The following is a 144,179-nucleotide window of genomic DNA, read 5'->3' on the forward strand; positions in this document are numbered from 1 at the left end:
TATAAATGCATCACATTTCGAAAGTTATAGTCGCCATCCAAGGATCACTTAACTCGAGAGCACGGGAAAAGGCAGAAGTGTACGCACCTGGATTCGATACCATGTACAATGCCGGAATTTTTTTTTCTTAACGAAAGCATCTTACGCGCTAGACGTCCTACACAAGGTTCAAGTGCAGTGTGCCTTTGTATAGTAACCATGTATAGGGTGAGCGGTTGCCATGTTTTCAGTTCACTTTTGTTGGCTGTTTCTTAAATAAAAATTGTCATTGGTCTCATGTGTCTAAAGAGCTGCTCTAGCCGAACCACGTACGTAGCGATGGATTCCACCGCGGCAGTATGGCTTTGTTCCAAGTTTAACAAAACAGTTGAGGCCAAATCAAAATCGGAAATGACCATTTCCAACTTGGATAATGGCCCCCAGTCAACAATTTGGAGTCCAATTCAATGGCAACACTTTAGCTCTATGCCAACATTTCGTACAATTAAGGGAGTCGAAATTATAGAAGTGGCATGCATTTGTGAACATCAAACATGCTTCACATCCAATTAACATGTCATGCAATGCTAATATAAAAGCTCAATATTCTATCGGGGAACTCTATGAAATCTGCTAGAGCATGGAGCACACGTTAGTAGAGACATTTTTTTTTAATTACCAGCACTCGCAAAGGTATTGGAAATAATTGAATCAAGTCCCATTCAAGGAATCAAATGAACAGTAACAAAAACAAATCCTTTATATATTTTGTTTAGTACCTCAATGAAGAGTATTAGGCACACTTTTGCTGAATTTGTACATCAATGACATAGTTCATATTGACAACAGTGTTCAGCTCATCATGTATGCTGATAATAGTGTGTTTATTACTGGCTTTGATCTCAATGAGACTGTTTTACATTGAAATTATTTACTTGAAAAGTCGTTTGCCTTGTCCAATTTCATGAAGAAATAAACAGAGAAAAACTATTTTGAGTCTGAAATAAGAAAATGATGTAAGAGATGGCTACCGATCTATAATAAAAATATTGACCTTGTAGAAACTCGCATAAGTCTTAGTGTGAATTTTTTTCATTTGAGATAGGAAATTTATATAAACAACACTGCAAATAAAAAAAAAGATTTCTTCAATGAGTGAGCTTTACCTTGATGTGGTACTGTCCTTGCCTTTAATTATGCAAGTCCCCACAGATAAAGTATTGCAGTTTTATGTGGGCAAGCACCACAAGAGCAAATATCAATAAAATGATAATTCTCAGTAAATTAAATGTGTGTTTCTTACATAAAAAATATTGACTGCCGGTTTACGACATGACACCTCCGTGCAGAACACAGCTTGATTATCTTTAACTATGAATGCCACTTGTTGCATGTTTCCTATTTTTCTTGGCAGGACAATAAAACCTTTCTTTGCTCGATTGCACTGCTGCAATTTAGAGCCACTCCATTTTTAACTCAAAACTCTAACCTCTGGTTTCTCCCGCACTTTCACACTTGGCGTAACCTGCAATCAATAAAACACAGTCTGATGGTCTCACTGAATGAACTTAAACAGGCATTCCTGAAATTGTGAAAACAGCTATGAATACACTTTTTAGGGTTTTAAAATCAGAAATGTTGCAAAGTTAAAGAGCACTGCAGAATCTGCATTGGAGCAATGCAAAAGAATGGATGCTGCTGCAACATTACATCACCCTCCATCGATTGACACCACTCATTAACCTCCACCAATTCTCAATTACTCACCACTGCTGCGGACATGATTTTGCAGACATGTTCTGCGGATGCGGTGTGCGGACGTGGTCTGCGTACAGAAATCTGTGAAATCTGTGCATTTGCCAGCGCTGTGTTAATGTATTTTATGTTATGGCTTATACTACTTGAGAATTCATTTAGTGTTCTATCAGTGTGTTGTGTTACCTTGCTAACAAGTTTCCTTATATCTTCTTTGCATGTGTTATTGTATGTAGTCGTATCCCCATTACAATTATGCCTCATGGGCGCTGTAGGTACTTACAATAAATAAATAAATAAACATAGCGAAGTAATACTTTCGCATTAATAGATCTTCTAGACATAGGGTCTCTAATTCTTGCACTTTTTTTTAAATAATGTGTAAATTTTTTTATCCTACTCTGCAGCTAACGTCTGCTGCTCCTTTGTAAATGGGTCCAGAACCTAAGTGCATGAGTTGCTCTCTGAAACATTTAATTTCTCGAGACTATCTAATATGCTCGAATGGAAATCATTGACTCCAGATTGGACTTTGAAATTAGTTGCAAAATTTTTAACTGCAAAGCCTATTGAAATCTAATATGTTTGGGTGTATTTTTACGACGGAGCGAAATGCACCAGCTTCCTTTAACTTCTTAGCCAGCACACACACAATACATCATTGAAATGTAGTTTGAATTCCAGTTTCACCATGCATAACAATTTTCCATTCAGTTTGGACGTTCATTAGGAATATCAATTCTAACCCGTAAGATGACCATAACTTAGCAGCCCATAATAAAAATAAATTGCTTCTTTACAGAGAGTTAAAACTATGCAGTTGGACTAAGTACTTATTCCAGCTGGGAGGTCATCTGGAAACTGGAAGACATTTGATTATGGAAATTCAATTAGAACTGAAAATTCTAATTGAAAAGAATGAAAAGATGCCTAAATGGAATGAGGGCTTCTAGAGAAAGTGTAAATTCTGGAAACTCAATTGGATAATACAAGACACTTTAGCAGGATCTAGAACACATCTTTTACAAATGAACACTTGAAACTTAGAGCACTGGCTGATGCTCACCGCCGCAGCTCTCAGAATAACTGACAGCATGGTCAAAACTACAGTAGGTGTTAGTGCAGTATACACCAGTGTTGTCACTGCGAAGTGAAGAGCCACAAAGCAGAGGACTGCCATCCTTACTACTGCCAATATAAAAGTCCTTCTCGGAGCCACCCCATTGTTTCCTGGCAGATCATGGGCCTTCAACTTCATCGTCATGTTTTCTCATTTTTAGTCTTTTGTAGGATGTATTGGGCCTTCGGTGGTCTGTCATGCAACAGTGCATGACTAATCCACTGAGTGCAATGCCATTAACCAACTGAGATATCTTTTCACTTCATGTGCGGCACACAAACATCATGCATAAAAGCGGCCACATATGTCACTATTCCATCACACTTTCTTTCTTTAGCACACTCTAAAACCATTCCTGTAAAAAGCTATAGCTTCTTTTATGCAAAGTGACATGGCAATTATTGTAGCTTGAAACATTTTCAAAACGAAAAAATAAATGCATGAGGCGGCTCACAACCATTGTTTTTTTGTAAAACTGTGTTGCTTCATAGGCAGTAACTTGAACAACACTGACAACATTTCTACATTACTTTGAAACAACCCAGGCAAAAATCCTAACTGATTTAAATGGTTTAAGGAACAAACTTCCAGTTCATAGTTGGATAACAATGGATCCCCAACTGGAATTCAACTGGGATCAACGTTCATGCGTATAAGGTACCCGTTGCATGCGAGCCTTGCTACCTGTTGATGGTTTACAACTCAGAAAGAACACAAAAACGAGGGTACAAGTGCAGATAATTAAGGCGCATGTTTGCAGTCTCCATGAACGGTTGTATTCGTTCCTTTGTATCTCATGAAAGCACTCCATTTCTAACCCCCAATGGCGTAGGTCTGCGACATCCGGTGCAATAACGTGGGGACACCCCCCCCTTCCTCATGAACACACCTGAGCGCAATACCATCAACTACTTTGTCGTCAAGGCTTTCTTCGATTGGGGAAGTTCGTTTTTCGTATCGCACAAGATGGTGCAAGCCGAGGCATTTTTTTTTCATTCATTTCTTAACGTAACAAGCATACCCCACAACTGATAATAAGCTATATTACGAGGGGCATATGTCATATTTTCTTTTCTTAAGAAAGGTGCATTTGTGAAGAACTAAGTAGAGGTTTTCGACAGATGCCTTTCTAGATTGCGACCACTCAAATAACAGGGCATATAAAAACCACAAGAATTGCAAACTTTGAGCATGTAGAAATACTTGGTAACACGCACAGTAACTAAAAAGTGGCGAACTGGCAGATGCGACCAGGATTATAACACTGTGCCATTGTGAACAATTTCGTTTACATCAGGCATAGCGCAGTGCCAGCAAAAGCCTTGAGAACTGGCCAATGTGCTGTATTGCAGTTCATATTTTTTATGCTTCCACAAACTCTTCATAAGGACTGTTGAAAGCTTTGAACATGCACAAGACAACTGCAATTACATCGGCCACAGTGACAAAGAATAGAGCAAATACGAACCAGCTAGAATGTTAGACTGAGCGTTCACATGCAAATATGGGCGTAGAAATGACATTTGAGAAGTAAGCATGCTAATAGTGAAAGGACAACTGGAACACACAGAAGAGAACTGAAGTTACAAAAACAAACAAGCAGTCATAATTGAGGCGTTCAACAACTAAGCTGTAAAATCAAATTTTGCAGAGGGACAAGTGCATAATTAATCCTGCCGCACAAATGAAATAAGCATACCCCTCGATCAACTATAGAAATCGCTTGCGTACAAAAAGTGGGAAACACTGAAGTCATCTTGCTTTGAGCAACTAATTTCAGATATTATAAATCTTGTTTTGAAAGCTGGTATTGATTCAAAGAGCATAAAGCAAAAAAAAAATCCGGCATGGCAACATTTTCGTTTTCCGGTCTTTAAGGCTTCAAAGCTGCTACTCGGTTTGTCAAAATCAATGTTTTTTGCCAGCTCACCTACGAGAGATGATAATGCAAGATCTGAAAGCGTGCACTGACCCATCATAGGTCCTCCTCCTCACAGGGTACAACCTCCTCCTCTCACAGGATACAACAGATACTCATATATTGGGAATAGCGGCTGGCTGGGGAGAGGCTCTAGAAAACCTCAATCTGGGGAACTCCAATGCTGCCCAACTGTTGGCCTCTTCGAGTCCAATGCTTGCCACTGTAATTTGAGGTGTCTCCTCAGCCAAGGCATTTAAATGAAATGTGTTCTATCAGACAGCTTGTCGCAGAAGGATGTAAGCTTCGGAATACATACTTTAAGGCTTGAGAGGTCCCTCAGTATAATAAAGAAATCTCTTCACTTCAAGAGGACCAGATATGTTCTGCGGCTTCTAAAATCGCTTTTGATTTAATGCAGAGCTCGGCATAAAATCTACCAGTGCAGTCAAGCATCACCCCTTTTATTTTCTTCCTGCAATGAAAACCCTGAACCTCAGACACGTTCCCCTACCATACTCTTTTTCAAGTTCTGGGGCCTGTCTACTGATATTCTGAGCTCATTTGATTTTATGAATTTCTGCTCGATAGCCTTGCACACTGTGGCCACACATCATCTTTGAGAAAGAGCTTTAAATCATCCATCTTTGCCACCACTTTGTCAAGGTATAGGTGCTTCGTCTGCAAATGAAATTGTGCAGCATTTACTACTTCAGGTTCTGCATGCTATAGGTGCAAGCAACATAGAAAAGCAATGGCACGGACTACTGTAGCCTACATGCAAATAAAAAAGGTACCAATGAGCAGTGATGCCTTGCTAACAGAATACATTTAGTCTCAAATTGGTCTTCAGCAGCGGAGTGATAGTGGGGGTTGTCAGGTTTGATTTCATGATGGACTGACTTGTATCTCTCATTTTAACAATAACCTTCTCTTACAGCAACAAAGAGAGAATGCATTCTCTTGAGGAAAAGAACTTAAGGCCCACAGTATTGCAGCATGTGAATTGCCTTGCATATATTTCTCTAACTGCACTCTTTGCATTATCCCCCCCCCCCTCATTCCCAGCCACACTTTCCTGAGCACTGCACCCAGTGCAGTCCTCACACCCCTATAGGGACAGATAGGTTTCTAACCCCTCCTTTATGCTAAAAAAATGCCTTTTTATATCCTGAAAAGCAATCCCGCAATGTCTGCACAGCCCGAAATTCAGCAAATACTCGTTTTACTCATCTTTGCACCTTAGTAATGTATAAGAATTCTTTTTTTCTTTGCCGTTGACATATTAGTTGCATAAAAGGTGGCATATGCCCAGAAAATTTTGTTAAAAATTGGCTATAGTGCCTGCTACCTTTCTCTTTCATAAGTCTTTTCCAAACTGAAGTGGTGGACCACATTAAGTTATTTTTCATTTCATTATGCCATCATTGTGCAATTAAAAAAGTGTCCACTTAGATATATTCACAAGTGCTGTTTGATAAATAATCGTCTTTAAACTCTGAGGTTGTGTGAAAGAGATACTAAATGGAAGGAAAAATAGTGTAGCACATATATAACTTAATATGCATTTGTAAGTGTAAGGTATAGCTAAATAAGAATGTAAAGAATTTCTGGACTGCAAGCAATCAATGTAACGAATGAAAAACATCTACTCAAGGCAATGAAAGTTATTAAAACATTTCAATTTTTTTATGAACGAAAATAAATGCAGCGTTTGAATATATAACAGACAAATTTGTGATGGCAGTCAGCAGTCTGTTTCAGGCTACAGGTCCAGTTAAAAATCGCAATTGACACACATGACGGATCCAAAACTTGTTGCCGTGAAAGAAATGCTGAAGACGTAAGACGCTGTTTATTACATATTAGACATGCGAAGGCATGACAAGCTGAAATGGTCCATGCGTTGCTTTAGAACAAGCACTAAGTCATTAAAAGATGCATGCATCACATGGATCTCAATTTGACAGCAAACATATGCTGACACTTACAAAACATACAATGCCATTACTCTTCATGTGATATACGCTGCAATATTTTCATGTTTTCTACCCCGCCGGGGTGGCGCAGTGGTTACGGCGCTCGACTACTGTTCCCAAGGACGCGGGATCGAATCCCGGCCTCGGCGGCCGCTTTTCGATGGAGGCGAAAAGCAAGGCGCCCGTGTGCTGTGCGATGTCAGTGCACGTTAAAGAACCCCAGGTGGTCGAAATTTCCGGAGTCCTCCACTACGGCGTCTCTCATAGCCTGAGTTGCTTTGGGACGTTAAACCCCACAAACCAACCAAACCAACCAACCATTTTTATGTTTTCTAAAGGCTACGCATAGTTCTGTACTACTTAAAAAGTACACATCTTATAATGCTCCTATAGTTACCCATATATAACATGACCTTAGTAACAATGTACAACATTTCTTCTTGTTAGCCTGAAATCCTGAGGCTGAATGTTCTGAAATCCGGTTGTATTAATTGCGACTTTATGATATGCTCCATCAACTTTATTTGAGGTATGAAGGCATTATGCTCCAAGTGCAAGATGGGGATTTGCTTTATTAAACTGAATCTAAAACAAGCCCTGATCAATGTGAAATGACTTACATAGTGTCATAATAATCACAGCCCAAATGAGAATAGGATATTCATTAGGCACCTAATTGTTGTTAACAACAGGGTAACCAAAACAGTGAGAGGTCATCCTTTAATACTACAGCTTATTTAGTTTTTTTTTCCTAATCAACATATCACTCCCAGCATCACAATTCTGACCTAAAAATTTGTAGAGACGAATGACCTAGTACGTATCTCTATTCCCTTTGTCCTCAAAGCTTTTTTTTTTTGCCCCCTACAGTCATGGACTAGCTAGCTATTGCAGCTAGGATGTGCTTATAATAGCGCCGGCGTCGCAGTGTTGCCGGCCGGCATCATATGCATTCGCCGGCGCATTAGTTCGGAGTGAGGAAATTAGGCCCTTTTTAGCCAATAAGAGCGGTCACCGAGCGCATTTCTGGTTAAAACAATTCACAATGAACTATTTCGCTTAGAAAAAGACCGAATTATATCGGGACGCGTGGCAACGGGACGGACGACCGTTGCCGACAGCCTGCGTGCCTGAAAGACGTCGCACCGAGAAAGCTATTTTGCAAGGAAACGTTTTGCAAATATACTAAATGGTCAGAAGAGCGGAATCACCGCAAACATGGTGTGCAGTTGTCACTGGAAAATTCGCCCGGCCGGCCTACGAACAGGCCGGCCGGGCGGACAGGCGAACCTCGATTGTTTTTGTCGCCGAAAGGTCTCACACAGATCTAGATAAAGGAAAAGCAATTAAACTGTGATTTCCCCGGCAATTCGTGTGGTGTGACAAGCTGGTTCGGAAACCTCTTCGCGGCTCGAAGCGTGCATATGTTGTTTGACATCGCTGCCGTTTCCACGGTGTCCGCACTGCATGCAAGCTGGGCCTCGTGCCTCTCCGCCGACGGCCATCGGCTGGGCAGCTGCCGTTTGCTTGCGGCGCGCCGCTGACACCGCCGGCCATGCCGCCGGGTCGCACCCGGGCGCTCTGAAAAGCATGGGGAATCCAGGGACAGTCTAGGGAAAACACGTGCGCCCTACATCCGGACATGACATCATAAAACATCACGTGACCCATGACGTTGTTGATGATGTCACAGACGTCGTATATGACGTCACAGATTTTTGGCCAATCAGCGTTTCCAGCCGAGCTACCCCTAAACGCTTGTGCAAAAATACCCTCCCCTCTCCCACTTGAGGCGGCAACACTAGGGACTCTAGCAGCACCATGGAGGAAGGAAACAACTTAGGAGAGGCCCTTGCCATTCAGAATGCATTGGTACAGTGCTCATTGGAGAAAGTGTCATGAAAGTGACTTCAAAATTTAGGGTTAGCCAAGTCGGTCCATTACCAACGGCGACGCTGTTGCTATGAAAACTCGGGCCACTAGCAACAGCATTGCTAAGGGCCCTAGGTACGTGAGCGTGGCGGAGAAAGAAAGTGCGAAGGGTAAAGGAGGAGGAGAGACGTTGTAGCGTCCGGTCGCGGCGCGGCCGCGCGCGCATGCTGCGAAATGTTGCGATTGTGGTGGTGTTGGTGCTTCAGGCACTGCCACAGTGCTCCACGAGTGCCGTCAGCCGAAGATACCATAAGTTTCGCTTTGGCACGTATGCTGTGTGTTGCTGGCGCTCGCGCATGTAGGGCATATGGTCCATAGTACATGTTAGATAGGATTTTTCGGTCGCGGACGCTGCAACGTATCTCCTCTTCCTTTACCCTCCGCACTTTCTTTCTCCGCCACGCTCACGTACCTAGGGCCCTTAGCAACGCTGTTGCTAGTGGCCCGAGTTTTCATAGCAACAGCGTCGCCGTTGGTAATGGCCTGACTTGGCTAACCCTAAATTTTGACGTCACTTCCGCCTCACTTTCTCCATTGCATTGGGAATGGCAAGGGCCTCTCCTAGTTGTTTCCTTCCTCCATGCGTCACGGCTTCTCCTAAGTTCTTTTTTTCCTCCATGAGCAGCACCGTGGGCGGCAGCGTACAAAAAATGGCGAATTCGACGTGCAATGAGGCGGCTGTTAGCTCACCGCAGTTTGGTAGACAGTTTGGTGGGTGGTGATCAGTAAGCTGATACATCTTGTAATTTCAGAAAGCACTGAAACGACGTCATAAGAAAACCTTTCCGCTGCGTCTTCTTTTAGAGGATTAATAATGAAAACGCATATTTACAGCCGCACGAGGGTCGTAGCTAACGTCCCGTTGCAAATGCTTTGCTCTCTTAGAGAAACCATCGATCCGCGCCATTGTTGCAAGTGCAGCAATGCGGCCTGCTATCTCAAGCGGTTGATCAGCGCGAGACGAGGCATTTCAGAGAGCAACAGAAGGGAAAGTTGGGCGAGTTGCAGGTTGTTCCTGATGGTTTAATGGGCGCTCTTTAACACAGAGACAAAGACAAGAAAAGAAGAGAAAAAAAAGTCGCCAGTCCCGTGTTTTCATCTCTTTGTCTCTGTGTTAAACAGTGCTCACCAAACCATTGTGAATTTCAGAGAGCGCCGCGATACTTTCTAATTATCTGTCTGGTCGGTTCGTGAGTACAACCTGAGGGGTCATATGGTGTGATGGCTGTGCAGGAACTTCGTGCGACAGGCAGCGAGGGATCGTCAAAGACTGCCTTAAACGTCAGCCCTGAACACTGTCTTTTTTGCCTTGCACTATGCACTCACTGCAACGTTAATGAATTGAACAGCCTTTCCACGATGGGAAAAGCAAGCGAAAATACTCACAGCTTCTATTTTAATAAAGGAATGTATGCTCCATGTACATGGCACATGTTGTTTGCCGCATGTGATGTGTTTCATGTATAAGGTTTTGTTTTAATATGCATGCGGGCTCACCATTTGCTTATTTTTTAGAAAAAAATAAGTACTCCGGAGCACGTTATGACAGTACGCGCTAATCATATTATGTAGTTGAGTGACATTTTGTGTTGATTGCTTTTTTTTATTGCAGCTGGAAAATAATCTCTATCTATTCATTTGCACTTTACAGTTTCGACAGTAAAGAATACAAGCGCGCGGCGCCGCTATAGCTTCATACCACGATTTCCTCAGTCATCTTTCGCTTTCTCCGGTTATCCCCCTCTGTACATGCATGTTAGCCTGGGCATCGCCTAATTAACCTTCTTGCTATTCTGTTCTGCTCTCCTTTTTTGTTCTTTGGACTGTGAGGGCGTGCCTCACATGGGTTCCTGCGACGAGAACTTTTCTGTTCGCGAGTTTGGTTCTACACGACTCAAGAACGCTGGTGGTGACCACGTAGAGTGACTGTCAGTTGACAAGTACCGTTTTGTGGCCCATTTTGGGGCATTTTTGTGATCATCGGCTACGCGGGCGAGCTAGGCCGCCGCGTTCCGACTGAGTTCCACATCAAGTTCCACCGCGATCCGACACCATGGTGTACACGGTGGAGGGGGACGAGATCACCGAGGAGGAATATAACAATCCTGCATTGTGGACATTGGCCATCAAAGCCCACGACAGGGCCCATCCGAAGCCTGGCAACACACCGCCGATTCCGGTCACGGACGCCAACGCAGCTCCTAAGCCCCCGGCCAAGAGGCAGCTAACGAGAAGGAAGCCGCTACCTCGACTATCGATAGAACACTATAAAGTGGTATTTAGGCCTCAAGGTGGTTTTAACCTCCGTGCAACCACTGCAGAGACGCTCCTGCGCGCCGTGTGTAAAGGAGCCGAGCAAAACTTCGAGGAAGTCCAGTACCTCGAACAGGTGAGGATCAATCCCACCAATAACTCCTTCACCGTAATCTCGTCTTGCACTAAAAGGACCGAAGCGTACGTAGCCCTGCAATACGTGCAAATCGAAGACCAGACGCTACGCGTTAATGCGTACATCGCGGCACCAGACAACTCCATTAAAGGCGTCCTACGTGGAGCGCTCGATGGACAGACGCACCAGCAGATTGTCGAGAACATACAGAAATTGAACCCCCAATACGAGATCGCCGACACCAGAAGACGTATAGGAAAGTCAAAGTCTGTCGTGGTGACCTTCACAGGCATCACGCAGGTACCCACAGGAATGCGGTTCGCTTCGGGACTTTACCCGTGCGAACCCTTTAGGAACAAGGTGGAAACGTGCTTCAATTGCTGGAAGCCTGGACACCGCGCAGACGTCTGCATAAAGGAGAGGAAAAGCCTCTGCAGGAGGTGCGGAATGCAGCATCCAACGAAAGAGCAACCTGACTGCACGTCAAGGTGCATCGTGCAGAGGCACCTCACGGGCTCTAGGGAGTGTAAACTCCGCTTCGAGCGACAGCCGAGCAGTGGCATGACTGTGAAACCTGGACACCGAGCCGGGAAACCAGACACCACGATCTCGGCCGAACCGACCAGCCTAAAGCCCGCAGCGTGGACAAAGGAAAGAATGGACCAAGCATTCCCCCGCTTCTAAGCCAAGGCACCTACGCACAGGTGAGCAGTGCAGCCATTATGGCGCCTTCCACTCCTCTAGAAAAGCAGCTGGCAGCAGAAAACAAACTTCTGAGAGAGCAGTTGGCTTACATGATGAAAGGAATAGAAACCCTCGAAAGAATCACGAGAGCGTCAGTTCCTACATCAAAACAAACGGCAAGTCCTAAACCTCCCCTACCTACTGGCGTTCTTAACACGTGTGTCGTAAACGCGACTGTGCCACAAGATATGGAGGTTGAATCATAGCTTAAAACGTCCGGCACCCTCGCACAGTGAGCCGGAAGTCATACCTAAAAAACCTGCGGAAATCTCCCCTCAGGGAACCCCTCAGGAACCAACCAGGGACGATCAGGGTGTCAAAGCCAAAAAACCTTTGGAAAGCTCCCCTGAGGGAACCCCTCTAGAACCAACCAGGGACGAGGACATCAGGAAACTCGAAGCCAAAATTAATGCCAACACAACTGACCATCACGCCAGACTCAATGCCTTATACAAAACTCTCACTGATAAGGATGCAATTAGCAACGCCCGTATGGACACACAGGATAAAATTTTAGGCGACCTACAAACTAGAGTGGCAGCCATGGAAACAGCAGTTGCCAGTCGATCCGCCAGACTAGATATAATTATCGACAGGTTGTCGGCAACTCCGACAGCCTTGCCAAATCTTCAGCACAAAGATGGCCCCTCGCCAAGAAATTGAGGTATGGCAGTGGAACTGCAGGACGTTCCGCGGCAAGCGGGGCAACCTGCTGCTCCACATTCAAACTCAGCTAGCAAACCAGATGTAATAGCGCTCCAAGAAAATAGGGGACCAATCAATTTACCAGGCTACAAAGCTTTTGTACAAACAGGCGTGTCGAACAAGCGGGACCAGCTCACCGCGACTTTCATTCAGCGAAACATCACCGCCATACAGCACACATTCGATGACACCGACGTCAATTACACTTTGCTAGAAATTGTCCCTAGGAAAAAAGGAGATACAACGCTCTTCATCCTAAACTTGTACAGCTCACCCAAAGACGCGGGCTCAGGAATACCGCGTCTACTAGAGAAGGTACTAAAGCTCGGAGCCAGTGCGCAGTTACTGGTGGTAGGCGATTTTAACGCACGTCACACAGCATGGGGTTACAATAAAACCACGCCCAAAGGCATCAGAATCTGGGAAGCAGCCCAAGATTTTGGTTCCTCCATTCTTAACGATCCACAGGAAGTCACTAGAATAGGCAACAGCGTAAGTGCAGACACCTCTCCCGATCTAACACTAAGCAAAAACATTCGGGACGCTCGCTGGAACAACACGCAACACTCGCTAGGCAGTGACCACTACATTATCTCCGTCAAGTTCAACACAACGCCACATAAACGCCTAACCGCAAAAGCCACAATTAAGGACTGGGACAAATTTAGAAAACAGAAGGAACAAACCGCCCCCTCCAATATAACCGACCTTAAAGACTGGACCAGCGCACTTATTAATGACGTTCACAGCACCACAGCCGAAATAAATTCCGCAGGTCAGGACAACACAACCACGGACGCGCGGTTACTGCACATGTGGGAGGCTCACGCTAGTTTACTTTGCCATTGGAAAAAGCAGCGTTTCAACAGAACGCTGCGACGGCGCATTGCACAACTAGAGAGGCAGATCGAGGCACATGCCAGCGACCTGGATAAACAACAGTGGGGGCAAATCTGCGATGGAATGAACGGACAGCTCGGCAGTAAGAAAACCTGGCTCTTGCTCCGACACTTGCTCGACCCAACGCAGACAAAATTTGCTGCGCGGGATCACCTCGCACAAATTATGCAAAAGTATGAAGGTACGGACGCGGAGAGCTACTAAATGCACCATGTCAAATGTACCTGAACACGACACCTAGCACTAGCCCACTCCCTATGTATGGAGGACTCCCCAATGAACAGTTGGACGAGGACTTTACGGAAGCGGAGATGTTGTACGCGATAGGACAACTCAGGACGACCTCGCCAGCGGGACCAGACGGCGTCTCAAACAAAATCCTCAGGAACCTAAATATCGGCTCAGTTTGGGCCCTAACTGACCTCATGAACACCTACTGGAGGAAAGGAGAGGTACCGCAAGAATGGAAACATGCCAAAGTGACATTCATACCGAAACCAGGGAAGAAGCTTAACATAGAAAATCTAAGGCCCATTTTGTTAACGTCGTGCCTAGGCAAATTAATGGAACACATCGTTCTCAACAGGCTGCAGGGTTATGTAGAGGACAACGACCTCATCCCCTCAACCATGATAGGATTCATACCCAACCTCTCCACGCAGGATGTCATGATCCAGCTGTCGAGAGATGTTATGGATCGCAGGTACTGTCATGGAACGAGGGCAATACTTGGGCTTGATCTCTGTAAAGCCTTCGATAACGTCTCGCACGAGGCGATATTAGAAAACCTCTCGCTTTTGAATCCTGGAGAGAGAGTCTTCGGGTACGTCCGGTCCTTCCTTACGAACAGGACGGCCGAGCTCACTCTCGGCGCGATCAAATCAGACCCCATATCTCTGGGCGGAAAGGGAACACCACAAGGCTCTGTGATGTCGCCGTTCCTCTTCAACATTGCACTGATAACGCTGCCCCCCAGACACGCCGCCATCGAGGGGCTACAGCATACGTTTTACGCGGACGACATTACCCTGTGGGTGAACAGGGGAAGTGATGCCCAGATAGAAAGTGTGCTTCAGGAAGCAGCCGACACCATTGAGACTTACGCTCTAAGGGCGGGTCTTGAATGTTCACACTCTAAGTCCGAACTCCTTGTAGTTCGAGAAGGCCCCAATCGAAAGAACAGACCTCCGCCTCCTGCAATCAGGGTAGAGCTCAAAGGACTGCCAATCAAACAAGTAGACACCATCAGAATCCTAGGCATGTTCATTCAGAGTAACCACAGAAATTTAGGAACATTAGATAAACTGACCACAACAGTCACCCAAACGGCCAGACTAATCAAGCGAATAGCCAACAAGAGGAGGGGCATGAAAGAACGCGACACCTGTCGACTCATTCAGGCTTTTGTCATCACCAGGCTAGTCTACACCCTTCCCTATCTGCACCTATACCAAGACGACAAGCAAAAGGTTGAATGTCTTATCCGGCAAGCTTACAAGACAGCACTAGGACTATCGAGAAACACCTCAACCGATAGGCTCTTAGCTCTTGGAATGCACAACACATTTGATGAACTCAAGGAAGCGCATTTATTAGCGCAGTACTCCAGACTGGCGCGCACCAAAGCCGGGAGGCTTGTCTTGCTGAGGCTAGGCATCAATGCCGAACCCATGGCGGACGATCCCAGGCAAATACCCACAGCAATCAGGAAGGAGCTTGTTATCAAGCCCCTCCCTAAGAATATGCACCCCATTCACCACGAAGGCAGGCGACTAGCACGCGCACGTGCACTACACACCAAATGCAAAGGAAACCATTCGGTTGCTTACGTAGATGCGGCCGAATATGAAGAGACGGACCGCGGTTTCGCGATTTGTGCGGTGACTGGGGCCCGTGAGTCCAAGCCCACCAAAATCTTATCTTCAGCTACTGTACGCACCAGAACCTCCGAGGCTGCCGAGGAAGCAGCCATCGCGACGGCTATCGCTTCTTCCGAAGCAGATGTTACAGACAGTGATTCCAAAACAGCCGTACGGAATTTCGGGAGGGGCCGTCTGTCGGCTGCCGCCAGGAATATCCTTGAAAGCTACCGTCCAGTCCCTGGTAGGACGATAGAACTGGTATGGGTTCCGGCTCAATCGGGCAATCCCGGGAACGAGAAGGCTCACGAATATGCCCGAGGTTTCATCGGCCGGGCGGTGAGCACATCGTTTCCCGCGGCCGCGATGGAGGGCTTGCTCTCGTTCCATGATATAACTCGCCATTTTAGCCTGGGAAAGCGCATCTTCCCTCCACCACACAATTCATTAAGCAAGGCCCAGGAGATACTCTGGCGCCAGCTACAAACCCGCTCCTTCCCCTGCCCCAAAGTTTATTCATATATATTCAAAGAGCAGGCTGACCCTGAATGCAAAGAGTGTGGCGTCGACGCTACTTTAGACCATATTACATGGGGGTGCGCGGCCTATCCGCCACCCGCCGATTTGCTGCCAGCTCCATCTCTGGAGGAGTGGGAGGCCGTGCTGCGCTGCTCGTACCCGGCCATCCAGGCTCGCTGAGTGGGCTGAAGAGATCGCTGACAGGACGCAACTGGCGGCCATCTCGCTCGGCCAGCAATCAAACTAAACCTCTTAAAGCCGATGAAATAAATGTTTTCCCATCCATCCATTTCCCTTCCTCGGACATCTTTTGCGTTTCGCAAGAGCTTTTCGCACGCCAGCGCATGAACGTTTAACCGACTAGGTGTAAGGCCCAGATGCCTTCCACCTCGCGCGCGCGCGGGCGTGTGTGTGTGCGTGTATGCATGTGTGGAGACTATCTCTCCCTCCATCTCTCTCTCTCGGCGCTGCTTTTCGCGCTGTACACAACTCAAGCCGACACAATATGTTAGAAACTTAAGCAGACTTGGTGACCTGACAGTAGCTGGCCATAACGCGGCTTTTCGAAAAAGGTGGGTAGCACAGCAAGTACCTGATAGTAATTGATACTTTGAGATTGCGAGCGTTGTCCTCAGACATGGACCATGCCGGCTGCGCCAGTGCCTCATCGTCAGCGCTGGAACTACTTTGGAAATTGTTGATTCCTGTTGTTTGCTACCATCTCCTTAAACATTTTAGTTCCTGCATTTAAAAGCCGCTGATAAGGAAACGTGAGCGGTTATGGGCGGTTGTGAGGAGCAATGCTACTTTCTGCGCCCGTTCTGCGCCAACTCACTGCGCATATTCCGTTGCCTTTCTTGGCCTTCAGCTAAAACTCGTGCAGCCTCTCCGTGCATAGCTGCTGTCGAATCATCATCATCAGCCTGTATATACCCACTGCAGGGCGAAGGCCTCTCCCATATTTCTCCACTTAACCCGGTTCTGTGCTAGCTGCATCCACTTGACCTCTGCGAATTTCTTAATCTCATCCGCCCACCTAACTTTCTGCCGCCCCCTGCTACGCTTTCCTTCCCTTGGAATCCAGTTTGTTACCCTCAGCGACCACCGGTTATCATCTCTTCGCACTACATGTCCTGCTCATGTCCATCTTCTTCATAATTTCCACTAGAATGTCGGTAACTTGAGTTATTTATCTGACCCACTCTGCACGCTTTCTATCTCTTACTGTTACCCCTACCATTTTTCGTTCCATAGTCCTCTGGGTTGTCCTCAACTTAATTAGAACTCTCTTGGTTAGACTCCACATTTCAGCCCCATAGGTGAGTACAGGCAAGATGCAACTGTTGTGTATTTTCCTCTTTATCGATACCGGTAAGCTGCTAGTCATAATCTGTGAATGCTTGCCAAATGCGCTCCATCCCAATCTTATTCTTCTTGTTATTTCCTTTTCATGGTCCGGATCTGCGGTTACTACCTGTCCTAAGCAGACATATTCGCCTACTACTTCCAGTACTTCGCTACCTAATGTAAACTGCTGTTCCTTTCCGAGGCTGTTGAACATTACCTTAGTCTTCTGCATATTGATTTTCAAGCCTACCTTTCTACTTTTCCTGTCTAGGTCATCAATCATTATTTGCAGTTCATCTCCCGAGTTGCTTAGCAAGGCAATGTCATCAGCAAATCGCAGATTACTGAGGTATTCTCCATCTAGCCTTATCCCTAACTGCTCCCATTCCAAGTCTCTGAATACTTCCTCTAAACAAGCTGTGAATAGTACTGGGGAGATTGTGTCTCCATGCCTAACACCTTTCTTTATGGGAATTTTGTTACTTTCTTTTGTGCAGAACTATGGTTGCTGTGCAGCCACTATATATATCTTCCAGCACTTTCACGTACTGCTTGTCTACCCCCTGATTTCGCAATGCCTGCATCAGCGCCGAGGTTTCAATTGAGTCAAATGCTTTTTCGTAATCAATGAATGCTATGTATAAGGGCTGGTTATATTCCGAGCATTTTTCTATCATCTGATTGATGGTATGGATATGATCGATAGTAGATTACCGTTTCCGAAACCCTGCTTGATCCTTTGCTTGATTGCAGTCTAAGGTTGTCCTGATTCTATTAGCGATTACCTTAGTAAATACCTTATACGTAACAGACAGCAAGCTGATTGGTCTGCAATTTTTAAGGTCCTTAGAGTCCCCTTTCTTGGGAATGAGGATAATGTTTGCATTATTCTATGGTTCCGGTACCGTCGATGACACCAGGCGCTGCGTATACAGGGTGGCCAGTTTTTCTAGCCCGATATCCCTCCGTCCTTCAGCAAATCTGTAGTTATCTGATCCTCTCCAGCTGATTTCTCCCTTTTCATAGTTTCTAGTGCTTTCTTGACCTCGTCCTTCGTCACTGGTGGAACGTCTGACTGTTTTTCCCTACCATTAATCTCATTACGGTCCTGACTATTTTGGCTAATGTGAAGATCTGTATAGAACTCCTCGGCTACTTTGACTATCTTGTCCATATTAATGATGACGTTGCCCGCCTTGTCCCTTATCGCATACATCTGGTTTTTGCCTATGCCCGATTTCTTCTTTGTCGCTTTAAGGCTTCCCCCGTTCTTTACAGCATGCTCAATTTTCTCTATGTTATACTTCCTTATATCGGCCACCTTGCGCTTATTGATTAGCTTTGATATCTCGGCCAATTCGATCTGGTCGGTTGGATTGGAAGGTTTCATACTCTGGCGTTTCTTAATCAAATCTTTCGTCTCCTTAGACAGCTTACCGGTATCCTCTCTAACTATCCTACGCCTACTTCTACCGCACGCTCAGTAATGATATCTCTGAAATTATTGTTCCTTGCCTCTAGGTATAATGTCGCCATCCTCAGTTAAAGCTGAATACCTATTCTGTAGCGAGATCCTGAACTCTTCTGCCCTCCCCCTCACCGCTAATTCGTTGATGGGTTTCTTCCTTACTAATCTGTTGCGTTCTTTCTGCCGATTTAGGCTAATTCGCTGTCGAAGCTGTCAAATGCTCGACCGCAAGTATGTCATGACCCACTGATACCGCCACGCTACAAGATACTTCACTCGCCCCACTGCAACCCGAGGCTTCCGAAACACGGAATGCACCGCAGCGTATTGGTTCCTGCAGGAACATCGTCGTTTTTCATACTTGGCGCCAATATTGCCATTATATATAGTAGCAGACGCCAGCACCCTTTTTTCTTTCAGTTTTTTTCTCTTTTCCTTCAGAATGCGTAACCCGATTGTGTGCTTACGTAATCTGGCACCATCGTACTGCACACGTCACGCGTACGTCACAATTTTAACCAAATGGCGGATTGCCGAAAATAGGGTCCCTGGATAAGCTGGATATATGTGTCCTGCGGTAACAGCTAGTTTAAGCGCTGACAAAAACATCCTTATGATGACGCTCTGTGTGTGTGCATGTGTTTTTTGGTACGTGATTTAGCATTTGAATTAACTTGACTGCATTTTTCCGAATCGGAGAAAAATGGTAGTCGGCTGAGGCAGAAACTTGCGTTGATTTCATCGTGATGGGCGGTGCAGCCGACAGGCTTTGCGCGTCTCGCGAGCCGCAATACTGCTGTGATCCGTTGCCTCGCACCTTGCTCAGATAGCGCGTCCAATTGAATCGGCGCTTTTGCTTGCTACGACCCACGACGTACGAAAAATGCACGCATGTTCAGATGATAAATCACTTATCGAAAACACAGACGGCGACGCGGTCTACCTTGTTGGCGTTGGAACGAAAATTTAGTAGTTTGCGCGGGAGAATGTTATACAGCACGGACAGATAAATACGTACGGAACTCCATGTATGTCCAACGCGAACGAGCGAAGTTCGCTCGCTGTCTTGCGTGTCAGCTGGCCCAGTTGAAAATCACTAGAGTTCCTCTGGGACCAACTGGCCCAGCTGAAACCAGCAGATTCCCAACTAACCCAGTTGGAAACCAGCTGATTCCCAACAGAAGCGTTTAGGTATGTTTAGGGGTAGCTCGGCTGGAAACGCTGATTGGTGGACACGCCACGGCCTGGCGTGACGTTTTTTGCGTCGGGCTCGATGCTTAACCGGACGTGACGTTGCCAAAAACTGGGTTTGCTTGTTTTTTTCGTCCCTAGACGCTCTAGGGAATCGCTAGGTGCCCCCCGCTATAGTGCTCTAGAAGATTGGGCAGTGTGTCGACCGCGCCGCGAAATGCATGGGAGCGGGGGGCCGCTTTTGCGATGACGGAGGCGCCGCAGCGCAGAGGGCGCCACCAGCAACTGGTGTGTCAGCAGTCCGGGCGCCCACGTATGCGCGCTGTGCGGCGGGGCGGATACCGCGCGGACTGTACGTTCTTGTTTGCTTGTGCGTCGTCTCGAGCTGTTCGCGACAAGATTTTGTAAATATGCCGGTAAATGGGGCTCAGTACTGTTAGCAATCACCTAATTTATTTTCCCTTTTGGCCGTCGGCAACACCTCGCGGAAGCAACATGTACAGGAGCTGGGCTCCGAAGAAAACAGCTTGGAGAGGGCGTACAAATTCAGACTCGCACACCACATTTCACTCGCCGTACAGCTTGCTTTAGCATTCCTGAAGCACCTAATTGTCCAGAAATGCACTCGTTTTGAAAAGAGGGCATTGTGGAGACAGGATGTATGAAGAAGTCAAACATGCAACATGTGCGTTCGAGCGCTGACTAAAGCTGGCCACAGTAACCCCATTATCAAAACAGTCAAAAATTGTATATTCAGTTGTTTCACGCGCAGACTATGCCGACTACCGTAAGTTGCCTGAAGCCACAAAAACAGTCGACATTCAGTTCGAATGAATTAAATATGGACTACCGCGCATAGAGGTACAGACATGAAAAACGAACGACACTAGGTAAACGGCTACTAAATAACTAAACACAGTGGGTCAGGAAAGGTGGAAGAAGTGGGAAGGATGCACAGAAAAAAAGAAAAGAGACGTGTCGCCTACAAGGGATGGAGAAAGGAGGCACGCAGCGCCGTGAAAAGAGCGACCGCAAATGTGAACAAACGTTTGGAATTGCCGTGCGGCGCAGCAAACGCACGACGGAGAAGAAAGCAGGCAGCTAAAGACGAAGAAAAATTGAGAAATATGACAGGCAATAAAAAAAGGGAAACAATCGAGCTTAAGAACCAAATGGAGGCCTGGGAATCAAAAAGAAAGCACACAAAAAGGCTGCAATCGAACGCGTAGATATAAGCGACGAAATTTAAGTCAACAGCTTCGTAAAACTGTACACTAATATAAGAACAAAGCATTTTATTTTCTTTCCATAAATTGGAACATTGCTGTAACGGGTAGCTTCAAGTACCCAGAGATGCGCGCTATACTTAAGACATTTAATCTCAATGCATTATAGTTTGACAATGACTTAATTGTTCCATAAAATGTTTTCATCCTAGGTAGTTTTTATTCTGCGTGCTCAAGCAACCGGCAATATGTAAGTCATTGACCCCAGAAGATCGCTCTAGTCCTGTTTTGGGCCTGCACATATAAAATGAAAAAAAAAAAAAAAAAAAAAGAATAGCTTTGAAAAAAAAAAAAAAGAACGATGGAAAATAGAGGACGCAGAGGCTATAGTGTACGCCTAATGCGCTTCCGCTACATAATTCTTCAGCGAAAGAGAAGTTGGGAGGTCGGCACGGTTTTTCGCCACGAACAAAAACTGCGCCATAGGCTCCAAGCTATAGTCGCAATTTATCCAAAAATTTGGCTCGGGTGTACGATCCTTTTGGACGCCTTTGCACTTGAGATTTTGCAACCTTCATCTAAAATGTGGAGGTTCAAAAATGTTACCTATTAGAGCACCAGAAAGCTCACACTTGAAATAATGAAAGTTCATGTGTTTTTGCGGCTTCGCTCTTTGCGAAGTAAGCGAACCACGACAAGAGTTCTTAAAGGGAAAATAATTGAATTCCCTTGGAGTATTCCACGTGTAATATCAACCTTGTTAACAATTATAGCCTGATTAGTTCTGCAAAGAGTACCCGCGGCAAGTAGCCCGATTATAGTCCGGCAAGCAGTAGTTGGCGAGTGTATCCAGTCGATTACTCACATTTCATACCAAACACTGGAAGAATAAACACGCATTAGTGTCCGCATCTAAATTCGGCCTTATATTGATTGCATGTGCATTTGGTTCCCGTCACCGTTTTCGCATTTTTCGTTTTCTTGCGGTGCGCGCCAAGAACTGCATCATATCTGCCAATACGACGTGCAATTATAAGTGTTTTTTTTTTTTTTTTTTGCTCTGTACCATTTGATGCCAATGAAGCGTCCGCTCTCAAGTGCCCACTATGAACGTATTCCCTCATATACGTATGTGACAGGTTTAATTTTTCATATTTTATCTGAAGTATTGTCCTAGCTGTACTTGACATTTTTTAAATCTAAACAGCTGGTTCACCCTTTGGTCAGCGGCACGTAAAAAAATGTCCGCGATATATGTATTTGTTAATCACGAACAGAGAATAAATGCTTGAGTCACGTATATTTCCCTTTTTGCCGCAAAATACCGCAGTGCTTTACATTAGAACGGTAATAAATAAATGTGTTTTGTTCGCACACTGTATTTGTAATTTATATAAGCGGTGATTATAGGACACATAAAGAACAACTATTAAAGAGATATATTAGAAATTACTGACGATTTAAGATAAACGTTGTTATGTAATAATAAGCACAAGCAGCAAAATGTAAGCAGGTATTCGTAAGTAAGGTTCGTAAAAAATAAGCTGTTCCCTAAGAGACCTTACGAAGCACAAGCTTTGATTCGCATGTATACTGTTATTCTCCGCGTGTTAATAGCGCTCCTCGGCAGTAGTCTTTATTCCCTTACTGGAAGAACGAATGCAAAACATCACGCTTCGTTGAAAACATTAAGTACAAGCTCATCTGGACGATTTATGGCTGTCCGCAGGAAGAAACGTTGAAAGAGTTTGAAATAGCGATTAAAACATCGCGCGCTGCTCCGTAGGACTGCCCAAGCGAGCACGGCGTCTCCAGATTAACGTAATGGAATGGCAGGGATGAGTTTAAGCAGTTGTAATAAGTAGTCCCTTTATTAAATATCGCACCATTTGCGTAGCGTGTCAAAATAGCTCCAAAGAGAACCGCGCCCCTCCTCTGTACCCCGCTATCCCCGCGGCCGCTACGCGCCGAGCGGCGAACGTGGCACCCCTGTTGCACGTCGCGCCCTCTCGCGGTAGTCGGTTCCTGTCATCGCAAAAGCGGCCCGCTCTCCGGCGCCGGTCGTCACACTGCCCAATATTCTAGAGCACTATACCCCCGCTCTGTCAACGCGGGCGATTCCGGCATTCGGTTCGTGGATCTCGCTGCAGCATATGGCACCGGCGCGCTCGGTCACCGAGGTGCTCGACGATGGCGGGCCTGCGCGTTTACGTCAATGCGCTTTCGGCACGCCGATCCGTGCTTTACGTTGGGCGGAATGACGTTATTAATGACGACCTGCGGGAGATCGCAAGCACCGTCAAGGTACAGTGTAGTCAAGGTAAGTATAAATTGCGCAAAATTGTCTCGCATTTTGATTATTTACAAGTGCTGTGTCGCTTGTCTCTCCCCACGTGCTTCCAGGACCTCGTGCAGCAGCAGCTCGTGGCATGGACGCTCCTCGTGTTCAAAAAAAAAAAAAAATCGTCCACGGCTGTGGAGACCTCTACGAAAACATCCGCCGTCGGCAACTAACCGCTGCCTGACTGCTATGCTGAGGCGCACGTCTGCCGTGCGCATTCTCAACCCTGATTGAGGTACAAGAACGCAGATTTCTTTGTCGAAAGTTTTGTAATATGTTGCGCATTCATCAAATCGCTATGTTCGTAATGCAACTTTTTTCTACTCTTTTACAGCACCGTTTCCTATATGCTGCGAAGAGGCCGAGGATTTTCTTTGTACGCAGCAGCCCATGTCAGGGATCGCGGCATATCGATCAGCTCTCCAAAATCATCGCCGCAACCCTTGTAAATGTCTACAGTGGAAGCATCGCTACAGCATCCAGGGCAGCATATAACCAGGCACTGTGTACGACATAGTGCACCATTGTTGACGGTGCACGGCAAAGGGCCACGGACGAGTGCAGGGCGTTGTGTTCGCCACGCCGTCACGTCGCTGCGTATCCAAACGACTCTTTTCAGGGCCGCCCCAATGTTTCCTGGCAGACCGCAGACCTTCACATCCCGTACTCCTCTTCCCTCTCTACGTTGCACGTGGCTTCGTGTCAATCGCCGCGGCCACCAAAATAACTTGCGCGATAGGCCTCTTTACCAGGCTATACGTAAATACACGCATGCATAATCGTGTCAAATTTGATTTAATAAAGTGCTACAGTGCTTATTACCTGCTTCCCTCACGCATTCTTCCGAGTCTTCGTGCAGCAGCTGCAGAACACGTGGCAAGCGTCACTCTGCTGCCGCGACAACGCTAAGCCCATAACAACAGGGTTAATAGCTAGAGTATTCTCAGTATGGTGCGGCTTAAATGTTCAGCTATGTTAATGGAACTATCGACATTTTATATAACAACTGCACAATCGTCTTGAACATTGCTTCATAAAGTACTGTACTGCTTAATTCTCACTTACCTCGTGCATTCCACAGCTGCTGCAGCTAGCACGTGGCCAGCGTCGTTCTCTCCAGTGCTGCAGTGACGACAAACTATAAGCCTCGCGATAGGCCACAATATATACCGCGGCTTTGTGCCGCTGTGTATTTTTTTTTTTTTATAAATGCATCACATTTCGAAGGTTGTAGTCGCCATCCAAGGATCACTCGAGAGCACGGGAAAAGGCAGAAGTTTACGCACCTGGATTCGATGCCATGTACAACGCCGTGTTTTTTTTTTTTTTTTTTTTTACGAAAGCATCCTACGCGCTAGGCGTCCTAGAACAAGGTTCAAGTGCAGTATGCCTTTGTATGGTAACCATGTATGGGGTAAGCGGTTGCCATGTTTTCGGTTCACTTTTGTTGGCTGTTTCTTAAATAAAAATTGTCATTGGTCTCTGTGTCTGTCACTGTGTCTAAAGAGCTGCTCTAGCCGAACCACGTACGTAGCGATGGATTGCACCGCGCAGTATGGCTTTGTTCCAAGTCTAACAAAACAGTTGAGGCCAAATCAAAATCGGAAATGACCATTTCCATCTTGGATATTGGCCCTCAGTCAACAATTTAGAGTCCAATTCAATGGCAACAGTTCAGCTCTGTGCCAACATTTCGTACAATTAAGGGAGTCGAAATTATGGAAATGGCATGCATTTGTGAACATCAATACATGCTTCACATCCAATTAACATGTCATGCAATATTAATATAAAAGCTCAATATTCTACCGGGGAACTCTATGAAATCTGCTAGAGCATGGAGCACACGTTCGTAGAAATATTTTTTTAATTACCAGCACTCGCAAAGGTATTGAAAATAATTGAATCAAGTCCCATTCAAGGAATCAGATGAACAGCAACAAAAACAAATCATCCTTTATATATTTTGTTTAGTACCTCAATGAAGAGTATTAGGCACGCTTTTGCTGAATTTTTACATAAATGACATAATTCATATTGACAACAGTGTTCAGCTCATCATGTATGCTGATAATAGTGTGTTTATTACTGGCTTTGATCTCAATTAGACTGTTTTACATTGTAATTATGTACTTGAAAAATCGTTTGCCTGGTCCAATTTCATGAAGAAATAAACACAGAAAAACTATTTGGTTTGAGTCTGAAATAAGAAAATGATGTAAGAGATGGCTACCGATCTATAATAAAAATGTTGACCTTGTAGAAACTCGCATAAGCCTTAGTGTGAATTTTTTTCATTTGAGATAGGAAATTCATATAAACAATACTGTAAATAAAAAAAAAGATTTCTTCAATGAGTGAGCTTTATCTTGATGTGGTACTGTCCTTGCCTTTAATTATGCAAGTCCCCACAGATAAAGTATTGCAGTTTTATGTGGGCAAGCACCACACGAGCAAATATCAATAAAATGATAATTCTCAGTAAATTAAATGTGTGTTTCTTACATAACCGATATTGACTGCCGGTTTACGACATGACACCTCCGTGCAGAATACAGTATAATTATCTTTAACTATGAATGCCACTTGTTGCACGTTTCCTATTTTTCTTGGCAGGACAATAAAAGCTTTCTTTGCTCGATGGCACTGCTGCAATTTAGTGCCACTCCGTATTTAACTCAAAACTCAAACCTCTGGTTTCTCCCGCACTTTCACACTTGGTGCAACCTGCAATCAATAAAACACAATCTAATGGTCTCACTGAATGAACGTAAACAGGTATTCCTGAAATTGTGAAAACAGCTATGAATACACTTTTTAGGGTTGTAAAATCAGAAATGTTGCAATGTTAAACAGCACTGCAGAATCTGCATTGGAGCAATGCAAAAGAACGGATGCTGCTGCAACATTACATCACCCTCCATCGGTTGACACCACTCATTAACCTCCACCACTTCTCAATTACTCACAACTGCTGCGGACATGATTTTGCAGACACGTTATGCGGGTGCGGTGTGCGGACGCGGCCTGCGGACAGAAATCTGTGAAATCTGTGCGTTTGCCAGCGCTGTGTTAATGTATTTTATGTTATCACTTATACTAATTGAGAATTCATTTAGTGTTCTATCAGTGTGTTGTGTTACTTTGCTAACAAGTTTCCTTATATCTTCTTTGCATGTGTTATTGTGTGTAGTTGTATCCCCCTACAATAATGCCTCATGGGCGCTGTAGGTACTTACAATAAATAAATAAATAAACATAGCGAAGTAATACTTTCGCATTAATAGATCTTCTAGACATAGGGTCTCTAATTCTTGCACTTTTTTTTAAATAATGCATAAATTTTTTTATCCTACTCTGCAGCTAATGTCTGCAGCTCCTTTGTAAATGGGTCCAGGACCTAAGTGCATGAGTTGCTCTCTGAAACATTTAATTTAGCTCTCGAGACTATCTAATATGCTCGAATTGAAATCATTGACTCCAGATTGGACTTTGAAATTAGTTGCAAAATTTTTAACTGCAAAGCCTATTGAAATCTAATATGCTTGGGTGTATTTTTAATAGGGAGCGAAATGCACCAGCTTCCTTTAACATCTTAGCCAGCACACACACAATGCATCATTGAAATGTAGTTTGAATTCCAGTTTCACCATGCACAACAATTGTCCATTCAGTTTGGATGTTCATTAGGAATATCAATTCTAACCCGTAAGATGACCATAACTTAGCAGCCCATAATAAAAATAAATTGCTTCTTTACAGAGAGTTAAAACTATGCAGTTGGGACTAAGTACTTATTCTAGTTGGGAGGTCATCTGGAAACTGGAAGACATTTGATAATGAAAATTCAATTAGGACTGAAAATTCTAATTGGAAAGAATCAAAAAATGCCTAAATGGAATGAGGGCTTATAGAGAAAGTGTAAATTCCGGAAACTCAATTGGATAATACAAGACTCTTTAGCAGGATCTAGAACTCATCTTTTACAAATGAACACTTGAAACTTAGAGCACTGGCTGATGCTCACCGCCGCAGCTCTCAGAAGCATGGTCAAAACTACAGTAGGTGTTAGTGCAGTATACACCAGTGTTGTCACTGAGAAGTGAAGAGCCACAAAGCAGAGAACTGCCATCCTTACTACTGCCAATATAAAAGTCCTTCTCAGAGCCACCCTATTGTTTCCTGGCAGATCATGGGCCTTCAACTTCATCATGTTTTATCATTTTTAGTCTTTTGTAGGATGTATTGGGCCTTCGGTGGTCTGTCATGCAACACTGCATGACTAATCCACTGAGTGCAAAGCCGTTAGCCAACAGAGATATCTTTTCACTCCATGTGCGGCACACAAACATCATGCATAAAAGAGGCCACATGTCACTATTCCATCTTTCTTTACACTTTCTTTAGCACACTCTAAAACCATTCCTGTAAAAAGCTATAGCTTCTTTTACGCAAAAGTGACATGGCAATTATTGTAGCTTGAAACATTTTCAAAACGAAAAAATGAATGCATGAGGTGGCTCATAACCATTGTTTTTTTGTAAAAATGTGTTGCTTCATAGGCAGTAACTTGAACAACACTGACAACATTTCTACATTACTTTGAAACAACCCAGGCAAAAATCCTAACTGATGTAAATGGTTTAAGGAACAAACTTCCAGTTCATACCAGTTGGATAACAATGGATCCCCAACTGGAATTCAACTGGGATCAACGTTCATGCGTATAAGGTACCCGTTGCATGTGAGCCTTGCTACCTGTTGATGGTTTACAACTCAGAAAGAACACAAAAACGAGGGCACAAGTGCAGATAAGGCGCATGTTTGCAGTCTCCATGACCGGTTGTATTCATTCCTCTGTATCCCATGAAAGCACTCCATTTCTATCCCCTACTGGCGTAGGTCTGCGACATCCAGTGCAATAACGTGGGGCAACCCCCCCCTTCCCCCCCCCCCCCCTTCTTCATGAACACACCTGAGCGCAATACCATCAACTACTTTGTCATCAAGGCTTTCTTCGATTGGGGAAGTTCGTTTTTCGTATCGCAGAACATGGTGCAAGTCGAGGCATTTTTCTTCCTTCATTTCTTAAGACTTCAACGTAATAAGCATTCCCCACAACTTCTTAAGAAAGGTGCATTTGTGAAGAACTAAGTAGAATGTTTTGACAGATGAATTTCTAGATTGGGACCACTCAAATAAAAGGGCATATAAAAACCACAAGAATTGCAAACTTTGAGCATGTAGAAATACAATTGGTAACACGCACAGTAACTAAAAAGTGGCAAACTGGCAGATGCGACCAGGATTATAACACGGTGCCGTTGTGAACAATTTCGTTTACATCAGGCATAGCGCAGTGCCAGCAAAAGCCTTGAGAACTGGCCAATGTGCTGTATTGCAGCTCATATTTTTTATGCTTCCACAAACTCTTCATAAGGACTGTTGAAAGCTTTGAACATGCACAAGACAACTGCAATTACATCGGCCACAGTGACAAAGAATAGAGCAAATACGAACCAGCTAGAATGTTAGACTGAGCGTTCACATGCAAATATGGGCGTAGAAATGACATTTGAGAAGTAAGCATGCTAATAGTGAAAGGACAAATTGAACACACAGAAGAGAACTGAAGTTACAAAAACAAACAAGCAGTCATAATTGAGGCCTTCAACAACTATGCTGTAAAAGACAAATTTTGCAGAAAGACAAGTGCGTAATTAATCCTGCCGCACAAATGAAATAAGCATACCCCTCGATCAATTATAGAAATCGCTTGTGTACAAAAAGTTGGAAACACTGAAGTCATCTTGCTTTGAGCAAGTAATTTCAGATATTATAAATCTTGTTTTGAAAGCTATTGATCTAACGAGCATAAAGCAAAAAAAAAAAACCAACATATGCCAACATTTTCATTTTCTGGTCTTTAAGGCTTCAAAGCTGCTACTCGGTTGGTCAAAATCAATGTTTTTTGCCAGCTCACCTACGAGAGATGATAATGCAAGATCTGAAAGCGTGCACTGACCCATCAGAGGCCCTCTTCCTCGCAGGACACAACCTCCTCCTCTCACAGGGTACAACAGACACTCATATATTAAGAATAGTTGCAGGCTGGGGAGAGGCTCTAGAAAATCTCAATCTGGGGAACTCCAATGCTGCCCAACTGTTGGCCTCGTCGAGTCCAATGCTTACCACTTTAATTTGAGGTGTCTCCTCAGCCAAGGCATTTCGATGAAATGTGTTCTATCAGACAGCTTGTCGTAGAAGGATGTAAGCTTAGGAATACATACTTTAAGGCTGGAGAGGTCCCTCAGTAGAATAAAGAAATCTCTTCACTTCAAGAGGACCAGATATGTTCTGCGGCTTCTAAAATCGCTTTTGATTTAATGCAGAGCTCGGCATAAAATCTACCAGTGCAGTCAAGCATTACCCCTTTTATTTTTTTACTGAAATGAAAACCCTGAACCTCAGACACATTCCCCTACAATACTCTTTTTGAATTTCTGGGGCCTGTCTACTGATATTCTGAGCTCATTTGATTTTATGAATTTCTGCTCGATAGCCTTGCACACTGTGGCCACACATCATCTTTGAGAAAGAGCTTTAAATCATCCATCTTTGCCACCACTTTGTCAAGGTATAGGTGCTTCGTCTGCAAATGAAATTGTGCAGCATTTACTACTTCAGGTTCTGCATGCTATAGGTGCAAGCAACATAGAAAAGCAATGGCACAGACTACTGTAGCCTCCATGCAAATAAAAAAGGTACCAATGAGCAGTGATGCCTTGCTAACAGAATACATTTAGTCTCAAATTGGTCTTCAGCAGCGGAGTGATAGTGGGGGTCGTCAGGTTTGATTTCATGATGGACTGACTTGTATTTCTCATTTTAACAATAACCTTCTCTTACAGCAACAAAAGAGAGAATGCATTCTCTTGAGGAAAAGAACTTAAGGCCCACAGTATTGCAGCATGTGAATTGCCTTGCATATATTTCTCTAACTGCACTCTTTGTATTATCCCCCCCCCCTCATTCCCAGCCACACTTTCCTGAGCACTGCACCCAGTGCAGTCCTCACACCCCTATAGGGACAGCTAGGTTTCTAACCCCTCCTTTATGCTAAAAAAATGCCTTTTTATATCCTGAAAAGCAATCCCACAATGTCTGGAGAGCCCGAAATTAGCAAATACTCATTTTACTCATCTTTGCACCTTAGTAATGTATAAGAAAGTGTTTTTTTTTTTTTTTGCTGTTGACATATTAGTTGCATAAAAAGTGGCATATGCCCAGAAAATTTTGTTAAAAATTGGTTATAGTGCATGCTACCTTTCTCTTTCATAAGTCTTTTGCAAACTGAAGTTGTGGACCACATTAACTTATTCTTCATTGCATTAGTATGCCATCATTGTGCAATTAAAAAAGTGTCCACTTAGATATATTCACAAGTGCTGTTTGATAAATAATTGTCTTTAAACTCTGAGGTTGTGTGGAAGAGATACTAAATGGAAGGAAAAATAGTGTAGCACATATATAACTTTACATGTGTTTGTAAGTGTAAGGTATAGCCAAATAAGGGTGTAAAGAATTTCTGGACTGCAAGCAACAATGTAACGAATGACAAACATTTACTCAAGGCAGTGAAAGTTATTAAAGCATTTCAATGTTTTTATGAACAAAAATAAATGCAGTGTTTGAATATATAACAAACAAATTTGTGATGGCAGTCAGCAGTCTGTTTCAGGCTACAGGTCCATTTAAAAATCACAGTTGACACATATGACGGATGCAAAACTTGTTGCTGTGAAAGAAATGCTGAAGACGTAAGACGCTGTTTATTACATATTAGACATGCAAAGGCATGACAGGCTGAAATGGTCCATGCATTGCATTAGAACCAGCACTAAGTCATTAAAAGATGCATGCATCACATGGATCTCAATTTGACAGCAAACATATGCTGACACTTACAAAACATACAATGCCATTACTCTTCATGTGATATACGCTGCAATATTTTCATGTTTTCTAAAGGCTACGCACAGTTCTGTACTACTTAAAAAGTACACATCTTATAATGCTCCTATAGTTACCCATATATAACATGACCTCCTTAGTAACAATGTACAACATTTCTTCTTGTTAGCCTGAAATCCTGAGGCGGAATGTTCTGAAATCCGGTCGTATTAATTGCGACTTTATGGGGATTTGCTTTATTAAACTTAATCTAAAACAAGCCCTGATCAATGTGAAATGACTTACACAGTTTTATAATAATCATAGCCCAAATGAGAATAGGATATTCATTAGGCACCTAATTGTTTTTAACAACAGGGTAACCAAAACAGTAAGAGGTCATCCTTTAATACTACAGCTTATTTAGTTTTTTTTTTCCTAATCAACATATCACCCCCAGCATCACAATTCTGACCTAAAAAATTTGTAGAGTCGAATGACCTAGTACGTATCTCTATTCCCTTTGTCCTCAAAACATTTTTTTTTTTGCCCCCTACAGTCATCGACTAGCTAGCTATTGCAGCTAGGATGTGCTTATAATAGCGCCGGCGCCGCGATGTTGCCGGCCGGCATCATATGCATTCGCCGGCGCATTAGTTTGGAGTGAGGAAATTGGGCCCTTTTTAGCCAATAAGAGCGGTCACCGAGCGCATTTCTGGGTAAAACAATTCATAATGAACTATTTCGCTTAGAAAAAGACCAAATTATATCGGGACGCGTGGCAACGGGATCGACGACAGTTGCCGACAGCCTGCGCGCCTGAAAGACGTCGCACTGAGAAAGCTATTTTGCAAGGAAACGTTTTGCAAATATACGAAATGTGCAAAAGAGTGGAATCACCGCAAACATATGGTGTGCAGTTGTCACTGGAAAATTCGCCCGGCCGACCTACGAACAGGTCACACTGCGTTGGCGAACCTCGATTGTTTTTGTCGCCGAAAGGTCTCACACAGATCTAGATAAAGGAAAAGCAATTAAACTGTGATTTCCCCGGCAATTCGTGTGGTGTGACAAGCTGGTTCGGAAACCTCTTCGCGGCTCGAAGCGTGCATATGTTATTTGACGTCGCTGCCGTTTCCACGGTGTCCGGACTGCATGCAAGCTAGGCCGCTAGGCCTCGTGCCTCTCCGCCGACGGCCATCGGCTGGGCAGCTGCCGTTTGCTTGCGGCGCGCCGCCGAGACCGTCGGCCATGCTGCCATGCCGCCGGATCGCGCCCGGGCGCTCTGAAAAGCATGGGGAATCCAGGGACGGTCTAGGGAAAACACGCGCACCCTACATCCGGACATGACATCATAAAATATCACGTGACTCATGACGTTGTTTGTGACGTCATATATGACGTCACAAATTTTGGGCTAATCAGTCGACCAGCCGAGCTTCCCGTTAACGCTTGTCTCCACATCAACAGAGAAGCTGGAGAAAATGGGGATTCATAATACATGGCAAGAGCTCACTGAAGCTGTCAGAATATCTCAACTGGAAAGACTAAGTCAGACGGAGACAGGCAGAGCCATCCTAGACTGGGTCGGACTCCAATCAGACAGAGGCCCACAGACGAAAACATCTATCCCACTCAACATAAGGGAACACATACTGGTACCACCCTTACCTCGAAACATGCACCCAGACTACAACAAAGAACGCAGAGAACATAGAGCCAAAGCCATCGCTAAAACGCAAAGCAGTCGATGAAGTTGCTTATGTAGACGCATCATGCGGACGACATGGAGCAACTGTCTCGGCAGTAGTAAATGGAGAAGGTGCATCTAAAATTGTCGCCTCAACACGCACCCGTCACATTAGTACAGCTGAAGAGGTCGCAATAGCGCTCGCATGCACTGGTACACAGGCCAAAACTATAATCAGCGACAGCAAAACGGCTGTCTGGAATTTTGCAAAAGGACGGATCTCAGAGGAGGCCAAAAAGATTCTTCTCACAAATCCCATTACTAGAACCGTATCCATCATATGGATACCAGCACACGAATCTGTCCCTGGCAACGAAGCTGCGCACCTGCTGGCCCGAGATCTCTACCGGGCAGCGATAGAACAGCCCGAATGCAAGGGAATTAAAGATTGCGCTATCACATACAATGAGATCACAGAATCTTACAAATTAGATCGAAAAGTATACCCTCCCCCAGATCGGTATCTCACTAACAATGAAGCACGCATCTGGAGGCGATTACAAGCCGATAACTATACATCTGCCCTGTCTGGGTTTTTTTAACACAGACCGGGGAGGAAGAAGATTCTAAATGTAAAAATTGCGGACAAAAAGGCACGCTAGATCACATAATATGGCAATGCGCCGATTCCCCAGGCGCCGGCATTAACATTGATAGTAGAGAAGCCTGGGAGGTTTGGCTGCGGAGCGGAGATCCCACCGTTCAGCGGCACGCGACCCGCCTGACGGCTGAGGCCGTGAAGAGTGCTTGTAACCTCACCTGACCTCAGCCTGCGGGGCCCTCCTGACCCGCTACCCGGCCTGCGTGCCGGGGGCGGAAGATGAAGGGCTCCTTTTCGGTGGAAATGAAGTTTTCATTCATTCATTCATTCATTGTTTCCCAACTGCCCCAGTTGGAAAGCAGCTGGTGTTGCTGTTGGGACCAGCTGGCCCAGCTGAAACGAGCAAGGTCGCTGTTGGGACCAACTGAAACCAGCTGATTCCCAACTGGAAATTTTTACCTGGGCGTGCCGTGCTACTCTTCGTTTTCGGAAAATTAACTATGTAATTCGAAATCAGCGGTCGCTGAATGACCCAGCGTTGCCGGCAATCTCGGCCGTTGATTCGACCTGGCGGTTGTGCCATGCACGTTTACACGCTCTGCAAGAATACAGCTGATCAACAGTGTTAGTAATGATGTCTTCGACTGACGGCGCCCGTGGATTTTTCTGTGCACTCCATCATAGCCTCCGAGACTCTTATCTATATCGGAGGCTATCCTACGTTCTTGGTATAAGCGGTGTAAGATCCCACGTTCCTACAAATGGTCTACTGCTAACTATAGACGCCGGCGCATGCTGCAAAATGTTGCGATTGAGGCGGTGTTGGTGTTTCAGGCACTGCCACAGTGCCCCACGAGTGCCGTCAGCCGAAGACACCATAAGCTTCGCTTCAGCACGTATGCCTTCTACCATGCGTATGCTGTGTGTTGCTGGCGCTCGTGCATTTATGGCATATGCAAGGCATATGGTCCATAGTGTTCTTCTACCATGCATAGTACATGTTCGATAGGATTTTATAAGCGTGACGTGATTCCCGCCTCCTTTGGATGATAAAGTTTTTAGAAGAATGAAAGAAAAATAGCAGACTTCTTTCTATAGTTGTGTGTATGGTGCCGTAAATATATTTGTAGTAGTTGATCAAATCGTTAAATTTTTAATTTATGAATATTGTTTACAAAGTTGTAAACGAAATTTTTTGAGTAAATGAACATTTGTGTGCAACACAACTTTCGGGATTGGTAACTTGCGGTTTCACAAGTCCGAGCGTCCCAACGCCATCGCTAACAATAAAAAAAAACAAAAAGAAACATGCAAAAACATAATCAAAAAGAAAATTTGACAAAGTCGAGGAAGTTCGACGGACTAATGCTACGGGCTGGAATGATTCGCGGATCACTTGCCTGCGTCGCCTGCGCACGCGGAAAAATGGTGAGTTAGGTCTCATCTGAAGTTCGCAATTAGTGTCCACCCTATATTACTTTTGTTGATTATCCCGCGCCCTATTTGTGTTCCCTTACAGTGCCCCTTATGTCCGAAATGCATAAATGATGGAATCATCGTGTTGTTATTGAAGAAACAGATCTGTCAAAACCATTTCTTGTGCTTGCGTTTCGACCAGCAACTTCATGATTATTAGTATTATTATTATTTATTTTTTTTTACTGCATTCCTTGAGTAGTCATGACCCGATCTGCTTGTCCTTCAGTTCGCTTGCTTGCTTGGTTTTCGTCAGGTAAATGAATTCAGCAAAAATGTTTCGCTACGTCCAGCTTCAACGGCTGTTCAAATGGGTCTTATGATGTCGAAGCAGAGAGAGTTGAAAAAGTTGCCCGTGCCGCCATTGAAAGAAACTCTTCAAATGTATGTGAAGTCAATCAAGCCACTTGTTACATCTGGCCAACTTGAGAAGACGCTAAAGGTATGCAGAGCTTTTCATCAAGATTTGGTTGGGGTGCTTTATGGGAACAACGCATTAAGTTTCATGTATGTACTACTAGAAACGGGCTGTTCAACTACAACTGCTTGCTTTTACTTTCGACAGCGTCTAGATCGTTACTTGCAGTCTTGCTATTTCTTAGTTTAGCCCTAGGAAACTAGACTTTAGTTCGAAAGGGAGTTTTTAATATTTGATACTGTCTTGCACTTATCATTTGTGTCTGTGTGTGATTTCTCAGTTGGTGCTAAAAATAGCCATTTAACATGATTGTGTTCACATTGTGTTCACATTTATTTGCAGTTGCTATCAAGAGCAGGCAGGTTATTTCTTATAAGAGGTGGGTGAACTCAGGAGGTTGACATGAGGTTGCCCACCCATGCTTTTAGTCAGTAATAGAAAGTACTATTCATTGAGGTGTGTTCATTTTACAGCAGGTGTCGCTGTATCTGTAGTAGTCCTCTGTGTGTGTGTGTGTGTTTTATCTTGGTCTGTCAGTTGTGCTGTGTACGACGCCGAGAAGCATGATAAATGAGTAATGAATTTGTGAGCCTCATGGTGGTTTCCAATGATTGCTTGCTTTTTGTTGTCATAATTTGTACCATCATTTGCCTAGGCTGGGCCCAGTATAGGCTGTCAGTGCATACGTTTAATTGTGCAGTTCCTCATCCGAATTGATAAAATTTGTGTGTTAGCATTGAACTCTGCATTTTGTCTCATATTAGTGGCATAAGCTATCTGAACTGGCATTGTGTGGAAGCCCACTTGATGTGACTCTAAATGGAGTGGCAGTTGCAGTCTTTAAGCTGCATTTCCTAATGCTAAGCCTTTGAGTTCATTAAAGTGACTTTTTTTGTTTTGCGGGAGGCGGGGATATTTATTGTATTGAGCTGGAAGGTGGAGAGAGAAGGAGGAGTGTGCACTCATAACAAGAGCACTGCCGAGATGATGTTGGAGCTTGAATTCTAAAGGGGGGCTCTTCCTTGAATGCGTGCCTACTGTACATGCTGCTTTCCAGTACATTTTTTCAATCCGGCATGAACTGCTGAAAATTGCAGATATCTTGTTTTTCGAGTTCATTTTTTGCATAAGGAGAGGAGAGTGCAGCCTAACTTCTACACAAGTAACATTACGTTAATTTTCAAGATATACTTTGTTACCAGAAAAGCTGTTATACTGTCACTGTCATTAAAAGCACTGCAAAAAACAATTACAGCTTTTCAAAAGCAGCGTGTAAGCCACTGGCCATGCGCACTTAATTTGCCAAATATTTCCACAATGCAGCTATACAAACAATTGTCTTCTAAAGGCATTGTATTTTGCATTTTAACCAGCCCACATATACTCTCATTTACTGCCATGCTGCCATGGTCAGATGAGGGACCAGCCTGTTTCAGAACTTATCTGGTATGGTATGTACATCTTAATGTCCTGAAGCGACACAACTTTTGAGAAACTTGATAGTGGAGGGATCTAGGTTAATTGTGACCACATAGGGGATCTTCAGCGCGCACTGGTATCTCACTGCACACCAGCGCTTTTTTTGTTTTGTCATCATAGATGTGCAGCCACCACATTACTGCCATGTTCTTATGCTAATTGCATACCACGGTACTCACTGTGGAGGCCATTAAATGAGCAGCCACTTATTTGTGGACCTACCCTTGATGTAAACTGGGTGAAGTCAAAGCAGCATTGTTCCCATGGGCAAAATAGGCCACTTTTGTTTTTGGACCAATTTTTTCTAGTGAAAAGCACTTCCCCACTGCCTTTGATGCCCTCATTATATGCTCCCCACCTTGTTATTCCAGTCTTTCTTCTCCGGTTTGGAGTTCTCTTGGTAAAGTACACATTTTGCTCATTGGTTCAGAAACACATGCTCTGATGAAGTAGGCCAGGAGAGGTCCATTGTCAACTTGTATCCTCTTCTGCTTGGGGTAATGGGAGCAGCAGTGGACAGCAGCAACATGAGATGTGCCTGAATTTTGTTGATGAGCTCAGCCATGTGACAGTGAGGCTTTGAAGTGGATCCTTTATATGTTTTGGAACTTTTTGACTGTACATTTGGTCACTGCATTTGTGTCTTAGTCATGCGTAGCAAGCACACATTCCTTTCATGCTGCTAGGTTTGGATGGAGTATTTAGTGCCCACCTTCTGTCATAAAGCATCCTTCCGTATCATTATGACTAATGCTTAATAGATCACATTTTTAGGTTTTTAAACATCCCTGGAAAGCCAAGTATGAGGGTCTTGATGCTAAAAAAAAAAGCATGCTTGGTTGTTGCTGTCTGGTTTTGCTCTCCTATTCATCCGAGTGGAAATGGCAGAAATTGCCTTAGTTAACCAAGTCATCGTTTTTTTTTTTTTTTACTGGCCTTTTGACATTTTATAGGTTGTTCAGGAATTTGCCGAACCAAATGGTATAGGAGCGAAGCTGTACCGGATACTGGAGTCTAAAGCAGCATCAACAGAAAATTGGGTTAGTGTGCACTTCCTTATTTCGGGCTACAAGTTTTTGTTCTTGAAAGCATTCATTAACCTAGATTTGAAGGTGAACATAAGATAAGGAGCTAGGAAGATGTCGCCAGAATTTCCGGAGAACACAGATTTTGCATTATTCCTGGGTTGTTGCCCAGTTTCGGGGTTTAGTCAGCTTGATGCTGAGGGGCATTGTGCATTTAGCTGCAAGTGTTTTGTCTTGTAGCCTGATAGATTTATATAGATTGTCTTTTCTGTTCAAGTGCATCAAAAGATACGTGGCCAAGAAATGTAGACATGCCATACCAAAGTATTCCTGTATGCTGCTTTAAAATTTAAAAATTCAAATGCTGTATGTTTGCTGTAAGTGTACAATGTTTTGCACTCTTAGCTTGCAGATTGGTGGTTGGAAGGAGCCTACCTTTCATATAGGATGCCAGTAGTTGTCTACTCAAATCCTGCCATGGCACTGCCAAAGCAAACTTTCACGCAGAAAGACGACCAGCTGAAGTAACGTTTGAGAATTTTTTTCTCGCGCTGCCATGGTCTGCAAAATTATGTCGGATGCCTCATTGAATTCAGTTTGTTTTTAATTCACAGGCATGCAGCTCTGCTCATAGCTGGTGCTCTAGACTTCAAAGCATTGATAGAAAGGTGAGTTTTCAGTCCCATGTTCAATCTGAAGAAAACTTTTCGTGCATATTCTGAGCTAACTGCCAAATTCTGGCCTGCTGCTTCTTTCATTTCTTTTTGCTTTCTTATGTAAAGAGCACTTAGAGTGTACATTCTTGGACTACTAGGAGTGAGTTTATTAAAAAAAAAGCATGAAAAAAACCAACCTGGCAGGCACATAAAGAAGCCTTTTCGCAGTAGCAGATCCGGGAGCCACACTTAGAGCAGGTGGTTCCATATCTACAAAATATTTTTGTAAAAAAGAATACATATGAGAGAGCATTGTGTTCATTTTCCTTCTTTAAAGAATCTGCATGACTCAAGATATGCCAGAGTTATATGCTAAAGCCTTTGGTTATTGAACATAAACCTCTCAGCATTAAATCTGCGACTGTGATGTTTTTGTCTGTTAGAAGTTACCATCAACACATTTTGATCTTCTCTGGCACTGTTTTCGAGGCATTTCCAAGACATTTGTAACTCCAACATTTTGATGCGTGAAAGTTTTATCTATAACCTGTTGCTTTTGGCCAGTTTAAAAGCTTTGCATGATTCATCCATAGTTGAGAATATCTCATCTATCGGGAAAAATGCTCCAAACTTTACATTCTGGTAAAATGGGTTTACTGAGGCACGGAAAGCATTTGCCTGTGCTAAAGCATAAGTATTTAAAGTAATAAAGTGGTGCAAAAAAAGTGCAGGTGAGGAAGTAGGGAGGATTTGCAGTGCTCTATACTCGTGGACAAACCGGAAAGTTTGACTCCTATATGCACACTCCCACCTCGATGAAGCTGGTCAAGTTTATAGGTTCTGTAAACTTGCCAATGTATGTGATCTCTTGACGTCATACTACCCACCGACATTTTGTGGCTTTGCAGTAGAGGCTACATAAGAAAAGTAAGGAGACAGGTCTTTGTTCCCAAGCCACTGGGAATGGGCCATCTCAGCACTAGTGGCCCTTCACTATGTCTCCATCTCCTCCCCCTTAAGCCACCTAGCCCAAATAACAAACTTCGCACTCCTCCTTCCCTTTCCCACAGTGCCACAGAAGGCTGTCGCAAGTACTTACACCACGTGCTGCACTGGAAACATCGCAGAAGCAGTCTTGGCATTGCCCAAAAACTCATTCAAAGCAGAAACAAGGGATTGAAATAAAAGGGGTTGCTCGCAAAGCCAACTAGGTATAAGTTTCAGTATGTCCTTGCGGCTGCTTGTCTGTGTTGTTGCAGCCAGTACTGTTATTGGCCAGTAGGGAAGCATGTATGTGAGGTTAAGTCGTCTCTTCTTGTCTTCTGTTGAAAAGCAGTGATGAAAATCTGTTCTTATTGAGGTGTAGCCACTGTGGTAGACAACATTTAATATTTCATTTAATGCTTGTCTATTTTAGCTAGTAAGGTCGCATACTTAAGTTTATGGACTTAGGAACGCGCCTCGAATGCTTAAAAAAGTCCTACCTTCCCAGATTATTAATTACAAATTTTTTCTCAGGCTTTCATAAGCACACATGGTGACTCTACACTGCTTTCAAGGCTGCACTTGTACTATAAGAAGTCTTGATGTAAATAAGACAAATTTGACACTTTTTAAAGCTTAAAATGTGCTCGCAAAAAGTCATACAAAAAACATTTTCCAGACCTATACCAGAGCTGCTGGATGTATGCAGGGGTGGAAGCGCTGCTCCATTTGCTCCATTCTGCTCTAAACTGCTTTCCCTGCTCCATCCTGCTCGAAAACGCAATATTGCTCCAAAACTGCACCGAACTGGCTGCCTTGATGTTCTGCCATGAAATTTAGCAGAACACAGGAACAATGTCACAGTGTCAGGGGCAAAGATATAACGCATCTTGCACTGTGCTTAATACAAATGAAATTTTCCTAATGGAAAGAAGCATGGAGCATAATAAATATTTGTTCGCAAGTAAATTTAGTATGAGCCACAGGTGATTGGAGATACATAGTCCCGAAAAAAATGTACTATGCATATGACGTAGCACCTCCTTCTAGCCTTTTGAATCGCCAGTGGTGAAAGTAGCGAGAGTAGCAAATGAAGAAGATAGCATACACTGCTGCAAGCCATTAGGAAACTTGTCTGGCTGCTAAAAATACACAAGTTTTTGTAATGCTTTTACTATGAAAATAAGTCAGTACTCAAACATTGAGCCCCTTTGTCCCTGAGAAGCACATCAGGCCTACGTCAGACAAAATCATACTTGAAGCGTTATGGGTTAGTACGACAAAACTTTCAATCGCTAAGAAACTTCTCAAGAGTATAGGAAAGGCGTATGGCCTACTGCCAAGATATTAAAAATGAGTCCCAGCATTTCTCAAGCAAAGAATGATGAACTATTGGTAGGCAGCTGTGAAGTAAAGCTGAAGGATGGTAACCCTTCAATGCCATCTGTTTGTATCCCAAAGCTTCTCCAAAATGCTCAAGCCTGCTTCCAACGCTTAGATCTCTTCCATGATTACAAACAAACAAGGCGATTGAGGTGGCGCTGCAGTCGTGCGCGATCCCAAGGTAGGCAAAAGGTACGGGAGCGGCACTGGCGCCAAGCTTGTCAGGGTGTGTTATTGTGGTCTGAAGGCGCCTTTTTGGCAGACAAAATAACAAGTGCTCAGGAATTTATCAGAGAAGCCCAGACATAGGATGATAAATGATTATGTAATACCCCATACCTGGGGACTTTGAAGTGTATTCTAAATAAATATGCACCAGGTAAAGAGCGGAAATGCCATGCCCATTAATCTGGACTCCAAATTAGTATCGCTGCTAAAGCGCATCGAAGTGGTAGATTTGACATTTGTATCCTTCAAGTTAAAATAGGTAAACACATTAGGTCAGACTAGGTGTTCAGCTATGAAGTGCGCCTCGCTGGGATGGCGCAGTGGTTACGGCGCTCGACTACTGTTCCCAAGGGTGCGGGATCGAATCCCGGCCTCGGCGGCCGCTTTTCGATGGAGGCGATAAGCAAGGCGTCCGTGTGCTGTGCGATGTCAGTGCACTTTAAAGAACCCCAGGTGGTCGAAATTTCCGGAGTCCTCCACTACGGTGTCTCTCATAGCCTGAGTCTCTTTGGGACGTTAAACCTCACAAACCAACCAACCAGTTACGAAGTGCACCAGTAAGCGTTCTGTTTGCTGCTAGTCTGTTCCAAGTTGTTGCTAAGGTCAGCCTGTGTTATATTGTATATCTTTACATGCTTTGACCGTTTGTTTTGTCAGAGATGAGTGCGAAGTCGGAAAGGCGTTGGACTTGCATGAAAAGGAATCGGGTTGAATTTTATATTTCAGAAAAAAGAAAACGGCAATTAACAGAGCCGTTTGACCTTATAAGCGTGCTCCAAAACATAATTTGAATGCTCCAAAACTCTCGTTTCTTTGCTCTGAAGTTGCTCCAAAATTCTCGAACTCACTTCCACCCCTGTATATGTGAATGGGGCCATTGAGCGGTAACATGCCTGGTTTTATGTTCCTTTTCAGCATGTCTGGTTTCAGCTGTATGCTTCAGCTACTCATTTTTTAAAATCTAAATAGACAGTGTTTGAGAGAAAAAGATTGGTGGAGTTACTTTTTGGATGCCCCTCGTATATTAGACCTTCTTGGGTTTGCTAGTGTGTACTGACATCACAGAGCACGCAGGCATTTTTGTATCCTTCCTCCACTGAAGTATGACCGCTGTGGTTGGAATCGAACCCACAACCTTGGGACCAGCAGCCAAATACCAAAGGTACTGAGCCACTGCATCATTTATGCTCAGAAGTAAACTAATTACATGATAGCAAATAGCGGAGGATTAAAACAGGGAAGTTTTTATGCATAACACCTACACCTGGTCTAAGAGGTGCATGATAGTAGAGAACTCCAGTTGGGTGATTCAGAGCAAGTTTGCCTGCCCTGCGGAGGGGTCATTTGGATTCAGATCCTGTGTTCTGATTGAATGGTAAGGGTATTGTTCCTCGACCCCCTATATTTATTGCTCCTTTACAGATTCGGACAGCTGCTCTGGATAGCCGACTGGAAAGTGCCATTACTGAAGCTTGTCCGGTTGCATACGGACATTCAAATAAAACTATAATTTATCATTTCCTTTCTCTGTCTAGGCAACAGTTGGAGCCGGAAATGATGGGCAAAGATCCTCTAGATATGTCCCAGTACCAGAAAATCTTCAGCACGTGCCGTGTTCCGGGTTACAAGCAAGACAGATTGGAGACCTACTTCCTAAGTGACAGTCCGCCCACGCATGTGCTTGTCATTTACAACAATGAGGTATGAGAGCAAACCTTACTTGAGTCATTCTACAATCATGGAATCTACATAAATGAAATTAAAGAAGGCTGGAAACTTCCAGCATTTATAGTTATGTTTTAAGCACTGATCCAATGTTTCTGTAAGCGTTGGGAGCTTTGAAAAGTGCATCCTGCTGTTTCACATCAAGATGACTGCAGAAGTACTTGCTGTAGGGCTAGTTGGTTCATGCTATAAATTTCAATGGCACGAAGGGTTAACAGGTGCTCTTTCTGTCCTGCTTATTTTGTTATGTCCCACGTGCCGCATACATTTGTAGCAAGAGTTGCATTTTCCCAAAACATGAAGTATGACTAAAATGTTGGGCAGGATAACTTCACTTTGGGATACTGATTTATGCCCGACAACTTCAACCAGTTCACGCAGGCCTGTGTATGAAGTTATGCAGTTGTGCAATGTTCGCTTAGCGCCATTTCTGGCATCTCCTTGTCTTACTTCAGTGTTGACCTTTTAGGCCACCTTCATCATTGCCATTTTTCCCAGAAGTTCTGTGCTCATATATGGCGTGGGAAATGACTTGCTGCAGTATAGTCCAATGCTCTTCATTTACAGCTTTCATTTTTTTGTGTATAATTCAAGGGTGAAAGTCGGGTGATATTCTTTGAGCTCTTTATTTGGGACAAATCAATTTGTTTAGCAAAAAGATGGGTATATGCTTTTCTGCTGCGATAGTGCCAAAGGCTCTGTTGTCCAGAAAGTCTGGCATTGGTGTTATCGGTGTCAGCATCGGGAGCAAAAACTCATGGGCATGACTGTGGCAGGTGGCTTGCACTGAGTGGTCGTCAGGTTGTGTGATGTCATTACTGGGCTAAGTTGGTAAGGGCTGCCAAGTTTGGCTTTGCCTTTGAGATGGGAGGGTGAGATTGCTATCCAATCTTTCAGCCCCCTTCAATCCCGAGTAGGCACACTGGCCCAAGGCCATGCAGGCACATTCGTACGGTGTGGCTAAAGTGGGCTTTGTAGTATCTGCATCGGGTGGTGTTTCATATTATATATGGCAGTTTGGCAGGTACATTGCCACGTACTCATGCTAATGAGCATGCATTGGATAATAGAGGCAGAAATGAAAAGCTTAGTGAGTAAGCTAGCAGAAAAGTGCATGGATGCAAATGAGGATTCACATGGGATGCCGGCAAATGGGAGACATTAATGTTGTCGCGTCGTACCCTTCAGGGCAGAGTTTGAGGGCCTCTTCAATTTTTTTGTCATTTCATGTCTACAGTATATGGAGATAATTACATAAATTTACTGCGAGTGCGCATTTTTTGTGGGTGATATGTGTTGAAGGGTGCTTTCAGTGGAAAAGCCAGACGAAAACCATGCTTCTCATTGAAGCGCTGACTAGCCTTTGGGAGGGTGCTTTGTTTAAAGCCTGAAGGAAAAAAGTTCTGGTAGTACAAAGAGCATAGTGTACGATGATGCTCGTGTACTTATGCGGAATGTGTGATCTGCGAAATTTCCAAAAAGTTTCTCAAAATGGAGTACTCTGTCGCTGTTTTGAAAGCCCGCACAATGCATTCGATATGGCCACTTTTAGGCACCACTAAAACAGCGCAAAAACTTGCGAGCTCAAGTTGAACAAACTCTCAGATCAAAAGCAGTGTTGGTGTACTGAAGATAAACTAATACTACTAATATTGGTGGGCTAATTCCTAGTTGAAATGCAGCAGTACTTGTAGGTGCGTTACCACTGAGGGAAATCAATGTACATGCGCTTGGCATGTTATGTCTATAAATGGCACTTCATTTGGAGCATTATTAAGAGCATGGACAGGGTTGTGTGGCTGGGAGCCTTGCTCATACTGTAGTTAGTGCGGAAGGTCTGTTTCTGTCTATGATTTCGTTTTGTGGAGATGTGTTTTTGTCTTTTACTTTAAAGGGGCGATGATAGGGTCATTTGATGTATTGCTGTTTTATACTTCTATGAATAATAAACAGGTCTGTGATTCTACTCGCAAAGTTTTAGTGCCTAGCGTGCGGAGCATATTACAAAAAAATGCAATAGAAATCGGAACCGGGAAGCTCCTCCCACCCAGAGCCGCAGCGGAGCGTAGTCTGCAATGCAAACTATAGTATCAAAGCACAAGTCTTTTTTTTTAGATGATTGACACAGTGGGGGGGGGGGTCATCCTTCATGCAGAAGTGCTTGATGAAGATGTTACCGCCGCTTAAAGTAAAACCATCAAAATAATCGTGTAGGGCAAATCCTACTGCTGTTGCAGAATTTTAGCACCAAATATTTTATCGTTTTGTAATTGTTTTATAATTGTCTTTATTGAAAGCAGTGTAGAGATCGAAAAACTTTGCTTATAGTACTCCATGTTTGAAACAGCTTCTTTATTGCTTGGTAAAGATCTTATACTTCGAAATCTTGAGCACATAACTTTCATCAGATTTAGTGCCGGGAATTAGTGTGGATAAGGGGTGTGCTTTAATGCATTAAATGAAGCAAATTGTGGTTACAGGAGAACCAAGTCTTGTTGCTGTCTTGCTGCAGTGACTCTGCTTATGTGTGTGGTTCACTCTGTGGTGAAATGCATGCATTGACTTTTTCTCATGTCTCTTGTGCGGAGCAGTGCAACTCAATCAGGTGTACAGCTAGGTGACCAGAAAAGTTTCCAGTATGGCATCGCATGCCCGTTGCACGGTTTCCATATATTCTTGAAGACATTCCAGAAAATTATGTTCCTTTTCAATGCGCGTCTGATTTGGGCTGCCATTTTCACCAAAGCCAGTCAAAACTGCCCAGATTTAGTTTTGAGCGGCATTTTAACATCATGAAAGTAACTGCTGTACCCCCCCTTTTTTTTTGCACTAGTTCAAGGCTTTATACCTCCATTGTGATCCTAATGCTTTGTGTTGTCCTGCCAGTTCTTTGCAGTAGACGTCTATGATGGCCAAGGAAATCCATATGATGAGGACCAGATTCTTCAGCAGCTTCGTCAAGTGGTCAATATGTCGACAGGTGCTGGTGCTGGAGTAGGCATTTTGACAAGCGAGCACAGAGATGTCTGGGCAAAGGCATTTGATGAGCTCTGCAAGAGTAAGCTGTTATTTTCTTGTTGCTCTGATAGCTTTAGTTATCGCTGGCTTACAGTAGAAAAGAAAAGGACTAGTAGAGAGAAACTATAGTCCCAGTTGAACTCCTGTGCTCAATTTCATTCTTCATTTTTAGTGAAGACGTATTTGATTAAGAAATGGTTATTGCAAAGAATAAAAAAATAAAAAAAGATACGATTAGTATGCTTGTCTTCAAGTCTTCACCTGAGGGTTTTAATGGGTTTTCAGAAAGTGGTGGTGGAATTTTAGTGTAATGGCAACTCAAGAGGTCTAGCAGATAGCACACGCTATATACATATGAGGTAAATCACCTTCAGTGTTAAGATGCGAAGCAGATCGAAGTATCAGACAGGGATTTAGTTATTGCTCCTTGGCACTCTAGCAGACACCATCTGGAGATCTCGTTTGCTGCCCGCAGTGTTGTTTTGGTACAATTGTAGTAGGTGCTCAGAGGTTCGTGAGTGGAGAGGTGTGTGTGAAAAACACAGAATTCAACGGGTGATTGATTACGTCAATTCACACTGTTTTTTTGTTTTTTTATGTACTGCTTCGATTTGGAGCTGTGTTCTTTGCTGGGCTCTTTAGCACCGCAAAGAACACAACTAATCAACTCTAGCTTCTGGCTCAGACAATCCAAGTCCGACTGTATATCTTCAAAGTTAAAACAAAGAATTAGTGCCCCTGAGAAGCCACCTATCTTATTGATGTTAATGTGGTAGGGTAGTTAAAATCTTGCAAAATTAAATGGGCAGTTTCCTTTTGAATCTGTTAGGCCTTGTAGGGTAAGTAGCATTGATACAAAGATTGCAATAAGCAGGTTTACGTCAAGCTGGTAAGCATTAGCTAAGTAATGTAGTTTATGGACAATACCATATTTTGTTTCATATAACCAACTAAAGAAATAAAAAAAAGAAAGCCTTAAAAACGACTGGGGTGCTGGATTTGTGCATATTTTAAGTGGGGTCAACTTTAGGGAAGTGCATGGCGTTCCATACAACGTCCAAAATTCCCATTGTTCTCGACACATGTCAAGCCGATGAATGGCCAAGAAAGGACATAGCCAAGTCCATATCCATTGGTTTCTGACTCTACCGTCATACAAACATATGATGTACAAAGGCTTAATGCTATGTAAGAGATAAGCTACATGAATGCCACTGATGCATACAAATGGCAAAAGTGCACTATGAATGGCTCTAGAAATTGAATGACATAACTTTCAAGCGGTTTGGCCACTGGTTGTGTAGAAAAAAAAGGGTTAAACATTCTATCAATAACTTCCTACAAATACTTCAAATGTGGTTTGTACTCACACCACAGTCTTTTCAGCATGCAAGCAAACTTGCATTACAATTATGAGCTAGCTAACTGGATGGACGAAATGGATGAATGGATAAAACTTTATTTAAACAAAGGAGTTTGGGACTCTCAGATCCCTGGGCCCCCGCACGGCCCCACTGCACTCAAGCGTTCATGCCTCGAAGGTTCGTAGCAGTGGTAGCCCAGCTTGTGACAGTTTTCTGGTCAGCCGGGTCCGTAGAGAGGGCAGAGGGTTAAGATGTGAAGAGCGGTAGTGTGTGATTCGGTACAGAGGGTGCAGGTGGGTTTAGGATAGAGGGGATGATAATAAGAAAGAGATTGAGGGGATGGGAAGGTATGCGTTTGGAGAGTCTCCAAAGAGTGGCTTGTCTATTGTCTAGGGTTGAGTGAGGCGGATGGTATAGCTGCCAAGTAGCTCTATAGCCATGGTCAGCTCGCTGAAAGTGTGCATGCACTCCCTCGTGAATCCCAGGTTGGAGGCTTCCTGTGCTCGGTGTATGGTACCTCGGGCTAAAAAGTTGGCAGCCTCGTTGCTGGGATTCCTGGAGTGTGCCGGCACCCACATCCGCTCCACTTGGCGGGACGAGTTTTGCGCAGTAGACAAGCTTAGAATGCCAAAGGCTGGACTATGAACTCTGCCTCGCACAAAATTTTGAATGGCAGTTTTGAAATCTGAGAATGTAATTTGCTTTCGTATACATTATGGCGGCAGCTATTGCAGCTTTTTCAGCTTCAGAGGTGAGGTTTGGTAGAAGTGGGAGCTTAAAAAGTGGGTAGAGGGAGGAGTTGACTGCAGCAGCCTGCAGCGCTTATGCCTGTGCATGCTGCGTCCACCCATGCGGCTTCGGAGTCCAAGCCGCACTGTCGGTGCAGTGCCTTGGCACGGGCTATTCAACGATCTTCGTGGAAATGGGGAGGCATCTTTCGGGGAAGGGGCTTAATAATAAGCTCCTTGTGGATGTGCTTGGGGATAGGGTAGAGGTCTGGGTCATTGGCGGGTATTCTGACTCCGAGATGAGAGAGTATGTGGCGACCTGTTCATATGCGTGCGAGTCGTATGTATTGGGCATGTTCGTGGGCTCCAATGAGCTCCTCAATGCTATTGTGTATGCCTAGGGCTGCAAAACGTTTGTTAGGCGTGTTGCAGGGTAGTTTGAGTGTGGTCTTATAGGCTTTGCGAATGAGTATATTTAGAGCGTTGGTGTTGTGTTTTGCAAGTGGGAGGTAGAGAGTTGTGTAGAGCACCCGAAAGGCGTGAATGAGGTGACATAAGTCACATTCTTCCATTCCCCTGTGCCTTACTGTTACTCTTCTAAGGAGGTGTGATATGGTGCCAGCAATATGCTGGAGTTTCTTGAGTGTGATGTTTTTCCCATTGGATTGGATGCGGAGTCCCAGTATCCTGAGGTTGAGAACCTCAGGGAGGGGCCGGTCTTCAATGGCGACTGAAATCGGGGCACACGGAGAGTTTCGTGGACGGATGATGTGGAGCTCTGACTTCTCCATGGAGCATTAGAGCTCTATTCTGCTTGCGTGAGTTTGGGTGGTGGTAGCTGCTGTTTGTTGATGAGGGTGATATTGAAGAGGAGAGGCGATAGTAGAGACCCCTACGGGGTGCCTACACTTTAGAGGGTGAACTTATGTGAGGTTAGGGGGCCAAATGAATTTCAGCTGTTTGATCTGATAAGAAGGCCTTGATGTATGAGTATGTGCGTTCGCTCACATTAAGGGAGGAGAGTGCACTAACGATTGCTAGGTGCTGGATGTGATCGAAGGCTTTGGAAAGATCTAAAGCGAGGACTGCTTTGGAGTGTCCTGGTGTGAGGGGGTTGTAAATGTTGTGCGGATACAAGTCGTCGGCAGGCAAGTCTGTTTTGAATAACATGCTCGAAGAGCTTTCCGAGGCATGATGTGAGGGAAATGGGGCGGAGGTTCTGTAGCATGAGTGAATTGTTTGTCTTGGGAATGAAGATGATTTTGGCATGCCGCCATGATTGGGGCAGGGTGCCTTCATTCCAGCATTTGTTGAACTGCACGATAGAATTATCGTGTAAGTTACGGAGAAGGGAATTCGCGATTTGACCTGCTCCTGGAGCAGAATTTGTTTGTAGGGCAAAAAGTGCCGCTCGGACTTCTGCCTTCGTGATTTCTTCATCTGATGTTGGGTTCGGGCATCCGTTGTAAGATGGGAGAGCGTTAGAAGTACCCGGAGATGTTTATGTGATTTTGAGGGTGTCAATTAGGGTATCTGTGTCATCTATGTTTTTGTGAATGAGGCGATTGACATGGTGTTACGTGGCAGACTTTGTTTGTGTTGGATCTATGAGTTGGCAAAGGAGTTGCCAGGCTCTTTTAGAGGATAGTTTGCCAGACATGCTGTCACAGATCTGGTCTCAATTGGAGCGGCAGAGGTCCTCAGAGTGCTGTTGGATTTGTGCTTGAAGTGTTGAGAGACGCTTCTTTAGCGTTCTGTTGAGTTTTTGGCTTGTCCATCACTCTAAGAGGCTATGGTGAGCTTCCCAGAGGTGAGCGAGGCGGCTGTCGAGGGTAGGAATCTCCTCTCTTGTCTCAATGTATCAGACGTGGGTCTGGAGATCCTGTGTGAGCGAGTTCAGGGTGTTTAGCAACCGGGAAAACCGGGAATTGTCAGGGAAATTTCATGCACTGGGAAAAATTGGGGAAATGTCAATGAAACCATCAAAAATATCACCAAGGTAGGGAAAATGGCATGATATATTCTGCAGTGCATTTTCATTTTAAGCTGACGCACAGCAAGTATGTTATTCATGCAGATTTTTTATTTTGTGCTGAGCGCGCGGTTCCCACCGCGGCCGCGCTGCAAGGCGAGGCGCGATATATTACTTTGACGCCAGCATATTCATAGTTGAGCTGCCACAATAAAAGAACTAATATGCACGTGAGTTGTGTACTCAATAAAATATGCGGAAGCACTGCATGATTGTAGTATGTGACAAAAAGTAAGAATAATCCCGCCGGCAGCAGCCAGCGCGAAAGCGATCGGTGAGCTAAGCTACTGCTGAGCTACAGCTGAGGTTCGTTGTGACACTCCAGCGGTTGACCACTCACGTCATCGCGATCTCACTGCAGGTTCTGAGCTTCATGTGCGCGATAAAATTGCTTAACACTTTTATGTTCACAATCACGAACTTGGTACCGGCATCACATTCCACGCTAACGCCGTAGTGAAACTCGTGTTAGATCTCGGACTTTCCCGACAGAACGGACTTCCGCCGTATAGTACATGGCGGCGTCAACTCAGTGTACCGTGATCCGGGATGCAATTCGTGCTGTAATTTGAACCTGTGGTGTCGTCATCGGACAGTGGGGTTGATGTTCGCTGCACATCTAACAAGTCTGGCACCGGCTGTAACTCGGGTCCCGATGGCACGCTTGTGGCCGACGTCTTCTTACGGCTTCCAAAGGCTCATTGCATGCACTGTTACAATCTACTGTTTTCCGGCATCTCGATCACAGGGAAAAACTCTGCACAAAGCTGTGCATCGAGAAAAATTGGGTGTATATAGGGTGCCTCAATGCGCATCGAGGCACCCTATATACACCCGAGTTTTGACCAACCAAGACTGGCGTTTTTTTAATACATGGGGCCTATAGGAAATTTCGCAACTGGTAGTATCAAAGAGCTGCGCTGAGGCTGGCATCAGTGTGCTTTTAATTTTCAGTAGACTTGCGATGTTTTTATCCACCATTAACACTAATAACAGCCTTTCACTATTGTAAATTGGAGAATATGAATAATAAATAGCTTTTTGTTGGGAATTATTCGTCTATGCTCGTTATCATCACCAGCTACATTTTTGAGCCTCTTCACTCATCAGTGAATTTGACCTGAAATAATCAGGAAAAACCTGGAAAAGTCAGGGGTTCTGAATATAGTGGTTTGCTATACACCCTGGAGATCCAGACCTCTGTGTCGGTGATGGGCTCTGACTCGTGTGATTTCCGGGTAGCCCTGAAATAGTCCCAGTTGATGAGTTTGTGTGTGGTGCAGGCTTTGCGCTTTTGTTGAAACGAGATGGAGGCGAGGATGATATAGTGGCCGCTGCATAATGTATGTTGGGTTCTATCCCATGTCACCTTTGTTAAGCAGCGGCTGAAGACGAGGTCGAGGCTGGTGTCGACACATACGTTATTGCCAATTCACGTGGGTGTGTTGAAGTTGTGGACGGAAAAATTAATTTTGAAGAAGGGCCCACAATCTGCTGCCTCAGTGTGTGGTTTTATTATCGCCCCAGTCTGTGTGGGGACTGTTAAAGTTCCCTCCAATAAGTAGAGGGTGCTCACCTGCCAATTTATATATGCTCTTTAGGAAAGATTCTAGCTAGACAATGGGTAATGAGTGTGAATGGTATAGACAAGCGTCATGTTTGTAAACAAAGGTGGCGCTGCGATCGGCAGCGACATGGGGTGTAGGCAAAAAAGCAGCGTGCCTACACAGCGCCAACCGACGCTGCCTTTGAAACCAGTTCGTGCGGGCGAATATTCTGAAGCGTAAGCTTCGCTTGTGCTTAGAAATAGTTTTGTTTATGCCTGGAGAGTAGTTCAGCACTTTATCAGCCGATTACTTCTGGAATTACTTGGCGAAGAGCGCTGAATTGGCTTCCTTCTCTGTGGCCTCAGCAGCGCGCGGCTGTAGTGACTGAGTTAAATGTAAACTAGAAAGCGCAATGTATATGAAAAACTAACAGCCAACATTGTTCAACTCCCGTGCCTACTGCTAGCGCATGCAAGGACGACGACGAATGAATGACTGGGTGTGTGTTTTATATGACAACTCTTAATGGGCTTTCTGATACTCCAAGCACCCCACACTAAGAAACAATATATTGCCGACAACTATAGTGAACTAGAAATCATATTTCTAGCTCAGTGTACCGGCAACTTAAGTCAGAATTTCACTGAATAAGAACTCAATCTTTTAGTTCTTTGTAACATATTCGCCTATAGTGCGCGGCCAATGTTTTATCCTGCTCGATAAAAAGACGTTTGACGTCTGTTTCATCGTACAGACGCAGCCAAGGTCATTCACAGGTTAATATATACATGAAGGCCCGTAAGATGTTCCCATTTTGATTTGTTTTTTTTTTCTGTCTTTAGGAAAGGTGCACGAACAGAAATGCAACATTCTCCACGATGGCTTGCAGCAAAATTTGCACGATCTGTTAAGCTTTTTTAATATACTCTGAAGCTGTTCATTCAAAAGTTCATCATCTTATCTGCTTTATTTTTTAATTTTCTTGTGCAAAGGGCGAAAGCATGCTCTGATCGTGCATGCTGGCTGAGACGCATTGTGAATCTTCACCATTTAGCATTGTGCACAATATTTACTACTCAGTACGGACGTGCGTATAATCCCCAACAATTGATAAGATATAATTTTACCTCCTGTAAACATCCTGGCTTCAAAAGTAACCTATTACGCTGCCCAAAGACCGCATCAGGCGCTCAGCGCGTTCACCTGCGCTCTTGCGAAAGTGACCGGAAACTGCACTGGAATTCAGAACTTACAGTTGGGAGCCCGAAAAAGCGGGGATATAAAAAATCTTACCATTGTAAAATTCATCACTGACCCAGCCATTAGTATGATTAAAGCAGCATTACATGTATTGCTTCGGTGATTGTCTTAACTAAACATGCAGGCTTACTGACATGCCCACACTGACTTTCCCTCTCCGCACAATCAATTTTTATGAATGCGTAGACGTTAATAGCCACATCAAAATACTTCTTAACACCCGGTGAAAAAAATGAGGGAGCAGTGCAAAGACTCAATAAATAATTACTGTGAAAATGTCAGAGTCTTTCTGTTCTCGCATCCCCATGGCTACTGCCGGCGCTAAAATGAGGTGGTGCGTGAGGTGCTCGAACTATACCCTTTCTTTACAACTCACAGGTGCTTTCTTCTCCTAGAAAGCGACATGAACTCGTGATACATTCCTGAAAAGAACGGCGACATAGGCCATGATGTGCATCTTATGTGAAAGCATCGTCTGCTCTTCTGCCAGTAAACCACAGGGTCATTAGCTTTGCTTCCCCGCAGATTACTTTGACAAGAAAGATGACGCCTGCATCAAAGCAGCGGTGTTTAAAAATAAGCCGACATTCTTGCTCAAGCTGCACAGCAGCAGACCGCATTGCGTGCCGATGCATTCCGAACATTCTAACACCGTGGTTCCGAAAGCCAGAAATGACGACTGTCTTAGTGGCACCACCTGTTAGGGAGAGTGGAACTACTCTCTGTAAACGATTTATATACTATGAGAAGACTTGCAGCTTTAGCTCTGCAGCTGGACTTGGACCTCTGTATACAACATACCTTCAGGGCAGCATCCTAAGTGCTTTCTTCCACCTCCTAAGTGTTTGTGGGCCCTGGCATTCCACCCAAGTGCTGCATCCTGAACATACTGCTCCCACTTGGCTGTACCTACAGCTTGCTTGTAATGCAGGTGATTTTATTAAGGCATTGCTGCCGCTGCAAATATTTCTTCACGAAATCCAGTTTGAAAATTTTTCATAATTGACACTTCTCGTTAGTTGACCAATGATCAGTTTTTCTCGGGATGTATGTGCCTGCTTTGAACAAAGGCTTCAGATGGAACGGTAAAATTTCCACAAAATTATTCATTGATATGCAGCACCCTTTAGTAACAAGCAGCTCACTGTCCTCATTCAGAAGTTACCTTTGATGCAGATCCTTGCAATGCTGAATCTCTGGAGTTCATCAAGAAAGCCATCCTTGTCGTTTGCCTCGATAAAAAGTTGAAGGTCAAGGACCCATATGAAGTGGCCTGTGCTTATCAAATGCTCCTTGGAGGCAGACATGGGGAAAACGCTGCTAATCGGTGGTGTGACAAAACTGTTCAGGTGTGTATTCATTTTCCTAATATAGACTGGCTTGAAAGGCTCCTTGGTGGCAACCGTGTTCCTGTAGTAGCTAGTGCACTCCTAGATATGTCGATTCCAGATATATCTAATCATTACTTGTATTAAACAGTTAAGAAGGTGTCACCACTCATGAGGTGCACTCGGATGTGCGCACGTGCCTAGCTTCACCTACTACCAGGTGCCAAAAAGGAGGGCACGCTGGGCGCACCGTGGCTCCATGCGCGAAAAAGTGATCGTTGGAGAGCTATTAGGGGAAGCGCCCTTTCAAGGGCATGTCACACTGTTCAATATATTTAATATCTGCAGAAAGGGAGTTTGATAAATGCAAACACCGTTACTATACTTTTCCCTGAAATTTTCAGTGCGATATTTTGAGTGTTCGATATAAGCATAACACAGTATATTGGGGATCGATTGTATCTGCAGCCAAACTAAGTAACTATCATTGTGAAACTTTGTTGGAGACAAAAAGTTGCGACAATGTGCGAGCTCTATGCTCAGTTTCACTATAAGGAATCCAGCAGTTTTTTGTGGGAAAATTTTTAAAATTTATAGTGATGAACGTGCACAGTACTGTATGCAGTTTTTTTCTGCCTGATAATGTTTTCTTCTATATAAATGAAAATATAAATTGGTTTTGAGGAGATTGAAGGACACAGTACCTGACCTTTGTGCCATGAGGGAAGGAGCAAAGGATAGAGTGAGGGTAGAAAAAGGTGCATTAGTGAAGGGCTCCAGAGTAGTTTCAACTATCTTTAATGTGCACTGGCATTGCACAGCTTATGGGGAACTTTTGTGTTCCACCCCCATAGGAACGCAGCCACTGTCCCTCAGGCTCATTAGCTGAGCTCCTTAACCACTGAGCTAGTGTGTATAATACCTGTACATAGTAATAAGTTTATATGATGACATATGCAACAGATTTAGAGCCATCCTGGCCCAGGTAATTTTGTTGCGGTTAGCTTTATCAGGCCAGAAATATATGTGAAAGTATTCTTGCGAAGCAAATAACGCCTTTGTTGGGATAAGTTTTCTGAACGTGCTAAACAGTTTGACAGAATTTGAATCAGAAAGACGAGGCAGATTTTAATCATTGCCTGCTTTTGGTGAATGTTTCTGCATTTTACCTCTGACCCCCACTTGCACATAGTGTTACAGTGATTCACTGAAAATATTTTATTTTCTTTTAGCTGATTGTTGGTGAAGATGGCTACACAGGGCTTCTTTATGAGCACAGCCCATCAGAAGGTCCTCCCGTGGCTGTGTTGGTGGATCATTGCTACAAGTACATGTATGTGAATTAGTAGCCAAAAAAACTCTCGTAGGTGTACTGCTCTTGAATGCACTTGTTATGGATGCCATGTTGTACTAAAGCCCTCTTCAGCAGAAAACTCGGCTCCGGCATAGTTGCGTTGAAAGTGGAAAAAATCACGAACTAGCATGCCTCTGGCAGGTGGTAGTTGTCAGGTGAAATGGCAGGGCAATGGTTGGTTGGAGAGGTGTGTGAGGTACCTTATGACATGGTTGAGTTGGCAGGAGCTGCCAGCTTGGGAGGGTGTGACGGAAATCACACCCAGAACCCTTGGATCTTGATTCAGGCACGCTACCCCTAGACCATGCAGGCACGTTTATATACAGCTTGATTGAAATGAGGCTCTATTATATTGAGCGGTATTTGATGGCTGTATGCTTGTCATTTTGTGCAAGATAATAGGGGCACAAATTAAGGGATCACTGATTAAGCTTTAAGCAAGTAGAAAATGGCATGCATGAAAACAAGCATCCACAAGGGGAGCCAAAAACGGGAGCCATTTCATGCTCTTAAAGGCGGCACTCGAGTGTCCCCCAAATTTTATTTTTTGGCGCTAAGAGGCTGCGAGACGTTAATTTAGCAAGGCTAAATAACGCTGATGAGTGATAGGTATTCTCTCCCTTGTCTCTCCACCACAAGAATTTTTAAACTAACTTTATTGACACTGAAGGTATCGGTGATCAAAAGTTGCTTCTGTTCAACTTTTGCACTTAAAGCAAATAAATATCATCTGTCGTGAATACATTTGTGTAACATGTTTTTGTTTTTTTCTGAGCTTGTGGATGTAAATTTTGTAAATGTTGGATGACGCAGGTATTTTTTGTTGCCATATTATATTTGTACCTTCAAGATTCTACTCTGGTGTAGCACCTGTGCTCAATGGACAGCATTTCTGAACACTTGTAATAGACACTTTTAATTAGTGTAGTCACCTCAGCATACTTGTTTAATCACTTCTTAAGATTTTTCTTTTAGTATTTATACTTTGCAAGGCAGCCAGATAATGTGCATGAAGTGTCTGTGCAGTGCAGTGTTGTTGGCTACTGAGCTGTTGGCTACTGTTGGCTGTTGGCTACTGTGCGCATTCTTTGAGGCTTCCTAAATGACAGCAGTTCAAGTAACACCCTCTATCTTCATGTATGGCCAAGCCATAGTATTCAAGATTTTGTGAGAATTTTGTCATTTGATTGCTTACACCGGTAGCGGGATAACGGGGTAGCTCAGTACTGTATGCTTATATAGAAGTGTGTGAGATATCAAGAGGCACAAATTAAGGGACTGGTATTTAAGCAAGCAGAGACTACATGTGCACAAACAAATAACAGTAAGAAAAGCCATGGATGGGGAGTCAATAACGCTGTCGTGGCATACCTTTAAAGCTAAAGCTTTAATGTCCCCCACAATGTTTGTTTCTATCATATGCTCTGTGAACAAGTTCTACACTTTTATGCCTAACTACGGGGCCATCTAAAATGTTGCGTCACCTTGCACTCACCTTCTTATATTAGAAGAAATGTGCTGCGTGACAGTAAATTCGAGGATGTAGAGAACCACATACAGTCGAGTCCACTTATAACAATATTCAAGTGCCACGAAAATTTCGTTTTTATTACTGATAATTGTTATAAACAGGTTGCACGAAAAAAAGCATAACTGCAAAGAGCGGTCACATATGGCTAGTGACATGCGAGCTCTGCCGAGGCATCGTTTTGGTGGCCCCAAAAGGGGCCTTCTCAAAAATATGAGAAGGTTGCCGGAGCCGCCTCTCAGCTTGAGAAATCCTGAAGAAATGCTGGGGTGAAATCACCACAAGCATCTCGCCTCATTGGCTTGCGCGAGAAAGCCCCCATGTCCGTCAGCTTTGCTTGCCGATATCCTTCTCCATGGCATCCAGGTACTCCACATAGTGCAATAGAAGGTCCCTCGCGAAAACAAAGGCCCGGAGAGACTGAATCAACTTCAGGGCCTCCTGCAAGGACAATGTTGAGGCACCCTGCCTTACCGCGTCATCGCTGTCGTCGTCGCCGTCAGAGTCGTCACTGTCCGATTCAAGCACATTCGCAACGATCGCCTCATCGGTGAGAAGTTCTGATGTTGCTAACGCTTCGTCCGCATGCAGAAACACTTCGAGTCATGAAACATCCTCATTGACATCGGACCAAATTTTTGGCATCACTTCGTCGGTAGGAACTTCGCACGCTTTCTCTAAGTCACTCCTGCCTCGGACAAAGCATGTTTTCCTAAAGCAGTTCCGCACTGTAGAAGCGGCAACTTATAAACTGCACGGCTCCCTGCCTCTTGTTCGTGCGGCCATGTCGATCAACAGCGACAATACATCACCTTAAAGGCCCACTGTCCACCCTCCGGTCGAAAATATTTTCTTCCCCGGTGACTGTGAGACTTCGCCCCTAGAACACAAGGCCGCAAAATGTTTTTGAAAAGAATAATTAATAACGCAGTTACAGCCACCGCAATCACCCGATTCTGTCATGCTTCTTTCCTTCCATTCCCTCGCAAAGGTTTTTCACTTTCCTGCCCGAGGTTGTCTAGCCTCCTCAAGACAAATTCCCCTTCCTCCTCCGCGTTTGGCGGGAGGTGGGGCGTGGCACTCCGCGAGCTCGAAAAAAAAGAAAAAAAAACAACCGAGGGAGTGCGCGCCGCTGTATTCAGTCTGGCCGTGGCGAGGGAAAAGCGCGCAGCGAGCGGTAGACACCCATCCTTCTCCCGTCAGTCAGCGAGATGGACCAATGGACGTAGTTCGCGGTACGTACGTCGTTACTGTGGCCCGTCGAGCCAGCGCAGGAAACGGGGAAGCTGGCTTCCCAAAGGAGAGCATGAGAAAGCTTTGAATTGTATTTTTCGAGGCTTTGCGGCGCGCGTATCTCTGTAGCATTTTGCACAGACTATCTCCGGTACCTAATTGAAACACTGGGCTCCTTTGCTTAAAAGGGCCTTCCCTGGACAGTGGCCCTTTAAAATTGGCGATCACGCCGGCATCCATGGGCTACAAGCCTGCCGTCGTGTTTCGAGGCAAGAAAAAAAACTTATACATTTGGGAGCTTGGGCATGGAGTGGTGGGCACTACAATTATCCAGGACAAGTGCTACCTTCCTCTTCGATCGCTCAGTGCGCCAAATAGACTTTAACGGCCACTTGCGAAAAAGTTCTCGTGTCATCTGTGCCTTGTGGTTGTTATGGTAGCATACTGGTACCCTGGCAGCACTGCAGAAGCTGCGGAAAGTTTTTTACTTCCCATTGACAAATGCGGGGCACATGTCATTCTCGTCCATGTTGGCGCACAAAAACACAGTGAGGCGCAGCTTGCTGTTTTTGCCGCCCTTGCACGTGTCTCTATTCAGTGCATGCGTCTCGCAGGGCAACATCTGGAAAAACAGCCCCGTTTCATCGCCATCGTATACGTTGGCGTCAACATAGTTGTCGAGGATGCGGGGCAGTGTTTCCTGCAGCCACTTCTTCACCTCCATGTCAAGCAAAGCTCCCTCGCCGGTGACGGCTTTGTAGACAATGCCATGCCTCTCTTTGAAGTGCTGTATCCAGCCGCCACCTGGCTGAAAGTCCGCATTGTTAAGGCAAACTGCTTTGCTTTTGTGGCCAGAATCTGCCTGGTGATAGGCAAGTTCTGGGCGCAGGCACCAAGAAACCACTCGTAGAGGGCCTCCTCCATCATCTTATAGGCACCTTGTCGAATGCGTTTGTGCCCACTGTCAAGCAAGCACTTTTCTTTGACTCTATTGCGATAGTGCATACTTCTTAAACAAGTCACACACTTTCTTATTGTCTTTGTAGTCCTTCACAATACTGCACTTCGTCTGCAAATCGAAAGCCGTGCGCTTTCTTTTCACCGGCAACGTCGTCTGATAATCAGCGTGTGGATCAGCCATCTTCCTTTTCAGCGGTGATTCAAACGAGACGGTGAAACCACATGGCCAGGAACGACTTCGACGCAATCAGCTGAAACAAACAACCAAATCCATTGGCAGAACTGCCCAGAATGAGAGGCAAGCGAGCAGATCAGCGCTGTCGGCACCTTGACGAGGTCCATTCGTGTTTCGGAGGGTGGCGCGGCGTAGTGCTATGGGCGCAGCCCATTTGTGTTTGGAAGGGTGGGTGAAAGGGCGGCGGGAGAGAGGCAGCACGCGAGGCTGGCGATGCGGAGAAGGCCGGAAAACAGATTCTATTGTATGAGCGCACAGCGCACAGCGGGGAGGGTGCAGCGGCTGGATTTTTTTTTTTTCTTTTCAAGGATTTTGCATTCCACTACCTTTTGGCACGATCACTCGGGAGCCAGACTTCATTGTTATAACCGATAATGCGGCATGAGGGCACTGTAGTAAGCAGGTTATTTTACTATAGAAAACATGCAAAAGTGGACGGTTTAGCAGCTTTTCATTGTTGTAACTGATATATTGTTAAAATCAGTATTGTTATAAGTGGGTTCAATTGTATTCTCTGAAAAAAAAAAAAAAGTAACGCTGTAGTCAACTTGCCTTTCAAACTGAAATATTTCATCTAGTTTGTAAATAACAGGGCTACCAACTGCAGCAGTACCTACAGAGTGGTGGTAGTTTATGTATTTGTTTGCCGTCATTCTGATCCTGCATAGACATTTTTGCACGGCAAAATATGTTTCCATACTATTACTGAGTCTGGATACCAGAGTGATATCGGTTTCTTATCTTCTTCTTATCGGTTTCTTAGCATTCACACTTGCAAGGCAAGGTTTGTATGTGTACAAAATGTTTGCTTTTGTTTAAGCCATGGTTTGTTTCAGCCATTACATTGCTTATGGGAGATTGCTGAACACAGTTTGTTGCTAGAAGTACTATATCGTTTTGGCTGGTTGTGTTCTTCATTTTGCATAGTTGTAGGTCTGTAGCATGGCCTCTAGGCATAACCTTTCAGAAAAGTTTAAATTGGTTCTGCTTAAACATTTCAGTGACAAGAAGCAAGGCTCTCCACAAACGAGGAAAGCTGCTGACAATGTTCCAAGAAAGCTTGAATTTGAGCTCTCTGCAGACACCATCAAAGACATTGAAAAGGCACATTCTTCACTCTCTAGGTCAGTATTGGTTTACGAACAGTGGGGGGAAAAAAACAAAAAAAACATCCTGCTTGCAAATGAATGCACCGGTGGCAGCCAGGCTAATGCATATTGACAGTGCGTTTACAAAAGCATGCTTGCTGTGTGTATACTCTGTGTCTAACATAACTTGCAGTACATTTTGCTCTACTTGTGAGGGTATTGCTGGAATGCATCAGCCTTTCCCCTTCCGATAACCTTCTCCTTTTAATTCTAATTAGGCTTATGTTTGGAGGTTACTGCACCTTACCTCTCCGCCGAACTTGGCTTTTGGTGATTGACTTTTGCATTTTAATATGTAACACTCGCTTATGAGCGGCCCAATGCACCTACAAGGGAACAAGAGGGATTCCGCCCCGTATGAATTCTGGGAAAAACCCAAATGCTTTTTTTTTTTTTCCTATTAGTATTACTATACTTCTATGAATATAGGCACCTTGCTGATGTAATTCCAGAACTGACAAGAGTGCCTCGGGAAGATATTTTTATAGGTCCTGGGCATGCAATATTGTGACACAAAAGTGATGTAGGGTCCATGTCCCTCCTGTGTGTCCTGTTGGTTTTTTTTTTTTTCATTCTACGGGAGGAGGGAGCGAGAGGGTGGCTGCAAGATGTCTCTCAGGTCCCATGCACGGGAAGCATAAAAGCAAACGCTTCGCCATCGGAGCATGGCTTCGATTTGGAGGAGGGGGAGCGTCTAGTCGTCCTGCGCACAAAGCACACAGCAGCATGCACAATTTCTTATTTTTTTCCTAACAGCGCGGAACGGATGAAATGAGGGTCAGGCAGGCTAGCCAACTTATACAGCGTGGTTTCAAACGAGTGACAACTTGGAGCTGCCCTCGGCAAAGCACAGAGCAGTATGCAGGCTTGCTTCTTTTCTTTTGTTTTTTCCCTAGCAGGGAGGTATGGGTTGCTTTGGCCTGAACGGCAGCGATGTGACTTCTGCTGTGCGTGTGTACTTGGCTCAATAGGCCACCTTTGCACTTTAAGCTACACCGCTTATGCGAAACAACTATAGTGACTGGAAAGTGTATGGCCATAAGCAAGCAACATCTTGTATAATCTCGCAGCTTAATTCTAAACATCAACGTTTACGTGTCCTTAGGTAATGCTCTCAGTCTTAACAGTTATTTCTTTTCCGCCTCTACAAAACTGGATGTGTGTGGGTGCGCGTGTATGCAAATAACTCATGCACAGGTACTGAATACGTTTGCAGCCCCGCATACGGTCAGTAACTCTTGCACGTTTTCATACAATGAGGCAAGCAAACGTACAATCCCAGCGGCACGCTGCGCAGAAGCAGTCTCATGACTCCAAATCCCTGCATCACTTCAATTACCACCCACCCCACCAAATTACAGGAAGAAATAGAACCAAAGCATAAGATTACAAACACACAGAATCTGCACTCACTTTACATTCTCCCACATCGTGACTTTTGACTGAGCAACCTGAGCAGCATACTTCTCTCAGGGAAGAAGAAAAAAAGCAGAAAAAAAAAAACACTCCACTGGATATGTGTATACGATCAATAGAATATGTCACCCATGTGTCACGTGCTTGCGCACAAAGGACCTGGAAAACTTTTCTCCCGAGCGTCTCTACTGTAGCATAAGTGTCCCATGGTGGCCACCCGCCGGGAACTCCGCCGTGGATGCCCGTGTGTGCTTTGGTCACTATAGGTGTGCATATAAGGAACAAAAAATGATGTGTTGTACAACATTCTCCTGGCACTAAGTTTTTAAATTCATGTTATTTAGTCCTTTGTTGGCACACAAGTATTTGTATGCGTGTGCGAATAATGCAACAATACTTTGCCTCAGCACACATCGCAGGTAGTATATTACTTTCGCCTCCATGATTTCAGTAAAGCAAATGGACGTTCAGAACCAATAAATGTCATCTCTCACTGATGAAGAGGGTACCTCCTAGATTGAACTAAAGTAAGGGGAACAACTGAATGGGATTACAAATTTCAGTAACATCTCAGTGAAGTTACACCATTTGAAAACTATTCTGCTACCATTTTCGTAGACATAATGACTAAATATTTTCATCATTTCCTTTGCATTCATAAAGAACTCGACAGTAATTCAGAGTAGAAAAGGCGAGTTTATCAGAGCTTCCTTCCGCGAGAATGTTAGTCAAAGGATGTCCCAATTAAACATCGACTTATGACCGACATCGCCGTTCACATGCACTGAAAAGTAATGTATATATTTAATCAGTGCACGTTAAAGAACCCCAGGTGGTCGAAATTTCCGGAGTCCTCCTCTACGGCGTCTCTCATAGCCTGAGTTGCTTTGGGACGTTAAACCCCACAAGCTAAACCAAACAAAAAATCGTGAGGGATTTGCTTCCTGCAGTCTTTTTTGACAGCACATATGACAAAAAACAGTTGATCATTTGCAAGTGAACCCGCGCAAGTTTCGGATTCACTTTGCACCAAGATGGAGCTGGAGTTGGTTTACCACAATAAAAATAAATCTGCAGTGCAGGACCTACACACTCTGTTAGAATTTCCCGTAAGCATGGTTGCATGCATGTTGTTACCACCCAAGTAAAAACGCAACAAGAAATTCGAACAAAGGAGCATGAAAGCAGTGCTTCATTCGCACTCTTTTTATCATCCATGCATGTCAGAAAGCAATGACCACCATGTGACAACTTTCCTGCCACACTCAGGGCTATAGCAGCTTGATTTGGTGGTTGTCCTGGACCTAAAATGGCAATACTGTGATAAGACATGTCATTAGCATCTAAAAAACATGCTCGCACAATAAAAAAAAAAATAGAGAAAGGTTGCATTAAATGCGGCTAACTTTAAGCTTGACCAGAGTTAGCAGCTTGATCTTTTTTTTTTTTTTTTTTTTTTTTTTTTGCAAGATGCATTTTCTTGCGATAACCCACTGCGTGTATGTAGCAGCTGTCGCCTTTTTAACTTTGCAACATAATAAGAGAAAAAGATCAACATTCTGGAACCTCTGAAAGCCCTTTGAATCTTTAGAGGGCCTGGGGATTCTCCACTCCGCTTCCTAGCTCACAGTGCTTCAGCTACTACTGGCGCCACCGTAGGCATTCATCTAGATCACTTTTGTGCCTCTATTCAAGTGATCCAGAATATTTGTTTTTACCCTGTGATTGATGGTGAAAGGTGATTTTACCAATGAAATAGAGAAACAAAATGGCAGTCTCTGCAATGGGGGGGATTTGGTGTCATCTTCGAAAAAAGAATCAAACTTCTAAGTTCAAAGAAGGAAGTTACGGCTGGTTCCTTGGGGCACAAAGGATGTCCTATTTATTGATTATCTGGAGAAAAAAATGCAGGACAGTAGAAGAGGAATAATATGCTAGCCATCTTCGAAAGCTGCACGAGGCTATTAAGGAGAAACATCGAGAATTGGTGGCAAGATGCATCCTTCTCGTGCATGACAGTGTCCTCATTCACAAGTCTCATATTGCTGAGGCTGTCGTTCAAGGGTATGGCTTCAAATTGCTGAGCCACCAACCTTTCATTATTGGTTTGGGCCCTGATGACTGTTTTTAATTATCAAACCAGAAGAAAGACATCAGAACAACAAGGTTCAATGACGTGAGCTTGCATCAAACTGCCGGAGACTAGTGGTTTGGTAGTGTGGAAGAACTTTTCTTTTCCCTCGAGGTATCAAATTTATTCCGGGAAAATGGGAGAAGTGCATTTGTGCTATGGAAGACTAAGTTGAAACATTCATTTTTTTTTCAATGGCCTGGCAGTTTTTTTTATACGAGTTGAAAACTTTTTTATCGCCCCTTGTACGAAAAAAAAATTTTGATAGACTCCAATATCGTGACTTTCTGTAGAAGCACATGAGCATGCTGTTGCCAGAGGGAGAGTGCGTGATGCACTACCTTGCTTGAGAACTTGGCCCATTAAAATAAATCGTATTCCGATCATTTTGCTATTCCTGCAGATGTCTACAAACACAATTCATGATGTGGATGAGCTGTAGTGGCCGCGTTTTGATGGAGGCAAAATGCAAGACATCCATGTACTATGTGATGTCAGTGCACATTAAAGAACTGTGGGTACTTGAAATTTCTGGAGTTATTCCCTATGGTGTCCTTAATAGCCCGAGTCACTTAAACTTTGTCGTTACCAGAAGGAAAAATGGCTGTTCTTCATTGGTTTCTGACAAAAAATTTTTGCAGCAAATTATACGAGCGATAAAGATAGGTAAGAAAGGTATATGCCAATGATGAAAATGGAATTCAAATTTGAAAAACATTTATTTTAACACAGATACTCGGCAAGAATATTGAAAAAAAAAATTCGGGAAACCCAAAATCAGTTGTATGGGAGTGCAAAACATGCAAAACATGAATTTACAAGCTCCTCTTTTGAAGAAAATTAGTAAAATAGATTCTCGAACATACAAAATGTTTTAATATTTTTGAGAAACTTGCTAGTAAAATCTTGAAATTATAACACAAAAATGTGTTTTGAGGTAGAAATGTTTTCCTCATGCTACCTAAAAAAGGCTGATTTCAGCCTTTGATTTGAAATAAATTTTACTCCCGAAAACAAAAATGTAATGAAAGCACAATTTTTATACCTAAGTAAAGTTTGATAACAGTAATTTAAACCATTCTTAGTTTCAACTCTGATTGCTTTTGAGAATTGTGGGAAAAATTACGGAAACAAGAAGTGTAGCCGCCTTAACATTTGTGATGAACTCTTGATATGAAAATTAGAAACAAAATGCGATGAAACCAAATAAAATATGCCGTAACTTTTGTTCACCAATAGCCTATTTACAAAGAATTCAATGGCTGTACTGCCGTGAGCACGTCGCGGGCGGACACACAAGCTTTGACGACGTAGACACGAAAGTGAACCTGCCCTTGTGGATGTTTAATCGCTCAGTCCTCACAATCCCTGCGGTGAAGCATCCTCAGATAGCGGTGGGGCAAATAAACTCCGAAAAATCAAGCAATTGGTCACAATGCATCCGAAATTTCAGGTGCTCATATACCTTGCCTCTGTGGATCATATCATGGTTCCGTGAAAAAGTCTAATCGTCTAAGACTAATCGAGCATATCCGAAAAATTAGGAGTGCATACTTGTTCAGGCACATGGCATTTAGAATTACTGTGGTAAAAAACAGTTTGAAGGAGTTCACTGTTTTGCAAGACCTTATACTGATGCTTCGTAGCACCCAGAAGGCCTGCTACATAATGTCAATCTAAGGTCGATGCCCGGAGGTATACTCAGCCAAAACAAGATCCTCAATTTTGCTATGGCAGAAGGATGTCTCCCTATTTGTTGCCGAGGCACTACAGGTGAGAGAAATATCAATCGTGATATATTTGCATTGAGTGAACGAGCTCCAAGAAAGAACAAACAAATGACAGAAACTGAAACGTACGTGCACGCAGCCACGAGCATTCCGGGTTGTTGTTTTTGAGTTTCAATATGGGAATAAAAATTTGTGGATGCAACATTGTCTTCCGAGCCACTGCTGCTGATAGCATCTAACAATTCTGCTCCAGAGCCAACAAATTCACCTGAAACAGTTTTTTTACGAGCGAATGTTGTTCCCGAGGTCGATGCAATGTTGGGAGCGTTCCACGCCGCAACCTGAATTTAAGAGGCATTTGAAAAATAGCCGCCATGCAGAAAAAAACAAAAAATAAACTGTGCTGTAAACAAAAATATAATGTCTAAACTACAAACTACATGACACTGCACTGGTGGCACGAAATTTGAACTTCAGTTTTTCTATCACTGGGGATCGAATCACAGTGGCTTGGAAACAAAAGAGTTATGACAGTAAACCTTGTGAACTAGCGAACTGACCATTATCAAAAAGAGGAAATGTGGTTGCTAAAGCATGATCCAGACGACAGACAAAACTGCCAGCTTCAGGTAAAAAAAAGAAAGAAAGAAAAGGTTGGGTGAGAGGGGAGGTCTTATTCTGTCGCCAGTTCTTTTGGCAGGCTCCTGCGTTTCTACGAGTAGAACAGTTGAATTGTGCAGAAATGGTATTTTCATTTGTTTCTTTACTGCCGAAGGGGCGCACTTGTGTCGTGAATCTGTGTTGTTTGTGTGGTGCAATTGTGGCAGTGAGTACCTGTCTTTCTTCTTGGGCGGCACTAGAAGGGCAGTGGGAGGAGGACAATATTTTGTGGTGCGCCTGTTCCGTCATCTGCTCTCGTGGCTCGTCGTGTGCATGTGAGCTGCTGGCGGGCCTTCGTCGTGTCACTAGTGAAGCGACCTTCTCATCCGTGGTCGTGATTTTGTGGATCCCGCTTAGCACAAAATTCTGCAAACAATGCTAGAACCTGCTATTTCCTGGGGAATCTCTGAAAGCTAGGGCCTTAACGGGGGCACCTTACTGAGGTGTTATCTTATTCTCTTACTGAATAGTATTTTCTTTGCAAGTTTTAGTGCGATGACTGATCTGCATAAAAATGATTTCCGGTTTGCAGGCTTACGGCGGACTTGGACCTTTTTATTTACAAGTATAGGGGGTATGGGAAGGAAGTCATCAAGTCTTTCAAGTTAAGTCCGGACAGCTACATTCAGATGGCAATGCAGTTGGCATACTACAAGTGAGTATACCCAAGGAAGCCATTTTTATGGGAGAGAAAACATAGAAAATCTAAAAGGTCACAGCTTATTTCTACTTTCATTCTTCTGTCAAAATTGGGGCTTTTTTTTTTCTTTTTTACTTCAGCACTTAAAAAAAAAAAAAACAACGAAGTTTGAAACTGCCGCACATGATGCACAGCGAACTAGAAGATGTTTCTGCTGCTGTGCTGCACATAGAAGTGATGTCTTTGTTCCAGGTGAATTCGTCATTCATGATGCAAATAGGTAGTTTTTTATGGTATATAACAAATACAGTTAATATTTTATAGAACACTGATCTGGGTAGCGCTCTGGCATATTAGACAGATTTGGCCACCAGTAATACGTACCATATTTTTTCTTCAGTTTCAGCATAAATGTGCATTTTTGAAACAGTGTTATTCAATGAACCATTGATTGTTTGCCTGAAAAATTCTGGCATTTCAAGGCTGCTATTTCATACCGCTATAACACTTTTTGCAGTTTTGCACATCTATGTGAAAAACAAACCACTGTTATTTTAAAACGTAAATTTTGCACAAAGTTGTTATCGGTGTTCAAGTATACTATGTTAAAGAGGAAAATTGCTTATTTTCACTGGAAACAAAAAATAGCACCTGAAAAGGTTAATGCAAAAGAGCTGCATCCAGGTCTGGAGATGTGACTTGGTTGGAGCTCGAAATTAATTTCATCTCATGTGGGACTATCTGTCGTGTCCCAAAATCACTGTACACATGTATGTGCTTGGCTTGCATCGAAATGTGACTCCCACTAGAGAGTGTCTTGTTAGTTTCCCTTAAAAGGTCGAGATTATTAAAGTTGGATTTTACTTACTTTAGTTATTTAATTTGCCTATCACCTGGTTGATGGTATGGATGTGATCGATAGTCAAGTGCCCTTTCCAAAAACCTGCTTGATCTTTTGCTTGATTGCAGTCTAAGGTTGCCCTGATTCTATTAGCGATTACGTTAGTACTAAATACCTTATGTGTTACAGACAGTAAGCTTAATGGTCTGTAGTTTTTCAAGTCCTTAGCATCCTCTTTCTTATGAATTAAAGGGACAGAACACTGGAATTTAGGTCTCTTTTTCGCCGCAGTGGAAAGATTGATGTTTAAAATGTTCGATTTCATAATGGTTTTGTTAGAAACGGTGTAGAAAATTTTTACCGGGAATTTTTAGATGAATGGGTGCGCCCGTTTTTATGTAGTCTGATGCTGGAAACCATGAGCAGCAACCGTGATGACGACTGGTGGTCGACAAAAAAGACGTATCGAAAACAAATACAACTTTCACTCGCCAGACAGTAATCAGGCATTTTTTGCGTAGAGTACCGTCCTTTTCAGTTTTAAACTCAATGCTGTAATGGCACAATAACGCATGCCCTCGTCGACGAAAGTTTTAGTGGGCACTGTCCGTGCTTCATTCACAAAATTGCAAACACTGTGGCGCCATCTAGTGGCAAAATCTGAAAGCATACCTCTTGCGGTGGGAAAGCAGGGGTGGTTTTTATTTAAGGAAGCACTGGAGAAAGCACGAAATATAATAAGTTATGGCAAGCACTCCTAGAAGAAAAAAGAACAGTGTGCAGTTACGAAAATCAGCGATATTTTGCTGTATGCAGTCACGTGGGGGGGCTACACTGAAAGTACCAGGGTTTCTCCGCTAGATAGCGCCTCGGTTGTTTTTATGTGATTTTCAATGGCAAATTAAAATTGTAAAGCATCTTTTCTTTGATATTGTAGTGCTCGATTTGTACTATATGAGGCAAGATCTTTTAATCTCCACCATAATCTCATGACATAATTTGGCCAGTGTTCTGTCCCTTTAAGATAATGTCTGCGTTCTTCCATGGTTCCGGTACCGTCGATGACACCAGGCACCGTGTATACAGGGCGGCTAGTTTTCCTAGTTCGATATTCCCCCCCCCCCCCTCCCCCTCCCTTCCTTCAACAAATCTACAGTCACCTGATCCTCTCCAGCTGCTTTTCCCCTTTTTATGGTTTCCAATGCTTTCTTAACCTTGTCCTTCGTCACTGTCACTTTTTGCTACTGCCAATCTCATTGTTATCCTGTCTACTTCGGCTATATATACTGCAGAGATCTGTATAGAACTCCTCGGCTACTTTGCCTATCTTGTCCATATTCGTGATGACGTTGCCCGCCTTGTCCCTTAGCGCATACATCTGAGTTTTGCCTATGCCCAATTTCTTCTTCATCGCTTTAAGGCTCCCCCGTTCTTTACAGCATGCTCAATTTTCTCTATGGTACACTTCCTTATATTGGCCACTTTGCGCTTATTGATTAGCTTTGATATCTCTGCCAATTCTGTATGGTCTGTTGGATTGGAAGCTTTCATACTTTGGCTTTTCTTAATCAAATCTTTTGTCTCCTTAGACAGCTTACCGGTATCCCTTCTTACTGTCCTACTGCCTACTTCTACAGTGCACTCAATAATGATATCTCTGAAATTATAGTTCATTGCTTCTAGGCTAATGTCATCCTCGGTTAGAGCTGAATATCTATTCTGTAGCGAGACCTTGAACTCTTCTGCCCTTCCCCTCACCGCTAATTTGTTGGTGGACTTATTCCCTCTTGAGATTTAGACTAATTCGAGACCTTACCATCCTGTTGTCACTGCATCGCACTTTCCCGATTACCTCTGCATCCTGCATAATGGCGGGGTTAGATCACATTATGAAGTTGATTTCATTTTTATCCTCCCTGTTAGGACTTTTCCATGCCCACTTCCAATTCTTCCGTTCGCTGAAGAAGGTGTTCATGATTCTTAAGTTATTGCGCCCTGCAGACTCGGCTAGTAGCTCCCCTCTGCTATTCCTAGAGCCAATGCCATAGTTACCCACTGCCTGGTCTCCTGCCTGTGTTTTCCTTACCTTGGCATTGAGGATTCCCAACACAGTCAACGACCGATAATCCGGACTCCACGGGGAATGTAAACAAGTCCGAAATATTGAACGTCCGAAAAAAACAAATGAAGCAAAAAATGCCGTTTTATTTACATTTTAGAGTGCCTGTTTCGGGAAGAATCTGTCAATGCGTTGCTGCACGCACTTCCGCTTACGTGCAACCAAATCTGTCTGTATGTCCACTAGTGTCATGCTGTCACTGTACGCTGATGTGAGGACTGCAAAAGCTCGAGTCAGATCCACGTGAGAGGGCTCCACAGCACACGGAACGTCCACAGCACACGGTAGTTTGCGACCAGTGTGCTACTCACTGCACCACTTTCACCGCACATTTTTTTGAAGGCGAGGTCGAACCGCTTGAGCCAGCCGTCGCTGAACTGAAATCCTTCGATGCCAAGCCACAGTGCGAGGGTGGCCAGAAACAGGAGCACGCTGAGCGACAGTAGCGCTAAGCCAGATGTTCAATGCTTCTTCCAACTTCGGGTAAAGGCCTTGTCGTAGTCTTTTCTATTCAACTGTTGATGTCTTCTCCGTGGCCTCAAGAATCTTGGACCTATTTTTCATATAGCCCGATATCATAGAAGAAGAAATGGGCATTGGCAGGACGTGTAGTGCGAAGAGAGGATAACCAATGGTCGCTTAGGGTAACAAACTGGGTTCCAAGGGAAGGAAAGCGTAGCAGGGGGCGGAAGAAAGTTAGGTGGGAGGATGAGATTAAGAAGTTAGCAGGGATCAAGTGGATGTAGCTAGCACAGGACTGGGTTAATTGGAGACATATGGGAAAGGCCTTCAACCCTGCAGTGGGTATAGTCAGGCTGATGATGATGATGATGATGAGTTATGTAATATTGTGGCACCATTTTCAGCATTTCATTTTCTCCATTTCTTTTTTTTTTTTTTTGTGTGTGTGTATTGACTCAACTGGCGTATGTCTTGCAGAATTCACAAAGCACCTGGCGCAACCTACGAGAGTGCTTCCACGCGCAAGTTTATTCATGGACGCACGGAAACCATTCGCTCCACCTCCAGTGAAAGCTTGGAATTCTGCAAAGCTTTTGAAAGCAGTGAGACAAAGCTGCCAGAAAAGGTTGAACGCTTGCGGAAAGCTGTTCAAAATCACAAGGAGTACACAAATTTGGTAAGGATGATCATGCAACGCGTTAGTTTTTCACAACAGACACAGCTGGCATATTAGTATATAGGGTGTCCCGGCTAAAACTGATCAGTATTTAAAAAATGTGGTTAAAATGTACTGGCTAGTATCTTTTGCTTTCTGCTCACTTGAATATTTAGCTGACAAATTGGTTTTCAGATATGGCTTTAAATAGCAGGAAATTTGTTGAGCACCACAAAATTAGTCCCACCCGGGGGTTCTGATAATGTGGCCTTGCGTAGTGCTTTTGATTCGGCAAGAATGAAAGCTCACAAAGCTTAAGAAGTACTACGGGACAGTATGCTCTGTGCACTCAAATGCATTGTGATTACACCCCTCTTGTACGAATACAGCATTATCGTCTCGTCGTCAAGCGCCACTGGCTGCAGCCTGGGAAACCCAGAAAGCGCAGACCTGGCGATGCTTTACCGAGAGTCAGATGAAAGTGTTGGCAGTTGCGGCGCATTTGGCTGTGCGGAGTACGCTATCACATGGCGCTGGTATTCAAATTTCGGGGTTGGTTGTTTGGTTGGTTCACAGGAAGGGAAAGGCGCAGTACCTGTCACACTTGCTCTGTGGACACCTGAACCGCGCCGTAAGGGAAGGGATGAGGGTGGGAGTGAAAGTGGAAAGAGAGAAAGGGGAGCCGTAGTGGAGGGCTACGGAGTAATTTCGACCACCTGGGGATCTTTAACGTGCGCTGACATTGCACAGCACACGGACGCCTCTTCGTTTCGCCTCCATCGAAACTCAGCCGCCGAGGTCGGGTTCGAACCCGGGTATTCCGGACATTAGTCGGGCGTCTTACCACTGCACCACCCCGTCAAATTTCGGGGAGGTTTCAATTTTGCTGAATGAAAAGCGCTACACTCAGGCTGCCTTCTCAATACTACCTGTGTCGGACCATTTTTGGGCCACTCGACAACTTCACTGCTCACACCTTTGCATTTAAAGTTGTGTTCAAAATGTTACTTATTTAACCTAGACAAATTATGGATTGAAAAAAGGGAAATAAAAAAATTCTAGCTGTAATTGAGCATACTACATACTGCATGCATTTGTAACAAGGGAGTAATTACTCACTGACATCCACCGAAGCACAGCCATACGGCTACAAAAAAAAGCTGTATAGCTTTCTCAGAAACTTTATAGCTAAAGAAAAATTCGTCCTGGTCCGGAGGTCGAATCGGGACCACCGTCTTTCTGGGCGGTCACTCACCAACTGAGCTAACCAGGACGGTCAGCAGATCAGAATCTGTTGCTGAGAAAGCTGTTTAGGGACCGGGCGCCCGTCGTATGGCGCCCCCGTCGCTTCAGCTGAACAGCGCCGCCCGCGGGAAAACATGCGTCGGTGTAATGCCGAGGCAGCGGTGTGGCGCAGCCGGCTCTGTTCGGCAGGGTGTATGCGAGCATTTAACTGCTCTGAGCCATTGTTCTGCGGTGTGGCTTTCAAAGCTTAAGGTGTTTTTTCGACTAGGATATTCTTGAAAAAAGAAAAGTCGCCCTCGACAGGAAGTGAATGTTTTCGGAACTATCCGACGCATGCTATTCCTCTTATATACTCGGATATGCCGCACGGGCGATTTCACCATGTGCTAGGAACGTCTTTGAAGACGACTGCGGTGGCGCGACCTGCACCTGCATTGTGCGGCAATCTTTTTTCTTTAAACCCAGTAGAAGATCAAATATCACCGGGCCGTGAAGCGATGACATCGTAGTAGTGGTAGTCTCAATGGTCTGAAGCTAGTTGATGAAAAATAAAAAAAAAAAGAAATCAATAGGCTGAAACGATTTAGAAAAGAGCGATAGCAGATGATTAGATGATTTCAGCTTTGCAACAAATGAAAAAAAAAAAAAAATCAATAGGCTGAAACGATTTAGAAAAGAGCGATAGCAGATGATTAGATGATTTCAGCTTTGTAATGAGAGCTGGAAAGATACAGAAATGAGCAAAAAAGGCAGAAGTAGGAGTACCTTTTTGGCAGGAAAAGAAAAGCAACAGATTTCCGTGACTCCCTGCGTAGTTATGCTAACATGGATCACTCAACTTGACCTTAAGACTACTGAACTTAATCATATGATATGAACAGATACAGCAGTGCTCTGGTTGAACACTTCGGAGTTGCTAGAGATAATTTACTTTGGAAATGCTATAATATGAGTATGTTGCTGTCCACATGCTACGGTGTTTGTGGAAAGAAAAGTAAATTTTACTGCTCTGGGCGATGATATTTTTTGGATACCTACTGTGATAGATGCTGTTCTATGAATATTTTGCTTTCTCCAAGCGCAGAAAGTTACGCAATTGGCAGCACCTTTGATTAGTGCATTTTAAGGCAGTAATCCAGTACTTTCAAAGCCGTAAACTACAATCGAATAAAAACTGAGAGCGTGATGTGTTGTTAGATAGGTCGGCAAAAACTAGAGGGCACACTAAAGTACTTGCCGTGGTGGATCATTCGCTAAGGTGTTATGCTTTCTATGCGTTCCATGAATTTGCTCGTACCACATGTACTGTGGCTTGTTGGAGTGCCATTAAATCTGTTTTGCAGCGTTAGTCATAATTGCAATTTCTCCGAGGTAAGAAGGCCTTGTGTTACTAGGTCCTAATTTGGAAATCTCGCATTCACTAAAAGGCCAGTGAGAAACATCGTGCTTAGGCGGGCGAGGGCGCAGCTGAGGCATGACGTAAATCAGTGTCAAGTAAACGCAACGTCGATGCTAAGTAAAAAACTGAGAAATATTTGCTACTCGAGAAGAAATGTGCGCGAGGCCTATAAACATTCCAAACAATGATCTCGTGCCTTAAAAATGAAAAAAAAAAAAAAATGTGAGCTTATGCTGCTCGTTTTCGTTAACTGTTGTTTTTTTTTTGTTTTTTTTTTTTTGTTTTTTTTTTTTCTCATTCGCATTTTATATGGAGCCGATAACTGCTTTCTGAGACGATGTGGTATTGAGTGCGCTTTGCATTGAGAGCTTTTATTGGGTGAGAAGGGCGTCACAGACAGATCTGAACAAATTCGAAGAGTCTCAACGCAGGCTCGGTTTTCAGGACACTGGCATTGCTTGATGAAAGAAGAGAGGAAAGAGGACAAAAATTTGGTGAGAATAGCAGTCGTTCGTGTCTTCTATCTGCTTTTTCTGTAGAGATAAAAATGCACTATGACTATGCCAGCGAAAGTAGGCATGCAAACATTATTTCTTCCCATCACTGGGGAGGGTAACATGGCTCAAATGATGGTGGCTGCCTTTTCATTTTCCGTGGCGGCATTTTCTTGTTCATAGGTGGAAAAATGCTGAAGTTATAGCTTAGGCTGTTGTATTCTTCAAATTTAATGACTACAGATGCTGGAGTGCGGCTTCGGCTCTGAGCCTCCCGTGCCATCACTCCATAGGGAACAGAAGGCACAAAGCGGATGCAACAAGATTTTAAAAAGTTCTGCACTTTCCACCACCACACAGTAACCAAAGTACAGTAAAAGCGCGTTAATTCGGACTTCTAGGGACTGTAAGATATGTCCGAATTAACCAAATGTCCGAATTATCGAGAGAACAAAAAAAAAAAACAAAAAAAAACATGCACGATTTTATCTCAACATACCTTTATTACTTAAAGTATAATCACGGATGCTTGTCTGCTTTCCCGCAGAAACCCGCACGGATACTATTTTCCTCAGTCCTTCCAGGTGCTCAGCAGCGCGCATGCCATCTGCAGTGCTTAAAGTACTCCTTTTAACGTCATATTTTTTCATTGCTTCTTGTCAGGAGAGCCCGTTCTTAAGGGCCCGCAAAATTTCCACTTTGGTAGCCAAGTCCTTGGCCTCGTAGCTGTTCGGCCGTTTCGCCGGTGTTGCCATCGGGGGCGGGTGCGGTGATACCAGTGCACAACAGAGAAGCAATGAGCCGCACCAAAGCGAGCAGTCTTTAATACAACAGCATAGCGCACCGACAGCAGCAAAACGACAAAATGGCACCGCCAGTAACGTCGACTCGTGAAAAAACAAGAAAAAGCACCCATCCAGCCACAAGTCGAGCCAAGTTGATTAATTGATGTCCATGGCGATGCTGCTTTTGGGTATCGCTATTGCGCCGCGTTGGTCTTATTTTCGTTTTCGAGCCTCGGTAGCTGCCCGAAGTTGTCCGAATTATCCGTTGTGCGGTCAAATCTGTCCGAATTAACGAGAGTTTCGTCCCATAGACTCCTATACATAATTCTGGGGACCAGGCGTGAAGGTCGAATTATCCGATTTTCCAAATTAACGGGAGTCGAATTAACGAGCTTTTACTGTAGTAGATACAGGCCTCTGTTTTTTAACGAACCGTGTTCAGGTTACCCGACCCTCATCCTTGTGTGGAAACTGGTAGAAATGAATCGACTTAGAAGTGCCCAATGAGTTTGCATAGCTGCCAGTGCAGCCAACAATGTGACACGTTTGCCCAGTCTTCATTTCACCGGACATATTCACGCACAGCGTCACCTAAAAACTAAGAATACCAAAGGAATCTCATACAAACCAGCAAGGCTGCGCACTCCAATGCGTCGGCTGTCGCCAGTGCATTCCCGCAACGAACGGAGCACCGAGAGGCGGCGCCACCCATCCAGCTATCCGGTTCCTATAGCTTTCCTTTATAGCCATACATCTGCTCTTGGGTGGATGTCAATGAGTAATTACTCCCTTATTACAAATCTACTTAGCCTTGGGGGATTCCCCTAAATATGCGACCAACACCGTGAGTTATAGATCAATTTGCTCTCACCCTACCATCTGATCTGCTGTGATCATCCTGGTTAGCTCGGCTGGTGGAGCAACTGCCCCAGAAAATCGGTAGCCCCGAGTTCAATCCTTGTACCAGGATGAATATTTATTTCACTACGAAGTTCCTGAGAAAGCTGTATAACTCTTTGTTCTAGTTGTATGGATGCGCTTAGGTTGATTTCAATGAGCAGTTACTCCCTTATTACAAATCTACTCCATCTTGAGGGATTTTCCTAAATATTCGACTTGCAGGCATTTATATTTCTAGCAAAAGAAAAGAAATTATGTTGACAGCTGCAATAGAACAGGAGTGATTTTTCCTCCAAAATCACTAGTGTGTCAAAAAGGCCATTTTGAAATTAAAAAAAAAAAGCAGTTCAAAAGTTCTTTATTGGGAAAAACTAAAATTTCAAGGAAAGGCGCCGGGAGAATAATTGGGATGCATTCGATCTTTATGCCTCTTTTAAGCCAACTTCTTCACTCTCAGCGAGGCTTCTCGCTCCTTTTTTGAGATAGCACTTTGATAGAGATCCTTCTCCCTTGCCCTCCAAGATCCACTATTTGTGATATTCATGTCTAGCTGCTGTCGAATTGCAGCTGATGAATGAAAATTCCCAGTGTTGAATGCACGACAGCGTCTGTAACAGCAGCTCACACAGCAATGAGTGAAGCATGCTGCTCCTTCGACACTGGACTCCAAATCACGGAGTGGAGACTTTCATTCAAGTTATGGGTCTTGCTTCTCTGGTACCTCTGGAGTTGGGTCTTTACAGCGAGCCAGGTGTACATGAGCAGCATTGCTTCTGTCACATCTTTGGGAAAATTGTAGCGGCACTTAGGTTTTGGCTCACCCTTTTCTCTTACAACATTTAGGGGACACTGTGCATAGGCTGTGATCTGAACTTTCGTCAGTAGATCATGTGACATGCCTATATGTTACTGTTATTACGGACTTCTACATTGCATTCGCGTCATCATCATTATATTTTACAGCCCAGCTGTGATACAGGCTCAGTTTCATGATCCAACAAGGTTGACGACTGGGCAAGTTGGTATAGGTTCATACTTAACCAGCCAAAAGACGAGACACAGCAAAGAGGAGGACAGGACAAGGCTGGACTATCAACTGAATGTTTAATGATCTGAAGAAAATGAAAAGCTCGCGCGCAACCCAACCAGTGGAATGGCAAGACAATGGGAGGAAGATGAAGACGAAAATTCAAAGCCAATTCAAAGTCAAGGCCTAACTAACGACTTTTCTAGTAGATCCAATTCCTTACAATGAAGGCTAACCGACGCCTTAGCCACACACTTGTCCTTGGCTTTAGCAATATAAAATGCTTCAACCAACTCCCTGCAGAGTTGATTACCATTGCTATAAAGTACACCCGTATTATTGAAGTCAGGCGCACAAAGAGACGGGTCGTGCTTCGACTTACACTCTCGGGATTGCACATGTAGCGCAAGATTGGAACTCGCCTTCCCTCCCAGAGAGTTAGAGTGTTCCGTCAGGCGCACGTTGAGGCATCTGCCTGTCTGTCCGTAGTAGCACCGGCCACAATTCAGCGGAATGCGGTAGACCACATTCTTTCTGCAGGAGGTGAACTTTTTCTTATGTGACACTGCACATCGAAAACTATCACGAGGTACACTGTCAAGCCCCTTTCGAACTCTAGCGCACAAGCCTCCTATCTTGTTTCTCGTTGTAAATACAACGTCAACGTCGTACCTTGCCGCCAGTTTCTTTAGTCGGTGAGAAACGCCGTGGAGGTAAGGTATGGCAGCCACCTTCTTTCGTCGCATCGCCACAACAACATCCCCCTGCACCGTTTTACTCTTCCTCGATCGCGTTAAAACACGTTCTGACAAGCGAGCGAGATGGATAGTTGGATAGCCTGCCGCCAACAACTTCGAAATTTGTTTTGAAAAAGCATCTTCGACACGGTGATGGCATGATTTACGTATTGCGGACTTGATGCATGCGACCGCCAACCCATCCTTTACCAACCTCGAGTGGTTCGATTCAAAGCTAAGCAGAGGCTTCCCTGACCTGGGGCTGTAGCACCAACACACGTGATTGTCTTCAAAGCACAAGTCCAAATCCAGAAACTGTATATGGTGATCTTTCGGAAACTCATACGTGAAAGACAGACCCTGACCTTGCTCCTTGAACATCCGTAACACATCTTGCGCCAAACTATCGAAACCATTCTTAGCCAAGAAAATAAGGTAGTCATCAACGTAGCGAAACGCTACTATACCGATGGCGTCCAAACTTGGCTTCAATGCGGAATCAACTTTAGACAGAAAAATGTCGCTGAGCACAGGAGCGACTTGCGAGCCAATGCAAACCCCTGACTTCTGGATGTACGTGCTGCCTTGCCAACAGACGAAAGTGGAACTAAGGTAAAAGGATAACAGCTCCAAGAAACTAGCAACCGATATACCGCACGCATTAATGAATGCCAGTTCATCATTATCAACAGTGATGCAGTCTTGCACACACCTTAAAAGTCCGTCCTGCGGCAAAGAATAATATAAGTCCTCCACATCAATGCTCATTGCAGAGCACCTACCCGGATTTCTGTCCATTAAAAATTCTAGCACCTTAGAAGAACTCGGAATCAAAAATGGGTCCTTAATTTTTAACATCTTTAGGTGCGTCTTCAAAAATCCCGAAATCTCGTACTGCCATGTTCGACGTTCCGAAACAATGGTCCTAAAAGGTATGTCCGTCTTGTGCGTCTTCGCCGAAAAGAAAACATCCAAGTTGGCGTCGGTAGCTGCCTTCACCCTCGAACTTAAAGCCTTCAGGTTGTGATCGTCTAACCAAGCGATAGCTTGCTTCCTGTAAGACGATGGCTTTGCTTTCACCTTCTTAAAATTCTTGGCAATCGCGGCCGAGGCTTTTTCAGAAAAACAGCTGTCAGGTACAACGACAAAGAAGCCTTCCTTATCAGATACCATTAGACGCATTCGTTTGTCAACCAGGTAGTCACATACTGGTTTCAGATTGTACCGTGGCCTCTGCTTACAATTCCTCGCCGCTATTACGTCCGTGGCTTCACTCAAAAACCGACTCTTTTCATCTTCCGAAACATGACGAGCAATATTTCGAGACACCGCCAGAAGATCAACTGGACTTACATCTGGTTGTAGGCAAAACTTCGGCCCACGCTCCAAGATCCGCCTGTGCCTTACATCCAACTCTTCGTCTCCCAGGATTAGCAGTTTACCCTGAACATTTGCGCACCCCTTCCAAGAAGGCAACGTGAGGCGAACGGTCTTCCACATGAACTCCGTTAGTCCATCAGCAGTCTTGCTCCAGTCAGCTAGCTGACCTCCGCGACGAGTATCACCGCTGCCAACACAGTGGACACGTAGCATTTCTTTGTAGAGACGGGCTTGTCTCCACCATTCCGACGCCAAGATGCGACATATCCTGCTTGAATGGCCCGGAGAAGGCTGCAACCAACCACACAAGGACTGCACATCAGGAGGGCATCTTCGGTGCTTGGCATACCATGACGCTGTCCGGGCTCGACAGATGCAGAGTACGATCAAAGCCACTAACACTGACGGGTTGTGCACGTTGAAAGTAACACATGTAAAAGAGCCCAACGAACTAGTAATGAAATTCAACAAGGTTGACGACTGGGCAAGTTGGTATAGGTTCATACTTAACCAGCCAAAAGACGAGACACAGCAAAGAGGAGGACAGGACAAGGCTGGACTATCAACTGAATGTTTAATGATCTGAAGAAAATGAAAAGCTCGCGCACAGCCCAACCAGTGGAATGGCAAGACAATGGGAGGAAGATGAAGACGAAAATTCAAAGCCGATTCAAAGTCAAGGCCTAACTAACGACTTTTCTAGTAGATCCAATTCCTTACAATGAAGGCTAACCGACGCCTTAGCCACACACTTGTCCTTGGCTTTAGCAATATAAAATGCTTCAACCAACTCCCTGCAGAGTTGATTACCATTGCTATAAAGTACACCCGTATTATTGAAGTCAGGCGCACAAAGAGACGGGTCGTGCTTCGACTTACACTCTCGGGATTGCACATGTAGCGCAAGATTGGAACTCGCCTTCCCTCCCAGAGAGTTAGAGTGTTCCGTCAGGCGCACGTTGAGGCATCTGCCTGTCTGTCCGCAGTAGCACCGGCCACAATTCAGCGGAATGCGGTAGACCACATTCTTTCTGCAGGAGGTGAACTTTTTCTTATGTGACACTGCACATCGAAAACTATCACGAGGTACACTGTCAAGCCCCTTTCGAACTCTAGCGCACAAGCCTCCTATCTTGTTTCTCGTTGTAAATACAACGTCAACGTCGTACCTTGCCGCCAGTTTCTTTAGTCGGTGAGAAACGCCGTGGAGGTAAGGTATGGCAGCCACCTTCTTTCGTCGCATCGCCACAACAACATCCCCCTGCACCGTTTTACTCTTCCTCGATCGCGTTAAAACACGTTCTGACAAGCGAGCGAGATGGATAGTTGGATAGCCTGCCGCCAACAACTTCGAAATTTGTTTTGAAAAAGCATCTTCGACACGGTGATGGCATGATTTACGTAATGCGGACTTGATGCATGCGACCGCCAACCCATCCTTTACCAACCTCGAGTGGTTCGATTCAAAGCTAAGCAGAGGCTTCCCTGACCTGGGGCTGTAGCACCAACACACGTGATTGTCTTCAAAGCACAAGTCCAAATCCAGAAACTGTATATGGTGATCTTTCGGAAACTCGTACGTGAAAGACAGACCCTGACCTTGCTCCTTGAACATCCGTAACACATCTTGCGCCAAACTATCGAAACCATCCTTAGCCAAGAAAATAAGGTAGTCATCAACGTAGCGAAACGCTACTATACCGATGGCGTCCAAACTTGGCTTCAATGCGGAATCAACTTTAGACAGAAAAATGTCGCTGAGCACAGGAGCGACTTGCGAGCCAATGCAAACCCCTGACTTCTGGATGTACGTGCTGCCTTGCCAACAGACGAAAGTGGAACTAAGGTAAAAGGATAACAGCTCAAAGAAACTAGCAACCGATATACCGCACGCATTAATGAATGCCAGTTCATCATTATCAACAGTGATGCAGTCTTGCACACACCTTAAAAGTCCGTCCTGCGGCAAAGAATAATATAAGTCCTCCACATCAATGCTCATTGCAGAGCACCTACCCGGATTTCTGTCCATTAAAAATTCTAGCACCTTAGAAGAACTCGGAATCAAAAATGGGTCCTTAATTTTTAACATCTTTAGGTGCGTCTTCAAAAATCCCGAAATCTCGTACTGCCATGTTCGACGTTCCGAAACAATGGTCCTAAAAGGTATGTCCGTCTTGTGCGTCTTCGCCGAAAAGAAAACATCCAAGTTGGCGTCGGTAGCTGCCTTCACCCTCGAACTTAAAGCCTTCAGGTTGTGATCGTCTAACCAAGCGATAGCTTGCTTCCTGTAAGACGATGGCTTTGCTTTCACCTTCTTAAAATTCTTGGCAATCGCGGCCGAGGCTTTTTCAGAAAAACAGCTGTCAGGTACAACGACAAAGAAGCCTTCCTTATCAGATACCATTAGACGCATTCGTTTGTCAACCAGGTAGTCACATACTGGTTTCAGATTGTACCGTGGCCTCTGCTTACAATTCCTCGCCGCTATTACGTCCGTGGCTTCACTCAAAAACCGACTCTTCTCATCTTCCGAAACATGACGAGCAATATTTCGAGACACCGCCAGAAGATCAACTGGACTTACAACTGGTTGTAGGCAAAACTTCGGCCCACGCTCCAAGATCCGCCTGTGCCTTACATCCAACTCGTCGTCTCCCAGGATTAGCAGTTTACCCTGAACATTTGCGCGCCCCTTCCAAGAAGGCAACGTGAGGCGAACGGTCTTCCACATGAACTCCGTTAGTCCATCAGCAGTCTTGCTCCAGTCAGCTAGCTGACCTCCGCGACGAGTATCACCGCTGCCAACACAGTGGACACGTAGCATTTCTTTGTAGAGACGGGCTTGTCTCCACCATTCCGACGCCAAGATGCGACATATCCTGCTTGAATGGCCCGGAGAAGGCTGCAACCAACCACACAAGGACTGCACATCAGGAGGGCATCTTCGGTGCTTGGCATACCATGACGCTGTCCGGGCTCGACAGATGCAGAGTACGATCAAAGCCACTAACACTGACGGGTTGTGCACGTTGAAAGTAACACATGTAAAAGAGACCAACGAACTAGTAATGAAATTCAACAAGGTTGACGACTGGGCAAGTTGGTATAGGTTCATACTTAACCAGCCAAAAGACGAGACACAGCAAAGAGGAGGACAGGACAAGGCTGGACTATCAACTGAATGTTTAATGATCTGAAGAAAATGAAAAGCTCGCGCGCAACCCAACCAGTGGAATGGCAAGACAATGGGAGGAAGATGAAGACGAAAATTCAAAGTCAAGGCCTAACTAACGACTTTTCTAGTAGATCCAATTCCTTACAATGAAGGCTAACCGACGCCTTAGCCACACACTTGTCCTTGGCGAAGACGCACAAGACGGACATACCTTTTAGGACCATTGTTTCGGAACGTCGAACATGGCAGTACGAGATTTCGGGATTTTTGAAGACGCACCTAAAGATGTTAAAAATTAAGGACCCATTTTTGATTCCGAGTTCTTCTAAGGTGCTAGAATTTTTAATGGACAGAAATCCGGGTAGGTGCTCTGCAATGAGCATTGATGTGGAGGACTTATATTATTCTTTGCCGCAGGACGGACTTTTAAGGTGTGTGCAAGACTGCATCACTGTTGATAATGATGAACTGGCATTCATTAATGCGTGCGGTATATCGGTTGCTAGTTTCTTGGAGCTGTTATCCTTTTACCTTAGTTCCACTTTCGTCTGTTGGCAAGGCAGCACGTACATCCAGAAGTCAGGGGTTTGCATTGGCTCGCAAGTCGCTCCTGTGCTCAGCGACATTTTTCTGTCTAAAGTTGATTCCGCATTGAAGCCAAGTTTGGACGCCATCGGTATAGTAGCGTTTCGCTACGTTGATGACTACCTTATTTTCTTGGATAAGGATGGTTTCGATAGTTTGGCGCAAGATGTGTTACGGATGTTCAAGGAGCAAGGTCAGGGTCTGTCTTTCACGTATGAGTTTCCGAAAGATCACCATATACAGTTTCTGGATTTGGACTTGTGCTTTGAAGACAATCACGTGTGTTGGTGCTACAGCCCCAGGTCAGGGAAGCCTCTGCTTAGCTTTGAATCGAACCACTCGAGGTTGGTAAAGGATGGGTTGGCGGTCGCATGCATCAAGTCCGCATTACGTAAATCATGCCATCACCGTGTCGAAGATGCTTTTTCAAAACAAATTTCGAAGTTGTTGGCGGCAGGCTATCCAACTATCCATCTCGCTCGCTTGTCAGAACGTGTTTTAACGCGATCGAGGAAGAGTAAAACGGTGCAGGGGGATGTTGATGTGGCGATGCGACGAAAGAAGGTGGCTGCCATACCTTACCTCCACGGCGTTTCTCACCGACTAAAGAAACTGGCGGCAAGGTACGACGTTGACGTTGTATTTACAACGAGAAACAAGATAGGAGGCTTGTGCGCTAGAGTTCGAAAGGGGCTTGACAGTGTACCTCGTGATAGTTTTCGATGTGCAGTGTCAGATAAGAAAAAGTTCACCTCCTGCAGAAAGAATGTGGTCTACCGCATTCCGCTGAATTGTGGCCGGTGCTACTACGGACAGACAGGCAGATGCCTCAACGTGCACCTGACGGAACACTCTAACTCTCTGGGAGGGAAGGCGAGTTCCAATCTTGCGCTACATGTGCAATCCCGAGAGTGTAAGTCGAAGCACGACCCGTCTCTTTGTGCGCCTGACTTCAATAATACGGGTGTACTTTATAGCAATGGTAATCAACTCTGCAGGGAGTTGGTTGAAGCATTTTATATTGCTAAAGCCAAGGACAAGTGTGTGGCTAAGGCGTCGGTTAGCCTTCATTGTAAGGAATTGGATCTACTAGAAAAGTCGTTAGTTAGGCCTTGACTTTGAATTGGCTTTGAATTTTCGTCTTCATCTTCCTCCCATTGTCTTGCCATTCCACTGGTTGGGTTGCGCGCGAGCTTTTCATTTTCTTCAGATCATTAAACATTCAGTTGATAGTCCAGCCTTGTCCTGTCCTCCTCTTTGCTGTGTCTCGTCTTTTGGCTGGTTAAGTATGAACCTATACCAACTTGCCCAGTCGTCAACCTTGTTGAATTTCATTACTAGTTCGTTGGGCTCTTTTACATGTGTTACTTTCAACGTGCACAACCCGTCAGTGTTAGTGGCTTTGATCGTACTCTGCATCTGTCGAGCCCGGACAGCGTCATGGTATGCCAAGCACCGAAGATGCCCTCCTGATGTGCAGTCCTTGTGTGGTTGGTTGCAGCCTTCTCCGGGCCATTCAAGCAGGATATGTCGCATCTTGGCGTCGGAATGGTGGAGACAAGCCCGTCTCTACAAAGAAATGCTACGTGTCCACTGTGTTGGCAGCGGTGATACTCGTCGCGGAGGTCAGCTAGCTGACTGGAGCAAGACTGCTGATGGACTAACGGAGTTCATGTGGAAGACCGTTCGCCTCACGTTGCCTTCTTGGAAGGGGCGCGCAAATGTTCAGGGTAAACTGCTAATCCTGGGAGACGAAGAGTTGGATGTAAGGCACAGGCGGATCTTGGAGCGTGGGCCGAAGTTTTGCCTACAACCAGATGTAAGTCCAGTTGATCTTCTGGCGGTGTCTCGAAATATTGCTCGTCATGTTTCGGAAGATGAGAAGAGTCGGTTTTTGAGTGAAGCCACGGACGTAATAGCGGCGAGGAATTGTAAGCAGAGGCCACGGTACAATCTGAAACCAGTATGTGACTACCTGGTTGACAAACGAATGCGTCTAATGGTATCTGATAAGGAAGGCCTCTTTGTCGTTGTACCTGACAGCTGTTTTTCTGAAAAAGCCTCGGCTGCGATTGCCAAGAATTTTAAGAAGGTGAAAGCAAAGCCATCGTCTTACAGGAAGCAAGCTATCGCTTGGTTACACGATCACAACCTGAAGGCTTTAAGTTCGAGGGTGAAGGCAGCTACCGACGCCAACTTGGATGTTTTCTTTTCGGCGAAGACGCACAAGACGGACATACCTTTTAGGACCATTGTTTCGGAATGTCGAACATGGCAGTACGAGATTTCGGGATTTTTGAAGACGCACCTAAAGATGTTAAAAATTAAGGACCCATTTTTGATTCCGAGTTCTTCTAAGGTGCTAGAATTTTTAATGGACAGAAATCCGGGTAGGTGCTCTGCAATGAGCATTGATGTGGAGGACTTATATTATTCTTTGCCGCAGGACGGACTTTTAAGGTGTGTGCAAGACTGCATCACTGTTGATAATGATGAACTGGCATTCATTAATGCGTGCGGTATATCGGTTGCTAGTTTCTTGGAGCTGTTATCCTTTTACCTTAGTTCCACTTTCGTCTGTTGGCAAGGCAGCACGTACATCCAGAAGTCGGGGGTTTGCATTGGCTCGCAAGTCGCTCCTGTGCTCAGCGACATTTTTCTGTCTAAAGTTGATTCCGCATTGAAGCCAAGTTTGGACGCCATCGGTATAGTAGCGTTTCGCTACGTTGATGACTACCTTATTTTCTTGGATAAGGATGGTTTCGATAGTTTGGCGCAAGATGTGTTACGGATGTTCAAGGAGCAAGGTCAGGGTCTGTCTTTCACGTATGAGTTTCCGAAAGATCACCATATACAGTTTCTGGATTTGGACTTGTGCTTTGAAGACAATCACGTGTGTTGGTGCTACAGCCCCAGGTCAGGGAAGCCTCTGCTTAGCTTTGAATCGAACCACTCGAGGTTGGTAAAGGATGGGTTGGCGGTCGCATGCATCAAGTCCGCATTACGTAAATCATGCCATCACCGTGTCGAAGATGCTTTTTCAAAACAAATTTCGAAGTTGTTGGCGGCAGGCTATCCAACTATCCATCTCGCTCGCTTGTCAGAACGTGTTTTAACGCGATCGAGGAAGAGTAAAACGGTGCAGGGGGATGTTGTTGTGGCGATGCGACGAAAGAAGGTGGCTGCCATACCTTACCTCCACGGCGTTTCTCACCGACTAAAGAAACTGGCGGCAAGGTACGACGTTGACGTTGTATTTACAACGAGAAACAAGATAGGAGGCTTGTGCGCTAGAGTTCGAAAGGAGCTTGACAGTGTACCTCGTGATAGTTTTCGATGTGCAGTGTCACATAAGAAAAAGTTCACCTCCTGCAGAAAGAATGTGGTCTACCGCATTCCGCTGAATTGTGGCCGGTGCTACTACGGACAGACAGGCAGATGCCTCAACGTGCGCCTGACGGAACACTCTAACTCTCTGGGAGGGAAGGCGAGTTCCAATCTTGCGCTACATGTGCAATCCCGAGAGTGTAAGTCGAAGCACGACCCGTCTCTTTGTGCGCCTGACTTCAATAATACGGGTGTACTTTATAGCAATGGTAATCAACTCTGCAGGGAGTTGGTTGAAGCATTTTATATTGCTAAAGCCAAGGACAAGTGTGTGGCTAAGGCGTCGGTTAGCCTTCATTGTAAGGAATTGGATCTACTAGAAAAGTCGTTAGTTAGGCCTTGACTTTGAATTGGCTTTGAATTTTCGTCTTCATCTTCCTCCCATTGTCTTGCCATTCCACTGGTTGGGTTGCGCGCGAGCTTTTCATTTTCTTCAGATCATTAAACATTCAGTTGATAGTCCAGCCTTGTCCTGTCCTCCTCTTTGCTGTGTCTCGTCAGTTTCATGATGACCTCATTTGTTGGCTGCCTCTCCCTCAAAAGTTTTGCTTCCCCTCTTCTTTTTGCTTTTGCACTAAATTCCACTCTGCTATCCCATGTGCTTTTGAACGTGGTGCACGCAGTCCTTGTTTTGCACATCAATGAATCCCTAGACTTTTGCTTCTTAGATAGCAATAAATGTACAGCTATTACTCTCGCATACCTGCCAACTCTCCCAGTTTTCCTGGAAGACTTCTGAATTTTGATCAAACTTTCCGATTGTGCTATCACTGTCCTAAATCTCCCGATTGTAGGCGGTGGCAAATTCGTTGGCAGCGGCATGCAACCGATGCAGCTGCACTAGAAGCAGAAGCTTCGCTGGCTTTGCCTTTGATCTTTGCTAAAGGGTGTCCTCTCGGTACTCTTAGCTTTGAAGGGTGGTTGTCCAAACGTCAGGCCATCTGATCCTCCTGTATCATGCTCGGCCGTGTGCCTTGTTACCGAGTGGCGCTGTGCCTGACAAAGGCGTGATAGCTCATCTCTCCAAACCATCACAGCCAAAAACGGTCTGAACAGAATTGCGTGTAATGAGGGTAATAATGGATTCACATTAAAAACCTAAAACAGCGCACCGGCGCTAAGAGAAAACTGTGGCAACTTTTGTGTAGGTTTAGGTTGTTTAGAAACACAGCACCCCCCCCCCCCCCCCCCTCCTTCCCTCTCACTCCTCATTGGCATGAATAAAAACCTTAAGATTTTTGATCTCGCCAGGTTGGCAGGTATGCCATCACACAATATGGTTGTTTACTACAATCCCTGTCACTCTAGAGACCTTCAGACAATTATGATGCCAGCTTCTGCCTCCTTGTGACCAGCTTTGCTGTCACAATTTTTCTGGCTCTGATTTCTTGCCTTCCACTTCCAAGCACTCAAAATTGGTCAGACTTTGGTCCAATGAAAGCACAGTGTAGTCTAGTATGTACCCTGTGAATAGTTCAGTCACTGCACTAATGCCTCAGGAATTGAAATTAGGAGTGTTCCTATGAATTTCTAGGAGGGGTAGAGGGTATGGATGATAGGGGAGAAGCGGCAACCATTTTAAATTTAATTTTTTATTGCTGTCTATGTGTCGCGTAGAGCTAGGGATCGATTCCGTTATTAATGAGGCCTGTTCTCGTCTACTGAAGAGCATAAAAAGAATGGTCAGGCAGAAATCCCTACCCAGCATGGGTGAGAAGAAGAGGAAAGTTGCGGTGGTACCGTATGTACCATCGTGCGCAAAAGTCAGGAAACCACGGCTTCGGCGGCCGAACGGCTGCAGGGACGCACTGCATCGCTGCTAGCTCGCGCGGCTCGCTCGCTTCGAGAGTGCCCGGCGTGACGCAAGACTTTCCCTCGCTCTTGGGCTGGCGCTTATCATGCCACACTAGAAGTTTGTCAGTCATGATAAGCGCCATACCGAGAGCGAGGGAAACTCTTGCGTCACGATGGGTGCCGCTCCAGCCCTCGAAGCCGTGGTCTCCCCACTTTTGCGCACAATAGTACATAGGATTTCACATGGCCTCAAGAATGTTGTCAAGAGACATGGTGTTGATGTTGCATTGACCGCCCCGCTCAAGATGAAGAGGATTTGCCTGGCTATTCAAAGGGAACGAGAATCTAAGAAGCAGGAATATGGGGTTAATATTGACAGACCTGTTTGCCAGCTGCAAGACTGGTGTTGTGTGCAGGTTTTCACTCTCTTATGGAGCCTGTTATATAGGACAAACCGGGCGGTGTATTAACAAGAGGCTACAGGAACACCAAAATAATGTTTGGAAAGTGGGAAGAACAAGACTTTTCTGGTCTCCCATTGCCATTCCTGTGAGACAATGAAGAAGTGTACTCCCCTATTTGACCAGGTTAGAATTTTATATCGGCACAAAGAAAAGTTAACGAGAGAACTGGTTGAAGCATATTTTATTTCAAAAGACATCAAGTGCGTTAGCAAGACTTCTCTTGCTCTTTCAAGCAAAGAGGTTTCTTTTTTGAGTGACTTTTTGTTTAGCAGATGAACCCAGGGGTGTTTCACGCGAAAGCTTCGTTTTCGTCACATTTGTTTTTGTCTGGGCCTTGGATTAAAGGTTGAGGCTGAGTTGTGAGTCAGCACTTGTCCTGTAGCTTCCTTTTATGTTGTCTTGTGTCTTCCTGTTCGCGCTGTTTTTGATTAACAATGGTGTGATAGTCTTTGGGGAAGGTGCACCTTCCAGTGCTGGGTGTGGAGTTCAATATATTGAAAGGCCAGTGCAATTGGAGTTCGATATATGACACATCTTTCCTGTACTTTTGCACGAGATTTTCAAGGGGATACACCTTGAGGTCGATATAACCAAAGGTCGAATTATTAGAGCTCGATATATCTGGGCTTGACTGTGTAGTGCAACGGTTCAACACAAGCATTGAATTTGAATCCATGTTCGACACTTACACATGTGAGAGGTGTGTATCGGAGCTTTGATATGAGCCACAATGATTTGCATGGCACTGACTCATCTAGATATTAATTTACGGCTGCCACACACAATAATTGGTTGAATATGTGCAAGTACAGGCACTTTGCACATTCCAATCATTCACTGAATTAGCGAAATAAATTTGAACCAAGATGTGACCATCTATGTACTTCCTACTAATAAAACAACTAAACCACAAGAAATAAATTTCCACATTCTCAGCCCCCATATTGAGAACAATTGCATCTACTTTAGTTGCTCACGGTAACACTGCACCGTTTTAAGCAATAAAATTAAAAATGTGTCAGCCATTGTCAGTGGCATCTCAGTCATCTGGTAGTTCCAGGCCTTCAGTGATGATCCTCAGGAGCTTATTGACGTGATTGGGGAGGAGGGGGCTTCATTCTGACATCAAAACCTAAAAAAAGAGTGTTCGACGCTGGCTGTGGTGATTGGTAGCAACAGAAGAAGACTGACAACATCTTGCAACGTGGGAAACATAGTAACAGAGTGGGGAACAGCGAGAAGTGAAGATAGAAATGCTGTGGACGTAATTTTCCTTCTTTAGCAGCCAGTAGATATTTCACTCTGTATCTATATTCTCCTATGTTCTTTGTCATATGGCGAGCAGACTGCTGGAAGGGCTTCGCTCAAGTTTGCTGTCTCTTGGCTTTGCAACAGGCACACATAGAAATATCGCAGAGTTCTGGTGAGGTCAACAAGTCGCTGCTGAAGGTTGTCGAGAATTAGGTCTTTGTACCGTATTAACTGATGCATCAGTTTTCTTGTTTTGGTCTGTTAATACCGGAATGAAAGTGCCATTTTCAAGAAGTTTCTCTGCTGAAGTTTATACTTCATCAAGCACTGCTTCCACAGAAAGGTGCACATTTTCCTCCGTGGTTGTCTCAATCAGAGGACAGAAATCCACCGTTGTCATTGTAGTTGCTTAGATGGCATTGTTTAGAGCTGCCAGTGGCCTTGAGGAAGCGATCCACAAGTGTAATAACAGCATTTTTTCTGAATGTAGCTGTAACATAGTCCACCAGCTTCACTGCTCATGTCAGCATCATCTTTGTAAATGTTTTTCAAAGGGAGTACAAATGTATCCATTACATTCAAGGTGAAGCATTCAAGCATAAACCGCTTCTTATGCTTGCACCCTGGCCCTGCCACTTTGAGGCCAGGGTGGTTGTTGTATTCGCCATACTTTCTTTTGTTTGGAAGTGTGATTTCTTCCACCACAAGCCAGCTTTGGATAATGTGCCCCTTTGCGTATATGCCTGTCTTCCAGCGCTATTAAACGAAATTTCCTTTACTGTGGCTTCAGAAAAGCAAGGGGTTGTGCGAGGAAATCGCTGCCAGCACCTATGTCTGAGTAGTGACCACAAGTCATCCAAGTGCCATCATAGACCTCTGCTATGTTGCCTCTATGACAAAAACATGGGTCTTCGTAAAAACTTCTCCACTTCTGTGATGCATCCTATGGCGAGACACCATCATTGCCACAAATATGCCTTTCATGGCTGTCTTGCCATTTACTGTCAATAGCATTGCTTCCATAGCCAAGAGGTTGATGTTGAATGGGTTGCTGCTCTACCAATTTTGGGGCGAGCTCCATTTGTCGGTACGTCACTGCAGTTGCCTCGCCACGAGGCTGTAAACTGACAAGCTTCCCTAGCCAGTCAGAAACTGCCATTTCAGTCACATTGATCACAACCAATAGAAGTATGTTCTGGGCATCATTTTTGTTGTTACTTTTTCGTCTTCATGGTTCTCGAGATTGCTTACTGAAAAAAAAAAGGGGGTGGAAAAAACTGGAAACCAGAGCTTTCAAACAAGACCAAAGTGGCTTCAGTGGAGCATGCTGTTCCCAAGCAGCGAGCAGTTGAAATAGTGTGAATTCAGACCTCAATTTAAAGGTCCATGTGCTGTAGTTACTGTAATTTACTGTTATAATTGGTGAAGTAAACATACTTTTGATGCCAAAATTTGTATGAAGGTGTAGAAGGGTATTTGGAATACGAAGATGAAGCTAATGAAAATCTGATTTTTGGGGCCGATCTTTGTCGTTCATGTGCTGCGTCCACCCTTAATAATCAGTTATAAGTACTGTTTACTGATGAGAGCAGCAGGCTAACAAATATGGCTTCCAAGAAACATGCAGTATGTCAGTTATATTTGGAGAAATTTTGCTTGACCTAAGCTACTGCTTACTAATGTGTATTAAAAAGGTGGAATTTGTTTTGTGGATTGAAAAATGTCTTGTGCACTTTTTTCAAGGCCATTAATGGGTGTGGTGTTGACCGGCTGCTGTTTGGATTGAAAATGATTGCCATTGAAAATGACATTCCTGTGCCCGAGATCTATAAAGATGCTGCATACAAGATCAGCACAGAGTTCAAAATATCATCCAGCCAGGTGAGTTGGTGCATTGAATTTATCAGCTTTATAGGAGAGCCTGGTGCTAAGCATTCAAGGCTATTTTACTGATACTAATTGTCCCCTGTAAGATTAACTTTATTCGAGTTGGTCGGATAGACCAAGCATTATGGTAACATTTGTGTCTGGTTCCTTGCGCTCTCTGTGTAAAAACTGCTTGAGATGTATTTCTGCCTTTTGTGCCCTCCAGTTAAGGCTAACATTCGAAGCAGCTGCTGTCACCAGCTAATGTGCCCAATCACTGAGAGTAGCCAGTGCAATCTTTAAAAACTTTGAAAAAGAAGTAGCTGAAACTTAAGCCATTTAGATTGTCTTTCATAATGCTTCACGTGGCTCTCCAAGAGCAGTGCCTCTGGGGCTGGTGTGTCATGGGTCTAAGAGAAGTATTTTATATAGTACATGCAACCTGAAATGCCGTAAAAACACTATAAAAACACACGGACACAAAGAACACAATACAAAAGGAGCACCTGCTAGACTGCAACTAGTTTTTACTGTACACAAACATGACATATCGACACGGCGCATTCTTCGTCGTCGCTTTGGGCTTTCGCCCGTGACAATGTATATATGGCAATCAGTGAGCACACTCAGGTGCCTCGTCATTCACACATGGTCCCCCCCCCCCCCCCCTTCCTCCCTCTTTCCTATGTGGCATGGATTACTAAGATGAGTAATTTCTTTTTTTCTTTTCCTCCCAACGCAAGGGAAGGGGCGCTAACACAGATGTCGCCCGCCTTGTCAGTTTTGAAGGTTTCAGTAATTTCCCTTTCTTTTTTCTCGGCCCCTTTATGTAGTTTTCAAAATGCCTGTGGATTGTTGATTGACAGCTTTTTGGATTTATTTATCTTTTACCTGAGAGCAACAGTCTTGCGGTTCAGGGATGAATGTTTTATCCAGAAGAAAGGAATTTGTATCCTGAGTGATATATTTTTAGCACTGTGGTGACAAGTGGATTGCTGAGTGTTTAGATAGGAGTATTGTAAAATGCTTTAGATATGTTGATGACTATCTGGTGTTTGTTGAATTGAACAGTTGCCTGGCGGGTATGCTGTTTCTAGTGTTTTAGAGGTGTTTAATAGGTGCTCTGGAGGGCTTTGATTCACTCATGAGCTTCCGATAAATGGCTGTATTCAGTTTTTAGAATTGTCCCTCTGCATCACGGAAAAGCACACATGCTGGGCCTATAAACCACATTTGAAAAAGCAGGTTTTAAACTATTCGGCACATTTGAAGTTAGTGAAGTGTGGCATAGTGATGAACGGGCCTAGTGTGTCATTGCAAAAGTCGTGCACGCATAACATGGAAGCCAGTCTTCTAGAGCAGGCTAACCGTTTGGCCAAGGCGGGCTTCTCCCATGAAATGGTGATTGCGGTGGTCGAAGTATTGATAATGGAACCTAATCTCGCCCTTGGTGGTGCCAAAACGAAAGCATCTGCAGAAAGGCAGAAGTGGCAGGTGGCAATCCCTTATATCCACAGCCTTTCTCATGGCCTCAAAAAAGGGGCACAGAAGTGTTGTCTGGGGGTACATTTCACAGTTCCTAATAAGCTAGTACGGCTATGCTCCGCAGTCACAGAAACGAAGAAGCCATGCTGCAGCAAAAAGCACCAAACTAAATTTGTGACCTGTAGAATGGGAGTCGTGTACACAATTCCGCTTGCCTGTGGCAAAGTATATATTGGCCAAACTGGAAGGTGCGTGAATGACCGCATAAGATAGCATCGTAGGGCTGTTCAATCACTGGCCGGAGGATCGGAATTTGTTAAGCATTGCAAGAGTTGCGAAGATTGTTTCCCAGTATGTGATGCTACAGTCAAACCCGGTTATAACGAACTGCGTAATTCAACGCAATTTGTTCGCTATGTAAAGTATTTCGCTATAACCAAACCCGTTTATAACGAACTTCAGTACCAAATTCGTTATACACTATGTCCAGACAGCGCAGCGAAAACGCACTAACTAAAGAAAAACCGTGCCGCTCACCATGAATCTACAAAAGAAATTTATTGCAGATAAATGCATTTAACTCCATCAGCGAGAATCGCACTTTCCACACGCAACATCATTTCCACAAACTCCAGTCCGCTTCCCTGTATTCCGGAGCAGTATCGGCGCAGCAGATCGGTGGCAGCGAGGGCTTCGGGCGAGGGCGATCGTCCTCCGGCGGCGGCTCCTCGGTCTCCTTGTTCGCACCAGATGCCAGCATGTCGGCAACAATTTCCGAGTCCAACGGGCTCGCTGTCACGGCTACGTTGTCGTCAACAGTGAGAAAATCCTCCAGGGCAACTTCTTCGGGCACAGCGTCCGGAACATCAGCGAGTTCTTCCCACAGCGTGGCAACATCGCTGTCATCTTGCACAGTGCGCGCTTCACTAGCAGCTTCTGCATCCTCTCGACATAGTCCAGCATGGTGGAAGCAGTTGCGGATTGTGGATTGCGTCACGTCTTGCCAGGCACGGTTAATCATTTCTATTGCGGCCAGCAAATTAATCTTGAGCTCGTCGTTAACCCGCAATTTCACCAACAGCCGCTCAACGACGCGTTTCCTGTAGCCCAGCTTGAAAGCACGGATGATTCCCTGATCGAGGGGCTGCAAAACCGCTGTTGCGTTCGGTGGCAGGAAACAAAGCTCGATGTTCTTGAGCGTGACGCCGCAGTGGTGCGCAGAACAGTTATCGAGGAGGAGGCAAATCTTTCGCCCGCTCGTTGCAAGTTCCTCGTCCCAGCCACGCAGCCACGCTTCGAACAATGTTCTGGTCATCCAGGCCTTAGAATTTGAGTTGTATGTGACTGGGAGTGAAGTTCATCCTCGCAGGCACATAGGAGACTTGAACTTGCCTATGACAAGCGGCCGCAGCTTTGATGAACCGTCCATGTTTGTCGTGAGAAGAACGGTGACTCGGGCCTTATTCAATTTGCCGCCATGGCACTTCTCATTCTTTAGCGCCAAGGTTCTGCTCGGCAGCAGTTGCCAAAACAAGGCAGTCTCGTCGGTGTTAAAAACATTGCACGGTTCGTATCTCTCCGTGACAGCACGCCACACGTCTTGCACCCACTTTTCAGCACTCTCAGCGTCCACTGCTTGGCTTTCACCTGCAACCACCTTCCCGGTGATGGAGTAGCGGTCTTTAAATCGTTGGAGCCAACCACTGCCCGCTGTAAACCCCTCGACGTCCAGGACGAAGGCAAAATCTTTTGCCTTCTGTTGTAGCATGGGGCCAGAGACCGGCAGATTTCGCGCGCGAACGTCCAAGAACCATTGGTACAGCGCTTTCTCTACTTGGTCGTAAGCCGGCTTGCGGTGGTGAAAGCCGTCACCATTTGGTCGTTCCTGTGCATTGCCTCTGATGGCCGACTGGTTTTTCAAAATGGTGCTTAACGTGCTCCGCGGAATCTTGAAATGCGCGGCAACGTCAGACTTTTTTTCGCCGCGGCCAACGCGGCGAATTATCTCCAGCTTGTCGGAAAGCGGTAGGGCACGCCGCTGCTTCCTCGTCATCTTGCAGGATGTAGCACCGGAATGCAAGCCAGCAGCAACGTAGGCACGTCCGGAATCGTGAGGATAGCAGCAGCACGACTTGCAAACGCGAACAAAGAAAGCTCCGAGGATGCGGAAAGTTCGCCACTGACGCGTTCGTTGTTCGGAGGCTGCCTTCCCTTCGCCCAAACTTGAAACCAGTTCTGGCCGGTGTTGCTTCTTTCTCGAAGCGCAATAGGTTCGGAGCTGCTCGAACGTCTTTGATCACATGGTAGGCAGCTGCCGAATAGGAGCGCTGCAAAGAGAGGCTGGCCGATGGCGCGGATTTTAAAGGCTACTCACGCTACTCCGGGCGACGGCCGCGCATGCGTACAGGAGGGTCCCTCGTGGAAGCTGCTGTAGAGAGCCCCTCCTGCATTTTACGGAAGCGTGGCATCGGCGCAGAAGCAGCAGAAGCATCCTAGCGGGCGCGTGATGACGTATGCGCTGTGTGAGACCTTGGGGAACGGAGCCGTCGCCAATCCCCCTCCCATCTGACAACGGCATGCGCTAGAAGTATTGCGGCCCGGCAGCGTGGGCTGCCCGGAGAGAACTCGGAGCCGGCACAAAGGCCCGCCCGTTGGCGGGCGTTTGGCGACCGATCGCGCGCGCTGAGTTCGCTATATCCGATGTGTAGTTCGTTGAAAAATACATTTTATATGCATAATGCTAGCGGAAATTCGAGTGTTCGATATAAAACATAATCCGCTCTATCCGAGTTCGTTATATTCGGGTTTGACTGTATCGTGAACAGACACTTGTATAAGTACTATAAGGAATTCATCAAAGCAATGAGTGCCCCGCCAGTGTGGCGCAGTGGCTATGGCGCTCGACTACTGTGCCCAAGGACGTGGGCTCGAACCCCGGCCTCGGTGGCCGCTTTTCGATGGAGGCGAAACGCAAGGCGCCTGTTTGCTGTGCGATGTCAGTGCACGTTAAAGAACCCCAAGTGGTCGAAATTTTCTGAGTCCTCCACTACGGTGTCTCGCATAGTCTGAGTCGCTTTGGGACGTTAAACCTCACAAACCAAACCATCAAAGCAATGCAGAGTAAGCAAGTTTTGACCCCAGAGTGGATAGGCAGTAGTGGCTGCATTCAGGATAGGGGCAATGAAAATGTTGCATACAGTTACACTAGTTTTCTTCCACTTAATGCATTTCTGGATAATACGATCTCCCATCTATTACATCAAACTTTTCATAAATTTTGGGTTCTCACATTTGGCAACGAACTGCAGAACCACCGTGACTTCTGCCAAGTCATCTGAATATGGCACACTGTGCCAACATATGAGCGAACAATTCCCATTGGGATGTGACATGAACCGGTGAAACGAGACAGCTTCTTGGGATTGCCTTGGAGCAAGGGTACAAAGCTTCTTGAGAACTAACACTGAGGCGCTTACATACAAGAGCCTTGGCTGTAGGGACCATGCAATGGCACAAAGGAGCAAGGCATCCATCCCTAAAGGAAGAACAGCTATGAAATTTTTGCCAGCAAAGTCCGATAATTTTAGAAGGATGCATTTTCTGCTGAAAGGTTTCAGTTTGAAGATCTCAAAATTTTTGGTGTCACTATGATTCAAACTTGGGTTTTTTTCTGATGTCGAAATTGCCAAAAAATGACGCAAATCATGGTGTAAGTATGGGGGCTCGGTGGTTGCTGGGTGCGAGCAGTGCAGTCTAGCTACAGTCACAATGAAAGCCACTATTGGTCGGGCTTTGTAAACATCATTTATGCGCCTTCACTTTGTTTGCGCCAGCCCGGCTTTAGATCGCATTCCTGAACCTGGCAACGTAGTTCTCACATTGAACTGCTGAAGACAACTGAAGACAATTTTTTTTATTACTGAGTAGTAGGAGAGGAAAGAAGATTGGGTGTTTAGAAGAGTGCAAAAGGAGTACAGTCGAACCCGGTTATATCGAACCCGGATATATCGAATTTTGGTTATATCGAACTCACGAAATATCCCCTTGAAAACCTCATGTAAAAGTATAGGAAAGCCGCGTCATATATCGAACTCAATTTCACCGGTTGGTCAATATATCGAACTCCGCACCACAAACTGGAAAGTGTGCCTTCCCCAAAGACGATCGCATCACCCTTGGCCGTTTGCCGTGTGACGTTTTCAAGCCACGCGCGGAAGGAATGAGAGGGGACAGTTCGGTGACAGCAGGTCTGGGCAGCGCCGCACCCATTCCCTAATGGCGCGCACATCTGCAGTTGTCGTTTCCCGCGCGCCAACACATGACGCTTGCAAGCCATGTGCGTGGGTGTGCCCATTCTTTTGCTGAGCTATCTCTCTCCTTCAGCACGCGCAACGCATGCGCCAAGCCAGCTCAGCCCGTTTTCAGACAGACGTCGGACGCTTTCTCCAGCGTGTGTTGCGAACCCTCTTCGTGCGGCAGCGCGGCGGCGGACGTGGCTATGGCACCTGCGGATGTTAAGAAGCGCCAGCTCTGTTTTTTTTTTTTTTCTTTCCTATTGTTGGGCTGTACGTGCGGCGTAGCGTAAGTATAGCGGCTGCAGACGTTAAAAAGCGGCAGGGATTTTTTCCTTTTTTTTTTTTTTTTTTTTGCGGAGATGTTCATTTTATATTTTTTTATCGTTTATCCTTGCATGATGAATCGGCGAAAGCACGCGGTCAGCTGCTGCGATCATGACGCCCGCCCCAAGCGCGGCGTGGCTCGTGCAATCAAGCCATCACGGGCACTCTGCCAAGTTCGCTCCCCGCCACCACAGGAGCTATAAAAAGATAAACGCGCCCTGACGTTATCGCTGCGCAGCATCTTGGCATGCTGCCAATGAGCTGTGGATGAGACGACCGAAACGGACTGACGCGCGCAATCGACATGCAAGCGAAAATGCTCGCGATTTCCTGCCGCCGCGGCGACACAGAAACCTTGTTTTGAGCTGCCGCGGTGGCTCGAGCGGTGAGAGGGACGCAGTTCCAACAAGTTTGAAAATTTTCGCTCTGTCGCTGCCGCTCGTCGCTCGCATGTGAGCGAGCTAGCCTTAACGCATTTTTTTTTTTAAATTCTCGAGTGCAAATGTGAAGGGTGGGTTCATTATGCGAGTGGGTTGATTACGCGACAAATGCGGTATCGTTTTTTCGCATCGTAAGTGCCGCCGCAAGCCGATTTCTGTATATCGAATTATCGATATATCGAACTATTTCGCGATCCCCTTCGAGTTTGATATATCCGGGTTCGACTGTATACTGGAGAAGGGGGGGGGGGGGGGGGGGCGGGGCTTAAAGCCTATGTTGAGCCGCGCGGTGTTGGCATGTGCGGGTGTGCGCTCGCTGGAGTCTTTTTTTTTTTATTCCTGGTAACCCAACGAGACAGGCTCTCAATGTTTAGCTTTGGAAGAGGAGAATCCACGGCTCTATCCATGGACAGAGGCAAAAAAGTGCCATCTCTGCACTGGCCTCGCGTTCGCGGCTCACCATTGTTGAGTCGTTTGCATTGACATTCCACACACGCCACGTGCACATTTCTTCTTTGGCATATGCTGCCAACCGCAGCATTCTGCATTGTCATCTCAAAGCACTTCCTCCGCGAAAATTGCTGCATGCTGCTTCTGCGTGCTTTTTGCATCTTTCCTGTAAACATGGCAGAAAGCAACGCGTGGAAGGAGGCCAAGAAAAAGACGGCGCATGAAGGTCACTGACTGACAGCTTAAAAAAATTTCAGAGAGGAAGACTCAGCGGCTCAGTGGCACAAAAGGCCAGGTGAACAGACTGTGAGATACGGTAACGATGGCATAGACGGCATAAAAGAACAGGTGAGGCTATAGTAGGAGCACTAATTACAATGATGCCTTCAAGCTCTTCAGACAGGGTCGTGTGAAATGAAAAGCGAGGCAAGGAAAGAGGACCACACTACGTCTGTGGATTGAGATAAAAAATAATTAATAAAAAAAAAGATTGAGATAATGTGCTGAGCGCAGGGAAGAGGTGTCTCAACTTTTTCTTTTGAGGAGTGCTGGCTGGCCGGCCAGATGGAGGAACAAAACTGAGGCAGTTGAAAACAAAACCAAAAGAAATAAGCACAAAAACAAGGCAGTGGCTGGGACGATGTCAGCAACCACGAAATAAATTGAAATAACACTGCAGATATCAAGGAGGCTCCAGGATTCCTAATGAATTAACTGCGGCACGCCCTTTCATATGGAGACTTTCTGGAATAAAGAAACAAGCTTGCATGAGGCATGTGATATTTGCTCCTCCTAACCTCGCAAAGTGTAGAGCTTATGCCGCCTCTGCAGCTGCACAGTGACTTTATGAGCAATTCAAAGGCCCTCATCAAAACCAGGTTGGAGTTATTGTGACTTGCAATAGTTGTAAAGACTAATTATTTCAGTGACGCAAGTAGAACCATGGTATGTTGCAGCAACGTCAGTAATGAGGACGCAAAAGCTTCGACAGAGACAATCTCTGGCACCGAAACTTCGAGTGTGGGCCAAGTCAGTTATGACTCATCCCATAGACCTCATGTCACCTGCCAACTACCACCTGCCAGAGGCATGCTTGTGAGAAGGACTGTGATATATGGTGTCAACTTTGGCAGGAACGAGGTAGATATAAAGCCCCCTTTATATCGTTCCTGCATGGCCTATAGAATAGCACCTCTGACTGAAAGTTGCAGCTTCTGCCGACCTGGTTACCTGGTGGCGGCGCACAACTTTATAAACCTGGTTAGACCCCGTGAAGGAGGGCTTTTGCATCTAAAAAGGGGAAACAGTGCCTCCTCCACCCCCATCCTCCTCGCTACGAGCCTGTCACTGTATCTTTAGATTTTCTGCCATTAGCTCCAGTGTTGGAAATGGAGACAGGAGGGAGTGAGGGGTCGAACTTGGCAGAGTGCTAGCGGCCTTGACAGGAGTACCTGCGGTGGTTTGCTGGGGCCCTCCAGCTGTGCAAGCCTGATTTTCAGTACACTTTATCATGCTGTGATTGGGATGGGAGCCCTACTGCTGCCACAAAGGATGGATGACTCTCTTAAAAGAAAGAAAAAAAGTCAGCTTTTGTGTGTATAGCAGAACCCTGCTATAGTGCACTTAGATATAGTGAAATCTCTGATATAGTAAAGTGAAACTGAAGTCCCAGTTCATCTTCCGTAGACTACTGTACGTTTTCCCCCCTTTATAGTAAAGACATTTTTGATATCAAATGGTTATAGGAAAGCGAGTCTGGCCGCGGCGACGCCTTCCCACGAAGTGACATTGCCACACGCGGGCTACCTCGAATCGCAAAGCAATTAAAAAAAAAAAAGGAAAACAAAACACTACACAGTGTTCTTGTAAATGGCTTTACCACTAGGCTTAGTAGCACTCGGGAGAAGCCAGTGTCGTAAGTCTTGAAGTCATGAGGGAAAGATACAGCGCATAGGAAAAGAAAAGTAAATCTGTCTACAAGCATGGAAAGAAGGCGGCACGATCCATTCAGAAAGTAAAGAAGAGTAAAAGTGCAGCGAGAAACAGGGAAGGGTAGAAATGAACGAACGTTCACAGCACTGTGCAGCACGAGGCAGCAGTGTCACAAGAACTGGAGGTGTGGCATGTGTGGTTTTGCAGCACTTGACTGCCGTGCACATTTATCATCTGTTGCCTTCTTACTGACAGAAACAACAGAAGATGACGCCATGTTCATGCAGCGGTTTGGTTTTCACATGAAATCAAACTCGGTCGTGTTCATTGCCACGTTGCCCTCACGCTTAAGAAGTACTTCCATAAGATGTAAAGAAAAATCTTGTAACTGAAAAAATGGGACCAAGAGACATAAGAGAGAGATTGAAGGTATTGGAGTGTTTTTTTCATTAAGCAACAAGGCTTGTTCAGTAAGTAGCCATTTAGTTACTGAACGGCAACTTCAGGACCATGTTATATAGTAAAGGTTGACCCACTGATATAGGAAAGACCCTTGTATAGTAAATATTTTTGCTGGTCCCAGTGACTTTACTATAAAGGGTTCTACTCTATTAAACCCTCACCTCAAACTGATGTCGATTTTTTTTTTTTAAGTTGGTTCATTACGCGAGTAAATACAAACTCAGGGGTGCAACAGCTACGCCAATTGCGCCATTTTGATACAGCTGCATAGTTCTGCGCCATGAGCAAGATTTTTTTTTTTTAATTTGCGCCACACTGCGCCAAAATGCCCCGACTTGCCGCAAAAGTTTGCCATACTTAGGGACAACTTTCTATGGCAGTGATATGGCCAGTCACGATGTTTCAGACACAGTCGCATGCATCACTGGCCATTTAGCTTTATTTTGAGATGGCGTCACACCATTTTAACGCCTATTCATATTTACCTCTCTTGCATCCACGTGCTTCCTCTGCTCATCAAGTACACTAAACCGTTGCAGTTTGAGGATGCTTCACCGCACGAGTCACAGCCATTGCGGTGAAGCATCCCTATAACGCAAAGGGGCCGTTTGTAGCGAGGCACACTGCTACTGCTTCGCACTGTGAAAAGGGTCGTGGAGCAATACTTCGAGCAACACTTCAACGCTGTTTTAAGCGCTGCATGCTTTTAATGGATGTATCTAGTTTTTTTATGCGGCTCTTGGTAGTTTTCGGTATTTTGTTGGGCTGTTTTGTTTTTTATGCTGTTTTTTTATGGTTGTTTTTGTGCTGTTTCATCGATCGACTCACTTTTCCGTTGTCAGAAAGTGAAAGAGATGCATCAGTTATGGCTTATGCTTGTAATACTGCAGTGAACGCTCGTTAATTCGAACCTCGATAATTCGAACTACAGTACTTAGAACGGCCAAGCTCCATAGAGGTCTGTGTATTAAAAAAATTAGAGGGTCGCTTAGATGTCTAAAAAGGAGTATGGCGAAAGCCTACCCTTCCTCTCCTATCATTTGCTTCACATCGTTTGCCATTTATCGGCTTTAGTGGCAGTGCTACATATAACCATAATTGGTTTACAGGAAGGTTAAGGTGCAGTGTCTGTCACACTTTCTCCGACAGATGTGTGTTTGGATGGTACACCATCACTCCTGTCGCATGGCATTCCTTGGCATGCGTTCAGGTGGGGGATTGCAGATGGTAAGAGTGCTAGACAAGAACTCATCTCGTGGAATATGACAGATGTCGCACACAGCTCTCGCGCACGGGATTTCGTTCCATGAGCCTAGAAAGGCTTTCGCCTTAAAAAGTGCATAAATTGAAACGCAAGTCGGTTCCGCTACGGATAATTCGAACTATGCGGTACCGTGTCTGGGCAGCCTGGCGCCCAACACGGCCAAAGAAACGCTGCGATAAGGCATTGTTAGAGGCTGTGGACGTCCAAAACAGGAACCGAAGATGAAACCAGGTAAAACCATGTAATAGTGGTTAAATTAAATGCCTAAATGACGCCATGATGGGCGCTGAGGCCGACAGCACTCAAGGGTAGGGCCTGCTCTTCTCTTCCGTGCAGCCTCTGAAGCTTGCAACCTAAATACTCGTTAATTCGATCCACATTGATTTGGAAATACGAATAAGTATTTCTGTCGGCGCAGTCCCAGCTAACACCCATGAAAGGCTATGACGTCAGACGATTAGTGTAGGGGTTTCCAAATAAAGAATGAAATCATTACGCGGGGAAAAACTTTTTTTTTTTTTTCCACAGTCGTTTATTCTGCCACCCATCAGTCATCATTGAAGGCACGTGGTCAGTCGCGATCATGAGGCTGACTTTTAGAATCGTTTGCTTCAAAAGGGGTTTGCACTATCACGTGCATTTCAATAATTCGCAGTGGACAGCGCCACTCCAAATGCGACAGGATCCCCTCCCTCCCCTTTCATTCCCCCCATCCCCATAGAGCTAGTGTGAAAAGGTAAACACCCGTGATAAGAAATGCGATGGTGATGGTGGATGCTCTAACGCGTTTCTTTTTTTTTTTTTTTTCGATTCTTTTGGCAAAAACGCTTGTGTGTGCAGGGGGAGGGGTCATTATGTGATGGGGTCGTTACCTGCAGCAGCCTTAGATTTTGATTTCCATAACGCATACCAAAATAACAGTTACGGATGCTGAACGTCGCATTCACAGCTTCGAATTGTGCTTTTCTTGAGCTGCCTTCCTACAGTACAAGCTGTGGGTTTCGCAGACAGTAAAACGTTGTTTTATGAGTGTTGTGAGCAAGATAATGTAAAAAAAATGCATATTATCCAGCTTTGCCATTTTTTGTTTGGCCCCTGGAGTTTGAAAAGTTAACCTCTTCAGTTTTGCGGCTCACATATTTTTCTTTGCGTGATAGCATGCCTTGAAATACAAAATGCATATTTATAAAAATAAGTACGCACCCGCTGGATTCCTTTGGGAAGTATACTAAGCACTGATGATAGGTGGCCCTTGCTAGATTTCCTTTGGACCATTTTCATATGGCACGATATTCACATCTCATTTCTTTTTAACTAAGGTTTCTTTCTTGTTCAGCAGCTCCAAAATTCATGCGGTAAAGTGCAGTTTTTCTTTTCCTGTGAGCTGCTCCAAATTTTTGTTTTGCTGCTTCAAAAATTGCTACAAATCCTATTTCGGCTGTTGTACACCTGTTATATCAAAGTGGAACTGTCTTGCCTGAATTTTGCCAGTGGATTGACTCTCTTGCTTTTCCTTTCATGGTCCTTTTATCTTTCCAGCTGTGCAACTGAGTTATTGAGTTATTACTTTTTATTGTGGTTGAAGGCCCTCTTGCTTGGACCAGGACATGGTCTGCATTGTGCTCGAATATTCGAATAACCCTGTGGCTGTTTACTTTTTTCAGGCATTTTCATACTGTTAGAACTGCCTAATATGAACTCTCCTTGGGCATGCAGGTGGCAACACAATGTGATGCTGTCATGTTCTATGGCCCACTGGTGAAGGACGGCTACGGTTGCTGCTACAACCCTCAAGGACACACAATCACTTTTGGCTTGTCTTCGTTCAACAGTAGTGCTGCTACATCCACTGCAAAATTCAGGGATGCTTTGGAGGAGAGCTTGACGCAGATGCACGATTGTCTGAGGCTTTCACTCTCATCAAAGTTGTAATCAACTTCGTTCATGGGGGTGGTTGTTACTGTGCCTTTTCACTTTTTTGATAAGAGGCAAAGATTTTAACATGTTTGGGCCACGTTTTTGTGAGCCTGCTAAGGAACGGTGTCCTTGCTTGTTTTTTGTACTAGTTAATTTGTTATATAAAGTTGATTAGCCTGAGCTTATGGATAGTTTATTTTTATGGAATGTCCCAAATGAAAAATTTCCTATTTTATGTTACTATGTTAACTGCCTTCCCTAGAAGTTGCTTCTTTATAGTGAGATTGCCTTTCACTAGGGTTACATTGTTTAACCTGAACCCCTTGCCTCTGGATTAAAAGCTCACTTTTATACATCTGCTTTGCCACTTTTTCACTGGCTAGCCCTTTCTGCTTGGGAGTCCCACTTTGGTGGCACCTGCTGTGGCATGCTATTTTTATTCCAAGCAGAGATACATGCTTGCAAGAATGCTTCTCCCCATACAGAAGTGCAGTATTGTCCCCGGTACAATGCGCAATCTGCTCATAGAAAAGTTTAGTGCAGCAGTGGAGCTCTAGTATCCATCTGCAGAGATTTAAGTGCATGCTGCTTGCACTGGAATTGCGCTGTTCCATATATTGCGACTCAAGTAGTGGGTTCTGGTAGCAGGAATTTTTGGGTGTCTTCATGCTATCATGGTCATTTTTTAATCCATGTTCTACACAAATTTGTGCAACCTCCAAAAGAAAAAGCTTGAAAGTTTTGTTGCTAGTTGAACCCCTTTATAAGAGACATGCACTAGGGAGCAGTTTCTGTCTCTTATATGAGAGGTCCCTTAAGGGGTATCATGCTTACATTTTCTAACCAGACCTTATTTCGGCGCAGGCATCCTAAGGCTAAAATACGCAAAAAAAGAAGGTTATATCATGTCGCAAAAGCATTATTATAGCTTTCATTCACATACTGCATTTGCTTGGTAGACCACCACACTGACCACACCTCGCAGCTTTCTTACATTTATCGTAAATTTATAATTTATTGTAAATAGTTGTAAATCTAGGTCTACTTAATGGCTGCATTGACGCTGTTCAACACAGCCTCTCCCAGCTTGAAAATCGGGCCAAGAGCCTCATGGCCGAAGTGGCAAACCTGTATACGTTGCCAGACTATGTTTGCACCAACTGCAAAGTGCGATTGCGATGTGATGTGGCACCGCAACTAGCGATTCGCAACTAAGCTATGTCTCTGGTAGCACTACAAGAATACAAGTAAAAAAAGCACCACGAAATCGTAAAAGTAACCAGCTTACCACCAAGATGCTAGAAACAGCCAAAACTATAAAACATCAGTATAAATATCCCTCAGAAATTTATCTTGTTTGACAAAGGGCAACAGCGGCTGTGAATAACAAGTCTGAATATCGCTACTCAGACGAAAAATAGATGAAAAGCAAATGAGACGTCTCTGAGTGTAGCTGAAACTGGTTGAATAGCAAAGAGAGCAGTTTATTTTTTCTCACCAGAGCAGAACTACTTCTGTTTTTATCTCATTTGTTTTGGTCTATCTTGGCTGTGTCTCGCTTTCTAGGCACAATAACTTGGTTATGTCAGCGGCACTAGCTGAGCAGTTTCTTTGCATTTTCCATATAGATGTGCCGCTCATACCGAAATGCAGCCTAATACAATTTTTCTTGTATTCTTCAAACTAGTGGACACAACACCTACGGTAATTCGTGATAGGAAACTACACTAATTGGAGAACCCAACGCGCACTCCCGATACGCTCGCTCAGATGCTCACATATGCAGTCGCGCTCTTACTCTTTGTGGCAAGCCTGAAGAGCTCTATGCTGCATTCCACCTGCAGGGAATTTCAGTCATTTCATAGCTGATTGACCTGCTCTTTGCTGAAGTTAATAATTACAGTTGAACCCGGATATATCGAACTCGACGAGGGTTGCGAAATATAGTTCGATATGTCAATAATTAAACATACAGAAATTGGCTTGAGACGCTGCTTGCGATCATGAAATATGATATTGTATTTGTTGCATAATTAACCCACCCTCCACTTCTGCCACCGACAATTTGAAAAAAAAAAAGCGTTAGGCGGTCGTTGAATCCACAGCTCATTTATTGGCAGCGCGCCAAGATGCTGCACAGCGATAACGTCACAGCATGTTTAGCTTTTGACTACTTTTGATGTTAGCTCCTGCTGTGGTGGGGAGCGAACTTGGCAGAGTGCCCGTGATGCCTTGATTGCACAAGCTTGTAGATTTAACCGCGCTTAGGGTAGGTGGAGTTCACTGCCTCAAAGTCATAGGAAAGCGTGAAAGCTGCAAATGCCGTTTGAAGCGAACAATAATAAAGCCGCTGTCATGATTGCAGCTGACTGCGTGCTTTCGTAGATTCATAGATGCAAGGATGGACAATTCTTGCAAAACAAAAGTCTGCTGCTTTAACGTCTGCGGTCGCCATAGCTTGCGCTACGCCGCATGTTCAGCACGATGACACAAGACGCGCATCGCACATTGCCCACTGTGCACAGAGGGTTCACAACACACACTTGAATGTTTATCTGCCACGGGCTGAACTGGCTTTCGGCGCATGTGTGGTGCGTGCTGCTATAAACGAAGACCGGAAATTGAGAGGAAGGGGGAGAGAAAGCTCGGCAGAAGAATGGGCATGCCCTTGTGCTTCGCTCTATTGCATTGTTTCCCCTCTTCTGAACACCATGGATAAATTGGCTGCGTCTGCTCCGTACCGGCCATTGCCAAGCCGGTTCTCTCTCGTTCCTTCACACACATGGCTTGCAAATGTCACGTGCTGGTGTACGGCAAACTGTCACCGCAGATGTGCGCGCCTTTGGGGAAAGGGCACAGTGCAACTCTAGACCAGCCGTTGCCGAGCTGTTCTCTCTCCTTCCGCGTCTGGCTTTAAAACGTCACGTGGCAAACGGCCGAGGATGATGCGATAGTCTTTGGGGAATGCGCGCCTTCCATTGCGTGGTGTGGAGTTCAATATATTGAACAACCGGTTAAATATGAGTTCGATATATGACGCAGCTCTCCTACATTTTTACATGGGATTTTCAAGGGGATATCCCGTGAGTTCAATGTAACCAAAATTCGAATTATCCGGGTTCGACTGTAATAATGACGGCACAGGTGTGTCGCTTTTGTTTTCATGTAGCTGTTAACCTGACGATGGATGGTTGCGCATCTAATGTTAAAATGTCTGTTATGAGCAAGCCTGAGTATCAAACTTTTAGGCTAATTTGTCCTTCATAGTCAATTGTCTTCTTCATGCAATGTCTGTTAAAAAGGAAGTCCAATTAAAGTCATAAGGCAGCCAACCATTTTGGTGAATGGTGTCTCTTATAACTGATTGTCTGTTACATCCATGTCTCTTATAACGGGGTTCAGCTGTACTACTTTTTCCATGACAAACTGATTAGCAAATGGGTCTGGCAGAAGGAAGTGCAGGCATCATTCAACTTCATTGTCTTTGAAGCACAGCAAGTATAGACAAGCATCAGCCCATGACATCAGTGGAGATGCAGCGGCGCTGGCGACAGCAGTGACTTTTGGGGTGTAGGCAAAAGCCCGAGCCGTCTGCATTGGATGCACGGCGCTTGCTGTGCTTTCAAACATAATTCCCGATATTCTTGGAAGCTATGGTGCAATTGGTTACGCCACGAGACACAAAAATGAAAATGGCACTGGTTTTCGCGTTTCTCTCAGTTGGATAAAGATGAGAGCGAAGGGCAGCAGCGTTGAGCGCGACAAGTAGACCCTTCGGCAAAAGTTTGTCTTCGAGGATAACGTGCGCTGATCAGTTAGTTTGCAACTCTTAATATTCGTGGTTGCTGTTCGGCTGCACAACTAAGAGTGCACTAGCAAATGCCTGCAGCTTGTGCACGTTTCATTTTATATACTGAGGTGATAAGAAATTTTGATGTGATATTTCATGTGCGTAGGATCTTAATCAAAGGCAGGAAAGCCGAGCTGTGACATCCCATTCACCTGCAGTACTGTCCATGTATATGTTCGTACAGAAAAGGATGCAAAAGCTGCTGTGAAGGTAACTGCAGTTACCTTAAGCAGTCACTCCAGCACGATGTTGCCGAAACAGGCCCAGTCTTGTGAAGTATAGTGTTTCTGTTTTCATTTTCGAGAGTTTCAAGGAGTGACTGTTCATCACTAGTCCTAGAAAGCGAGTAAACACCGTTAGGATTCCGGCAAAGTCATGCAGCGTTATGTTTTAGAGTATTAAATTTTCTTCTTGAAGGCCATTAGGAATCTGACGAACAAGTTAATTATCAACGTACAACTTAGCTCTGATTGAGCGGGATATATTTAAGTATGGTATATGGTATATGGAGTTTAATGTCCAAAGCAGATTCAGCTATGAGGGGTGCAAAGTAACTAGAATAAGATAATGTGCATTTAAATAGAAATTCAACAAGGTTGACGACTGGGTACGTTGGTAGGGGTTCATACTTAACCAGCCAAAGGACGAGACACGGGAAAGAAGAGGACAGGACAAGGCTGGACTAGCAACTGAATGTTTATTGATCAGAAGAAAACAACGAAGACTCCTTCCGAAGAGCACACGCACAACCCAACCGGTGGAATGGCAGGAAATTGGGAAGAAGATGAAGAAGAAAATTTAAAGCCAATTAAGTCAAGGCCTAACGACTTTTCTAATAGATCAAGTTCCTTACAATGAAGGTTAACCGACGCCTTAGCCACACACTTGTCCTCGGCTTTAGCAATGTAAAATAATTCAACCAACTCTCTGCAGAGTTGATTACCATTGCTGTAAACTACACTCGTATTATTGAAATCAGGCGCACAAAGGGACGGGTCGTGCTCCGACTTACACTCTCGGGATTGCACATGTAGCGCCAGATTAGAACTTGCCTTCCCTCCCAGAGAATTAGAGTGCTCCGTCAGGCGCACATTTAGACATCTGCCTGTCTGCCCGTAGGTGTCCGGGTAGGTGCTCTGCAATGAGCATTGATGTGGAGGAGTTATATTATTCTTTGCCGCAGCAAGGACTTTTAAGGTGTGTGCAAGGCTGCATCACTGTAGATAATGATGAACTGGCATTTATTAATGCGTGCGGTATATCGGTTGCTAGTTTCTTGGAGCTGTTATCTTTTTACCTTAGTTCCACTTTCGTCGGTTGGCAAGGCAGCACGTATATCCAGAAGTCAAGGGTATGCATTGGGTCACAGGTCGCTCCTGTGCTCAGTGACATTTTTCTGTCTAAAGTTGACACCGCATTGAATCCAGGTTTGGATGCCATCGGTATAGTAGCGTTTCGCTACATTGATGACTACCTTATTTTCTTGGATAAGGATGGTTTCGATAGTTTGGCGCAAGATGTGTTAGAATGTTCAAAGAGCAAGGTCAAGGCCTGTCTTTTACGTATGAGTTTCCGAAAGATCATCATATACAGTTTCTGGATTTGGACCTGTGCTTTCAAGACAATCACGTGTGTTGGAGCTACAGCCCCAGGTCAGGGAAGCCTCTGCTTAGCTTTGAATCGGACCACTCGAGGTTGGTAAAGGATGGGTTGGCGGTCGCATGCATCAAGTCCACATTACGTAAATCTTGCCATCACCGTGTTGAAGATGCATTTTCACAACAAATTTTGAAGTTGTTGGTGGCAGGCTTTCCAACTATCCATCTCGCTCGTTTGTCAGAACGTGTTTTAACACAGTTGAGAAAAAGCAAAACGGGGCTGGGTGATGTTGGTGTGGCGGCGCGGCGAAAGAAGGTGGCTGCCATACCTTACCTTCACAGCGTTTCTCACCGACTTAAACTGGCGACAAGGTGTGACGTTGACGTTGTATTTACAGCGAGAAACAAGATAGGAGGCTTGTGCGCCGGAGTTAGAAAGGGGCTCGACAGTGTAGCTCGTGATAGTTTTCGTTGTGCAGTGTCACATAAGAAAAAGTTCACCACCTGCAGAAAGAATGTGGTCTACCGCGTTCCGCTCAATTGTGGCCAGTGCTACTAAGGCCAGACAGGCAGATGTCTAAATGTGCGCCTGACGGAGCACTCTAATTCTCTGGGAGGGAAGGCGAGTTCTAATCTGGCGCTACATGTGCAATCCCGAGAGTGTAAGTTGGAGCATGACCCGTCCCTTTGTGCGCCTGATTTCAATAATACGGGTGTAGTTTACAGCAATGGTAATCAACTCTGCAGAGAGTTGGTTGAAGCATTTTACATTGCTAAAGCCAAGGGCAAGTGTGTGGCTAAGGTGTCGATTAGCCTTCATTGTAAGGAATTTGATCTATTAGAAAAGTCGTTAGTTAGGCCTTGACTTTGAACTGGCTTTGAATTTTCTTCTTCATCTTCCCAATTTCCTGCCATTCCACCGGTTGGGTTGTGCGCGTGCTTTTCGGAAGGAGTCTTCGTTGTTTTCTTCTGATCAATAAACATTCAGTTGCTAGTCCGGCCTTGTCCTGTCCTCTTCTTTCCTGTGTCTCGTCCTTTGGCTGGTTAAGTATGAATAGAAATGATCCGGGTATATTGAAAAAAATAGCAAATTGCTTAAATTTCGCTGCAAGTGATCATGGAGAATGTTGCATCTACGCTCATGCACCTCTCCTATAGAATGAAGAGGACAAAATGAAAGCAGTCTTAAAAGCCCTCATGTATATATTAACCTGTGAATGAGCTTGATGTGTCTATACGAAGTTGGCAGCGCACTATAGTCGTACCTGGATATATATCACCCGGATAATTCGAATTTCGGTTATATCGAACTCTGGGAATACGCCCTTGAAAATCCCATGTAAAAGTATAGGAAAGCTGCATCATATATCGAATTCAATTTCACCGGTCATTCGATATACCGAACTGCGCACCACGCATCGGACGGTGCACCTTCCCCAATGACGATCGCATCACCCTCGGCCGTTTGCCGAGTGACGTTTTCAAGCCACGCGCGGAAGGAATGAGAGGGCACAGTTCGGCGACGGCTGGTCTAGGGCAGCGCCGCCCCTTTTTCCCAAAAGCGCGCGCGTCTGCGGTGATCGCTGCCGCGCCGGCAGGTGACATTCGCAAGCCAGGTGCATGAAGGAACGCGAGGGAACCAATGCAGCCTTGGTGTTCGGAAGAGGGGAAAAATGCGATAGAGCAAAGCGCAAGGGTGTTCCCACTCTTCTGCCGAACTTTCTCCCCTTCCTCTCTTTCCCGGTCTTCGTTCGCAGCAGCACGCTCCCCCTCCACCCCCTCCCTTCTACTCATCTATTCTTCCCCTTCCCCCTCCACAGATTGCTATTAGGAGACAGTTATAGGACCGTGCCCCCCCCCCCCCCCTGCGTATTGCAATTCACTGAAAACTGCAGGAACGGAAGAACCAGGTGACGTCACTAAAAAATAAAAGAACAAAAAGGAAATCAATAACGCTATATATTTTAGTATACATTTCAGTGCATTAACTAAAATGCATATGCAATAAAATATTTTGCTGGATTAAAATTCCTTGCAGTAATTTTCAGATCATTCCAGTTGCGTCCGTCGCGCCATCTTTAGTCAATGAATCAAAACAAATAAGAGCGCATTTAAAGACCTCAGTACCCATCGCTTCTGTGGCGCAATGGATTAACACCACGTACCTGATTGTAAGACGTGTTCGTTTCCGGTAGGTACAAATTTTATTTTTAAATTCACAACACTCAAATAAATGACCATATTTCCTGGGGTGTGTCCCTTTAGGCTGCATAATGCCATGTTCTTTATTCTTAACAGCAACAAAACCAGCCGCGAACGCAGCCAGGATGGGATGGTATGACAACGGTTACGCTATTCAGTTACCTTCACCGTAATCAATTCCTGTCTTCAGTGAGAGTATGTTACCTTTACGCTGCGTTCAGAGACAGCTATCAGCAACAATCACCTTTTAACATGCTTTAAAGTGTTTTTTTACGGATATACGCCGCGGTGATTTTACAAGTTAATGTCACAAAGATATGGCGCGACGGACGCCACCAATTTATTACCCTCTTTACAGTAATTTTAATTTATAAAACTATTTTTCACACTCCCTAATTCCCCCCTCCCCCCACCACAGAAGACTCTCTCCAGTGCGTGTTGTGAACGCTCTGCGCGCGGCGGCTGACCTGCGGTGGGAACCAGTTGCGTAGCCAGAAATTTTGTTCGGGGGGGGGGGGGGGGGGGGGGCTCACATTGCAGCGCGTCCTCCTCCGTATAGAATTTGTCGATGGATCAAATATGATTAATTCCAGCCAATAGCCATTGTGTATTAGGTGCCGCAAACGAATTCTTGAATGCCACGCAGTACGCACTGCCAAGACAAATGTAAAATATTAACTTTATTATAAAAGAACATATATGTATGTGACATTGTGGCAGAAATAACTGACATCAATGCTTCCCTGATTCTGTCTGTTGAAAATAAGTACAGAAAATATTAAACGAAATCTAGAACTATATCAGTTCGAAACCAGCAAAGCAGTGCATACCGCTGATATGAAAACGTACAGGCCAAGAAATGAACACTTTGACGAGAAATGCTTTATTGAATCTGTCATCCAAGACGCTTGTTTACATTTCTGTACACGGCCAATGACGCTGTCCTTTTTTCCATTTATTGCACAGGAACACCTGTCACCGGTCGTATGCTGTGGGTAATTTAAGTGAAATTATAGTCGCAACAGAGAGCGCACAGAAAAAGCAGGAGAGTTGCGAAACATATGTACAACAAATGCGAAGATATAATGGATTATTATAAATGAGATGATACAACTTGATAAGGGCAAAAAATTACCACTGGAAACAAACTTCACTATATGTATGCACAAAACCTCGCAACATGACATTTAAATATACGTACAAGTCTCCAATATATCTATGCAAGTAAGCAAAGTCACTGCATATGATGCGTCAAACAAGGCACATAAACATGTTGCGCAATCACAGATAGTAAAGTTTAAGCACAGAAAGACGGACGATCTAGGCAAGAACAAAGCTATGATCGCCACGCTTCGGTCGCGACAGCACCATATGGGTAGAATAATAGAGGAAGAATGGAAAAAGCAATACATTAAATGTAGATTTTAACTGCCTGCACAGCGAAAACAGTTATTCTGTACCCAAAATTAAAGAAGGGTATTGCTTTGGTTAAAAAAAAGTTGCAAAAAGCAGGACAGGTGTGTTTAGAAAAAGTTTAGAAAAGAAGTCGTCCGTTGGCTGAGGTCATTTCCCTGGCGTTACTTCTCAGAAGTTCACCCGCCTGCTTCGAAAAGTCGGCGAGCAGGGTCAATGCTGATCGGCGACGCGCCTCCGAACCTTTAAACAAAAGATCAGGTTCCCGTGGTCGTCGCCGCGGGTGCCAATAGGATTAAGGTCTGAAAGAGCAGCTCCTCTCCGTCTCCATCGCGAAAGGAGAGGGGGGGGGGGGGGGGGGGGAGGGGGCTTGGGCGCCGCAGTAGGAGACAAAGGATCACTCCGCCGCCGTCGGCGCCGCTTCGGTGCCTTTGGTCACGGTCGCTCACTGGCGCCCGCAAGGTCAGTTTCTGTTTTAAGGGGGATTAAGGTCTGAAAGGGCAGCTCGTCTCCGTCTTCATCCCGAAAAAGGGGGTGGCGGGGAGGGGGCTTGGGCGCCTCATCAGGAGACAAACGGTCACTCCGCCGCCATCGGCGCCGCTTCGATGCCTTTTGGTCGCGGTTGCTTACCGGCGTCCGCAAGGTGCGTAGGGCGGCGTAGAGCGGTGTAGGAAAAAAAGCGAGGTGCAATAAAAAAACCAAAACGCTTCAGGGTCAATGTTCAGCTCCTTCTCTTCGGCGCGTAGGAAGAAGCGTGAAAACGAAAAAAATATACCACGAACAAAAAGCGCAACCACGGAGAGAGCATAGTGTACGGGGAGAAGGGAGAGGGAGTACCACTAAGAGCTGCTACAGCACGGTGAGGATTCGCAGAAGGCACGAGAAAAAAGAAAGCCCAAAAAGAGAGACACAGGGATTTTGAGGAAGCGGGGAGTCGAAGGCGAGGGAAATACCGCCTTTGAAACACTGAGCGGGAATGGAAACCTGTCTTGTTTCGTCGTCCACCCCCACCTCCGCTGCCGGCGCGAGTTGACGCGACGAGCCCGCTCGCTATCTAAACGCCCTTGAAACTTAGTGCTCGGAAATGGTTCCTGGCTTTACGTGACTCCGTCTGCATAGGCGTTGCTACGAAATGTAGCCCCCAAGTTCGTAATGTTCGTGCCGAAATGTATTTTCGAACGGACCGGAAAAAGATATTGTAGACAAAACCCAGAATGCTTTCGAGCGCCGGTGGTTGTTTTGGTCGGCGGTGCATGACAGCACGAAAACATTTCGGGGGGGGGGGGGGGGTTGAAGCCCCGTAAGCCCCCCCACCCCCCCTGGCTACGCGCCTGGTAGGAACCCAAACTCAAGTTTCGCCGCGCGAGGGCAGCGCCGCATTCCTGGCGTGGTGGCGAAATGTGAAACGATGGGGCTTCGCCGCAGCAGACGCTCCGCTAGCTTCCTGTGCACGCGCGGCGATCGCGTTGTGCCTGGCGGTTATTTGGCGATAGAAAAACGGTTCCGCTGATGCGAAACGGATGTACTAAGTAGTGTTGTGTCATGGGAAGCCACAATAATAGGCGAAGCACCAGAAGACGAGGCTCACGTGTGAAACTTTGCAGATTCCTTTGGAAGCCTGTCCGCAAGACCTGTTTTCCAACCCCATGACAGCGTTCTGAGAAGTCTCGCGTTCTTTTTGGAAACGAAAAGAGCCAATTTCCCCTTTCTTCATAAACTCAGAAATGTTGACAGTTGACAAAGACGGCTTGGAGAGGCACCAAAAAAGTACAGGTCATTGCACCATGCATAAAAAGTGAAGAGGATGGAAGATTATCCTGTTCTTCGCTCCCCACATGTCTAGTTTTGCCGATTTTCTGTGCTCCCTGCTTTGTGAGTGTTCTGAAAGCAACCAAATCAACAGATGCGACGTCCACGATCGAGACTGATGTGTGAATGTGCCCTAAGTGTCCACAGCTGGCTTTTCATTTTTAGATTGACCAAGAAAATATCTAGAAACGATGCCTTTTTTCGGGGGTGGGGTCGGCGTTGGAAAACATGCCTTGCTGAAATGCTTTTACAGATTTTCGCAAATTGACCAATAAGTGAACCAATTATTGTTATTATTATTATTAACGAATATATGTCGGAAGTGCAGTACAAAAGTGATCCTAGCTATGGCTTGACTGACACTACTCGCACGGACCCAAGCAAAAAAAAGTTTGTGGCAAAAGGTAGGGCCGACCTTTCTCGCCGACCAAAACGTGATCGGCCGACCTTCGGCACCCGACTGAGGGCCGGCGTCGGGGATTGACACCGACCTAACGTCGGCCGATTTTCGGCAATCGACTACGGCCCGACCTCCTGGCCCGACGTGACCGACCACCTGCCGCACGTGGGCCGGCCATCTGCCAGCATTACTGAATGGTCGGTCGCTCGTCTGCCCTAGATATTTTGCTGACGAAAGACCGTACGTCGGCCGGTTGCTTCCCGACGCTGGTTAGTGGCCGGCATCGCCCCTCGTGCAGGTATTCATGCCATGCGTTTAATATATCGTGGCCCACGCATATATAACGGGGTAGCGCATTTCTGATGCCATGAAGAAACAAAAGCTGCAGTATTTGGCGAAAAATTTATTTGTCAACAGTGTTCAGAAAAAGCTCGCGATTTGCTTTTAATAAGCGTTGATATATGACTGACTATAGAACACGCGTGTGCCACATATGGAAGATGGGCTTGAGGCTTGGTCTTCTTTTGGCAGCCTGTTGATCACTTGATGTCTGCGACTGGTCTGATCTGCGGCAGGTTCCATCTTGGTCAGCTGTACGAAGACAAGTTTTTTAATTAAATATTTCATTTTCGCCTATACTTTTACATTGCAGGTAAATATAGGGCGGAAAGGTAGAATAAATAATGTCTTTGCTCACTGCCACCAACTGCACTATCACATCAATATATTTTATACGCCTGACTTTCATGCGACCCGACTGAAAACGCATTAGCTCAAAGCCGCAATAGGTAATCAGGATCTGTGAATCCGCGAGAAAGGCGCGATCACTTTGTGTTTCTGGAGTCATGATGTTGCAATTTGCAACCGTAGCGCACTCAAACCTTATCCTCCCGAAGCGCGTTCTTGCATGCTAATGCTGCAATTTAATAATTCTAGCAAAACCAAGTGTCCGCGCGTATAAGGGATTCCAACGTGGCAGAACAGCTTGCACGATATTTACATGAAATCTACAATACGTTTATTCCGTAGAATACAGCTTAATTTTCTCAAACTAGATGGAACTTTTACCGCAAAAGCAACCGGATATTTAACGATAAGTCATCTGATTTATTTTCGTTATTTACCAACCGAGCATTATTTAAAAAATTTATCAGCCAAGACGACTATTTAGACAGCCCAGCTCGTAGGAGCTTATAGAACCCGTTGTAAATTTTTAAAGCTTGAAACAATTTAGCTGAACACCTCATGAGCATGTGAGCAGCAGGAAATAATCCGCACGACGAAAATACAACTGCTTGCCCAGAAAGCAAGCGCACAGAGCAAAATCATATGGCAGTGTGAAACGGCTCAGATCTGTGTGCATCACATATTAATTCCCAAATCCACAAAATAAACGCACTGGCTCACTTACCTTGCCAGCATACCCCATCACTCAATCATAAATTTTCACGTATAAACATCATTACAGCAGCAAAAAAAAAAGAACACTTGGCATAAATCTTGTACTCAGTCCTGGCACGAGCTTCGGCTTGGCAGCAGCGATGATGCTTGTACAGCTCCTGATCGCTCCTATGGCGAGGGGTGCTGCAATATTTCCTTACAATATTTATATCAGTGATAGCATTTGACATTTACCTGGGTTCCATGCGTCCAATCGATGTGAGTCGGATAATTCGAATTTATTCGAAATTCGGATAAATCGAATTTCCCGAACAAAATCAGCGCTAATACCTGTCCGGCAAGTGCACCGCCATGAAGAAGTGAAAGGCCAGCGTTTTAGTGCAGAGGAGACCAAGGACTTCGGGCTTCGACGAAACGAGCTTCCACTGTCGCAGCCAGTTTCCAGATCACCAGATATCGCCTCCCTGCACGATCAGCGCAAGGCGCGCACACCAATTACAAAATATGCATTTACAGTAAGAAGATGCGCATAAGTCGCAAAACAATACATAATTAGTTGCAGTACATTATCGTATAGAAGAAAATCAGCGCTAATTTGACTTACCTGATCGGTATACATGTCAGTGCATGCACTTCGATATGAAGAAGTGAAAGACGGTCGTTTTGGGGCAGAGGAGACCGGACCTCGGACTGCAGCGAAAAGAGCTAATTCCCCCGCCGCAGCATCGTTTCCAAGTCGGCTCAGCACGTCTTCCTGCGCAATCAGAGCGAAATGCGCACACATCGATTATAAAAAAATGTACGTAGTAACAAGATGCGCGCTCCAGAAACAGTTGCAGTATATTGTCGTATCGAACAAAATCTTTGCTAATTGGACTTACCTGATCGGTATAGTGAGTGTCCCTCCGCATTAAAAGGAGAGTATATTGGAGCAGGAGATACCCATGGACCCAGACTGCAGCAAAATGAGCCAATTCTGCCACCGCAGCCAGCCGCAGCCTTGTTTCCAAACGGCTCAGCAAGTCTTCTTGCGCGATCAGCGTACACACTGTTGTGGGCGCCACTAACGACAGCGCCCCAAGCGGCAAGCTAACCAGGCGGACCGCCGGGAGACCCCGGCATGGAGACCGCGCTTAAAGGGCCCCTGAAACGCCATTTACGGCCGTATTTTGATGCTGCATGTGTTTAGAGGTGGTCTTAGTGAGCATCGAGATCACATTCAAAAAGCTCTGCGTGTTAGCTGTAATTTACAAATAATTTTGGAAAATTGCCGCTCGCAGCCGATTTGGGCGACTCACCACCGTGCGTTTTCAGCCGCCCAGCCCATGCGACGTCATTGGGGTTAGCGTTATCATTGGCCATGGCCATATGACGTCACGTGTAATTTTTGCAATTATAGATTTTAAAATTAGCACTATTCTTCCTGAAAGTAGTATTTTATTCGTTAGTTATTATTGTACATTGAAGAAAGGTAAGAATTCTGCGCGCATCTTGATAGAAGCGGAACACTTCCGGCCGAGAGAGATCCGTCTGCTCGCAAAAGCACGTGTTGCCCGGTTGTCAGTCTTGAAATCTCGCGATCCCAACTGCTGCTGCTTTTTTTCTGGTCTGCAATGGACCACCATTGCTGTGTAGTTGGCTGTAAAGCTGAGGACAGGAAAGATGTTATAATGCGACATCGTGTCCCTACAAAGCAAGGTGTCAAGCGGGAAAGCTGGCTCCAACGCGTCGGGCTGTCATCGTCGGACAAGCGCCAGGAGCTCAGAGTTTGTGGCCGCCACTTTTCCCGTGACGCATACCAGTATAATCCCAATTTGGCGCAGCAAACTGGCCTCAACGTGAGACGTCAACGCCTCAAGTCCGACGCTTTGCCGACGCAGTTTCTCCCTGGAATGGTAAGTTTTCTGGGTTGCGAGTTATTGTGGAAACACGCGTAGCATGGCTCGGAGTCTCGCATGGAAGTGCATGAAGCCTAGCGCAAGTTTTGCAGGCGCAGATTCCTTGCGCGCAAACCGCTCTTGCTAGAGGACCACAACAAGTTAAGGCGCTGAAAATGTATGAAAGGGAGCTCTCGCCCTGCGGCGCGCGGATAAGGAAAAAAAAAAAAAGATAAGGCGACCTGCGCACATGAAACCATGAATTAACATACACTAACGTGTCCGCGATCACAACAATCGCAGTATAATTTGCCTGGGTGGTGGAGTGGGTTAGGGTGGTCGACTGCTGTGCCCAAGGCACAGCGGCCGCTTTTCAACGGAAGCGCAAGCAAGGTGCCCGCGTACCGGTGCGGACAAAAGTAAACGGAGCACGCTTTTTCTTCATTTTTCACTCGGTGCATATTTGAAACTGGCAGTCGTGGTATGCGTGGACCGGTAGTAGACGCAAGTGCCCTTTCACGGACAAATATTTCCTGATCTCCAGTGAGGAAGGCGTTATTTTAATTTGACTGAAAAAGCCTAGCTGCTCCGTTTACTTAAGTCCGCACCTGTACATGTGCTGTGCGATGTCACTCAGTGCTGTGCGGCGCCTCGTTTGAGTCGAATTTGGGGCGTTGAACCCCATAAACCAAGCCTGACTTGTAATAAAAAAATACCAGCACACTAATAACAATACAGACCAACTGCATCCCCCCCCCCCACCCCCCATCCACCTAAAGATATGCTTATTTTACAGTACGTTTAGTCTACTCTTGATCTTTGCCTTTTAACACCTGTATATGCATGTCTTTCTCATTCATGAAGCGGAAAATTGAAGGGGAAATTGGCTCGTTATGATACAATTAATGAAAGGAGCCAACAGTCGAGTCCAAGGTAAATGTAGGTTTTTTTTAAAATACTTTTGTGGTTGATATTGATCAGAATTAATCATGTAACGATTTTAGGCAGAAAGATCATTAAATACCAAGTGGAAGGAAAAATAACATGTGGTATATAGATAAAAAAAGAAAGAAGGTATCCCCTATGACCTTGCACTTGCAGACTGTTGTCTCCTTTCATTCTCATTCATGTGCAGAATAATAAAACTGCCATTAACACAATGTTAATTACGCACAAATTTCCTTTCTTTTCCTAGCATAGCAAACCATCATCGCCAGGAAGCCCGAAAGACCTCAGCACTACACAGGTTTCCTCTGGACAGGTTAGTACTGTTATCATGGTATTAATAACAATGTATATATACTTTTATATTTATATTTATGTATATTATTGTATATTTTAACAAGAAGAATAAGATTGGGATGGAGCGCATTTGGCAAGCACTCGCAGATTATGACTAGCAGCTTACCGGTATCGCTCAAGAGGAAAGTATACAACAGTTGCATCTTGCCTGTACTCACCTATGGGGCTGAAACGTGGAGGCTAACCAAGAGAGTTCTACTTAAGTTGAGGACAACCCAGAGGGCTATGGAACGAAAAATGGTAGGGGTAACATTAAGAGATAGAAAGCGTGCAGAGTGGGTCAGAGAAATAACTCAAGTTAACGACATTCTAGTGGAAATTAAGAAGAAGAAATGGACATGGGCAGGACATGTAGTGCGAAGAGAGGATAACCGATGGTCGCTGAGGGTAACAAACTGGATTCCAAGGGAAGGAAAGCGTAGCAGGGGGCGGCAGAAAGTTAGGTGGGCGGATGAGATTAAGAAGTTCGCAGGGGTCAAGTGGATGCAGCTAGCACAGAACCGGGTTAAGTGGAGAGATATGGGAGAGGCCTTCGCCCTGCAGTGGGTATAATCAGGCTGATGATGATGATGATATTTAGGCCACATATATAACTTTGGGATATGTTGCACATATATGATGGCTTTATTGCTAGAAGCTATATAAACTAGCACAACTGTTGCTATGTCATTATGCTTTCATGCAGTTAGTTACGTGTTCAACCATTGCTTCAGGCACCTACCGGAGGTGATCCAAATACCACAGCTCTTCCTGTAGAGGCGAGAATATTTTGGATAGTTCATTTTGTCCAGTGGATGATGCAAGTCTTTTGACATACGTACATGCTTAATTTTCAACTGTACTGAACAGCTTTGTATTATATTGCATATGATGGCTCTATTGCCCGAGTAAGTAAGCTATGCAAATTAGTGCAAATGTTATGTCTGCTTCCATGCACTAGCTCGATCATCGCTTGAGGCACCTTCTGGAAGCAATTAAAATGTAGCTCTTCCTGTATAGATGAGATTATTTTGGAGTTCAAATAGTTAATTTTGTTTAGTGGATGATGCAAGGCTTTGGTGTGCACTGGCGCACCAAAAAGGAAACTCGGAGCACATATATTAACTGGATTAACATGGGAGACCCGAATTTCAAAAATAATGAGCTGCTGGATTGGTTCATGGAACAGTGTATTAGTCGACTGTCCTGCACTGTATCTTTTGTTTGTGCTGCTAACATGCCTCCAAATTTTTCAGGGCTCTTGAAACTCCACAAACTACAGCTTGTCTGTGCAAATTTTTTAGTCATATCAGTTCTCCACTTTCAGAATATTCGTGTATGTGTAGCAAGTTGACAATGTTTGCATTTTGTTACGGGCAGTTCACTCTATACAGCACCTGAAAATGAAAGCATGAAAAATTTCAAATCTGCAACCATCATTATAATTATGAATATCTGTCTGCAGGAAGCATCACCAGCGGGGCCTTCAACTACTCGCACGCATACTGTGGCAACACAATGTGGGAGTGCCATTCTGTTGGTAAGTCACTATGGTTCTTTGGTGCGCATTTTTTCTATAAGATCCGCTCTGCGAAGATGTCTAGGCATGCGAAGTAAGTTATTGCAAACGTGTATGCTCGGAATAGAGCCCGTTTCCGCAGGAACCACTCGGCTACAGAACGAGCGCGTAGTGATACGCCTCCTGTTTTTTTTTTCTTGCGGACTACTTGCGTAGCTTTCGCTGCGTTGCACCTGATGTATGAAACGCGCAAACGGAAGGAAAATGGGCGCCTCTTGCCACGGCCGGTCTCGAGGGAAAGAGCGCGCGCTCTTTCTTACGGCCTTCTCAATCGCCGCGGGAACAATGGGAATGTTTCTCGTTGAGTTGCGCTCTCCGCCACCGCAAGGGGCGCGACCTGCTCACTGTTCGCTCCGCGTCTGCTTCAGCGGCGGCGGGTGGCTTTTGCATGGTTTCGCGCTGTTGCTCGCGAGTTTCGTGGTGAGTGCAGCCCCGAAATTAAACAGCACAGAAGGTAGATGCTGCAGCGGCATGTCGTCAACGTACCACACGTGAACGGATATAAAAAACACTGTCGTTCAGCAAACGTACGTTCGACAAGCATGGCATACATTGCGGCACGGTACTTTTGTCCATTTTAATCCGAATTTTCCCCAAGCCTGTACAGGCATAGGAACAAAAAGAAAACTGAATGAGCAGTGATCTCATCGAAGCTTCTTCAAGGCTAACATGACAGCAACTCGTCTACAACAGCAAAACCGTCTTTCAGCGCTAGATGCGAAACCATTCATGTAGCACTGAAGATGAAAATAATTTCATGAAAATGTAATGTAAATTGCAAAATGCTTGCATGATATAAAGTATTAGTATAACAGTCAAATTAAACGTTGTAGGGTTGAGTTTTAAATGTCATTACAATTCATATACTAGGCAATGTGGGGTATTATAAACATTATTTTAATTTTGCAAATAAACATTGTTTTAATGAAATTTTTACATGATATTATGCTTATTATGAAAGCACTAAAAAATGGTTTGATATTCATGACACCACTTGTGCTCGAAGTGGTAAAAAGAGGCCAATAAATGATGAAGGTGATACTCGATGCAATGACTTACAAATGAGTTCAGCTGCTATATCGAAAGTATGCAAAAAACTTTAAAGCGTTAAAAAAGGACACTCTCACTGAAGACTCATTTCAAGCCCTATATAGCGACCAATTGAGGCTCTCTTCGGGAAAGTAAGGTTAATGTGCGGAAGGGAATGACATATGCTAGATGCGAGGGCCGCAACAGCTAGCGGCACATGACTACATTGTCAAGACAGACGTTTCATCTGAGAGCAAAATCAAGGCACTGAAGGAAGTGGTGGCATCTTCTACCATCCCATTTCCCACTGTCACATATTCCGGTTTGCTTTACGCTTTATCGTTTAGTTAATCAACTTCGGGTGTGACGCTTGCTCTATTCTTCTTGAAACTAGCGAAAGAAGCAGCCCCATGTAGTACGCTCTTCTACGAGGACAATATCCCAGTGGAATGCATTATCCGAAACCAGAGCTTGTTGCTCTATTGGACAAGTTTTTTGTTTTGTTTTTTTTTTTTTTTAGAAAAAGCTGCCGTGCACCTACTATACACACAAATGTTTTCGAAGTACTTAAGATCCTGATTCAGTCAGCATTTCAGAATTCAACACTGAATTGCCCGAAAGGAATTGACAACAGCTTTGTTATTATGTTATTAGGTCCGCTTCTTTGATATTTGAAACATTTCTCTGAATTCTTCTTCTCAATTAATTATACCAGGAAAGTGACAGAGAAGACCGAGAGGCCAACTCCTTATGTGCACAAGCCGTGCAGGAAGATTTTGAGACTGAATTTTCTAGACGCAGGTCGCGTTTTGATGAATTGATGAACATATAGTGCAATGTGTAACTTTGAAGGACAATTTTTTTATTGTTTGCCGCTCTTTTCGATTCTGCTTAACTTTTTATGCCGATTTCCTTGATTAAAAGCAGTCGCGAGACTACATATACATCTTCGGTCTTTCAACTGACTGATAAGTTTTGAACGAAGCTAGAATAGCCCACTCCACTAGACAAGTGAAATTTTTACTATATGAGTAAATTTTTGTTCTTTACTCTGAATCTGAGACGCGCCATGAATTTTTGCCCGTGCCTCTTCTGATCTAAACGAAAACGGTAGTGGTTGACAGAATCTCCACCCAACAGTTCACCATGCACTCACGTCAGGTCGCGCTACACCTGCTTATAACATTCAAAGGCACATTGCATAGCCTGGTAAATTTAGTTTTGTACAAAACTTAGGGGTAAAAAATGTTGAAGTGTTCCAGAAGCTTCATTCGACCGTGCAAGGCCGCACTGACGAAGGAGCGCGCGCGTGAGCGGATTGTTGACTGTATTTTATTCCTCGTACACGATAAATATTCGATGTTGATTACGAATTTTGTATAAACCATAAGGGGCGAAATGTCGGGACCTGCCGGTTGCAACTGACGCGGGCGAAGCTAAAAGCGAGCGCGTGTTTCCCTTGCGCGTGAACGGCTGTAGCGGAGGAGCAGCAGTGGGGCGGTGGCGACCCCACCGAGGCGCGGCGGGCGGTAGAAACAGACCCCATTGGAGAGGCCGTAAGAGAAGAGAAGCGCTCTCTCCCTCGAGACCGGCCGTGCTCTTGCACGCCGGACGCCACTGACCGCCGCTGGTGGCGCTGCAGTTACGTTTACTAGGACCGCGTGCGCGTCCTCAAAGGGAAGTCAAGGCTTGGCGCGCCGTGCAGTCTGCATATTCTTGCGATTTTGCCCTCGAACTTTCAGTTCTGCCTTCCATCACAGCAACTAAGACATCTCAGCTCTTCAAAAGCACCATGCGATGTTCTAAATGGCCAGGAAAAAGACCAACTCGCACTGTTTTGCTCCGAGATGCCGAAGCGCGGCTATCCGGATGCTCCAGTCACCTTTGTTTGCTGCTCCGAGGGACAATAAACATCGCACAAAGTGGAAACGAAGCTTGTGAAGGCAGGAAAAGCCTCTCACAGAAACATTGGCAGTGTGTGAGCATCTCATCCTGCTGCGTGACTACGCATATATATGATCAACAGCAGAAGTGAAGATATACCGCGTGAAAAGCCATCACTGGCACCTGATGCGGTGCCTATACACTCTTGCCGGGTTGTCCGGCATATATTACCGTCAATCCGTGAAGCCAAGGCTGGATGTGGGCAATATTGATGTTGCAGAGAGTTGTGCTCAGTGCAGATTCTTGCTATTAAGCCTATGGCACCAAACGATATTTTATACCGCGTGTCCAAGCTAACTTCAGCCAAGGGTTAAAAATAAACCATTTCAGTAAGGCCAGAGAAACCACTTGCTGACAGCCACCTGGCACACCAGGTCTGAACAAAAGGAAGATTTCGGGGGAAGAAAGCTTCGACTGTTTGCGTGATCTCGAATACTACCATTGGCTCAATAAAGCAGACAGCTCAGATTAAATTAAATTCAATTCCGCGTAGTCATGGTATATTTTGGATCTCTAGCTGGCACATTTATTTAATCATTTATTCATATCCTTCATATCATACCCTACTGATGCCCTAAGACAATAAATGTCGATAAAAAAAACGGTGCAGGCAATTTTTCATTTTGCAATTCTAATTTACTAAGTATTGCGTTCAAATAAATGTCATTTGCAAAGTTGGGGCGGACCTTCTGAAACCCCCATTTCATTTATTCCCGATAAAGAAAACCTCACGTGCATAGTTTTCCCACCTCTATAGAAAGCCCGCGAAAAAAAAAATCACGTGACTGACGCATTCATGCGCTACGATATTGTTGTGCTCCCAATCGTGCATGGTTTGAGTGACAGAAATTAGCTGCGGCCGTGACTCAACAGCCCAGTCTCAGCGCTATACAGGCTGATTTTTGTATTTCGCAGGCTTTCTTTAGAGCTTGGAAAACGATGAGGCTTTCTTTATCGGAAATAAATGGAATGGAGGATTTAGAAGGCGCTCTCAAATTCTGCAAACCCAGTTATTGTCTAAAGGCAATAGTTAGTCATTTAAAAAATAATTACTAATTACTTAACTTCAAAATAAAACATTGCCTGGGGTGAGCCAGTTGGCTGGCAGCTGCATACAATTGTGGTCTCTCTATCCTACCTCAAATCCTACCTCAAGCTAACTGTGAGAAAGGCTTTAATCTTTTTCTGAAAAGAAAAAGATGTCACATGTATTAAACTTGGCTAATTTTACTAATTTTAAGGACAACAGAGGCCTTTTGTACCCTCCAAGTGATACCAGTTTGTGGCTGACTTTGAGAATGTGTTTACAACCTGCTTCAGTCTAAATTCAAGCAGACAGCTTGTACTCAGTATATATGCTACTGGCCAAGCAAATCTGCTAACTTGGGTGCTCTGACCACTGTCAAATTGGTGCAGCTGAAATCACTGCTTAAGTACCCGCATGCACTTTTTCACAAAATGCATTAACCAGCGCAATGTCAAGCTTCAAAGCACCTGAAGATGAGCAGATGGATGCTCTTAGGACTGTTTGTGTAGTCAATAATTTCACAAGACAACTCATTGTTAGGACTGTTTGTGTAGTCAATAATGTAACAAAACAACTCATTGTTGATGGCTTTTGTCCCATGTACTCAAATAAAATAAAACAGCAGTGGAGAAGCCTTGTGAAGTACCTAAACAAAATTGCTCTGCCCTCCTCATCTATGTATTTTTGGCATATATGTTATGCATATGAGATGATGAAAGGATTTTAATTAGCAACTGGCTTACAGCGATGATTTATAACAGATATTGTTGCTATGAACAGAGAATAATGGTGACGCCACAGAATATCGCTGGATGATTCGTTTCAAAGCGTAGGATTTCTTTTTTTTTTTTCATGACCACTTTGTCAAAAAAAAAAAAAAAAATGTAACAGCCTGAAGCTGCTCCTCACTTTACCATTTGGCACATTTCTTAACGCTAAGCAGATGTCACGCTAAAATGAGCATTCCTGATTACCAGTGGATACTGAATAGCGCAGTGTAATATAATCATTATTATTGGCTAAAGGAGAGTTACTGCGGCGTGGTTGGAGAGATGCGAGAACCCGTACGTGCGCACGATGTCTGGCCACTCTGCTACCAGTCTGCTGCTGACAGTTGAGTTGGCTCTGTAATAAAGCGGGCTCTGCAGGGTTCAGAAAAATATCCGTCCCATACAAATAAATGTGCCGTAACGATTTACAGTGCGCGATAACTCGTCCCGCATGAGCTGTAGCAGACGCCAGCGAAATAAGAGCGCTTTCACCCTAGTGCAACGGCGAATACCTGAATAATGTCGAATGAAACGCCTTCTATCATGGGTGAAGGTCCACATACGTCGGCATAGGGAAAAAATCACTACGTTTACTGAATAGGCGCACAAAAGCATCGGTGCTATGTCGCACTATTGCAAGAAAGCATTGAAAAGTAGACTAGAAGATGTTGCAGTGGCGCCATCTGGCGGCGTCAATGAAAATCAGCGTGCCCGAGCGTCGTCGTTCGCGCCACTAGAAAGTTTTCTAGTTCACTATATTGGGTAGTGAGCTCACTCTCCGGCGACGGCGCGCGCTGCCCTGTCTCCGAAAACGACAACAGGTTTTTGTTTTCAAAGGGACCCGCGCTGAGGCGCTGCCGTCGTCGTCTATGGAAGCCTACGCCAGCCTCCGCTGCCTCAGCCGATAGTATGCAGGCTTCGCGCTCCGCTGTGTTTCAGGTGTGCGTTCCATATGAGCCACTTTTTGCGTTTATAGAATATATCATGTCTTTGTAGAAAGTATAGTAGGGCATGCTGGGCTCCCTCCTAGAAGTTGATACTATACAAGGCAATGTGCAGAATGAAACAAGCATGCATTTGGCACTGACTGCTGCTGCAAACAAGCGCACTGCAGCTAGTTCCATCCTCCCAAGATCACGACCAGCACATTGCTAGGAGTGATTCAAGAACAACATTTCACATATTGCTGGCTATGTCGCAAGAAAGTGCATTGTAAAGACCAATTGTCAAGACTGTTTGACACTATGCCTGCCCCAGGTGAAACTTTCCAGCTTGCACAGAGGGCTCCTTTATCTGACTGGTTGCTTATTTGGCTTTGTAAAGAAGCTTGACGATTTGTTCACAGGCTGCTTCCCCCGTGAACAGCTGCACTCAGACAGCGTTTTAGATGTGCTGACAAAGGCAGAAATGGTCAAGGGGTTGGCTGTTCCAGCCATGGTTCGACTCTCTCTGCAAATATAATCAAATTCTATATTGTCACACGACTGCACTTCTACATTAAAGGGATAAATCTTGACAAGGCAGGGAAGCGCCAAAAGGCAAAGCATTTAATTGAAGCTGAGCCACTGCTCTTGAAATATGCTTGCTGTTTGTGAAATCTGCTTTTTGCATTGCACTGCTCAAAAAATAAACTTTTCTTGGAGATTTTACAACCAATATTGGGTCTCCGCCGTTTTCTTCACCCTTTTATTTCACCCTTTTATTTTCATGAAATGTTCCTTCAAAAAATAGAAGTGAATGCACCAAAGTCAGTCTGTGGAAAGGCAGAAAAATAAAACATCTGATATACATAGCAGTGCCAGCAGAATTAACGATTCTTTTCATATTGGAGTATTATTAGATTAAGCAACCATTGATGTAGAGGTGCATGATTTCTAGCACAGATGTGGTAAGTTGGAATCCTTAGACTGTTTAGTTTACCTAACCCTGTCGCAGTGGCCAGTGTGTATATTGCCCTCGACGGCTGAACTCAAGGATGCAGAATTGAATACTGGCCGCAACGACAGTTTTTCTATGGAGGCGACCAGCAAGGTGCCCGTGTTCTGTGCGGTGTCCACGCGCTTTAAAGAACCCCAGGTTGTCGAAATTTCCGGATCCCTCAACTACGGCGTATCTCGCAGCCCGAGTCGCTTTGTGAACCGAGCCAAACCCCTAAATTTAAGATTTCTGTCCATCTTAAATAATGTATGAGCCTTAGCCTTCTTTTCAAATCCCCTCCTTTTTTTTCTTCCACATGATACGCAGCGAGAGTATGAAATTTAAAATGTAAAGTAAACGTGTTTAATTATATGCAACTGCTGCAAAAAGGTTAGAGCCGCGCACCAGCGCCTGTTCAATATAACTGCTGGTTTTGGCAAAAAGATAAGGGATTTGTTCTAAACACGCAAGCCTATTATTGATATACGCCCGTGAAAATACACCTGACCCTTCCGAATGTATGAAAACTAGGAGAGCTTTAGTTTGCTTCTAATGAGAGCTTTTTCCCCTCAATGCCATCCTGGCGAGTTTCCGCTGATAACGGGCACAAGCTGAGAGAAACCTAGCTGACCTAGCTGCGTCGCCACAATGACAATGTAAACAAAAGTCTTCCCTTATCAAAAAAAAAATTGACAAAAGAGCATTCCACTAATTGGATCGGTGACTGTCCACCTTTCGCGCATCCAGAGACCAAATCTGAAGCGGCCGCTTACATTGAAGATGATGGTGGCGCCACCTCGCGGGTGAGACAAACTGCGACACTGAACGGCGCTCAGTCAGCCCACTACCCAATATTCTAGAGCACTATAACCGCGCCAAGCAGAGCGAAAACGGGCGCCATTACCTGATGTGTAAATAAACAGTTTTGCTCGTTATACCGGCTACGCCTACCACATGGCGGCAGCGGCGGGATAACCAACGCAGTGTCATGCCAGACACTCGCGGCGCGAACGAAGAGCGCGTGAGCGGCACTCCGAGAATGACGTTCAACCCGCTCGCCGTGGAACTGCCGACAAAGCTCGATTTCCACAAGCCCGAAGATTGGACACGATGGCACCGCAGGTGGGAACGCTATCGACACATCTCCGGTCTGACAGGACAGGACGAGACGACGCAAATCAACACATTACTCTGCGCCATGGGCGTAGTAGTGGAGGACGTGCTCGCTGCTTTGAAACTGACAGACGAACAGATGGCATCATACTCCGCCGTGGTGAGTGCTTTTGAAAAGCATTTCCTACCTCGAAAGAATGTCATCTATGAGAGAGCGCGATTTAACTCTCGGAAACAAGAGCAGCATGAAAACGTCGACGCATTTGCGACTGAACTGCTCAAGATGGCCGAAAGATGCGATTACGGAACTCTCAAAGACGAACTGATTCGGGACAGGCTCGTGGTCGGCTTGCGAGACGTAAAACTCAGCGAGAGCCTGCAGCTTGACGCAGAACTCACTCTCGAAAAAGCAATCACAGCTGCCCGCAATTCAGAGAGCGTGAAACTTCAACACGAGGAAATTCGCTCCATCGAACAGCCAGCTCTCGACATGGGAGAAGTTCGCAGCCAGACAAACGTCAAAACTCGCCGGAACGAAGCGAAGGTGCCTTTCAAGTCGCGCCCTCAACGTACACACAAGACGGGAGACGAACGCTGCAAGTTTTGTGGTGGTGTGCGTGACCACACGAAGACACAGTGTATCGCGATAGACAAGACGTGCAACCAGTGTGGGAAAAAAGGCCACTACGCCCGCGTCTGCATGTCTAAGCCGAAGGACGAGACCTCGAGTATCTGACAACGACCAAAACATCTCGGAGAGCTATATCTAGGCGAAATCAAAGTGGGAGTGAACATGCCGTGGAGGATTACTGCTACCGTGAACAACTTGCCTTTTACCTTGGAGTTGGAGTTAAAGTTTATTTCTTTCTTTTACAAGAAAGGGGAAGCCAAGGCAAAAGGCGGCAAGCCTGACTGGGCCTTGGCTCCCAAAACAGACAACAGCACACACCTCTAGTGTATATAAAATTAAAAAAAAAACACATTATGCAACACTTACATACGATATGTAAAAGATATGAATAGATGCAGTATTCATTGGATATACAAATCAACAGATCACTCTGTCAATAACATAAATATTTTCACTAAAACCAAAAATTATTTACACAAAAAAGATTACATATGAGAAAAATACAGTTACTACCACCATTGCAATTATAGGGAATATTCATTTAAATATTGTTTTACGTTCTTTTTAAATACCCTAGCTGCCAATGAAAATTCCACATTTGGTGTGTTGTTGATTAGGGATGGCACCTAAAAAGTTAATTTCTGTTTTCCATACTTGTACAAGTTTTTTTTCGTGTTCGCAGGTCATACGTTACTGTAGATCTTTCAGGTAGAGTAGTATACAGCCTATTATGGTGAATGTACTGCAGAAGACGAAAGTAGTAAATCTGATTAGCGGCTAATATGGCATATTTTTTAAATAAGGGTTCTGTAGGCAAGTCGTGCGGTATACCGTAATAACCTTCAATAGCTCGAAGAGCTTTTTTTTGAAGAACAAGCAACTGATTAATATTTGTAGAAGTTGTGGTTCCCCATATGAGAATACAGTATGTTAGTTTGGAATAAAAAAGAGCATAATAAATTGAAATTTTTAACCAAACGGGTACCAAATTAGAAATTCTGTAAAGACATCCTACAATTCTACTCAAGTATTTTACTAAATTTAAAATGTGCGTATTCCATGAAAGGTTTTCATTGAACCAAACGCCTAGAAACTTGTGATTCGTAACTTGCTTTATAACGTTACTGTTATATTTAATTACTATACTACATTGAAGAGTGGTGTTGATTGGCCTAAATATGATGTAGGTAGTCTTATTAAGATTCAAACCAAGCTTATTTGCCGTCAACCAAATCTCTAAATTGTTTAAATATTCATTGACCGTAATTTCTAATCTAGACAAGGCACAGTCGGTAAAAAAAATATTGGTGTCATCTGCGTACATGATCAAATCAGGTGAGTTAGGAATATTTGTGATATCATTAATATACACAATAAATAACAATGGTCCCAAAATTGATCCTTGGGGAACACCTTGCCGTATAACCATGTTAGTAGAGCAGCAGTTATTAACTCGTACAAACTGTAGCCTGTTCCACAGATAACTTCTTGATAAATCTAGTGGCACACCACGGACTCCATAATCAGCCAATTTACTTAATAAAATATCATGTTGTACACAATCAAATGCTTTTCGAAAATCCAGGAATAAGCCAAGGGTATATTTCCGACACTCAATGTTATCAATTATTTTTTCTTTTATGGTTAACAATGCTTGTTCAGCGCACCTTCGCTTCACAAACCCATACTGAGAGCTGGTTATAATGCTGTATTTGTGAAAGAACTTTTCGAGCCTAGTATTGATTACTCCCTCGAACACTTTGGATAATACGGGCAATATGGAAATTGGACGATAATTAGAAATTTTTTTCTTATTTCCACCTTTATGTACCGGGCATACTCTAGCTATCTTTAACTGATTAGGGAACGTTCCAGTTTGAAGCATTAGGTTAATGATATACGTCAGGACATCACATATAAGCATTGATACGTGTTTTAGTGGCGATGCTTTGATATCATCATGCCCTGCTGATGCGTTATCTTTCAAGTTTTTAATTAAATCATTGACTTCTTTTGTAGTTGCAGAATAAAAGTTAACAGAATTTGGTAATGGATTAATTAAATTTGAGTACGTTGTACATGAGACTGGATTATTGAGAGCTGCGTTGCCAACGTTAACAAAGAACTCATTCATAGCTGTGGCTAAGTCGGTGCCTGTCATTATCCCATTACTGGTAGTTACTTCTAAGTAATCGGAGCGCGTTTTTCTATTGAGTAAATTATTTACTTGATGCCACAATTTTCTTGCATCATTACGCAGCTGTGAAAAGCGATCAACATAGTAATTGGATTTGGCACTTTTTAGCTCCTTATTTAATTTATTCCTGTATTTCTTGTATTCAGTAAAAATATCAGCATTTTTAGTCTCAACAAATCTATGGTACATCTTATTTTTTATCTTAATTTTCTCGTATAGCGCTTTAGTAATCCATGGTTTTCTAAACTTCTTACTTTTCACCTTTTTGTCTTTCAGCGGAAATGCTTCGTCATAATATGCAAGAAATTTGTGAATGAAGCCTTCATATGCCTCATTTACATCGCTCATCTCATATATATTATCCCAAGAAGCACCCTCGATGAGTAATTTGAATGTATCGAGGGATCTTTCATTTATATCTCTTACCTTATAAGAAAACGCGGAAATGTTTTGCTTATTCATTCTAAGAGGGACAAAACAAAAAACAGGTAGATGGTCGCTGATGTCATTAGTCAACACACCAAACATGGCTTCAGAAACTAACACATTTGTAACGCAGATATCTAGCAAGGTAGAAGTAGTTGGAGTTATTCTTGTCGCCAAGGTTATGTTGTTAGAACACGCATATGTATGAATGATACTGTTTAGCTCCCGTGAAATGTTATCATCGGAACTTATATTTATGTTAACATCACCCATAAGAGCAAAAGGAAGCTTGGTGGAACTCAGGAATTCCATTAGATTTTCCAAGAACCGGAAAAAGTGGGATCTGCTGCCAGCAGGTGGTCTGTATATTGTAGCAACCATAATGTGGGGCAATGCTATTACCAAACATTCAACATTTGGCGTCATGACTGAAAAATCTTCTATTATGCTGTGCGCATAACAGGTTTTTACATAAATTGCAACACCACCACCTCTGCCACTTGACCTATGTAAACCGTTGTAATTATAACCAGGAAACGAAACATGATCGTCATTACAAGTCAGCCAGGTCTCAATAAACAAAAGTGCATCAAAGCTTACTTTTAAAGATTCCAAAAACAACGTGAGGCAATCGCTTTTATTCTTCATACTACGAGCATTGATATGAATTGCAGAAAATCTAGTTTTGTCTGGGCCAAACAGTAGGTTGAAAGCATCATTATTATAATACTGACATGAGGGTTCAAAGTTCATGGAAAAATATCAACAACGATATATCTCTACAGATGCACAGATTATTCAGTCATCTTCTCCAAATCAGACAGATCACGGATCCTCAGTACATCCCCCGTCTCATTCTGGCGCCGGTGTCGACCTTCAAGGTCGACACCGGCGCTGATGTGACTGCAATCGCACACGACCAGTACGACAGAACCGTCATGGGACCCATCAAGTCAACGCGACAGCTGTTGATAGGCCCAGGCCAGACAGCGATAGCCACTGTTGGCTACATCGATGCAACAGTCACCTGGCGCAACACTGAAGTGCAAGAAACAGTCTTCATCATCAAAGGATTAAAAGAACCGCTGCTCAGTCGACCAGCTAAAGAATCACTTGGGATTCTACAGCGCCCTCTTGAGCTAGACGAAACCCTCGCACAATCAACTGATGTCCCCAACTTCTTGGCCTCTTACCCAAAGCTAACGTCTGGGCTTGGAGTCATTAAGACTGAGTACCGCATCAAAGTCAAAAAGGATCTGAGCCATATGCAGTCAGTTATCCTAGGCGCGTGCCTCTTCCACTGCTTCCACTTGTGAAGAAAGAACTAGAAAGGATGGAAGACTTGGGAGTCATCCAGAAGATCGAGCGAGCAACCGAGTGGTGTTTTCCAATGGTTGCCGCACGAAAAAAGAACAATGAGCTGCGCATCTGCGAGGACTATGGTCAACTCAACCAACAAATAATACGCGAACATGTGCTCATGCCTATGGTGGACGAGTGTCTTGCAAAATTAGCAGGTGCAACAGTATTCAGCCGTCTAGATGCACGAGCAGGGTACTGGCAGGTGCCACTGTCCAAGGACTCTCGCGAATACACAACCTTCATCACACCAGTTGGCAGGTTCCAGTTCCTGAGGCTTCCCTTCGGAATCTCCACAGCGCCAGAGTTTTACCAACGAAAATGCTCCATGTGCTCGAAGGACTAGATGGTGTGAGTTGTCTACAAGATGACATCATTGTCTCAGGGAAGACAACTGAGGAACACGACACCAACCTACTGCCGGTGCTGAGGAAGCTGGAAGATGCAGGTGTTACCCTCAACATTGACAAGTGCTCCTTTCGACAAACAGTAGTAACATATTCTTAGGACACGTCGTAAACTCAACAGGAGTCAGCGCCGACCCGGAAAAGGTCAGGGCCATAGTCCAGCTTGACCCACCATGTGATGTGTCAGAAGTCAGGTCTTTGTTTGGCTCTGCGAACCACCCAGCGACATTTCTTCCAGAGCTAGCAGACTTTACGAAGCCTCTCAGAGACTTGCTCCACCTGACGCCGACTGGCACTGGGGCCCAGCTCAGCAGCAGAGTTTTGACAAACTCAAGCAAGCTTTAAGCAGGACGCCGATTCTCACTCACTACGATGCTCAGTCGCCTCAAACAGTGTCTGTGGATGCTTCCTCATACGGTCTTGGGGCTGTAATTCTTAAGCAGTCGCACGAAAAGCTCCTACCTAGCGGTGGCATATGCATCACGCTCCCTTACGAATACAGAACAAAGATATGCCCAAATCGAAAAGGAGGCACTGGCAATCACATGGGCTTGCGAACATTTCCGCAAATACCTGCATGGATCAACCTTTCACGTGGAAATGGTCCACAAGCCGTTAATACCGCTGCTGACGACTAAACGACTTGATGAGCTGAGTCCTCGCCTTCAACGTTTCAGGATGCGCCTTTTGAAGTACGACTACACCATGTCCCACACTCCCGGCAAAAAGCTGTACACAGCTGACCTTCTGTCCCGGAAGCCATCTGAGAAACCAGCAGACAAAGAAAGAACTCTGGAGAGTGCAGTGCGCGAGTTTGAAGAATTAGCACTTGAACAGCTCCCTGCCTTGAACCAAATTCTGGACAGAATCAGGGAAAGAATCCAGTCAGACGGAGCACTTTCCAGGGTGGCTACCTTCTGCACTACATCATGGCCAACTGTGCTTGGGCTGCCACCTCACCTGAAAAGGTATGTCGAGGTGGCTAGTGAGTTTCGCTCGTTGATGGTCTGCTATTCAAAGGCGACAGAATAATCATCCTGCCAGACATCAGAGTAGAGGTTCTGGAAAAACTCCATGCAGGCCACTTGAGCACAACGAGGTGCCGAGCGAGGGCAAGAGAATGCATATGGTGGCCAGGCATAGGCAAGCACATTGAAGACTACGTGGAAAAGTGTCCAACTTGCAGAGAGCACAGAAAGCCAGAAACAGAACCCCTGCTTCTAACCCCATTGCCAGCACACCCTTGGGACACAGTCGGCATGGATCTCTTCACGCTGGAGGGGAAAGAGTATGTTGTAGTAGTAGACTACTACTCCCGATTTTTCGAGCTAGAACAGCTGCTGAGGACGGCTACAAAAGACATAGCCTAGTCTTGGAGCCAATGTTTGCACGGTACGGTGTTCCACGGACAATACGCACAGACAACGGGCCGCAGTTCACTTCCACAGAGTTCAAAGAACTAGTGCATCACTGCGGAGCCTCACACACAACCTCAAGCCCTTACTACCCGCAGAGCAACGGTATGGCTGAGAGAGCTGTGCAGACAGCAAATCAGCTTTTGAGGAAGTCTTCCAACATACACGAAGCGCTGCTTGCCTACAGGGCCACACCCAGCGTGGAAGGGTTTTCATCGGAGAACTCTTAATGGGTCGTCGTCTGAACATCACAGTACCAACCACTTCGAAGCTGCTAGCCCCGACGTGGGACGACAGCGAATTCAGACAAAATAATGAAGCCTACAGAGCTCGTGCAAAACGATCATACGACACCCGGCACAAGGTACGGAGCCGAGAGCGCTTACCACCAGTCACAGCGGTGCGCATCCTCGCTGGAGCTGCATCACAGGGCATGGTAACACAGCCAACATCAGAACCAAGGTCCTACGTTGTACAAACCGACAGAGGACAAGCAAGACGTACAGCAAAACACCTGCAACCGTTGCAGGACACGAGCACCACAAGAAGTGGACGTGTTTGTAAGCGGCCAGAACGCCTGGACCTGTGAGATCAAATCTTTCAAGAAAGGGTAGTGTTGTGGGCGCCACTGACGACAGCGCCCCAAGCGGCAAGCTAACCAGGCGGACCGCCGGGAGACCCCGGCATGGAGACCGCGCCAAGCAGAGCGAAAACGGGCGCCATTGCCTCATGTGTAAATAAACAGTTTTGCTCGCTATACCGGCTACGTCTACCACACACACCAATTATATATATATATATATACATATATATATATATATATATATATATAAAAGAAAGATGCAGGGAGTATATAACGAGATGAACATATCCTCCAGAACAATACATCATTATGTTCAGTATAATATCGAATCGAGCAAAAAGCTCCTCTGATCAAGACCGAAAGATCATGTACTTACACATGTTTTTTTTTCTTTTTTTTTGGGGGGGGGGGGGAGAAACATGCAAAAGCAGGGAGAATCTCTGTGTGCGGTGCATGCAGTTATTTTTTTTTTCGCCGCTATTTCTCTCCGCTTCGGCATTCTTGCCGCCCCCACGGTAGGGTGCCTCGATGCCTTTCGCCTCCCCGTGGTTCTTTCCGCTTTGCCGCAGAGAGAAGAGATGGACCGATGGGGGGCAGCGGGTCCCGCGCAGCGAGAAGCAGTTTTCTTTCTTCTTCACGCCCCTTCCCCCCATTCCCTCGTCGTTCAAGACTGTCGTTCAAGAAGGGTCCAGGTCGTTCTTTTCTTTTCTTTTTTCTAGGGCTTCTGTAGAGCCCTCGTCTCGATACCAGCGGCTGTAGTTCTTTGCATGAAAAAAATATTGCTTGGAGTGAATGCATGTAATGTTCTTCTAACCGAATATCTTCCACACAAACCAAGTGTGGGGCAGTAGAACACCTGCAGCTTCATTTATCCAAAATAGTAAGACCTAGCAACTTTATCGGAACTGTTTTGGAAATGTTTTCACCGGGAAAATTTTCCAAGATGGTTAAGTTGCAAAACACTGTATATTATGAGTGTTTTTGCAGAGATTACATAGTCCATGCGGATTTATACTTCCCAAAGCAGTACGTGGGCTATTTAGAGCACCTCGGACTGTCATATCAATCGCAAAACACATTTCCGTTTTCGCGTTTGGTTTCCATCATAATGCGGCTTCTGCAGCTCGACTAAAGCCCGTGACCTCGAGCTCAAGCTGGTAAATACCGATTGAACCACATAGTAACTGCTGCAAGTTTCTGACAAAAATATTTTGTCCATTTGTTCTAGGGGTGCATGAAAAGCAGTAGAAGGTCGTAGGGCAAAGTGCACCGTATCCGGACGAAAGCTCATAAAAGCTCACCGCCTCTTTTCTTGACCCCGTAAGAAAGGTGAACTCACTGAGACTTATACTTACGAAGCGAATTTATGGGCGTTTAGGATTGATAGGTTTCGAGGGCACTGACAAAAGTAATTGACGGTTAACATCTAAACCTTAAAGGCACGTGATCTCTTCGGTTTACCGTGGGTTTGCTTAGGGTTATGTTATAGGTTAACTTTATGATGAGGTTGTTTTAATTCAGAGGTTACCATTTAACCATAAAAAAATGAACAATTACATTCGTAGGTTCATAGCAGTTTACCGCGCAAATCTTAGGCACTTAATACTATGCATGCTTCAAACAGACAATCAGCGCCTACCAGTTCACAAATTCAAGCATAAGTTCATGACAACTCGCGATCAACTACAGAGTGTACCATCCCCGCCGCGGCTCAATTAGCGCGCGGTTAAAGCTTTATTTCAAAATATGTATAAATAACAGTCAATTTCACCTTCTGTTGCGCGATGTATAATTACATCAGCAGGCTCAAATGATATAGTGTCAGTATATATCATGCACGCGGTATAATTCAATGTTGCATAAAAATAGCTGTTTCAATGATACGAATTTTCCACTTTTCTCCTGCTAAGCCGACTGCCTCATGGAACGTAGAGGGGAAACCTGCTGTATTGCAGGAAACTTTACGTTGATATGCACAATGTCATTTAATGATATATTATAGCAGCAGTGAATACGCGGCTGGGGAAAAGGGGATTTGAGGAACTTTATATATATTCTGGCATTTCATGCCATTATTCTGCGTGTGAGGCTGACGTTGAAGAATTTAACACAATGTAGACCGCCACTGGTGCAGGAGCCGATCGATCCTCGTCATGTTGCGCGGGATTCTCAAAACGCAATTCCTTTGAATTTTCTCAAAAAAACCAAAGGTTACTTCTTGCACAATGTTGTGTTGTGTTGTGTTGGGTTTTATGGCGCATAAGCAACTAAGGCTATCATGCGCCAAGAGCAAGGTTAATGTATGTTTTGGTTGCAAAAGAGGAAATGGATATGTTAAATCTATAGTTTGTTTAAAAAGTTTCCTTCTTCTAGGAAACTGAGAACAGTTGCTAGGTTTACAAGTGCTCTTTCTCCTAAATGTAAGGTGGGATGGAATGGGATGGTATGATTGTAAAATATAGTAAAATGTTTTTTCCGTAGTGCCTCAAGTTTTGAGCATGTAATTAGAATGTGGTTTACAGTGAGTATCTCGTCGCATTCTTCACAGGTCGGTTTGTTATGTTTCATTAGCAGAAAGTTATGTGTAAGATGTGTATGTCCAATACAAAGACGGCATACTATCACTTCCATAAAACGTTGTTGATGTGTGCTCGATTGCCATTCTCCTAGTACAGGCTTTATGAGCCGCAACTTATTATTTTCTTGGTTGTTCTATCTGGACTGCCATTTACTCGTCTGTTTATGTTTTATTAATTTCAAGCAATCACTATGTGGTATGTTTACTTTCTGAATCAATTTGTTGTGGGCAAGTGCAGCACATTTGTCTGCTCTTTCATTGCCGTCAATGCCTACGTGACTATGGACCCAACAGAACACTATGTTATGTCCTTGTGTCGTGATCATTTTTACATTATGTATTATGTCACCGATTAGAGGCATGGCAGCATTTCTGCGATTTAAAGCCATCAGTACACTCAACGAATCGGTGTAGATGACACTGTTCCCCATGCCTTCATTCACTATTTTTTCTACAGCTGTCAGGATAGCATAGGATTCAGCTGTAAAGATTGATGCGCACTGAGGAAGCCTAATTATTTGTTCCCAGTTCTCTTCAACTACGGCACAGCCAACATAAGTAGAAGTTTTTGATCCATCTGTATAAAACTCTGTATAATTACTGTACTTTTCTTTTATTGTGCGAAATTCTTGTATTATATGCTCTTTAGGAGTTTGGCTTTTGTTGAAGTGTGTTAGAGTGAGATCACAGACTTTTGGAAGTTTGTACCATGGGGGTAGGGGGCTGTTTTTTGGTGCAGTGTCGGCCAAGGTGTCCAGAATTTCTAGCTCACTGCAAATGTCTTCGAAACGCATTATCAGTGGCCTCGTTGCTTGTGGTTTATTTGTGAAAATTACTCGTGAGCGGCATGTTGAGACTATTGGATAGCAGAGGTGTTTTTTCTGTGACCTTATTCTAAGGACATAAGCACATGTGAGTGAAGCCCTTCTATCTTTCAGCGGAGGCTCATTCGTCTCTGCATACAGACTATCAACAGGGGATGTTCTGTAAGCGCCACATGAAAGGCGTAAACCTATGTTATGTACCGGGTCCAATTTCCTTTGATATGAAGGTCTAGCCGACCCGTAGACTATGGACCCGTAGTCCAAGCTAGACCGCACAACAGATCGATATATATGTAGAAGACACGCCCTATCAGACCCCCAGTGTTTCCGAGAGAGCACCTTCAGTATGTTATGAGATTTTATGGCTTTCCTCTTTAGGATGTTTATGTGGCAGGAATGTTAGTTTTCTGTCGAACGTTACACCCAAAAATTTATGTTCGCTCTTTACTGGCAACTCAATCCCATTTAGGTGTAGCTTGGGATTGATCTGTATACCTCGTTTCAGCGAGAACATTACTGCCACTGTTTTCTGTGGGGAAAATTTGAACCCATTTTTAAAAGCCCATGAGTCTAGTTTATTTAGTGTTAATTGTACTTGTCTTTCACAAATTGATATGTTTGAGGATGTGCAGGCTATTTGAAGGTCGTCGACGTACAGCGAGAACATAATGGATTTTGGGATTACCTTGCTAATAGAATTCATTTTTGCAATAAACAAAGTTGTACTTAAAATGCACCCCTGAGGTACCCCATTCTCTTGAATAAAGTTCCTCGAGAAGGTGGTACCGAGACGTACTTGAAATGAACGACCTGATAGAAAGTCCTTCAGAACATTTAGCATCCGGCCTCGGATGCCCAAATCTGCTATATCGCGTAGGATCCCGAACCTCCAAGTCGTGTCGTATGCCTTATCCATGTCAAAGAAAACGGCCAGGCAATTTTGTTTATGTATGAACGCTTCCCTGACAGTATTTTCAAGACGCAATAAGTGGTCGGTCGTTGCGCACCCTTTTTTAAAACCACACTGATGAACATTAAGAAGTTTATAAGATTCTAAGATGAAAGTTAGTCGGATGTTTAAAACACTTTCAAAACATTTTGCTAAACAGCTGGTCAGAGCTATGGGTCTGTAACTGCCAGCTGAGGTCGGCGGCTTTCCTGGTTTCAGAAACGGAACAATAACGGCTTGTTTCCAAGCCTCTGGGAGTTTACCCAGAGTACAAATTTTGTTAAAGAATTTCACAAGTGCCTCTACAGAGGATTCGGATAAATGAGCCAGCATTTCATAATGAATTTCGTCAGGGCCAGGCGCAGTCTGTTTTCCAGCAGCAAGGACGTTCTTTACTTCTTGGAGTGTAATAAAACTATTATAAGATTCATTTCTGCCACCACTTGTTGGGAGTTTTTGTTTCTCAGCTATGTTTTTGTATTTTAAGAATGTTTCTGTGTAGTGTGACGAACTTGAAACGTGTGTGAAATGTTCGCCTAGTATATTGGCCTGTTCTTCTATGCTAGTCTGAACACCAGGGGTTGTGAGGATGGGAATTGTAAACGGGGAAAAGTTTCCACTGAGTTTATGAACTTGTTCCCACATTTTCTTAGACGTCATTGAGCTATTTATTGACGTGACATACTTCTGCCAGGATTCTTTTTCAGAGTTGCGACGGATGTATCGAGCTTTATCTTTGGCCTTTTTAAAAGCTGTAAGATTTTCGTGTGTAGGGTACCTTCGGAAAACACCCCATGCTTTATTTTGTCGCTTTTTGGCCTCCTTACATTCCCGAGACCACCACGTCTTGTGTTTTTGTCGCACCACACCTAAGGACTGTGGAATGGCGAGGTGAGCGGAAGTGATAACGCAAGTCGTGAACAACTCATTTAGTCTGTCGACACTAAGGGCATCTGAGAAAACTGCTCCTAGATTCGCCTCTACTTTAAAAAACTCCCAATCTGCTAAGTGAAGTTTCCACCGTTTCGGTTTGGTCGGCATGACTGATGGTGAGGATGATAAGCTGATTATTGCTGGCAGGTGGTCGCTACTATACGGGTTGTTCAGAACATCCCATTCAAAATCATTAAAAAGGGAAGGTGAACTAAAAGCCAAATCTAAAAAACTCATTTTTCCTGACCTTGGTGAACAGTACGTGGGCTTACAGGAGTTCAATAAGCAAATGTCTGAACTAAGAATAAAATCCTCGATAAGCTGTCCACGTGTATCACTTTTTTCACTTCCCCACAAAGGAGAGTGTGCATTAAAATCTCCTACTACTAGGTAGGGCTCTGGTAGTTGGCAAAAAAGGTTTTCTAGATCATGGAGTGTTATTTTAAGATTTGGTTCAAGATAGACAGAACACACAGTAAGAGTTTTAAAGGCAATTATTGTGGCTGCTACAGCTTCTAAGGGAGTGTTTAATTTCAGTTCTTGAGCTGGAACTCCACTTTGCAGTATGATGGCCGCACCGCCCGAAAGCCTGCTTGCTTGCTCTCGATCTCGGCGGAAGACTTGATATTTTTTTCAGTATATTCGAGTGCATGCAACCTAAATTTGTTTCCTGTACGCACAGTGCAACTGGCGAGACTGTATCTAGAATGTCTTTTATGTCATTAATATTCTTTAGAAGTCCTCTACAGTTCCACTGTACCAGGAATGCCATCTTATTTTGTTGAAAGCTTGGAAATTAAGTTAGGTTTTTTCCAGGGCCCATGATTCGGGCCTTGTCTGCTTTGGTTCGTTCCAAGGAGCTCCGCCGTCTCTGTGACGAAGACGGCAAAGAGCTGTCCTGGCCTGTGTCCATTACCTCGTCTGAGGTGCTGGACGAATGTGCCAGAGGCACGTGTTCCTTCTTTTTAGAACTTGCCTCGTGGGCGAAGGTCTTGTGGCCCGCCGACCCTGAGGGACGGGTAACCTGTTTTGGGGGTGGTGGAGGAGCGGGAGCTGCTTCCACCGGGGCAGGGGATGGCACTACCTCCGCCTCGTTTGAGGTCTGGGTAGGTGCCGAAGGTCGTTGTGGTGCACCGCCCTGTCACACCACATCGGCGAGATTTGGTTTCGCTGTGAACTGAAATGTGTTCTTGGTTTTGTTGTACTGGGTACGTGCCTCTTTGTATGTGATGTTATTTGTTGTTTTTAGTGTTATGATCTGCTTTTCTTCTTTCCATTTTTGGCAGGATCAAAAGTATGCGGGGTGATCCCCCACACAGTTTGCACAGCGTGGGTCTGCGGTGCAGTTATCAGAGTTGTGGTCGTTCGTAGCACATTTCGCACAAGTTCTGCGGCCACGGCAACTTTGCGAACCATGGCCGTATTTATGGCAGTTGAAGCATCTCCTCGGATTTGGGATGTACGGTCGGACGTTTATTTTGATGTATCCGACTTCAATTGACTCTGGGAGGGTGCAGCTATTGAAAGTCAGAACCAGATGTTTTGTAGGGATCTCCTTGTTATCCTTTCGGATTTTTATTCTGTGAACCGCTATGACGTTTTGGTCTGCTAGTCCTTCTGCCATTTCATCTTCAGTGAGAGCAATGAAGTCTATCTCAGATATTACTCCTTTTACAATGTTCAAGGATCGGTCGGGAGTGATGACGACGGGGATGTCCCCAAGCGACACAATGTTTTTCAGGTTGGAGGACTGGTACTTGGTTTGTACTTCTAGCAAGAGGTCAACATTTGCAAGTTTTGATACTTTGTATCCAGGGCCCAGGTCTTTAGTGAGACACTTTGACACTATGAAAGGGGAGATTTTTCGAGCGGGTTTTTCTAGCTCCTCGCTATGTATGACATGAAACTTTGGGAAAGTGTCTTTTGTTTTCACAAAGAAATGGTTTGTAGCATCGGTCCACCCTCGTTTGTTTGGAGGGCGATCATTTGTTTGGGAGAAAGAATCCATGAAAGGGTTTGTGTTTTCGGTAGTTGTGCCTGCCACCCACCATGGAGCCCAACGAGGGGACGGGACAGGAACTTGCAAGAAGTCCTGCCCACGCCAGCAGTACACCGCTACTATAACCAAATATGGGCACCTCAGGGTAGCTACAAGGTTAACCCTCGCCGCCAAGAAAAAAGGAAAAACAAGAAATGAGGAGGAGACAGGACAGTGCTGAGAGAAGAG

At 44.7% G+C, this 144,179-nt stretch overlaps 1 protein-coding gene across 2 annotated transcripts; it reads left to right on the plus strand.

Moving 5' to 3' along the window:
* Window positions 1-34,889: 34,889 nt before the first annotated feature.
* Window positions 34,890-104,795, plus strand: LOC146172287 (carnitine O-acetyltransferase-like). 2 transcript variants are annotated; one of them, XM_084585957.1, is made up of 14 exons: window positions 34,890-35,044; window positions 35,349-35,534; window positions 37,943-38,029; window positions 38,420-38,538; window positions 38,629-38,682; window positions 42,801-42,966; window positions 45,877-46,048; window positions 54,116-54,288; window positions 55,500-55,600; window positions 60,579-60,701; window positions 67,195-67,317; window positions 71,202-71,400; window positions 91,749-91,886; window positions 104,240-104,795. In XM_084585957.1, exons 1-14 carry the CDS (start codon window positions 34,925-34,927, stop codon window positions 104,453-104,455), a joined length of 1,977 nt encoding a protein of 658 aa, XP_084442083.1. In that variant the 5' UTR covers window positions 34,890-34,924; the 3' UTR covers window positions 104,456-104,795. The 2 variants fall into 2 exon arrangements, with proteins under 2 accessions (XP_084442083.1, XP_084442084.1); XM_084585958.1 differs by having other exon boundaries at window positions 34,906-35,044; window positions 35,386-35,534.
* The last annotated feature ends 39,384 nt before the right edge of the window (window positions 104,796-144,179 follow it).

The sequence above is a fragment of the Amblyomma maculatum genome, unplaced genomic scaffold (assembly GCF_055883805.1).
Source record: "Amblyomma maculatum isolate TAMU_Amacu unplaced genomic scaffold, ASM5588380v1 scaffold_13, whole genome shotgun sequence".
In the NCBI taxonomy this organism is placed as follows: Eukaryota; Metazoa; Arthropoda; class Arachnida; order Ixodida; family Ixodidae; genus Amblyomma; species Amblyomma maculatum.

Excerpts from the sequence above, each read along its gene's own strand:
- LOC146172287 (XM_084585957.1), top strand. The coding sequence starts at position 34,925 with ATGCAAAAACATAATCAAAAAGAAAATTTGACAAAGTCGAGGAAGTTC. Across the intron at positions 38,539-38,628 it reads CAGAAAGACGACCAGCTGAA|GCATGCAGCTCTGCTCATAG; the intron begins GTAACGTTTGAG and ends TTTAATTCACAG. Across the intron at positions 71,401-91,748 it reads ACAAGGAGTACACAAATTTG|GCCATTAATGGGTGTGGTGT; the intron begins GTAAGGATGATC and ends ACTTTTTTCAAG.